Here is a 144179-nt window from a genome sequence, read left to right on the forward strand (position 1 = left end):
CTCAAATGCACAGCCACTGACGGGTGTATTTTTAAATGTGCAGGGCTAAGATGGGAGTTAGCAAGAGGCAGGCAATATTTTTAACTTGTATCATCGGGCAGGAAGAGGCCATTGTCTCTCTGATTCCCGCCACTGTATTTGGGATAAAAACAGCATTTACTCCATGTGTCATTGAAATGCACACCATTGTGGTGTCCTCCGCGGCAGGGCAGTGCTGCTGGATGCCGTGTCCTTTGGGATGTGCTAGGACAAGGGACGTGGTGAGGTCACGGCCCTGGGACTCTTGGGCTAAGGACATGCTTTTGCAGAGGCTGCAAGAAGTCAGGGCTGGCTGGAAGGGAACTTTGAAGAGCTCTTCGTCACCATGTGATACAAGCCCTCCATCATGGTTTTCAATAGCTTTGCTTTATTATTGACAAAAGCAGGTTCCCAAAGCCCTTGATTACCGCGCCTTTGGGAGAAAACTGATTTTCCTTCTCCCCAGCATATCCAAAGAGGCATTGCACAATTCTATTTAAAGTGAATGTCAAAAACAAAAAAGTCATAAATATTACATATCACATTCCATTTAAAATATACTGGTATTTTGTTTGGTGTATGCAATCCACATAAACTGTATACCATAAATTAATGTAGCATAATGCATTTGCATGGGTCTAGCTTTAAAAATAACCATGAACTTGGGTTACCATGAGACTCAGCACCGTGCGGCCTTTTCCTCTGCAAGCATCGCGTCCCCATCCGTGAGGCCTTCTTTTCACAGAGGGGGGAGTTTTCTCCTGCTTTTCCTGAAGCGAAGAACCGTGCACTCCCTCCACATAGGCTCACTGCCCCTCCCTGGTCCTCGGGAGACCTTTCTAGAGGGAAATGGAGTCTGACTGCAGGGTCTGTGCCGGCAGAGTTCTGGGAGCCACTGGGTCCTGTCTGGAATACCTTCTGGTTGGCTACAATGGCGCTGATTATGCAAATGCCCACAGCAGCATTATTCATAACAGCCGAGAGGAGGGGAGAATCCAGATGTCAACTGATGAATGGATAAACTCGTTTGTATTACACCTGTGCAATTCAGCTGCAACAGGGAATGAAGTCCTGACTCAAGCTACGGCCTGGATGAACCGTGACAACACAATGCTAAGTGAAATAAGCCAGATGCCACAAAAGGCCCATTCTATATGACTCAACGTGTTTCTTGATTTAGTTGAGAATGCATGTTTTTATTTCTGTCTTGCAGTGTCTAATCCCAACATGGATTGGGGCAACTTCCCAGAGTACGCACACAGAAGGAACAGAAAAATAGAGGCAGTGAGCAGTAAGATGGGTGGGGGAGCAGTGGGCACTGTGGAGGCACACACCTCCCAGTGCTGACCACACCGGTGCTGGCCAGGCACCGCACTGCACCCTTCTGTGTGATTCCATTTATATGACATGTCCAGGGGCAGGTGTCTGGCATAGTCCTTAAGATGCCGCATCCCATATCAGAGTGCCTGGGTTCAAGTTCTGGCTACTCCTGATCAGTGTCCTGCTAACGGGTGCCATGGAATGCAGCAGTTGACGGCTCTGGTACTTGGGTCCCTGCCACTGGGACTGCGTTCTGTGCTTCTGGCTTCACCCTGGCCTAGCCCTGGCTGTTGCATGTGTTTGGGTGGTGGACCAAGGACTGGAAGTGCTGTCTCTGTCTCTATGCCTTTCAAATAAATAATAATTAAATAGAAGAAACCAGATACCAGTTTCAGTGCTGATTTGGGGACGCTCGATGTCCTTACAGAGGACAATAGTTCTGTCTCTGAGTTCTCAGGTGAGTACAATGGACATTTTTATTACCTAAAATAATTTGGGAATGTTTTTAGTTTCTTTTTGCTAGGGGAATAAATTATGCTAAATTTAGTAGCTTGAAGCAACACCCATTTGTTATCTTATAGTTCAAAAAGTCAGAAGCGTACAATGGCCTCGGGGGCAAAGGTCAAGATGTTGGCAATGCTGTATTAGTTCTGCAGGCTCTCAGGAGGATCTGTTCCACTCCTTATCCAGTTTCTAGAGGCTACCAGCATTCCTTGGCTTGTTGCCCATCATCTTTCCTACCACTTGCTCCTTTGTCTCAACTTCTCTACCTCTGGTTCTCCTGCCTCCCTTCTATAGCTCCTTGTGATCAAGCCCACTTGGATAATCCTGGATAATTTCCCCTGAACTTAGTTGCACCTGCACGGTCCCTTTTGCCCATCAGGTTCTGGGGCTTAGGATCTTTGTGGAATCTCTACTCTGCCTACCATGAGAATATATTATATGACATATGTGATATCATATATATAACATATGTGATACAGGCAGAGCCACGTGCAATTAGGGAGGGGATTAGGAAATGGTGGAAGCACCGAAATTTCTCCGTAATTCGAGTATACAATGCAACAGAGATCCGAGGAAAGCTGAGCTGGCGCCCTAGGTCTGAAACCCCAGAGAGCTCAGTACTCTTCACACCAGCACGTGGGGACGCGCTGTGCCTCACGCAGGTGTCCTCCCACCCAGGGTCTGTTCCTTAAGGCTGAAACACACTTCCCCACAGTCTCCTTGCTCCTCTCGTCCACGACTGGTGAGTCTTTCCAGCAAGACTGGCCTCACCAATCTCTTGAAAATTGTAACCTTGCCTCTGCTCCAGGAGTGCCCATCTGTATTTTTGCTGGATTTTCCTTCATGTTACTAACAGCTCTGCAAAACCTGTATTCATTTTGGTTACTGTCCCTTCCCTCCTGCTGAAATACGAACCCTTGCAGGGGCATGATTCTTGATGACCTTCTCCATAAAAATCTCAGTCATACCTGCAGAGTCTAGTTGGCCAGACGCAGGAGTGCACTTCTCTGCGGCACGGACAGGCCGTCTGTTGTGGGAGGAGACTCCCTGTGTCTCTCTGGAGTACAAACTCTTAGGGGGCAGGGACAAGTCTGAGACCTTCCCCAAGCATTCCTTGCACAGGGAATAACTTAAAGTGAACGCTGCTAACTAGCTGACGAGTGGCCGAAAGGGGAAGAACGTGGGGTCTGAAAACATGGAGCAGAACACAGCACTACAGCGAGAGTGAGACGTGTGACTGGATGTGTCATCCAAGAAGAGCCCATCACAGGTGAGGGCCTAGGTCATTTTGCCCTAAGATGCAAAAGCAGCAGATCCTCCTACTCAGTGAGTTGTGACTTCTAACAACCCTGTTACGTTTTGTTTTACCCGCAGGAGCTGACATGTTACTGCACAGGGTGCCCGTGTCCTGACGGGCAGTTCGCAGACCTGTGGGACCTGGCACTTGCTGCCTCACCTGCACGTGCTGTGTAGGGTGAGTGAGAGGAAGTGCATCGAACCCCACTGCTGAACAACAGGCTGGCTTGATGCCTATGTGGGACCGGCGTGGCCTTGGTACACATCTGCGTTTGTGAAAGTGGCGGAAGCTGAGAGCCTCCGAGAACACATCCCACAGTGAAGTGTGCAAGTAGCGTCCACAGTGAGAAATAACAAAATCATCAATGCCATGATCTCCCATCGCCATCAAGGCACTGAGACTCAGAGAAGGGCGCCTATCACAGAGGAGCTGGTGACATAGAGAAGCCACTACTACTCTCTTTCGTGATATTGCAAGTGAAGAGGCCACGGTTTCACTCACGGACCCAATCTCTCACTCAATGAAGCCTTTAACATATCACTTCCCCTTTCTTCCCTCCCCACTGCTATCTGGCTTGCACACTCCTCCTCTTTGGTCTCTGTCCCTGCCACATTAATGATCTTTCACATTTCTAGTGGATACAACAGGGCCTTTTCACATTTGCCTCCTCCTTTCTTAAGAGAGAGCCTTCTTCTTTTTTTTTTTTCTTTTTTTTCTTTTTTTTTTTGACAGGCAGAGTGGACAGTGAGAGAGAGACAGAGAGAAAGGTCTTCCTTTTGCCGTTGGTTCAACCTCCAATGGGCTGGCGCACCGCACTGATCCAAAGCCAGGAGCCAGGTGCTTCTCCTGGTCTCCCATGCGGGTGCAGGGCCCAAGCACTTGGGCCATCCTCCACCGCACTCCCGGGCCATAGCAGAGAGCTGGCCTGGAAGAGGGGCAACCAGGACAGAATCCGGCACCCCGACTGGGACTAGAACCCGGTGTGCCGGCACCGCAAGGTGGAGGATTAGCCTAGTGAGCCACGGCGCCGGCCAGGAGAGCCTTCTATCACCTGCTTCAGTCACATTCAGTATCTTAGATCTCAGCACATCAAATGCCTTTCTCCCCGAGCATCTGTCACAGCTTCCACCTTTCCTTTTCTTTTGTTTACCTGGCTCATTGCAAAGCACTACTGGATGATAGTCCACATCTCCAGTGGAACTGTGAGGTCAACAAGATCAGGACCTGAGCATGTCCTCCATCAGTCATCCTGAATGAATGAGTAGATTATTGAACAGGAAGCAGATGCAAGGGAAGGAGATAATTAACATGAGAATGGAATGAATGGTGAAATGAACACAGAAGAGACAGGATATGTGTAGACAGGTAAGTGATGTCTACAAGATAAGCTGAGGCTTATGCTATGGACTTCAGAGTTCCGAGCTCATTTTCCTGCTGGGATGGGTGAGAGCTTGGTTTGGGAAGGGTCTCTGGAACTTTTTCTAAACTTCTGGGTATAACAGAGAACCTCATAATCTGGCAGAAAGGCCAAGGCAAGTAACAGAAGCAAGAGAAGTACATGAGGCCACTGAATCCAGAGCTTGGTGGTCCAGTACAAACTGACAAACACGGGGAGTCCGCTAAACAGCCCTTGGGGGCCCTGGCCAATGTCCATTCCTACAGAACTACCAGTGCTATGTAGGACAGGACTTCAGGCTTCCAAATTAACATGTGGGTCAGCTTCATCTCCTCACACCAAAATATGAAAGGGCCCAAGTTTTCCCACATGCCGAGATCCAGTAACTCTCTGGGGTGAAGTTCCCTACGGGGAATATTCCATCCATGATCACTGGGATGGAAAAGAACTTGGCCGAGCCCTTGCCTCCCCACGGAGATCTGACATCCATAAATCTAATAGGGTTGACAGTTAGTAAACTTGCCTTGACACAATGAAGGCTATTAGTGGGACACTCCCTTTCTTATCCACAATATTAAGGTTCAAGGGAAGGGTGAAGAACATCAGTGTCCTGCGAATGGACAGCATCTCTAACTCACCCAGCCAGGAACGTTTCCCTTAGATTATACTTTGGTTAAGGTGGTCACTCAGTGTTAACCCACTGCAGGAAAGACTTCCAAATTTCAGAAATGTGCATCTGTAATTGTTTCTGGTTCCATAGCTCAAGTCAAATTCGCCCAAAGTTTCAGTGATCTGCTGACAGTGATAACAATATGACTAACGAGATACTGAGTGATCACTTTGTGATTGGCACCATGCTTTTTGCCCTAGATGGTGATGCTACCTCAGATAATAATGTCAAAGATAGGTGGGATATACAGCTTTTTAAAGTTTCCCCCAGAGGCCCTTGCCTCCTGCTGCTCCTGCCTTCATTACTTCTCCCCCTCTGAGTTTGGGCGGGGCCTAGTGACCGGCTTGCCCATACAGGACGCAGGCACAGGGGTGGGAGATCACCTATGACATCACAGAAGACTGAGAAAACTTCTGCCTGGAACGCTCTGTTAGTTCTCCCTGCTTGCTTGTGCTACTGAAGCAGTCCTGTGGAGGGGTCCGTGTGGAAAGAAGCTGAGGAACAGGGGCTACCACTGTGGCACAGTGGGTGAAGCTGCCACCTGTGACACTGGCACCCCACGTGGGTGCCAGTTTGCATCCTGGCTGCTCTACTTCCCATCCAGTTCCCTGCTAATGGCCTGGGGAAAGCAGTGGAAGACGGCCCGAGTGCTTAGGCCCCTGCACTCATACGGAGACCTGGATGAAGCCCCTGTCTCCTGGCTTTGGCCTGGCATAGCCCTGACCATTGTGATCATCTGTATAGAGAACCAGAGAATGGAAGACCTCTCTCTCCCTCTCTCTCTCTCTCTCCCTCTCCCTCTCCCTCTCCATCTCTGTGATCCTGACTTTCAAGTAAGTCAATAAATCTTTAAAAAAGAAACTGAGGAACAAGTATTGTGGCCCTCAGTCCAACACCTATGAAGAACTGACTCCGGCCACTAGCCAGGTAGGTGAATTCAGATGTGGCTCCTACTCCAGTGAGGCTTGGGATGACCACTGCCCTACCTCACACCTTAATCTAGCCTGTAAGAGCCCTGAGCCAGAGGATCCTGCTAATCCATGCTAGATTCCCGAGAAACTCCAAGAGCTTACCTGTTGCTGCCCAAAGCCAGGATATGTTTGGGGGTATACTTTGGGCATCAGTGGGTAGTAAACACAACAGCCAGTGTTGACTGGAGACCAGTAGATACCGGTGTTGGTGCCTTTTGCATATGAGCCTCTTTGATCCACAAACAACCTGCTAAAATTGATGTGTGCATCCTCCCATTTTATAGATGGGGACGCTGAAGCTCAGAAAGATGATGCTTGGCCAAGTTCCCAGAGCTGGTAAGCAAAAGAGCCAGAGTCCAAAGCCAGGGTTAAACTGGCTGCATTTTTTTTTTTTTTTTACAGGCAGAGTGGACAGTGAGAGAGAGAGAGAGAGAGAGAGAAAGGTCTTCCTTTTTGCCGTTGGTTTACCCTCCAATGGCCGCTGCGGCTGGTGCACCGTGCCTATCCGAAGGCAGGAGCCAGGAGCCAGGTGCTTATCCTCGTCTCCCATGGGGTGCAGGGCCCAAGTACTCGGGCCATCCTCCACTGCATTCCCTGGCCACAGCAGAGAGCTGGCCTGAAGAGGGGCAACCGGGACAGAATCCGGTGCCCCAACCGGGACTAGAACCCGGTGTGCCGGCACCGCTAGGTGGAGGATTAGCCTAGTGAGCCGCGGCGCCGGCTTGAACTGGCTGCATTACTTTCAATGAGCTGAGTGGCTAATGGGTTCAGCCCCTTTTGGGGAAGAGGGGAATTTCAAGATGTTATTGTAGGAACCAGGCAAGCATCTGGCTGGAGCCCCCATACGGAGGACCCTCGCCTTGGGAGAGTCTGCCTGGTGTGTTAACGTACCATGGAAGAAATAGCCACGACTGAGTGGGTTTTCTGTGCGTTTCCCTGGATACCCTCATCAGGCTTGGACGAAGCCACGAAGGACAGGGAGCACTTCAGACCTCTTACCGCACAGTCACCCACAGGTGGCTGCAAAGTCTGCCTCAGCCAAGGGGCCTACCGGAGAGGAACTCTTCTCAAAAGAAAATTTAAAGGGCTCTTGGAAGCCATCCAAAGCAGCAGAGACCCAAAGGGGCTCTTTCCTTCCTAAGTCTATGCAAATCTGTGGTTTGCCCTCCACACTCGAATGTTTAGCTCAGTTTCCTTTTCGGCTGATAAAGCGATTGGAAGACAGCAGAGAAGCGGTGACCCCATCTGCACTCTGCCCCTCTGACCTGCTTTGTTCTTCCCAGCCCTTGGCATTTTGACCCCAAAATCTCTTTGCAATGAACAAACCCAGGGCCCCCAGTCTTCTAGGCCACTTGCAGTACTCAGGCCACTTGCCTCCTACCCAGTTCCCAGACCCCTCCTTTTCTTCGCAGAGAAACTGACTTTTAGTCCCCAGTTCAGGCTACCTTGGTGTCAAAAGTCCCTGACCACTCTCTTCAGCCCCTGGAAGATGAAGACTCCCTGTGAGCCTAGGGAGGAGCGCCGAGTCAGGAGGTTCACACTTGCACAGTCTGTGTGAACACGAAGTTCAAGTTTTTGTGTCACAGACAGGGGCCCAGGCCCCGAGAGAAAGGGATTTGTCTCTGATGATCTGGGGACCACGCAAAGGGCATGTCTGAAGGCGGCAGGCACAGGCAGGAAGACGCCGCCTGTTGCAAAGTGTGGAAGGCTCACCTGGCACGCCAGCCGGTTGCACGGCAGCCACGGTGGAGTCCCACGTCCCCAGGCACTTCATGTATGTTATCTCTATCTTCACAAGAGTCTGAAAAGAAAAGCAGCGGTGTCTTTTCTTCAAGGAAGTCACTGACCCAGTTAAAAAATCTGATGAAATCCAAGACTCTTTCCCTCACAAAGATATGTATGCACCAAAATTATATTCAATTTAAGGGCTGCTTAAGGATCCATGGACACCAGGCTGAAAAAAAGAAATCTCCCTTTAGGTACTGCTGTTTCCCCCATTTAGAAAGTGAGAAATTTGAGATGTACAGGATTTGTGTCCTATGCCCATGCATAGTACAGAAGCTCTTTTTTTTTTTTTTTTTTTTACAGGCAGAGTGGACAGTGAGAGAGAGAGACAAAGAGAAAGGTCTTCCTTTTTGCCATTGGTTCACCCTCCAATGGCCACCGCAGCTGGCGCGGCCGGCGCACCGTGCTGATCCGAAGGCAGGAGCCAGGTGCTTCTCCTGGTCTCCCATGGGGTGCAGGGCCCAAGCACTTGGGCCATCCTCCACTGCACTCCCGGGCCACAGCAGAGAGCTGGCCTAGAAGAGGGGCAACCGGGACAGCATCCGGCACCCCGACCGGGACTAGAACCCGGTGTGCCGGCACCGCAAGGTGGAGGATTAGCCTAGTGAGCCGTGGCGCCGGCCAGTACAGAAGCTCTTAAAAAGACATCAGCAGGGCTGCAAGGCTGGCGCTGGTTCCTTCCCCAGGACACACTGAGGTCAGCAATGCTGCAGACTCCACAAAGCAAGGGTTTGCTCCTTCTTTACCCAACAGCATGTCTTCTTTAAAGCAAACACCAAGCACCTGACACTGAACAGGAGACAGTCCTTTGGAGCTGACAGAGAGGTCTCCAGGCTTGGTAGTCAGGTTTCCTCTCTCCAAGACAGGCTTCCCCTGGGAACCTTCAACCTGCCTTCCTGTAATTTCTTCTTTTAGTTAGAGTAGACAGGAGTGGACATTGCAGAGCAGTGGCTAAATCACTGCTTGGGCACCTGGATCCCATATCAGCGTTCTGGTTCGAGTCTTGGCTTCTCTACTTCTGGTCCAGGTTCTTGCTAATGTGCCTGGGAAGCAGTGGATGATGGCTCAAGTTCTTGAGTTCCTGCCACCCACATGGGAGCCCTGGGTGGAGTTTCTGGCTCCTGGCTTTGGTTTGGTGTAACCCCAGTTATTGAAGTCACTTGGGGAGTGAACCAATGGATAAGATATCTCTATCTGTGTGTTTTTATCTTTGTCATTGTCCATTTTAAATTAATACATGAATAAATCTTTAAAAAAAAGAGTAGTCTTTTGTGAAGACAGAGGTGAATACCCTACTGAAAATTTTATTGAACAAAGGAGTGGCTGAAAAATAAAATCAGTCAGAATCCAAATATACCCATCTAAGTTGATAAGAACTGAAATCTTCAGGTTTCAATTTGATATTTTCAAAAATTTATTTATTTATTTATTTGAAAGTCAGAGTTACAGAGAGAGAAGGGCAGAGAGAGATGGAGAGAGAGAGAGAGAGAGAGCTATCTTCCATCTGCTGGTTCACTACTCAGATGGCTACAAAGGCCAGGGTCAAGTCAAGCTGAAGCCAGGAGCTTCATCTGGGTCTTCCAAGTGGGTGTTAGGGGCCCAAACACTTGGACCATCTTCTGCTGCTTGTTCTAGGCCATTAGCAGGGAGCTGGATCAGAAGTGGGCCAGCCAAGTCTTGAACCAGCACTGGTAGGGGATGCTAGTGTTGCAGGCAGTGGCTTTACCTGCTATGCCACACAGGCGATATATTCTTCTGATTAAGAATTTAGGTTCTGGGGCTGGTGCTGTGGCACAGCGATTAAAGCCACTGCTTGCAGTGCTGGTATCACATATGGGCACCGGTTCAAGTCCCAGCTGAATCTCTTCCGATCCAGCTCTCTGCTATGGCCTGGCAAAGCAGTAGAAGATGGCTCAAGCCCTTGGGCCCCTGCACCCACATGGGAGACCTGGAGGAAACTCCTGGCTCCTGGCTTCAGATGGGTGCAGCCCCGGCCATTGTGGCCATATGGGGAGGGAACCAGCAGACGGAAGACCTCTTTCTCTCTCTGCCTCTGCCTCTCTGTAATTCTGCCTTTCAAATCAATCAATCAGTCTTTAAAAATAAAAAGGAATTCAGGTTCTGCCTCAGAGTCATGGATGCTGTGGTTGGCCAGCATCCCTCTGCTGCCTTCTCAAGATGGGATGGGCATGGGGACCACATCTCGTCCTACCCATTCTCCCTTGCAGCTCACTGCTCACTGCTCAAGAAGTAATGGCTGTGTTCTCTCCTGATTGCATCTTCTGCTAGCTTGGGTTTCTTCCAAATCTAGTCCCAGGGTACTTTCCTGACCTCTGGTCACTAAGGTTTCCTGTACTTTTCTTGAGACCTGCTGAATCTCGGTTTGGGGAATCTCTCCAGTGCCCATGGATGACATAAAAATCAGGGAATGCACACCCAGGCTTCCTGCAATTTAGTGCGTTCTAGCTTGTCTAGCTCTGCACTGACTGACATGGAAACCATCAGAGGGCTCCTGGAGTACTTCAGAAGCAGGGTGCTGGTGGGGCTCTAGGCCCGGCTGTCAATGACTGACAACAGTCAAGCCAGGAGAGCACAGAGCTGCAGTCACTCTCAGTCTTCCCATTGAGGAGGTCATCCAGAGAACCTCCCACCTCTCCATGCATCAAACGCTCCAGTCCTAGTCCTGACCCAGCCACCAAGTCTGCAGAATTTCCAACACTTCACCTCTCCTTTTGGGGGTCTGATTTCTCCATCAACACAACAGGTGGCACCTTCTGCCCTCCCCAGCAGGCGTTCCTTCCTAAAAACTTGAGTTCCTCTTTGAGACTGATGCTCATGTTGAGGATAGCTTACATCCAGTGGCATGCCCTCCAGTACGTGCTGACTCAGTTTTGACAGACACGTTCACTTGTGCAACCTCAACCCCTCCTCAGGACACAGAACGTTTCCATTACCACAAAGACTTCCCAGTATCCGTCATTTCTCCACCCCACAGGCAACCACTGATTTGATTTCTGTCATTGTAGGTTGGTTTTGCATATTTTAAACTTTCATGTAAATGGAATTGCACTGTATGTACTGTTGTGTCTGACTTCTAGCCCTCAGCATTCTATTTCTACAATTCTTCTACGTTGTTTCATGGATGCGGTTGATCCTTTTGTTTGCTCAGTAATAGTCCATTGAGGAGTGCACCCTGGATTATGTGCCCACTGTCATGTAGATGAGCAGTTGGTCTCAGTATCTGGCTGTTACAAGTAAAGCTGCTGTGAATATTCTTTTTCACTCCTCTTGGATAAATACTTGAGAGTACAACTGTTAGATAATCAAGGAGATGTATAGTTACGTTCCTGAGAAACTGTCCAAGGGTTTTCCATAGAGGTTTTACCATCTCACAAGCTCACCCATAATGCATGGCTGCTCTCCAGCATTTGATGTTGAGTCTTCTTTTCTTTAAAGTTCTTGTGAATGTTTGCCCCAGCAGAGAGCTAGACTGGAAGAGGAACAACCGGGACTAGTACCCAGCGCCCCAACAGGGACTAGAACCCAGGGTGCCGGCGCCGCAGGCGGAGGATTAGCCAAGTGAGCCATGGCACCGGCCAGCATGACATTGTTAACCACTGGTGTTACACAAAGAATAAAACAAAGTTTTACAAAACTGTATTTGCAGCAATACTGATACACACGGGCATTTTTTGTTTTTGTTTTTGCTTTAGAAAATGTTAGGTGCCACATATAAGGGAGAACGTGTAGTATTTGTATTTCTGCGTCTTGCCTCTTTCACTCAACATGATGTCCTCCAGTTGCATCCATTTGGAAGTAAATGGTAGAATTCCATGCTGAATAATATTCCACTGAGCATATATACCAAATTTTCCTTATCCATTCATCTGATGATGGACACCTTGGTTGATTTCCATTTTGGCTATTGTGAACAGTGCTGCTATAAATACAGTAGTGCAGGTATCTCTTTGATAAAATGTATTCATGTCTTGTCTGTATACACCCAGTAGTGAGATCATATGGCAAGTCTTTTTCTAGTTTTTTTTTTTTTTTTTTTTTTTTGACAGGCAGAGTGGACAGTGAGAGAGAAAGACAGAGAGAAAGGTCTTCCTTTTGCCGTTGGTTCACCCTCCAATGGCCGCCGCGGCTGGCGTGCTGCGGCCGGCACACCGTGCTGATCCGATGGCAGGAGCCAGGAGCCAGGTGCTTTTCCTGGTCTCCCATGGGGTGCAGGGCCCAAGCACCTGGGCCATCCTCCACTGCACTCCCTGGCCACAGCAGAGAGCTGGACTGGAAGAGGGGCAACCGGGACAGAATCCGGCGCCCCAACCGGGACTAGAACCTGGTGTGCTGGCGCCGCTAGGCGGAGGATTAGCCTAGTGAGCCGCGGCGCCGGCCTCTTTTTCTAGTTTTTAAAAGAAATGTCCATACCGTTTTCCACAGTGGCTGTGCTACTTTACATTCCCACCAACAGTGTATAAGTGTTCCCCTTTCTCCACACTCTTGCTAGCATTTGCTACTCTCTGTGTTTTGAATGTCAGCCATTTTGACAGGAGTGAGGTGATTTATTTTGCTTCCCTTTACGACTAAATTAAAAAGAGATTAGTATCAAGGCCATTTTAAAGAATCAGAAGTATGATAAATCCTTCTTGAATATCCAAATCACTTTGCACATAGCTAGTATGCCAAACCACACCTCGTTTAATGAATCCATCAATACATATTCTTTCAGATCACTCCATTCTATTTCTTTTTGTAAGAACGGCTCAATTGCCAAATATGAGAGGTCTGCAAAAAGATCTTGCATGGGTTTTGAATTTTTTTCCACTCAAATAGGTACTTTTAATTCCATTTCCCATGGGTTTTTTTGAAATCCCTTTTCTTGTGTGTATAAGCTTCTGCTGTTACAGGTGTCTATGAGGATGATAAGGAAAAGTCAGACTTACTTTGTGCCTTCAGTGCCCATTCAATGGAATGTGCAGACTCTAAATACAAAAACTATTGCATTATTGCTACAGTGTAACCTGGAACTGTGCCCCCATTGAAGAGGCAAGTATGTAGGGGATCCTGGATAGGAGGGGAATAATTCTTGCCATGTCAACTGGGGAAAGAGTTAGGTGTGTTCTGTAACATTTTCAGATAAAGCGATACTAATCAATCCTGGTTTAGAGGCGCCAAGAAAAGAGTGGGCAGGGTGCTTCTACCAGACTGTGCCTCCCTAATTTCTCAATTTGACGTGCAGTAGGAGTTACAGCGTTGTTGGTGTCTATGGTGGAGACTGGGAAAGCAAGCCCAGGGAGTGTCAGGATTGCACCACTAGACTGATGCCTGGGAGATGTCCCGGAACTGCATCTTAAAATGGGCAATGGCATCATAGTGATCAGGTGAAGAGCCTGAGAGAAAGGAGTGGTGGCTGGGCTTCTGCTCCAAGACCTGGACCTGGGAAATATGTTCAGTTTCTGAAGGAACAATCCTGCGTCTTCTTTGACAGGAACATTTCCAATGTCCAGCTCATGCCCCATCTCCTCTGCAAGGTCAGGATTCTCCTGTACCCCTAAGAGCTGTGGTTCCTGAAGTAGAGTGAAGAGTCTACCCCAGCTGGGGAAGTACTGAGTAAGGTTTCTTCCCATGTCCTGGCCATAGTTATCCCAGAAGTAAAATCCTGTAGCATGGGCCTGTCACAGAGGAGATCACCTTCTCCTCCTGGTTTCATGCTGAGAACAATGGGGTAGAGCTGTCCTCTCATTCTTTCATTATAATCATCAACATTTATTAAGTACCTACTGTATGTTAGCTCTTCATAAAGTCCATGGAAGAATGGAATCAAAACATAATGTGTATTTTCATTGAACTTTTGCATATAGTGAACCATGCAAATGGTTAGGAATACAGAGATTCCTAAATTTAAAGTTTACTAAAACACAAAAGTAAAATGATTATTATGACATGGGCAGAAAGTGCCAAAACTGGGAACTTTGGCAGGGATACCTAGGCAATTTGAAGGTATCAGGATTATTTCACCCAGGAAGACTGGGAAAGATGAGTCAGCAAAAAGAGAGCTGGAGGAGAAAGAGAGACTTCAGTTTTCTGGGTATAAACTGGAAATAATTTACTGGGACCGGAACATAAGACTGAAAGATCTGTAGAGGTTTGCAGATCATCATTCACCTGAACCACTGAGCTGGGCACACACTGTCGGTTTCCATAAATTTCTTTCTGAACAGTTATGTATGTCCTACAGTGCAGTTCAGTGTGTTTCTGTGTTCTGATTTTATAGATTCTGGAGCTTCGGGCTTTAGCAGTTCAGGGGGTGGGCAGTTTTGCTCTCCATAGCTCATGTGAATGTCTATTGTCTTCTGCAGGATATTCACCTAGCGGCTCTTTTTTTGCGAAGTTTGGTCTTCCCTCTGGGGAGCAGTGAAGCAAAGGATGAGAGATTGCATACAAAGTCTAGCAAAATTACTGGGGCTGCTATGGTGTAGGGAACAGGGGTGAGGATACCCTGATTAGAAGTCTAGGCCACTTGTGTTGGATAAAATCCCCAAGCCAGTTGTCATCCCCAAGAACATGCAGAATGGACCTCTTGGTCTGAAAGGTGAGGATCTTAAAAGCTTACAAACAGCAAGCAGTAGAACCATAACATTTCCCAAATTCCCAAAGAATTCCATGCAAAAGAAGGCTTCTATGGAGGCTAACCAGGAGTCAACTCGAAAAACCATCTATTATAAGTAGGGTGGGGATAAAGCAACCCTAAGGACAAATATCACACATTTGGCAGAATCTCCACGCATGCAGGTTAAAGGCACCTGAATAAAAAGGAGGTGTTTTGTGCAATCTCTCATACTGGAAAAAATATGACTCAACTATCCATCGATTACGGCACCTAGAAACTGGAAAAACCAGGTAGCCCTGCAGGAGACAGATTCTATGGTGGTAAAACCCTGCTTCTTCTAGGGAAGAAGGCCATGGCTTGTAGAACTGGACCGTGATCCAGACATTGAACAGTGAAGCCATTCCTTATGGACCAACAGCAGTGATTGAGAGAAAAGACTCTTTCAATCCATGACCTCTAGGGAGGAAGTCACTGTGCTAGCAGGGGTAACACTGTGTTCTTTTTCAGTGACTCTACTTCTACACCTTTTAAATCTGTTTTTCCATGCATTCAGCACCATCCTATAGCCAAATAGCTGTATTTCCAGAGTTACCCAAGATCCTATCTCCCTCCTATTCCATCTCTTACCAACTCAAATCATTGCCAAATCTTGTTGATTCTACTTCGTAAATACTTTACAAACTCACTCAACCTCATCAGCTGTCTTGGCCACAGATCATCCTCTCTTGTCTGTACCATTCCAGTATTGCACTAAACAGACTTTCTTTCTCTTGTCTTGACCTCCTCCATAACAACTGAAGGTCTAGAATCAGAGGACGTTCTAGAAAACTTGAATCTCACTCTGTCATAGCAATACTCAAACCCCTGTAGAGGAAACAGTTTACTTCCGTTACCGAGAGCACAACATCTTCCCTGATATAACTTGGCCTTTTATTTCAACATCCTTGCTTAACACCTCCTCCTTTAGAAGTCTTTACCCCACCCCCAGAGCAGGCATTACTCAAGTGCTCCTCACTTTCTCTTTCTTGCTTCCTTTTGATTTCACTCATCCATGTCCTCTCCTGGAGTGTGTTTCCACTGAAGCCAGGCAAGAGGTGGCTCCTCTGAGCTCCTACGGCATTCCTGACCCATGCCACCACAGCACAAGGACTTGTTTATGTACTGCACCCTCCTCCCTGACTTCTCAGTGGGACAACACTGAGCCTACATCATCTTTGTGTTGTAGTGATCCATCCTACTACACGCAACATGGTCAACACGCAATGAATTGCCCTTGAACAAGTGAATGGCCATGTGTAGAACTCACACATTTTATCCTCAAACTAAACCTATGCATTTATTAAAAGGCTTTACAGACATGAGTTCAAATCCCCCACTTATTTCTTTCCAGTTCTGAAGCCATCTGCTCAGCTTCCTACTCTCATGTATAAAATGGTGAAAATAATTGGATTCTTCTGAGAATCATAAAAGAGAACATCTAACACTCACAGCGCAGCACTTCACATGTGCGCAATAAACAGTCCAATTACATAATAATAATTATTAGCAGCACCCTCTCATCAGATTCACTGTTGGGGGTTTTCATGCTTGTGTCACTGTTTCTCTAGATGACACTTCCTCATCCTGACAGAGTCAGAGGAGACAGCCCAATCCATACACAATATATTCTCCCTCTTCATCAAATAACAGACAGGAAACTCCCAGAGATTTCATCTGTATTTGTCACCATTAATGGGTGTGGTTGACTGTAGGCATTGGAGGGCGTGCATGGAAACCAGGGGGAGAAAATAAGAGCAAATACTCATTTTACTCTGATAAACATGTAATACATGTTACTCATTACTTTTTTTTTTTTTTTTTTTTTTTCTGACTGTGTTGGCTGTAAGCGAAAAAAGAAAACTCTGGCTTTTGTCTCTGGCCTAGAACAGCTACCAAAAGGGTATTTCTCATTATCTAGTCTCCTGGTCTCAATAAAGAAACCTCATCCCTCTATTTAGTGAAATCTAAAAACTAGTATGTATAAGAATCCAGGGAAGGTCTCATTCCATTCACACTATTACCACATCCAAAATAAACACAGTGATGCCTATTATCATCCAAGATGTCAGCTTCTATGGGGGTCCTTGCAAATTCAGAAGTTACCACTGGCAGTTTCTTTCAAGGTTGACTACACTTGTCAGAAGAGGTTGAAAGATTTGCCCAATTTAAATCCTTTTCATGAACTTCTGGTCTACCGTTGTTCTCTACCTACCACAGACCAAAACAATCATTCCATTTGTCACATACATGCCTGGCCATTGTGCAAGAACCCCACATTACGCAGCAAAGATCTTCAGAAACGATTATAGCAAATCCTCTGTTATTCTTGTCTCTGCTTTTGTTCAGAACCTTCTCAAACTTCTGCCCTATCTTACCCCTTAAGTTTTTTCACACTGCCTTATTTCAAATAAGCGACACTCTTCTGGGTTTATACAGTGATATATGGGTGTTGTATCAAATATTTTTTTTTAAAAAGGGAAGGAACAGTTGTGGGATTCAATTTGTTGCCAGGGACAATACTAGTTACCCAGTCCATTGTAGGAATCTCATTTTATCATCACAATAACACTGAAAAAATTTTACAGTCATGAAGAAACTGAGTTTGTAGGTGATTTAACTTATAGCACATTAATGGTAAACAGTAGAGATGAAACCAAAAACCTTTCAGAGCTTAACCTGAATTCCAAACATTGCATTTCCCTGGCATTTTTCAAAAATACCTTCAGGGATTGTTTTCCTGGTCACAATTCTAAGTGAGGCTTTCCACACTGAGGAATATCATTAGGGAAACTCAGCTAAAATCCAGAAGTAGAGAGAACCTCTGTCTCCCCACATACTGGGAAGACATTGTTGGGCCAGAATTTAAATAGTCTCTATCCAGTTTCGATGAGGAAAGATTTATGACGGAGACGTAGGGAAAACAGCCTACAGAAAGTTCCTTTTACAGTTATAAAAGCTAATAGGACATCTCCGAAAAATTCATGGAAAATGTATATTATCATAAAACTTTGTGTAAATTTCAATTTTTTTTGCCTCAAAACAAACATCTTTTAATTCCACTTTTCCATGAAATTTTTGAGGAATATCTGTAGTAGGTAAAATTTATTTCCAGGTGCAGCTAGGATTGTTCATTGTGTCTCTGAAAGAGAGGACTTCTGTTAAATTAATGTCTTGGCATTCCATTAGGCCCCAAGCTTCCAAAATCCTCCTGATCCCCTCCGAGAGGCCCTCAGCTCCGCTGCGGGAGAACACGGAGAGTCTCTCTTGAGTCTTCAAGTCCGCTGCTTCCACGTGCGAGTCCGTCTTACTCAGAAGAGACTGTTCGTTCCCAGTCGGGTTCCAGGTAAAAGCTTTGCCAAACCTGCCGAGGTCTCAACGTCCTAGAATCTGGAATGGTTACCAATGAACTGCATTCAGTCTCTCAAGACTAGGTTATCACATATCTTCTCGATGGTTGTGTTTCCTTTTAGACACCAGTGTATAATTGGAAGCGTAACGCAAATTTCCATTTGGAAATCACAACCGGTCCAGGGTTCAGCCTACAGGAGGCTATTTCTTTGCTGCAATAAAGCTTAGTTTTCCTACGCGTAGTGGAGCTGTACTTAACCAAAGAGTCATTCTTGCCGCAGCGGGTAAGACTTTGTCCTGAGAAATCTGTGACTACTTAAGCAATGAGGACTCTGCAAGTTCCCAACGTCCACATTAAACACATGCTAAGGAACATTTTTCCCTCAGTGGAGAAGGGCGAACGAAACATAATAATTTTTGAGACTTCGCTCTCTCATCTCAAACTTATTTTGACATTTATCCTTTTCACAGACCAGTACTGAAGAGCTACTCTTTGCTGCCAAGCCAGCCTGCTCTGTAACTCGACCACTGCAAAACCTCCGGATCGGCAAAGAGAATGGATGAGCTGAACATGTTGCAAGATTCACTGGAAGATTTAGGGGGCTGTGTCCTATAACTGTCCAACAATTTTTGCGGGGTTTCGGGGAGGCCTATCTCCAAGTGTCACGTTATTTCCTATAAAACTAGAGGACTGACCACCCTAATTCTTAAGGTTCCTGTCAGCCTAATGGTGTATGCGTCTAAAGCAAAGTAAAAAACAACCTGGAATTGCTCCAGATACGATGACGATAGGGTAATCGGGAGCGAGGGCAAGGGGCAACCACTGGAGAGGAGCCTAACACGGAGGCGATGAGTCAACGTTTGACACTAGAGAGCCCCAGGTTTGGTTTTGCCTCTGCCACTTAGACACTGTGTCACCTCGAGCAAGGGACTCCATTCCTCTAAACTTCTAGTTCTTTTTTTGTAAAACATATTTAACAGTGTGGCCTTGTGAAATAGAGGTGGGGATTAACTGTGATAAATGCAAACTGCTTCTTATTAGCTGCTAATCCCCCAAAAATAAGCTGGCACACAACCTGTGTCCCGGGTGCCTGCCTTCTGAGACTGTCTCCATTCACCTCTTCTTCCTATGTTCTCTTCTTCCCTGTTTCTTGATTAACCTCTCATATTTATGTCTTTTGCCCTAAAGGTGGTGTTACTGTATATACTAAGAGCTGAATGATATGAGTTCCAACTTTGTCCTCCCTTTAGGATCTCTGGCAGGAATCTGTCTCTATTCCATGCATGTACCCACTCAGTTTGGTCTTCTCATGTTGTACACAGACTCCCAGTCCAGTCTCCACATACCCAGATGGTCACATCCTTCCAAAGTTAGCTTCGCATGATTTTACTTATTGATAAAGTGAAAATCCTTAACTCAGCCCCGCCTCCGACCTTCCTACCACACTTGCTTTGTGTCTCTGCTTTGTTCACTGTTAAGTCTTCGCGTGACACTGCAGATGGTGGGTTCCTCCAAGGACATTCCTGCCCACCATTCAATGCCCATTCAAAAGTTTCCTCTTCTCTGCACGTAGGCTCCAGGTTACCTGTGACTACTTAAATACACACTTCCTAATACAGTACCTGGCACCTAGTAGGTGTTCAACAATATGCAGTAAGTGAGGATCTGATTCTTTGAATGAGGACATAACACTTAGAAAATGAGGAAGATTCATCTTGCATTGTAGGAGGTGGAATTGGACGCTCATAAATTATTTAAAAAGTTAGATAGTTGACAGGAACAAAATGATCCCAAGTTCCTGAGAGGCTCCGGGGTGTACAGTTGTTGAAATGTCACCTTTGCATCGTGGGTATTGATTTACAGTTTGCATCCTTGAGTACATAAGATTCTGTACTAGCAGGGGGAGAAATCCAATTTCCGTGTCTCAGTGAAGGAGACGGCTAAGTCAGGTTTGGTATCAGCTGTCGGAAGGTTGTGGGGTGTGTGTGTGTGTGTGTGTGTGTGTGTGTGTTGTGTATTTAGGGGAATCACATTGCCTGGCATTTTTAGTAATGACAAGAAAAAAGATTTAAGTCACATTTTTAAAAATCAGGGATTAGCTTTGCCTGTTTCAAAAGTTCACCTGAATAGGATCACACAGTGCTCTGTCCAGCTGCTTCTGCTCAGCCTTGTGTTTGGGGGTTCATTCATGTTGTGGGGTTTATTCATGGTTTGCGACTGTTTTTTTATTGATGTGTAGTATTCCATTGTGTGTGCCTGTCACCAGTGGCTTCTCCATTTCATTTTGATGGACATCAGGGCTACATCTAGCGATTTTTACTAAGGAAGCCCCTATAAGTACTGTAACACAAGTCTTTCTGTTGTGTGAATGCTTTCATTTCAATGGTGCAGACATCCGAGAGTGGTGTTGCTGGGTCACAGGGTTGAAGCGTTTTTACTGTGATGATATTGCTGGTCTTGTTTCCAAGGTCCTCTACCATTTTTCATTCCTGCTCTTTTGTTTTATCTCTCCTTAGTAGGTGGATGATATTATCTCACAACTTTGACACGTACTTTCCTGATGACTAATGCTGAACACTTTTTTATGTATTCATTGACCATTTGAATTTTTTTCTTTGATAAGTTCCTCTGAGCTTTCTGTTGATTAAAAAACAAAACTCTAGATCATTTAAAATTTAAATATCAAAGATTAGGGGTTGTTTACATATTTATATATTTTGAATATGAATCCTTTGGTAGATACATTGCAACTGTTATCTCCAAGCCTGTTAACTATTTAAAGTGTCTTTTGAAGAGCACATGTGTTTAATTTTGATGAAATTCATTTTTGTCATTTTTTGTTTTGTTTTATATTCAGGATTTGTCATGTCTAAGAAACTTTGTCTAACTTCGATGTTGTGAAGACATTCTCTGAACTTCCTTTTAAGACATTCACATGTGTAGGTTTCATGTGTATCTCAAATAAATTTTTATGTATAGCGTGAGATACAAGTCACAGGGCAACTTTTCTTCCATAGATATAAATTTCTTCACCAGTGAACTGCTTTGGTTTCTTGTTGAAAATCAACTGAACATTTATATCTGTTGTCTATTTTTGAAATTTTTATTTTGCTCTATCTACCTATTCTTTGTGTGTTACAGCAGTGTATCAGTCTGTTATAATTATATCAGCTTTATATTGTCATAAAATCAAGTAGTGTAATTCCTTCAAGTTTGTTCTTCCTTTTCAAAATGGTTTTGATTATTTTTGATCTTGTACTTTCACCTGTATTTTAGAACATAGAATTTTTTTTTTTTTTTTTACAAAAACTCATACTGGGATTTTGATTGAGATTGAAGTGCAGCTATAGAAAAATGTAAGAAGAATGGGCATCTTAACAATATTTTACCAGCCAAAGATGGCATAATCTCCATTTGTTTAAGTCTTTAACTTCTTTCAGTAATGTCTTATAGTTTTCAGCATAAAAGCCTTATACATATTTAAATGAATTTGTCTTTATTTTATATTCTATAATGTTACTTATAATCTTTGATGCTATTATAAGCATTTTTTAGAAAAACATTATTTTCAGATAGTTTCTTAGAAACATAGAGAAACACAATTTATTTTTAGATATTAATCCTGTGTGCTTGATATATTTTTTCAGTTTTGCAGCACTTCTTTTAGTACTGCTCATTATTTTCCTACTTACAAGATGATGTCAGCAGCTAATGAACATGGTTTTACTTTTCCCTTCCTATTATGTGTGGCTTTTGTTTTTCGTGTCTTATTGCACTTGTTCATTGTTGATTCAAGCTGGTGAGGAAAGAGGTCTTTACCCTTTTGCTGATCTTAGGGAACCAGTATTCAATCTCCCGAGTACAACACGAGCTATAGGGTTTCTATATATTCTACTTAACAGGTTGAGTATGTTTTCTTTAATTTCTAGCATACTAAGAATTATTTTAAAATCATGAATGCATTTCACATGTCATCAACCTGTTTTACTGCATTTATTGAAATAATTATATAAATTTTCTCTTAGCTTCTATTAACCGGACACGTCGTACTTGCAAATATTAAACCTACATTATCACAGTAGAATAAACTCCGTGTGATCATGATGCACTGTCCTTTTTATTGCTAACATGTTACCAGATTCTGTTGGGTAGTATTTTCTTAGACTCTCTTTTAACTTGTGTTTATGACAAAAGTTTTTCTTATAATGCCTTTGGTTTTGTTTTCAGGGTTAGGTTGGCCTCACAAAATGTGGTGTAAGTTGTTCGTTCTTCCTCTATTTTCTAAAAATATTTGCATAGGATTATTATTGTTTCTTCCTTATGTGTCCAATAAAATACACCAGAGAAGTCACTGGAGCCTGAATTTTCTTTTGTGATAAGGCAGAAATTCTTTAATAGATATAGGGCTATTCAAAATTTTATTTATTCTTCTATACATTTTCATATTTTGTATATTTCCAGCAATATGTCTGCTACTGCTATAAAGCTCTTTATGATATTTCTTTATTATACTTTTAATGTTAGTAGTAGTATTTATAGTGACATCACCTTTTTCATCCTTTATATTATTAATCTATGATTCTTTTCTCTTGATTGGTATAATTAAGGGCTTATGAATTTTATTAATATTTTCAAAGAACCAATTTTTGTTTTCTTGATTTTTCTGTTGTGAGTTTATTTTCCTTTTTATTTCTGTTCTTTATTTTTTCCCTTTTCCTGTTATCTTTAGACTGAATCTGCTATTTTTTTCTTTTGTAGTTTCTGAAAGTGGAAACAGGTCAATGGCATTAAATCTTCCTTTCATTTTAATGTAAATACTTCAAGATATAAATTTCCTGTAACACTGCTCTAATTGTATCCCACAAATTCTGATATGCTATGATCTCATTATTATTAAAGTAAAAGTATTTTTTAATTTCTCTTATTTTCTTTTTTGAGTCATGCCTTATTTACAGGATTGTTTTGATTTCAAAACATTCATGAATTTTCCAGATATCTTTTTCTGTAATTTTTTCTTAATTCACTTACTTGTGGGTAGAGAAACCACTCGGTAACATTTTGATTTTTTAAATATTTATTTTCATTTTTTCTTTGAAAGGTCAAGAGATAGAGATAAAGAGCTAACGAGACAGAGACGAGAATGCTCTTCCATCCACTTGTTCATTCCCCTCATGTCAGCAACCACTGGGACTGGGCCAGGCAGAAGTCAGAAGCCTGGAACTCATTTCAGGTCTCCCCCATGAGCAACAGGGTCTCAAGTACTGGAGCTCCCAGACTGCACATTAGCAGGAAGCTCAGGTTGGAAGTGGAGCTGGGACTCGAACCCAGACACTCTGATATGGGTGTGGATGTTCCAAGGGCTATGTTAACCTCTTAGCCACAAGCCCATCCTGGGAGTTTGACTATAAGAATCCTTTGAGATGTGTTTTGTGGTCCCGCAAAATATGAACTATGTTAGAAATATGGGTATCACCCAATTCACTGAGAGCCCGAGCGGAACAGAAGTCACAGGAAGGTCAGTCTCTCTCTCTCTCATCTGGCGCATCCACCTTCTCCTGCCCTTTGACACAGAAACCCTGGCTTTTGGAATCCTGGACTCAAACCAGAGCTTACACCACTGGCCCCCCTAGGTCTCGGGCTTCCGGGCAGGCCTGGAACCGCACCTCTGGCTTCTGTGCACCGCCACTTTGCTGACTGCACATCGTGGGACTCCCTAGGCCCCACGGTATGTGAAATGATTCCACAAGATCCATTTTCATCTATCCATATCTGTATCCACACTGTCCACGCTGTGTTTCACAACTTGGCCAGCATCAATGTATTTTTAGTAACAAATATGGCTGCTGATAATGAAGCATCAACACCTTTCTGCCCAGCATCAGCATGGAGTCCCTTCTTTGACAGGGCCCATCGGTATTCTCTCCACAGAAAGCCTTTGGTAGCTCTTCTCTTGTTCTATTGATGTCACCTTGTGCCCATTTTGAGGCTAAGAGTCCAGTGGCTGGCTAGTGCAGGACTGCAGGGCCAGGTCAGACCTGTGTGGTGCAGGTGAGGAAGCCAAGCCAGGAGTTACACTGCTCAAGCCAAGGTGATTCTCGTATTCTCAGCACAGTCAGTTTTCATCAGTCGTCTAGGGGTGAAGGACAAGGCTGACAAAGACTGATCAAGCCACTCACTGGGCTAGCTAGGCCTAGGAACACAGAGTTGGAGAAGACAAACATGGTTCAGGATCTTCAGGAGCTGGGGCACTGATAAAATAATGTTGGTCCACAGGGATTTAGCCACTCAGTCACCACCTTTGTGTTTGTACGAAAGAACTGTTCTGCATCAGTAAAAATGGGTTTAACCACCTTACTCCAGAGAGGTACTGGCGTTGCCTTGTGCCCATAGGTGATAGCCTATTAGTATAAAAATTCCAGAAATTTTGCAGGCCAGTAATTAAGCACCGTCATATTTAAATATTACATTATATAAATGTATCATCAAATAAATTAAATGGAAACAAAGTTAATAAATCTGCAATATAATATGTTCCAATTATTTTACACTTACCCATGTTCTTCAGTTTGCTTGGATCCACTGTGTCTTCATGATGGAAATATTATATAATGAGAGGCCTGAGCATCACTTTCTGGGTTGACGTTCATGGTCATCAGGTTGATAGTTGGAAAGCAGTTATGTGGGAACATTTACACTGCAGAAACAGGCAAACATTACAAGTCAGGGGCTAATTTACCATTACTTATCATTATTTTGACTCTCTAGATCCAGGAAAGTCTTGGGAATGATGTTAGTAATGCTGATTAATCCTACACTTGCACAGTGTCTGCAATTATTACCTGTACATAATAAATAGCACAGAAATTTAAACAAATATTCCAGAATTTGGAAGTCACTGTCTGAGTGAGCAGAGAAGCACTTGCTCCCAGTGAAGGAAGCACCAACCCAGCTCCTTCACACTCATCTCACTAATGAAACACAAGTGTCGGCAGCCGTTCGTGCTGCAACTACTCACCTCTAAAAACTAACCACAGATCAGCTATAAGCATAACTGCCTGACCAAGAAAACAATAGGCTTACAAAGAATTGACAAAAAGTGTCGAAGAGTTCATTATGTGTAAATGAAACTCATCTCCTTTACATCAGCAACGTTTATAATAAGTGCTGTATGGATATATCTTCGTTTACTATCTCCCTTCCAAGCAGGACAGCTGGTTGGTAAACTTTTCCCAGGACACTACTGCTTAACACACATTCCTGTCTAAGTTACACTGAGTGTCATTGGAGTGCTTATTGGTGCAGACAGGTGTGCTAAAGAGAGGATTACCTTTTGATAATGTTCAAGGTCTTGGCCACTTGGAGAAAAGGAAAAACTGTTGGGGAAGGACTGCGATGGCTTGAATGGTGGAAGTGAATGGTCACATGGTCCATGAGAGCTGAGCAGGGGCTCAGCCAGACAAAGGCAAGCTTAGAAATGGTCCATTCCCCATGATGGGCAGGCGATGGAAGTCAAGGCTAGTGGTAGGGGGAAAGCAGCGACAGTCGGAATGTGTTATGTTGTGAATAGCCGTGAATTCCAAAGTGCTGAGCTTGTGTTTGCATCGGCAAGCAGGAGGGAGCCACTGGACCAGGGAGACTCTGCACAAGGGAATCACACGGTCAGAGCAGTGTTTCATGAATGGTCATCTGGCAGTGTGGATAAGACAGCTTGGAGAGGAAAGAGAATGGAGTTAAGAGAAGTCAGAGGAGGACTCAAGAAGACAAATGGAAACAAATGACATGAGCCCAAACCAAGTCATGAGAACACAAAGGAAGACCGTAACGGAAGAGATGCATCTAAGGCGGAAATGCTAGCACCTGGAAAAATAACTGCACTGCACAGTGTTCTTTTTTTAAAAAAGATTTCCTTTAAGGTTTAATTTTTTATATTATTATGGAGGTTTCAGTAGGTTGGGAGGTGAGAGCAGATCAGAAAAATTATAAAATAAAATTATAAAATAAGGAGATTGAGGGAACACTCAGGAATATTTAAGACAACCCCTCCCCTTTTATTCATCTGCAGGATTTGGAGTTATTGGGGGATGTTTTCAGTCTACTGAATACTTATATATTTTAATGACTGCACTTTTAAACTTATTTACTATTTCCTTTCTAGGGGATTTTTGCTTAGAAAAAGGAATAAGTTTTCTTTTTTTTTAACCAGAAATATTTAAAGAATGTTCTCTGTTTGGCTTTGCCTGCATTCTGGAGAGGTGACTTTGGGCCATAAAGACTTGAGTGTTTGGGTCATGTCCCACCACAGAGCTCTCTGGCTTTGGCGTGTTTATTTGGAATACAGAGAAGACATTGTAGAGACCACTTCGCTCTCAGGAACCATCCGAAACCAGCCAAACACAGTTCTTCAGGAAGAAATGCATTACTTAAAAAAATTGTATCTTTTTACAAATAGTATTGTAGACATTTTAGAAATTTGTTTAGGAATAAAAAGTCCTAAAGAAAATATTTTCATAGACCAAAGACTCATAAAACTGACAAATTGGTATTGCAGCTAAGTTGGTCAAAGACAGGACATGTGTTTTGAGAATCAGATTGCTTATTTCAAGCCATAATTATTTCCAGTGTAATTACCAAAGACACGACTTTGTGTTGTCAAATAATTAAGCCACATTCAGGTGGACAGTGAGATGGAGGTGGACAGCAGGGGATGGAGGGCTGTTGAGTGTTAGAGTATCTGGGCTTTCATCTCTGAAGGCATCTAGTGCTCCGCAACAGAAGAAACCTTGCACTTCTCCATCTTGGGAATGGGGTTTGTGACCAGCCAATGTCCCTGTAGATAAGCATATCTTAGACGGAATACCAAAGATGCCGTCCATAAGAGGAAAAATTAGCAAGTCTAGCTCATGTCACTGGGAATGGTGATTATGAAAGTTCACACTAAGAGGTTAAAAAAAGACAAGCAAGCTATAGATGGGAAGAAAATATTTGCAATCATATATATAATAAAAGAATAGGATCTAGAGCACATGGACAACTCTCAAACCAAGAAGTATAATTAGAAAATTGACAAAAATATGAAGACATTTCATTGAAGATGATATACAGACGACTATAAACACATGGAATGATGTTTAGCATCATTTGTCATTGGGAAGTATAAATTAAAACCCCAGTAAGGGGCCAGCACTGTAGCACAGCGGGGGAACGCCCAGGCCTGCAGCGCCGGCATTCCATGTAGGTGCCGGTTCTAGTCCTGGCAGCTCTTCTTCCGATCCAGCTCTCTGCTGTGGCCTGGGAAAGCACTGGAAGACGGCCCAAGTCCTTGGGCCCCAGCACCCACGTGGGAGACCCGGAAGAAGCTCCTGGCTCCTGGCTTCGGATCTGCGCAGCTCTGGCTGTTGCAGCTACCTGGGGAGTGAACCAGCAGATGGAGGACTTCTCTCTCTCTCTCTCTCTCTCTCTCTCTCTCTGCCTCTCCTCTCTCTATGTAACTCTGACTTTCAAATAAATAAACATTTAAAAAAATACCACAGTAAAACATTATGAACCTATCAGAATGACTAAATGAAAAAAAATGTTGACACAAAAAGCTGGTGAGGATGCAGAGAAACTAAGTCACTCACGTTCTTCTAGTAGCGTTGCAAAATGGTACTGCCACTCTGGAAAGCAGTGTGACAATTTCTTATGCCACTAAATATGCGATGCTGTTAATACCAAGTCATCACACTCTTGGATATTTTTCCCAGAAAGTAAAAATGTATGTTCATGCAAAAACCTATAAATGAATACTCGAAACAGCTGTTTGAAAACAGCTCTTACTTGGAATAAGCAGACATCCTTTAGCAGTTGAATGACAAATAAACTGTGGTACATCCAGACTTTGGAATATTAGTTAGCAATAAAAAAGAATGAAAAACTGACACACCTAACTACTTGCAGGAATCCAGATAATTATGCAGAGTGGAAGAAATGCCCCTTTCTATGGAGTTCTTGCAATGAGGAAATGACTGAGACGGAAAACAGGATGGAGGTTCCCAGGGTTAGGGAAGGGGCAAAGAGGGAGGATTAACAGGAAGTAGTGTGAAGTGCTCTTATGACAATGAAATCCTTCTGTGTCTTGACTGTGGTGTTAGATACAGGACCAGTGTAACCATTCGGGAAAGTGGGATAAAGTTTACATGGCCTTTCTGTATTATTTCTTTTTTGCTTTGTTTTGACAGGCAGAGTTAGACAGAGAGAGAGAGAGAGAGAGAGAGAGAGAGAGAGAGAAAGGTCTTCCTTTTTTTCCGTTGGTTCACCCCCCAAATGGCCGCTACAGCCAGCGCACTGCACCGATCTAATCCGAAGCCAGGAGCCAGGTGCTTCCTCCTGGTCTCCTATGCGGGTGCCGGGCCCAAAGACTTGGGCCATCCTCCACTGCCTCCCGGGCCACAGCAGAGAGCTGGACTGGAAGAGGAGCAGCCGGGACAGAATCTGGCGCCTCGACCGGGACTAGAACCTGGGATGCCGGCATCGCAGGCGGAGGATTAGCCTAGTGAGCCATGACGCCAGCCTCTGTATTATTTCTTACAACTGCCTGTGAATGTACCGTGTTCTCAAAATAAAAAGTTTAATTTAAAAAGCAATATGGTGGGGCCTGCACTGTGGCACAGTGGGTTAAAGCCGCTGCCTGCAGTGCGGGCATCCCATGTGGGCGCCGGATATGGTCCTGGCTGCTCCACTTTCACTCCAACTCCCTGCTAATGTGCCTGGGAAAGCAGAGGAGGATAGCCCAGGTCCTTGGGCCTCTGCACACACATGGGAGACATGGAAGAGGCTTCTGGCCCCTGGCTTAAGATCGGCTCCGTTCTGGCCACTGTGGTCATTTGGGGACTGAAGCAGCAGATGGAAGACCTCTTTCTCTGCTTCTTCCTCTCCCTGTACCTCTATCTTACAAATAAATAAAATAAATTAAAAAAAATAAAAAGCAATATGGCAAGCTGATAGCCAAATAAAATAAAACTAACAGTTAACCAAGGGTTCTGCTCATTTCAACTGTTTATGGTGTTAATATTTTTTTTTTCTTTTAGGCATTCACTAGGCAATTGTGGACCAAATTCCACTCCCTTTATTGTGAATGAGTCCGGTGAGTTTCAGGGGCAATGAAGCCCGAGTGCAGTAGAAGGAAATGGTCCCCGAGCAAAGTGGGTTAGAGGTCCGGAGCCAGAGCTGTGCGCTGAACAGATTCGTTTTAGTAAGGATCTCTGCTTGTCCACTGGGAATGGTAATTAAGTATGAATACTAAGTTGGACGGTATGGACCTCAGGAACATCCTTCTGGGTTACTACAGTGTTTACAAGGCAATCAAGACTTGAGCAATTCACACCTACTTGGGAAATCCAATCCCGTTACCTCTTACTGGGGAGGCAGTAATGCCTGTCATGGAAGAAGGAGACCTCAATTTAAGCAAACAGCTGTTTTTCCTTGACAACAGCAGGGTAAGCAGGGCTCAAGTTGGCCCTTAACGAACTGATCCATGGAAAGATAGCTTACAAGGATTCTCTCATTGAGCACAGTGAGAAAAACACTTTGCATCACTCCCCAGCCCTGCACAGGTAATGTAGATTCTCAAACTCGTTTTTCTGAGGTCAGACAGGATAAAGGGTCTCCAGCCTTTGCTACCCTCCATTCCAGTCCTTTCCTAAGGCTGCCTGTCTAGGGGCTGCACTTTGCTTTTTAGGAAAACGAGTGGAACCCCAACTTGGTACAGTTTGTGATCTCTCCAATAGAGCCTCTGTATCCTATTCTTACCCAATTATCTAAAACTGGGGGCTCTCTAGTCAGATCCCCTTGGCGCTGTGGGGTTCAAAGACTTTGTCAGGAACCCTTGCAGTGGGGAGGACTCCACTGCCTCCCTGCAGGGCTGTGCAGACTCCACTCATCAGGGACAGTCAGCTGCAATTTTCCATCAGCTGCATCTCATTATCCCATCAGGGTTCCCTCATGGCCATCGATGAGAAACAATGTGTAATCACTCCCAACTGATTGCAAATCACTGTGCACTCCTGTGTGAGCCGTGGCCTGTGACCACGTGGCCCAGCCTGCCACATGACCCCTGGGACCCCTGGGACCGTGCTATGGCCTCATGTGCCTTCACGGTGGGGGTTCCAGCTTGGGCCCATCCATTCTTCCGGAGGTGGAGTTAGAAAGAAGGGGCTGGGTTAAGGAGGGGCTGAGGTTGGGCATTTGGCCTAGCGGTTAAAACACCAGTTGAGATACTGCACCCTGTATCAGAGAAGTACTGGGTTCAAGTCCCAGCTCTGGCTCCTGACTCCAGCTTCTGGCCCCCGAGGACCCAGGGAGGCAGCAGGGATGGCCCAGTGACTTGGGTCCCTGCCAATCACATGGAGATCTGGACTGAGTTCCTAACTCTCAGTTTTACTCCACCTCCACCTTGTGCTGGGGGCAGCGCAGGCAAGTGGGCAGGGAAACTGCACGGGAGCTCTGTGTCTGTCTCCATGCCTCTTGAATAAACTCTCGTGTGTGTGTGTGTGTTCTATATACATATATGCGTGTGTTTGTTATATATGTTATATATATATGTGTGTTTTAAGGACACTGATTAGTCAGAAACCTCATTTGCAAGATAGAGAATGGCCAAGTCTCTTCTCTTTATGGAGAACGAGTAACACAGTGGGAGCAGGGATCACATGGTTGGTGTTAGAAACAGTAAAGCGTACTGGCTATAAACTGAAGGCCTTGATTCTAGTAGGCATTGCCTATGTGATATTGGACAAGTTAATCTTCCTGAGCCTCAGTTTTCTCGTCTGTAAAATGGGAACAATACACTTACTCTGTTTTTAGAGCTGTTTTAATAAGTAAATGAGCCGATACATGCAAAACCTTCAGGTTTCACTGAATTACAATTGTCAGTGCTAAAACGCAATGTGAAGTTGAGGAAGACGTCATTTCCTAGTTTGGACATCAGGACTCACACTGTGGCCTCTCTCAACCTCAAGACTGGGGAAGCGGCAGGTGCCGCGGCTCACTAGGCTAATCCTCTGCCTGCAGCGCTGGCTCCCAGGGTTCTAGTCCCGATTGGGGCACCGGATTCTGTCCTGGTTGCTCCTCTTCCAGTCCAACTCTCTGCTGTGGCCCGGGAGTGCAGTGGAGGATGGCCCAAGTGCTTGGGCCCTGCACCCCATGGGAGACCAGGAGGAAGCACCTGGCTCCTGGCTTTGGATCGGCGCAGCGCACCAGCCATAGCGGCCATTTGAGGGGTGAACCCATGGAAGGAAGACCGTTCTGTCTCTCTCACTGTCTAATTCTGCCTGTCAACAACAACAACAAAAAGGACTGGGGAAGCAATAACGACTCAAAGGTTCCTGGAGCACTGGTCACCTGCTGATGCTCTCCAGGGATGGGTGGAGAGGTTCCTCTAAGGAATGACTACAGCATGGGCAGAGTCTTGCTCAACAGTGAAGTCACTGACAATGACAATGGCATAGGGATGCCATGACGACACAGTGTGGACAGCAGGTTTGGTGGGGTGAGCTGTATTTAGTTCTCAGTGTCCAAGTTGGTTGCAGAGTAGATAGCTTGGCTTCTTACTTATAAATTGATTTTATTATAATAACAAAATATTGTATTTTCAAAAATATCTATTTGTGAGGCAGGGAGATAGAAAGTGGCAGAAAGACAGACATATCCACAGAGGGGACTCCTGTCTATTGATTTCCTTTGCAAATGCCCACAATGGCTAGGACTGGGCTGGGTTAAAGCCAGGAGCTGGGGACTAAGTCTACGTGCACCACGCGGGTGGCAGGGACCCAACTACTTGAGTCACTACTCGCTACCACACAGGGTGCACAGTAGCGGGAAGCTACAATCTGCAGCAGAACCCAAGACTTGAACCCATAGACTCTGACATGGGATGCGTGCATCCTAACAGACATCTGAAGTGCTAAGGCAAACACTCACTCCCATAAGGAGGATTTTCTTTCAGGCTCTGATCTCGAGCTCGTGAAATTGTCACACTTTCCTCCCCAAACCCTTTGATTTTGCCTTTTGGATCTTGCGATGTTTGCAATGGGTCACATTTTCCTCCTTGTTTTGGCTTCAGAGGAAGTTCAGATCTAAATCACGCTGAGAAAAATGTCAGTCCCACCACGTGCATGTTACCTCTTCACCGCACACTCACCATGTCGTGGTCAAGGTCGGGATGTTTGGTGTTGGTTGGTGAGGCTGGGTGGTCTGCAGAACGTGGTGCTGAGATTAGGAGAGCGGCTCAGTTTGTAGCTCTGGGTTCTGCTGCACCGTGTTACTTGGTACAATGGCCTGAAACTTAATGGGAGAAAATCCCAGAAGTTATTAGAAGAAAAACTCTACTTTTCCATTTAGCAGTTCTTTTCCTGGGAATTTCTTTCCCTGACCTTCTGTGTATCAGTATGCCTTTCACTTGGCATACTTGTGTACAATTGGGCTTTCATCCTTTAATGGCAACTCTCATAAACATGTCACATTCTATAAAATGTAAATATTTGTCTTCTTATGAAATACTTCAAGCACACAGAAAAATGTAGAGAATAATGTAACTTAGCCTGTATGGTCATCACTCAACTTTTTTTTGAACTTTTCTTAAGCCATTTTTAGATTCAATTTTTCCCCTATATAATGAATTGTGATAAAGAAGCAATAAATTTCCTCATTCCATTTTTCTCCCTCTCTTCTCCTAAGTAACTACCCTGAATTTGCTGATTATCAGTTTACCTTGTGATTTTTTTTACTTTGAGTAATTAAACAGCACAATAGCATTATTTTTATATTTCAAGCTTTACATAACCAACAGCCTCCCATGACTTTCAGTTTTCATTTAATAGTATGTTTGGAAGATGAATTCATTTTGATACATCTATTTCTGGTTGGTCCATTTTGTCTCCTACAGAATTTTTCGCTGCATGAATACATAATTCATTTATCTATTCTCCAGTTGATGGGCAACTGGCTGGCTTCCCACCTTAGAATTATAAACAATCCAGTACACAGTGGTGAACATTCTAGTACCTGCACATCAGGAACTAATGTGCCAAGTTTTCTCCAGAGAATATTCCTAGGAGTGAGGCTCAGTTGCGCTCATCTTCAATTTCAATAGATTTTGGAAAACTGTTCTCCAGTGTGATTGTAAAACTTTTACATTCCCAACAGGAAAGTCTAAGAATTTATTCTGCTTCGTATTCTTGCCAGCACTCAGCATTGCTCTACTCCTCAATTCTAGACTATTTTCTAAGTAGGGAATGCTACCTTCCTGCTGACTTCCTTGGGATTTGGTCTTCTTTTCACTCCTTGGCCTTTGGGTCTTCTCTTCTGACTCTCACCTATTCATATTATCTTACTTCTTTTGTTACTGACTTTTTTTGCCTTTTTAGGTTGATTGTAAGACAGCCTGGATAGCAAGTCTTTGATAGTTATTGTGTTGCTAATATCTTCTTTGTGCCCTATTGGTTTTGTTTGTAATGTCATTGCATGGAATTTTCAAATTTTAATTAAGCCAAATGGGACAGTTGCTTCCTTTAAGGCTTTATGTTTTGAGTCTTGGTTGAGAAGTATTTTCCTATTACAAGCATAAATACCCCCTCCTTTATATTCTATGGAATTTTTGGTTTTGCTTTTTCACATTTAGGTCTTAATTCATCTGGAATTAAATTCTTGTGTACAGAGTGAGGAAGTGATCTAATTCATTTCTCTTCTTTTGGAAAGCCAGCTGCACCAAGACTATTGATTAGGTACTGCATTTCCCCGAAGGATTTCTATGCCCATTATGCAAGTTTATTCTATGTTAAGTTTCCATAGATGCTGGGGTCTGCTTTGAGCTTTCTAGTCAATTCCATTGCTCCATTTCTCTCTTTATAAGGATGCCGTTATTACTGTGAATTTGTACTAAACCTTGATACCTGGAAAGTCCCTTATTTTGTTCTATTTATTTAAAATGTTCTCTAGTACTGCTTTCTAATTTAAGGTTTTATTAGCTTATTTACTTGAGAGGAAAATAGAGAGTTTCCATCCACTGGATCATTCCCCAGCAACCTGTGACAGCCATGGCTGGGCTGGGGCCAAAGCCAGGAGTCGGGCACGCCAATCATGTTTGCCATGTGGTGACAGCAACTCAACTGCCGGAGTCCTCACTGCTGTCTCTGAGGGTCTGCATTGCCAAGTAGCTGGAGTCAGGAGACAGAGCTGGGAACTGAACTCAGCACTCTGATATGGGGTGTGGGTGTCACAACATCTAGGCTAAAAGTCCTTTCCTGTTCTTGAGTATTTTTGCCTCTTTGATCTCCCATATGAAATGTCAGTGTGATCTTCTCAAGTTCCTTATTGATGTTTTGACTAGACTTACTCTGAATTTAAATACAGATTAATTAGAGAAAAAGTCTTCATTTGAAATCTACTTACCTACGGCCAGAATCTAGATCATATATTAACTATTTTTTTTAAGATGTAAGGAAACATTTCAAAAATGTGGAGGATTAAGATGACAGATTAGGGAGGGAGCTTGCTGCTCAAGTCTAGGAGAAGATAGTTAAAAAAAAAAGTGGAAAGAGTGCAGGCACAGGGAAGAGTTAGGGAGAAACAACAGAGGAAACTATGTAAACTGGAGGAACACAGTGGACCTATGTGGGGGGCGAAGACGTGGACTGTCGCTCCCCGTCTTCGTGGGGGAACGACACAGGACCCTGCGCTGTTCTTTTGTCTGCTCGGCCCTCCCCGGGTTTGCTGCTGGTTCTTCCCGGGGTGGCTACCGTCCCTTCCACCTCCGTGGAAGGGTGGTTCCCCCTGCCACTTTCCCCACTTCCGCGGGGGAGCGGCACACCGCCGGCGGACTCTCTCGGGGGCTGCACAGGTGTTCCTTCAGATAGATGTTCCCCTTAGATGTTCCTGGTGCATGCCGTCTCTCTCCTCCTTTATAGTCCTCTTCCACCAATCCCAACTCTGCTACCCACACGCCGAGTACGCTGCTCTCCTCCAATCAGGAGCAGGTCCCACAGTTTATTGGTTGAACTGGAGGCAGCTGTGTAGAAGCTGTTTCCCTTCTCAGCGCCATATTGTGGGAAAGCAGATGCATAGAATAAGTCTTAATTCCAGTAACTTAGTCTAGTCCGAGTTGCTCCCAGTGCTCCCCACAGTGGACAACTTAGGGCCCTACCAGACAAGAGCCTCTGCACCAGCATGGAGAGCAAGGAGAGATCAGACTGCAGCAGCCAAAGCCGCAGGAAAAGAAGCTGCAGGAAGATCCTAGAGGGAATTTGTCTTGGTGCCCATGGGGGATAGTGAACACACAAAACTAGAGGAGAAAAAACAAAGAGGGAGGGGCACATTTTCTCTCTCCCTGATCATCCGGCAAAGGTGTCCTGTAACAAGCTAACAGAGAGCAGGCGCCATTTTGGATTTATGGGTAACAGCTGTGCCAGCTCAAGTCCACACCCAACAGCCAGCCAATCAGAGACTCCTGAGTCTGGTAGGGAAAACAGACAGGAGGCTGGGTGCTTGTGACTTTGGTAAGCTTATGTTCCGGAACTGTGAAAACACTCAGGCTACATGGGAGGACTCAGGATGTGGCTGGGACTTTGGGCAGTCACTGTAAGGGGTTCCACAAGATCAGGGCTCCCTGGGTACCTGGTGAGGGACATTGCTGGGGAACCTGAGCTTACACTGAGGACTGCACAGATCCTTGGTGTGGTCCTTGTGGCAGAGTATACAAATAATATATTGATGGGGGCTTGAGCCCAGGCACTGGTCTCCTCCAAGGAGAGGAGCTTAGCTGAGTCTATACCAACAGACAAGAAGCAACCTCCCCTCTGATTAAAAAATAAATAAATAAAGGAGATTTACCATGCCAATTCTGGGTTTGTCACCTCAGACATGCCCTTCACGCTGGAGCACTGAGCAGAGCTCCCTGGCCACACCCACCACATGACTCTAGGTATTCCCTGAAAACAGACACTCCACTAATCCAATCAGACATAGTCCAAAGATAAAAGCCAACACAGCAAAAAATCAAAGAAAAAGCCAACAAGTATTCCCCATAAATGCCAAATAACAAATGTACCAATCCAGGAAACAAAAACAAGGAAGACAACATGACACCCTAAAAGAACACAACACCTCAATACTAGATTGAGAAGATGATGAGATTGAAGAAATGCCAGAAACAGAATTCAAAAAATTGATCATAGGATTACTTAGAAGTAATCAGAAGCAAATGTACGAACTAATGAAATCCATACATGACATGAAAGAAAATTCCTCCCACGAAATTGAGATCTTAAAGAGAAATCAAGGCCGGCGCCATGGCTCAATAGGCTAATCCTTCACCTGCGGCACCAGCACACCGGGTTCTAGTCCCGGTCAGGGCACCAGATTCTGTCCCAGTTGCTCCTCTTCCAGTCCAGCTCTCTGCTTTGGCCCGGGGAGTGCAGTGGGGGGTGGCCCAAGTGCTTAGGCCCTGCACTCGCATGGGAGACCAGGAGAAGCACCTAGCTCCTGGCTTTGGATCAGTGCAGTGCGCCAGCTGCAGCGGCCATTGGGTGGTGAACCAACAGCAAAGGAAGACCTTTCTCTCTGTCTCTCTCTTTCACTGTCCACTCTGCCTGTCAAAAAAATAAAAAATAAAAAAAATAAAAAAAGAGAGAAATCAAAACAAACTCTTGGAAATAAAGAATTCAACAGAACAAATAAAAAATATAGTGGAGAGCCTTAACAACAGAATAAATAAAACAGAAGAAAGAATATTCGACTTAGAAGAAAAAGCACAGGAAATTATACAGTCAAACCAAACACAAAAAGAAGAAATTAGAAAACGAAAAAAAACACTGTTGGGAATCTATAGGATACTATCAAATGACCTAACATATGAGTTCTAGGAGTTCCTAAAGATGTGGAAAGAGAGAAAGGATTAGAAAGCCTTTTTTAGTGAAGTAATATAAAATTTCCCCAGTTTGGATAAAGAAAGGGGCATCCAAGTACAGGAAGCACATAGAACTCCTAAAAGACATAACCAGAAAAGATCTTCACCATGGCACACTGTAATCAAACACTCCACAATAAAACATAAAGAAATGCCAGATTGAATGAGAGAAATGCCAGGTTGCTTTTAGAGGATCTCCAATGAGACTCACAGCAGATTTCTTATCAGAAACCTTATAGACTAGGAGAGAATGGTGAGATATAGTCCAAGTCTTAAGAGCAAAAAACCGTCAACCCAGAATGCTATACCCTGCAAAGCTCTTATTTATGAACAAAGGTGAAATAAAGACCTTCCATGACAAACAGAAACTGAAAGATTTTGTCACCACTAGTCCAGCCCTGCAGAAGATGCTTAAGGATATGCTGCACACAGAAACACAAAAACGTGGTCATCACTATGGAAGAAGGTAAAGGAAAGAAAGCTCCCAGTAAAAGCACAAAGGAAATACAAAGTAAAAAATAGAAATATTTATGGAAAAATGGCAGGGCAAAGTCATTACTTATCAGTAGTCATTGTGAATGTAAATGGTGTTAACTGTCCAGTTAAAAGACTGAGACTGGCTGAATGGATTAAAAAACAAAATCCGTCTATTTGCTGCCTACAAGAAACACACCTCACCAACAAAGATGTATGCAGACTAAAAGTGAAAGGATGGAAAAAGATATTCCATGCCAACATAAAGCTAAAAGGAGCTGGCATAGCCATCCTAATATCAGATAAAATAGACTTTAACACAAAAACAATTAAAAGAGGAAAAGAAGGACACTATGTAATTATTAAGGAATCAATTCAACAGGAAGATGTGGCTATTACAAACATATACATCCAATTACAGGGCACCTGGTTATTTTAAATTTTTTATTTTTTTTATTTTTATTTTTGACAGGCAGAGTGGACAGTGAGAGAGAGAGAAACAGAGAAAAAGGTCTTCCTTTGCTGTTGGTTCACCCTCCAATGGCTGCCACGGCTGGCGCACTGTGGCTGGCGTACCGTGCTGATCCGAAGCCAGGAGCCAGGTGCTTCTCCTGGTCTCCCATGGGGTGCAGGACCCAAGCACTTGGGCCATCCTCCACTGCACTCCCGGGCCACAGCAGAGAGCTGGCCTGGAAGAGGAGCAACCGAGACAGAATCCGGCGCCCCGACCAGGACTAGAACCCAGTGTGCCAGTGCTGCAAGGCGGAGGATTAGCCTATTGAGCCATGGCGCCAGCCGGCACCTGGTTATTTTTTAAAAAATGTTATAGGATCTAAAGGGAGACATTGACTCAAATACATAGTAATAGAGGATTCTGGTACCCCACTTTCAGCAATGGACAGATCAACCACACATAATATCAATAAGGAAACAGCAGAATTAATCGACACTGTATACCAAATGAACCTAACAGATATCTACAGAACTTTTCATCCTACAGTTGCAGAATACACATTCTTCTCACCTGTGCATGGAACCATCTCTAGGATTAACCACATGCTAGGCCATAAAACAAGTCTCAGCAAATTAAAAAAAACTGAAATCACGCCATGCATCTTCTTGGACCACAATGCAATGAGGCCAGAAATCAGCAACTCAGGAATCTCTAGAACATTTGCAAACATGTGGAGACTGAACAACATGCTTCTGAATGAACAGTGGGTCATAGAAGAAATAAGAAAAATCAAAAAATTTCTGGAAACAAATCAAGATGACAATACAACATATCAAAACTTATGGGGTATAGCAAAAGCAGTGTTAAGAGGAAAATTTATATCAATTGGTGCCTACATCAAGAAATTGGAAAGGCACCAAATAAATGAGCTATCAATGCATCTCAATGATCTAGAAAAACAACAGCAAACCAAACCCAAAACTAGTAGGAGAAAGGAAATAACTAAAATTAGAGAAGAAATCAACAAAATTGAAACCAAAAAGATAATACAAAAGAACAGCAATACGAAGAGATGGTTTTTTGAAAAAATAAACAAAGCTGACACACCTTTGGACCAACTAACCAAAAAAGGAGAGAGAAGAACCAAATCAATAAAATTAGAGATGAAAAAGGAAATGTAACAACAGACATCACAGAAATAAAAATAATCATCAGAAATTACTACAAAGAGCTGTATGCCAACAAACTGACAAACCTGTAAGAAATGTATAGATTCCTGAACACATACAATCTACCTAAATTGAGCCATGAATACATAGAAAACCTAAACAGACCCATTACCAAGATGGAGACTGAATAAGTAATAAAGACCCTCCCAACAAATAAAAGCCTAGGACTGGATGGCTTCAAGCTGAATTCTACCATACATTTAAAGAGGAGCTAACTTCATTTCTTCTCAAGTTATTCACAACAATTGAAAGGGATGGAATCCTCCCAAATTCTTTCTATGAAGCCAGCATCACCTTAATTCCTAAACCTGAAAAAGATACAACAGAGAAAGAGAACTATAGACCAATTTTTCTGATGAACATAGACACAAACATCCTCAACAAAATTCTGGCCAATCAAATCCAACAACACATCAGAAAGATCATTCACCTGGACTAAGTGGAATTTATCCCTGGTATGCAATGATGGTTCAACATTCACAAAGCAATCAATGTGATATATCACATTAACAAACTGAAAAACAAAAACCTTATGATTATCTCAACAGATGCAGAAAAGTCATTTGATAAAATACAGTACTGTTCCATGATGAAAACTCTAAGCAAACTGGTATAGAAGGAACATTTCTCAACATAATCAAGGCAGTTAATTACAAACCCACGGCAAGCATCCTATTGAATGGGGCAAAGTTGGAAGCATTCCCACTGAGATCTGGTTTTAGTCAGGGATGCCTACTTTCACCATTGCTATTCAATATAGTCCTGGAAGTTTTATCCAGAGCCATTAGACAAGAAAAGAAATCAAAGGGCTTAAAATTGGGAAGGAGGAAGTCAAATTATCCCTATTTGCAGATGACATGATTCTATATATAGGGTATCCAAAAGACTCCACCAAGAGACTACTGGAACTCACAGAAGAGTTTGATAAAGTAGCAGGATATAAAATCAGTACACAAAAATCAACAGCCGTTATATACACAGACAATGTGACAACTGAAAAAGAACTTTTAAGATGGACCCCATTCACAATAGCTACAAAAAAGACAAATACCTTGGAATAAATTTAACCAAGGTTGTCAAATATCTCTACCATGAGAATTATAAAACATTAAAGAAAGAAATACTAGAAGCTTCAAAATAATGGAAAAATTTTCCATGTTCATGGATTGGAAGAATCAATATCATCAAAATGTTCATTCTTCCAAAAGCAATTTACAGTTTCAATGTGATACCAATCAAAATACCAAAGACATTCTTCTCAGATCTAGAAAAAATGATGCTGAAATTCATTTGGAAACACAGGAGACTTTGAATAGCTAAAGCAATCTTGTACAACAAAAATAAAGCCAGAGGCATCACAATACCATATTTCAAGACATACTACAAGACAGCTATAATCAAAACAATATGGTACTGGTACAAAAACAGATGGAAAGACCAATGGAACAGAATAGAAATGTCCGAAATCAATCCAAGCATCTACAACCAACTTGTATTTGAACAAGGAGCTAAAACCAATCCCTGGATCAAGAACATTCTCTTCAACAAATAGTGCTGGGAAAACTGGACTTCCACATGTAGGAGTATGACACAGGACTGCTACCTTACACGAAAATATATTCAAAATGGATTAAAGACATACATCTACAACCCGATACAATCAAATTACTAGAGAACATTGGGTAAACCCTACAAGATATGGGGACAGGCAAAGAGTTCTTGGAAAAGACCCCAGAGGCACAGGCAATCAAAGCCAAAATCAACAAATGAGATTACATTAGATTGAGAAGCTTCTGTATTGCAAAAGAAACACTCAGGAAAGTGAAGAAGCAACTGACAGAATGGGAGAAATTATTTGCAAACAATGCAAATGATAAAGGATTAATTACCAGAATATATAAAGAGATCAAGAAACACCAAAACAACAAAATAAAGAATCTAGTTAAGGACTTAAGGGCCAAGGACTTAAACAGACATTTTTCAAAAGAAGAAATCCAAATGGTCAACAGACACATGAAAAAATGTTCAGGATCTCTAGCCATCAGAGAAATACAGATCAAAACCACAATGAGGTTTCAACTCACTCCAGCTGGAATGGCTTTCATTCAGAAATCAACAAACAACAAATGCTGGCTAGGATGTGTGGGAAAAGGTACCCTAATCCACTGTTGGTGGGAATGTAAACTGATTATACCACTATGTAAGTCAGTTTGGAGTTACCTCAGGAATCTGAATATAGACTTACCATATGACCCAGCCATCTCACTCCTGGGTATTTACCCAAGGGAAATGAAATCAGCAAATGAAAGAGTTATCTGCACCCCCCATGTTTATTGTAGCCCAATTCGAAATAGCTAACACATGGAATCAACCTAAGTGCCCATCAACTGAAGACTGGATTAGGAAATTATGGGATATGTACTCTATGGAATACTACACAGTGGTTAAAAAAATAAATCCAGTCATTTTCAACAAAATGTATAAATCTGGAAAACTTCATACTTAGTGAAATACACCAGTCCCAAAGGGACAAATAGCATATGTTCTCCCTGATCTGTGATAACTAATAGAGCACCTAAAAGGAAATCTGCAGAAGTGAAATTGACACTTTGAGAAGCAATGAGTTGAACAGCCCCTATCTTGATTGTCGAGGAACAATTCTTTTGTGTTTGTTTTTGTTTTTATTTTTCTTAATGGAAAATGAGACTGGGAATGGGAGAGGGAGGAGGAGGTGGGGTAGGAGTGGGAATGAGAGGGCTGGTATCATGGGAAGAATCACTATATTCCTAAAGTTGTGCTTATGAAATTTGTACTCATTGAATAAATGGTTTCTTTGGGGGAAAAAGTAACATTTCATGTTTTTTTTCATAAAGATTGTAAAAAATGTTTCCATATTTATTTTGATCACCATTGTGTGTCACATCTAATTTTTTTTTTTTTTTTTGACAGGCAGAGTGGACAGTGAGAGAGAGAGACAGAGAGAAAGGTCTTCCTTTTCCATTGGTCCACCCTCCAATGGCCGCTGTGGCCAGCGCACCGTATTGATCCGAAGCCAGGAGCCAGGTGCTTCTCCTGGTCTCCCATGCGGGTGCAGGGCCCAAGCACTTGGGCCATCCTCCACTGCACTCCCTGGCCACAGCAGAGAGCTGGACTGGAAGAGGGGCAACCAGGACAGAATCCAGCGCTCTGACCGGGACTAGAACCCAGTGTGCTGGCACCACAGGTGGAGGATTAGCTTATTGAGCTGTGGCGCCAGCCTCACCTAATTTAATAATATATTTTATAATGATATATATGAACACATTGGATGAAAAGCACACTAGCCAGGACTTGAACCAGTACTCTGATATGATTTTTGAATATGATTCTCTTATTAGTTTCAGTAGTTATCTGAAACATTTTTTATTCTGGCTCTCTTTCTTTGGGTGGTGAGAACCCACGTGTTTGAGCTGTTATCTGCTGTCTCCCAGGCTCTATAGCTTTAATAGGAAGTTGGATCAGAAGCAGAGGAGCCAGGACTCAAACCAGGAACTTGATATGGGATGGAAGCTTCTCAAGTAGTGATGTCACTGTTGTGCCCAACACCTCCCCGAGTATCTGAAACATTTTTAGGCATCTGAGTGAGAGAGGGGCTTGGAAAATATCATATTTTAGGTAGGGTGATTATGGATGATTTATTTTGTGCCTATTAATGCTTTTTAATACTCTTGCTTTCAGTACCATAGATACCATCTCTTGAATAATCAGGTGAAGAATTGAAAATTAAATAACAATAGTATAGATAATTGCCATTTGATTGATACTTAACATTTATCACACACGTCCTTGGTACTTCATATTCATGATTTAATTTTAATCTTGACAATACCCTTTACGGAAGATGCTGCTTACCACACCTTATTTTCTGTTTTTTTTTTTTTTTTTAATTTAAGATTTATTTATTTGAAAGGTAGAGTAATTGAGAGAGAGAGGGAGAGTCAGAGAGAAGTCTTCTATCCACTGGACCCCATAACTCCATCTGGGTTTCCCACATAGGTATCAGGGGCCTAAGCACTTGGATCATCTTCCACTGCTTTCCCAGACGTACTAGCAAGGAGCTGGATGGGAAGCACACCAGCCAGGACTTGAACCAGTACTCTGATATGGGATGCCAGCCTTGTAGGCTGCAGCTCAACCCACCGAGCCACATGCTGGCCCCTCGTCACATTTTCAAATGTGGAAAGTGAGGCACCTAGTCCATGAACTAAATAGCTGAGCTGGGTCCCACGGTTCTAGGCAGACACAGAAGGGCATATCCTTGCAGTAAACACTCCTTTTTCGCATTAAATCTGTGGAGTAATGGATGAGTGAGTTGGCACTGGTGTCACTATTTGTCCTTGCCTATGCACAGAGCCTCAGGAAATCCAAGGAACTAAGTTTTACAAAGACCTCCGTGCGGGGCTCTGGTCCCCTGGGTCCACAGGGGAAGCCAGGATACCAGGCAAGGCAGAAGATAGCTGGATCAGGATTCTGAAAATGAAAACAACAAAAACTTTAAAGAACGAGTGATGCCTATGGAGGCTGGAATTTTCCAAGTTCCCCAACAAGCAGTGGTCCTTACCCTGGAGAAGAATTGGATCCAGCAATTACAGCACTGGAAAGGACAGGCTTCCCATTGGAGGGTGAAGGTCTTGCCATTGTCTTCAGCTTCCCCAAAGTGTAATAATCATAGATAGGACTTGGAAGGTAACCTAAACCCACAAAGTGTTACAACAGAGTAGGAAACATGGGATGATTGCAAGTAATTTATTGCCTTCCTCAGTATTTCCCTAGTGCATTAACGATCCCTGGAATGTTAAAGCACAACCTTTAGTAATTGTATCCATGTCTCAAAACCAGGCTGTCTCACTAGATAATGCATGTAGAAGCAACCTCTGGAAGAATCTTTAATCACCATTGTCACCAAGCACAAAATCTCAAAACTGTATCACATCTCTCTTCTCTCTTTGTTTTTTTTTTTCTGCTCCCTTTGATTGCTCCCCCTCCTCCTGAAGACTGACTTGCGACTTTCCTAGGCCCTGGACACCTTTGCCTTTGTGGACTGCTTTCTCCACTGAAAGAAAGAAAGTGGGGTCAGAGCTGTGGCACAGGGAGTAAAGCAGCTGCCAGCATCCTATACGGGCACTGGCTCGGGTCCCAGCTGCTCTACTTCTGATCCAGCTCCCTGCTAACATGCCTGGGAAAGCAGTGGAGGAAGGCCCAAATCCTTGGGCCCCTGCACCCTTGTGGAAGACCTGGAGGAGGCTCCTGGATCCTGGCTTCTGACAGGCCCACTCTGGTCATTGAGGCCATTTGGGGAGTGAACCAGAGGATGGAGGATTCTCCCTCTCCCTTTCTCTCTAACTCTGCTTTTCAAATAAATAAATAAAATGTGGAAGGAAGGTAGGAAGGAAGGTAGGAAGGAAGGAAGGAAAGAAGGAAGGAATGAAGGAAGGAAGGAAGGAAGGAAGGAAGGAAGGAAGGAAGGAAAAAAGAAAGACTCAAAAATTATATTTTATGACTACACTGGTGACAATATTTAATATTACATATTCATGATTATGGTTTTTTCTGACTATAAAGGAAAATGAACTAAGAACTTTCCTCACGGGCCCTTGAAAGCATCACAGTCCTGAATACTGGGCCTCCTATGCCCAGCAGGGAACGCAGTCCTGCTCCCTCCCTCCCTTCCTCACTTCCTTTCTGTCTCTCTTTCAAAATCCCATCTAAAGTTGGCATACTCGCTAAGCAAAACAAGTTTTTAGTGTTGTCTCTGTCTTGCTTGCCATCATCTTCTGCTCTAGAAACAAATGAGACATTTCCTCCATTGTCCTTTAAAAATGGTCGAAATCTAACTATGACGTTGTTAAGTTTGCCCTGGATCCCTGCAGGTCTTTTTGCTTTTCGCCCCATCAAGAGTAGTTCAGATCGTCTGTGTTCCTCTTTGTTTCCACTTCACCTCCTGCTGCTGATACTGATGAGCCCAGAAAGACCTTTTGCAGCTTTTCTTAGCTCTAGCTCCACTTCTGGGTGCATTGGTTTTTCCCTTCGAGTTTAGAAATCCAGGGCTTCTCTGACATCGTGGATTACGTGGGAGTAGAGAGTGAGAAGTGTGTGAGCTGTTTTGTCTTAGAAAACAGAGTCACTTGAGGTGCGTGGCTCCCAGGGGAGTCCATACAGGCACTGCGGTTCCCCTCTTCCCACTTGCAGCAGCAACCAGAGTCCCACAGCTGTTTCCATTTTTCTTGGAGCAAAGCACGCACATTCAGAAAGGGCCCTCAAGAGTCAGGGTTCTCCTTATTTGCTTTGTAAAAGATAACTTTCCCAGGGTAGCCCTGGACTTCCAAAAGGAATCTGCAGTCACAGACTCAGCCTACGAAATGGTGCGGAGCCCTTTGTCTCTTGAGTTGCAGGATTGTGGGTCTTCTGGGGCTGACAAGAGACAGGCTCAGGCTTGGCTGTTCCTGGCTGTGGGTTGTTGATACATAACCTCAAAACTGCTCCAGGTTTGGTGAAGAGACAATCTGACGTTGACGCCGTGACAAGACTTCCCCCGTGACACCTTCTTCCAGTGACATGATGCAGGCCTGTGGGCTCCGGCTGGTGAAGAGACAGAGAGAAAGGTCTTGTACCTGCTAGTTCACTCTCCAAATGGCCACAAGCGGAGCTGGGCTGATTTGAAGTCAGGAGCTAGAAGCTTTTTCCGGGTTTCCTTAGGTCATCCTCCCTGCGTTCCCAGGTGCATTAGCAGGGAGCTGGATTGGAAGTGGAGACACCAGGACTTGAACCAGCACCCCCATTGGATGCTGGCCCTGCAGATGATGGCTTAACTGCTATGCCACAATGCTGGCCCCTTATCTCTTGTCTTAAGCACAGCTCGGATTCAAGTTTCAGCCATGGCTTATCTGTAGCGGAAGCTCAGCCGCAGAGCCTGGGATGAGTGATTCTTTTTTTTTTTTTTTTCTGACAGGCAGAGTGGACAGTGAGAGAGAGAGACAGAGAGAAAGGTCTTCCTTTTGCAGTTGGTTCACCCTCCAATGGCCGCCACGGCTGGCGCACTGCGGCCGGCGCACAGCGCTGATCCGAAGGCAGGAGCCAGGTGCCTCTCCTGGTCTCCCATGGGGTGCAGGGCCCAAGCACTTGGGCCATCCTCCACTGCACTCCCTGGCCACAGCAGAGAGCTGGCCTGGAAGAGGGGCAACCGGGACAGAATCTGGCGCCCCGACCGGGACTAGAACCTGGTGTGCCGGTGCCACTAGGTGGAGGATTAGCCTAGTGAGCTGCGGCGCCGGCCGGGGTGAGTAATTCTTTATATCCCCACTACCTGTAGTGAGTTCTCAGGAACAGTGACTGTGGAACAAGTGACTGTTGGTGATGAAGGAAGTCACTCTTTGTCTTTTCATTTCTTTTCAAGATTATTTATGTCAAAGGCAGAGTTAGATAAAGAGAGATATCTTCCACCCTCTGGTTTGTTCCTCAAATGGCCGCGATGGCTGGAGCTGGGCCGGTCTGAAGCCAGGAACCAGCAGCTTCTTTTGGGTCTCCCACGTGGATGGCAGGAGCCCAGACACTTGGGCCATCTTCTGCTGCTTTCCCAGGCACATTAGCAGGGAGCTGGGTCAGAAGTAGAGGAGCCATGACTCAAACTGGCACCCATGTGGATGCTGGTGCTGTAGGCAGAGGCTTAACCAGCTATGCCACAGGGCCAGCCTCGTGGAAATCAGTATTTTTTGCTGCGACCTTCAGCCCTGACTTTCCCATCTTGTCTCTTCTCATGAACTTGGTTGGCTCATTAATGGAAGCAGGTGTTAAGTCACTCTGTCGCTTTATGTGGGTTCTGTCAACACCATGTGGACATTGGTGTTGGTGTGCAATTGGTTATGACAGATCAGCAGGAAGACATCTGAGCAACACAGAGTCCGAGTGGTCCATACGACAGGTGAGGACACTGATGCCAAGGAGGAAATAATACCACCAGCACCAGCAATGCAGCTAATGAGAATGGGCCATTGCTGCTGTGGCCACTGCTCTGTCCCTCACACAGGCTTGGGAGTAATCTGGTAACTTCTGAGACAGGCGGAGACAGCAGTGCACCTCTCTCCAGGCCTGACCCTGCTTAGCTTCCGAGATCAGACAAGATCGGGTGCGTTCAGGGTGGCGTGGCCATAGATACTCTGCACCTCTCTAAAGGAGGCGCAGCTCCTGTCTGGAGGAGGTGGAGTTGCGGGGCTTCTGCCTGAGTCCACGCTGCTCCTCGCGTCAGTCCTGGCTCCCCACCTGAGGACAGGCCAAGGTTTCTCAAAGTCTGCTCCTGACCTACCTGCACTGATATCCCTGGGACTGTCACTAACCTCCAGACTCCTGGGCTCCACTCCCAGTGGATTGGCAGCCCTCTGTGAGACCCTTGCAAATGCTCAAAGCATCTCTGGGATGGACTGGGGCTCAACACCTTATTTTCTCTAAAGGACCAGGCAGTAAATATTTTCAATATTTCACAGCCTGTGCTGCATAAACTCAGCTGGACACTGAGCATGAGAGCAGTGACCTTTGGCCTGAAAGCCGTAGGTTGTCACCTTTAGGTTCAACTGTGCAGTCACGCAGAGCAACCAGAAGCCTGGACTCCAGAGCAAGTCCACTCCCAGATGCTCATTTGACAGAGGAGACTGCCTGCAACACGCTGCACGTGGGCTGTGTGGGTGTGACTGCTCCCTCTACTCCCTCCACCCTGGATGGCCTGGGCAAGTCCCTCTCCACAAAGGATCTCAGTTGCCCAATCTTACACCAGTGGCCCTCTCAGCCCTGGGCAAGGGGGCTGGCACTTTCTATCTCTTCTCCTGCCTCTGAGGGTGCGTGGGGCCAGCAGGGCTCACCTACTGCTTGTCCCAGCTCTGGTGTTGGAAAGGAAGAGCAGAGGGGGCCCTGGTCTGGGCCAAATCTCACTTCTCACCAGCTTCCCTGAGTAACTCTGGCTTCTCTGCCGAGAGTGAGCTCCAAGGGCCAAGAATGAGTCACCGGGTCCGGGTGCCAGGGCATGCTGTGCTTCCTCCCTCTCTCTGGGTTCTTCTCTCCAAACCCCAGGTTGGAGAGCCTGGCGATGTGGGAAAAAGGGACGACTGTCTGATGGCTGATGTCTGATGGCTCACCAGAGGCACCCAGGTTCCACTGCTACCTGCCCTCCTGTGTTTAGCAGGCCCTGTGGCCTTGGGCAAATGCCCATGTGCACCACACAGAGAACAGATCTGAGTTTTCCTTCCCTCCCTTGTCCACAGTCTGGAATACTTTGTACCTACTTTGGCCATTGAACAAGTTTCTGCTCATTCCACTCATACCACCACCTCAGAGAGGCCATTGCAGCATCCCTCAGGGGCTTGCCCACTCTTCTTGGCTACCCTGGTTGCTTCTATTGAGCCCTTCTCAGAATGGGGATTGTGGTAGTTCTTGCTGAGTCTCTCACTCTAGGCAAAAGGAGCTACGTCATATTATTTCTTTTTATTTGATTGGTAGAGAGAAAGAAAAGAGGGAGGGAGGGAGAGAGAAAGAGAGAGAGCTATCTTTCATCAACTGCTTCACTACCCAGATGCCTGCAGCAGCTGGGCAGGGCACAGGGCCAAAGGCAGAAGTTGGGAACCAATCCAGCTCTCCCACATGGGTAGCAGGAGTCTATCACTTCTGCTACCCAGTGTTTGCGTTAGCCGGAAGCTGGAGTCAGGAGTCAAAGGCAGGAATCCAACCCAGTCACTGAGGTGGGACATGGCTGCCTTAACTGGTATCTTAACCACCAGGCTAAATGCACACCACCTATACTAGTTTTTATATCCCCTGATCTCTGTGCACGTCTTCTTATGAACTAGGAACTTAATGCACATTGAACAAATCTCATAAAGGTCGACTCCATCTTGTGCTCAAAATAAAATGAAATCAGGCTTTCTCTACCAGGTAGCAAACTTACAGACAGTATGATTCCTGAGAAGTGGGACAGCGAAGCTACAAATTTACAGAGAGAAATCGGGATGTGGCAGGTGAGCGCATCCTGATCCACTTCCACGTCACCTGTCCAAGATGCACACGTCCCATCTACTGTTAGTGGTCATTGTCCACATTTCTATCTTGGTCCTCTTTTGCCCTCATTTCCTTGTGTTTATCACAGCAGTCCTCACATTTGAGAAGGCCTCTAAATGTCTTTGGCAGCCAGGTAGAAATTCAGATTGCAGGGTTCACCCTGGGAAGTGGGAATTTCCTGGGCATGGGAGGGCCCTGGAGACTGTATTTCCAACAAGGTCTCAAGGGTGGCTGCCTTCACGTGGTCTTTGCATTGCTCTCTCACAGGAATGTTCTACAGTGCATGGTCAATTCCTCGATCCCAAATTTCACCTGGAATCTCCATGCAAATATCTCCCAGCTATTTGCTTCTTGAGCCAGTCTCCTCTGAGCACTAACTCCAACCAGACATTTCTCTAGGAACCAACAATAGAGGGGTGAGTCCAAGAATTCCCCTTCCCTTGCAGAGGACGTAAGGTGCTCCTCACCCCTAGTAAGTCTTGTAGGACATCGTCTGAGGTTTTCCAAAGTTAGGCTGTTTGCAAATTCAAGCTCAATATGTCACACTAACTGAACTGCCACTTAGGATACCCACATCCCATGTCAGAGCACCTGAGTGTAAGGCTTAGCTCTGCTTCTGATTCCAGCTTCCTGCTAATGCCTGCCCTGGGAGGCAGCAGATGATGGCTCAAATGGTTGGGTCCCCTGTGGGAGACCCACATGGAATTCCAAGCTCCTGCCTTTTGTTTGACCCATCCTGGCTGTTGTAGGCATTTGGGGAATGAATCAGCAGTTGGAAGATGTCTTTCCTTCCCTCTGTCTGCCTTTCCAGTGAATGAATAAATAAAGTTTAAGTGCCATTTCCCACTCTTTGTCTGCATATTAGCTGCCCCACCCTTTGCCTTTCCTGATTCTATCAAGGCGCCAACATTCTCAGGCGAGTCTCCCAGTTCCGCATTGCTTGTGTATCATCTATTGCAAACATCAGGTGTCGCATCTGGTTGGTTCTCATCCACTGTACTTTTCTCTTCCCATGTTCTCTCAAACAAGAGCCTTAGAAGTGAATGCTCCAGACTCTTAATTTGCTACCTTGTCTTCAACCCCTCCTTATTTTAATTCATTCAAGTTGGTCTCTTAGTGTCCTGTTTCACAAACTACAGCATGAATCAGAGTTACCTGGAAGGGTTGTAAAAATGAGATTCCAGGTCAGTGGATCTGGAAGATAAGCTGAGAGTCTGCAATCAACTGTGCTTCCTGGCAGTGCGGAGGCTGGTGGTCCGTGGACGTCACAAGGAAGGAGGGCCCTGAACAAGCGCTTTTCTCTGTATTAGTCTCCTCTCTTTGTCATTGGCTGTCACCCACCAGCTTCAACCTCTGTATCTAAGATGGCATGTAAAGTCTAAATCTGGCAATGTTCTCCTTATCCAAGTTTTCCCTCCTACTTCGTAGACTCCTTTCTTTGCCTCACTGGTCTCCTTCTTGTCCTGGCCCTCATCCCTGCCTTTGCTGTCTTACTCAGCAAAAATCTACACTCCTTCTCTCCATTCTTCTGGTCCTTACCCATCCTTCAAATGAAATGAAATCTCTATCCCCTCTCCTCCCCTGGGTCCCAGGTCCCTGGCCAGTCTCTGAACTCCTCTGGTATCCACTTTCCTTCTGGCACCCTTTCCTGGCTCATCTCTCTGGCTGCAAATTTCATGATGTGTGATTTCTGCCTAGCTAACTGGACTGTGAGCATTTTCTGCAGCCAAGATTGCCTATTATTTATATTACACATTACTTGGCACAGTTAATATTAAGCAGATAATATCGCTAATGGTACTAATTTTTAAATTTTATTTTCAATTTTAAAATATTATTTTCAAAATTTAGTTGAGAGGGAGAGAGAAAGAGAGAGTTCCCATGCACTGGTTTATTACTCAAATGCTCAAAATGCCCAGAGCTGGGCTAGGGCCAAAGCCAAGACTTAGGAACTCAATTCAGTTCTCCCTATGTAAATGGCAGAATTCAACCTCTTGAGGCATCACCTCTGCTTTCCAGGGACTGCATTAACAGGAAGCTGGAATCAAAACCCAGAGGTGGGTAATGAACCTCAGCACTGGTATGGGACATGGGTGTCCCAGCTGGCATCTTAACTGCTGGGCTAAATACTCATTCCTCCATGAATTTTTGAAATCCCTTCATACTTGGTAATGTATGGAGACAATATTTTAAGGATAGATTTATTTATTTATTTATTTACTTACTTACTTGAAAGGCAGAGCATGGGTGATGGGAGATGGAGATGGGAGATGGGAGATGGGAGAGGGAGAGGGAGAGGGAGAGGGAGAGGGAGAGGGAGAGGGAGAGGGAGAGGGAGAGGGAGAGGGAGAGGGAGAGAGATTCTTCCATCCATTGGTTCACTCCCCAAATTTCTACAACAGCCAGAGTTGAGCCAGGCTGAAGACAGGAGCCTGGAACTCCATGTAGGTCTCCCTTGTGGGTGGAGGAAACCCGTGTACTTGAGCCACCGTGTGTGCTGCCTCTCACATGCATCAGGAAGAAGCGGGATCAGAAGCAGAGGTGGTATCCAAACCCAGCACTCGAGGGGCCGGCACCGTGGCTCACTTGGTTAATCCTCCGCCTGCGATGCCACTTTTTGTGCTGCCTGACTGGTTCTGGGGATTGAACCCAGTCTCCAGCGAGTTGAATAATAAGGCCCAGGAACTGTCTGTGTTCCCGAACCACACACAGCCCATGTGTTACTGAGGTCTCTCTGTCTGGATTTGCAGCGGGAAACAGGGAAACAATTATACGATGTGTGGGGGATGTGCTGGAGTCTCCAGCCAGAATGATCTTTTCGAATGAAAATCTGACATCATCACGCTCCTGCTTAAATCCTCTCCACAGTTTCTGTCCTTTTCACTTGCTCCAAGTCTGAATTCTTCAGATGACTGAAATGATCCTCGTCCCTCCCTTGTTCTCTCTGCTTTTACTGCATTGTTGTTTCTTCAGATCTCTGCATATATTGCACATTGTTCAGTCACAGAGCCTTCGCACATGCTGCTCCCTTGGCCTGAGATGCTTTTACCTTACCAGGTCTGTGCTGGAGTCTCTTGACCAAAGCCGTCCCCGTTCCTTCTATGTCAGGTTGTCCCATCCTTGTCTGCATAATGCCCGTTATCAGAGCTCATGGCAGTCAGTCCACTTGTGCACTTGTATCACTGTGTCAGTGATACTTCCCCTTTGTTACTACTTATCTCTAACTGTGCTCATTTGTTGTCTTTGTTGCATTCTGAGCTCCAGAAAGTTGGAAGAAATTTTTGGAGCATAAAGGAGCTGGCACCTAAAGGAATCACAGTTCTTATGTTAACAGCTTATTCCACCTCATCCTTATAGCTCCACGAGATCATAGTTGTTTTCTCTGCCATGGCTTCAACATATGAAAAGAGACACATACTGAAGGGAGAGGAAGGAGAGAACCCCAGGGTTAAGGCTTAGGGGCTGCGTTATCCAAGCTCCATCATGGCAGGGCATAAAAGGAGCTGCGAGGTGTCACGGGGGTTTCTCTTCAGAAGCACTTCAGTAAACTAGGTTGAGGCACAGGAGATGTACTTCAGCTCCAGTTGATGTGTCCTGTGGATAAGAGACGTTTCTAGTGCAGATGTGGATGGGACTGCCCTGCTAGGTCAGGGAGCTCACACACTGGAGCAAGCCACGCCATGCTGAGATAGAGCTGGGGCTGTGGATCACATCTCTACCCATTATGGTTAGCATTATTGTGGCAGGCAGCCTGCCCTTTGGCACGGGCTGGACTTACTGGCTCACTTGGCACATCCAGATAACTGTTAGCATGATTGGACATGGTTGCTCCTGTTCCAATCCAGCTCTCTGCTATGGCATGGGAAAAGCAGTAAAAGATGGCCCAAGTGCTTGGGCCCCTGCACCCACTTGGGAAACTTGAAGAAGCTCCTGTCTTCGCATCAGCCCCGCTCCAGCCACTGCAGTCATTTGAGGAGTGAACCAGCAGATGGAAGACATTTCTCCAGGTCTCTCCCTCTTTCTGTCCATAACTACCTCTCAAATAAATAAATAGATACATAAAATCTTTTTATAAAATGATTGGACATCATTTCCAAGATTAGATCAAAAAAGGAAATGTGGCTTCTCTTTGCCGACTCAGCTGTCATTTTGTACACTGCCTTACGGAGAGGCGCATGTGTCCAGAAACTGAGGCAACTGCCCTAGCCAACAGCCAGCAAGGAACTGAGACTCGGCACGGCAGCCACTGACTGCACCAGGGAGAGCTCCCTCAGTCGAGCCTGCAGCTGAGCCTGCAGCCCTGGCCAGCTACGAGACTTCGGCCTCACCAGAGACCCTACAGAAGGACCTCTCAGCCAAGCCGCACTTGAGTTCTAGCCCACAGGAATAACGAGTTAATAAATGTTTACAATTTTAAGCCTTTAGGCTTGTAGGGACAGTTTGTTCTGCATCTGTAGATAAACCAGGACTGTGCTATGCTACTATTTCAACACAGCTTTTTGGCTGCAGGAAAAAAATTAACACCCTCACATCGACACAGAGATCTCATTCTGCAGATTTAGTCGGGCTGAGAGTTGGATAGTTCTGAATCTACACGTATCTACTGTGACTCTGCGTAGCTAACGGAGACCTACCGTGATGAGACTTGCACTGTGAGCTCCTGGCTTTGGAAATGCTGGCTCCTTGTTCCCTACACACCAGAGCCAAGCACAGGGCTTATCCCATAACAGCTATTTAGCAACCATGAGTTAAACTGGATTGGCCCTCTGCAGGGTAGCTGCACTGGTATACATTTTACCGAGAGACGCACCTAGGGTATACATGATTCAGGGAAGGTCATGTGCGTGGCGTCAGGTCCTCTTCCAGATTCCAAAGCTGCTGTCTATGTACCCAGAGCTTCCACAGTGGGCCAAACAACCTACTACAGTCTCAAATGGCAATGTTTCTGTTTTCCTCTGGCACCCTAGCTCGAAATAAGCAGATGTCTTCATGTTTTTGTTAAAGAATTTCATCCAAAAAGGTTTCATTACTCCGTTTTTTGCCCCGCAAGTACAGTGAAACGGTCTCTATCTCATTCTGAGCGCATTCCTGGGCCGTAGTTCTTCAGTGATACCACGTTCAGCGGAAGTAACAGTTAAGTTATTTCAGTCTTCACTAATAATGCTCATGGAGCCATTGGTGTTTCTTTCTGAGTTAATAAGAAACATTTGCAGCAAAACCATGGGACTCTGCAGATAAAGCAATTGGCAAGCAATGGTGTTTAAATACCAGAAAACAGCCCATATCCAAACAGGTGTGCGATAACACAGGATAAATAAATGGCTCTGTGTGCAGTTTAGCCCAAGCAAAACTGTGTCAGAAACTTTCCTTCTATCCTGAAAAAAAAAGCAACCAAACCAGGCCTCTTGTATCTCCCTTAGACCAGGCAGCTGGAAAAACAGTTCTAACTCAGAGAGCCGAAAGTAAAAGTTGTTCTAATTTAAAAAAAAAAAAAAAAAAAAAAAAAAAAAAAGCCCAGATCAACAAAACCTTGCAAAGGGAATGATTATACTTCTGCAAATGCGGCCTTGAGCTAGAATCTTGTTAAAGACTCACCTCTTCTTAACCTTGAAGAAATATGTCTGCCTCTTGGATCAGTGATGGCCTCTTCATGTTGTGCTAGAGTGTTTTTAAAAGATGTTTTGTTGGTGCAGTTTTCCTAACCACATGGGCACTTGACTTAGGGCATTTGGAATATGGATGCCTAAAGAACTGTTTGCTCTGTTTGCTTTCCATTAAGACCTGCTAAGTGCACAGGAAACATGGTTTAGAGCTGAAAGAGGTTATGCAAACTGTCTCGCTTTTCATACTATTTCTTTCTGGCCAGGAACAGAGGTGAGACTAGGAGTTGGTCCATTCCAGAAAGTTTGAAAGAACTCTGTGCGTGGGTTAAATATTTCCTACTGGGCTGTTTTTGGTGTTTGGGATTATTTGTTCTTTGCCAACCTGTGTCTAGGAGGGGGCAAAAAAAAAAAAAGGCAAAAACAATAAAGACATAGCCAAAAAGTCTCTGGAAATATCTGATCCGTGACACACGTCAGTGGCCAAGGTGGAGTGCCAGTGGTCCTTTGCATTCAGTGGTTCGAATCCTGGCTCAAATTCTGGCCAAAGCAGCACTTACCCTTTCTGGTCAGTCTTCCACCTCTAAAATGGCTTTCTATGCATAGTGGTTATGAGGATCACACGTAAGTACCTAACACATGCAATAAAGAGTGAGCACGAAGATCACACCCAACAGCACATGTGCAACCACGCAGCACACACGAAGCTGCACAGACAACAGGATGAAGGTTACGTGCCATAGTGTGTGCAGAGGCTGGCACAGAGTGGATGGCCAATAGACTGAACTTTGGTTTTGTAAAAGATTTGTTTATGAAGTTGAAAGGCTGAGTTATGAGGGAGGGAGGAACGGAGGGAGGGAGGAAAAAAAAGAGAGAGAGAGAGAACACAAGAGAGATCTTCTATCCATGGGTACATTCCCCAAATGGTGGAAACAAGGCTAGCAGGAGGAAGCCAGGAGCCTGGAGCTCCATATAGGTCTCCCAAATGAGTGACAGGGGTCATCTTCTGCTGCTTCTTAACAGGGAATTGGCTAGGAAGCGGAGCAGCTAGGATTCATCTGGGATGCTTGACTGCAGCTGATCACTTAACCTCTGCACAACACTGGCCCCTCATCTGACATCTTGTTACTGCTGTCCTCAAGAAGTCTCTCCCTTGAATATGTCCCTCCTTCAACACAAAAGCCAGTAGATCTCTCTCCCTTCCCTAGGACCCGCTATGTGCAGAATGGAATCTATCCCAAACGCATGCACACTGTGTGCACAGTGGAACCCATCCCAAATGCAGCAGGAATGATAATGGTTAGAGAGGGGTCGCTTGGTGTGGCAGTGAAGAGTGTGAATTCTTGAGGCAGGCCCGTTTCAAGTTCTGGCCTTGTTTTTCTTCTTTTCTTTTCTAGCTAAGTAATTTTTTGAACCTCAGTTTCCTCATCTGTAAAATGGGAATAATATCAGATATTTTGAAGTAAAGAACACACCAGTCAGTGTGCACTCAAGGGTCTTCTGTGTTACTCTTTCCAACCACTCAGACTTCCAGTGATGTCTTCTGAGCTCCATGGGCTGGACTCTTTCCCCCTTCTTACTTCTAGCTCTGTTATCTCCCAGTGAGCTGCCAAACCACCTTTTCAGTGCCACCAATCACTGACTGATATTTCAGGCCCTAAGAACAAACTTTTTGACTTATGCTGAACTCTGGGTTCAGGAAGGCAGCAGCCCAGTTATGGCTGTATAGAGTGAGGTGGAAAGCTACCATTCCTCTGGAAAGCATAGTTTTTTCCGGGGAAACCATGGATGGGCGATCAGGATAAAAGTCTTCTCTCCTGCTCTTCGTAGGGCTGGAGGAAGAGAGTTCACTGTGTGTAGCACAGGAAGGACTCTGGGTATCATTTATGCATCTCTTTCTTCCCTCTCCTTCCTCCCTCCCTCCCTCCCCCCCTCTCTGTTTCACTCTTGCTTTTTCTATCCTCTCCTACCCCATAGCAAGTTTTATAAATAGGCCTCTTTCTTATCTGATCCCCCCTAAATGTTTTTCATTTGAAAACCACAGTTAATTTTAGATAATTGTCAGAGATAATCTGAAATTTGTGTGTAACACAGGGCCTAGTTCTAAGAAAAACATGACATTTCTGGAGGGCCTTGTTTTGACCTCTCTTCCTCTGCCAGTACCACGGCCAACGTCTCCGGCTTCCTTAGCAGAGACCGGGTTGTGTCTTAAGCCTGTTGGCCCCTTTTCCATAAGCAGTGATGCTGCTTCCCTGGAGACTGTTCTCCAAGTCGTTGGAGTTCCAGGTGTGATTCCGAGGCTGGGGAAGAGCTGAGGACGGTGGGGGGCGGGGAGTGAACTCACCGACCCATCCCAAGGGTCAGGTTCACAGGAGTGCAGCGGCCTCTGTCCCTTGCTTCTCACCAGGCCGGGGCACCTCCCAGTGATCCCCACACAGATACATGCAGCTGTAAATGTGCGCAGGCTGCTGCACCAAGCTTCTAGACAGCAGCCTGTTTCTCAGAGCTGGGCCACGTCTGTCCTGGCCTGAGTTAAGAGGTAAAGAACATTCCAGTTTTAAGCTTGAATGGAAAAAATATATTTGAATCTTTTTTTTTTTTCTGCTAAAAAGGTATGCAGAGGACTCAAATTCCAGTAAACGAAGGTTAAAGACGGGCTGGTTTTCAGAACAGTCATCACCCCCTCCCCCTTGATTTTTCCATAAAGTGCCATAAAAAGCCACTGTACTAACAAACATTTTGGGAAAGGAACAGGCTCTAGGCCAAGAAGCCACAAACTGCAATGGGGGAAACCTGAGCCGGGAGGCACGATTTCCTGAGCAGAGTCATTATTCAGGTCGGGATCAGGCATCCGCGGCACCAGCCCAACCAAGAGCCACAACCGCGGCTGCCCTGGGCTCCCTGAGACAGGGCCGGCTAGCAGAGAGTCCCCGCCCCGGGCGGAGCACGGTGCTTCACCCCAGCTCAAAAGTGCCTTGAGAGCACCTCTCCACAGCTTGGGTTCTGTGCCTGGAAAGCACCTGCTGAGAAACATCCTGATGTATCCAAAGATAAGAGGCAAGTCCAGTGCAAGCGCAGCAAAATCGCCACCTGTATCTATCTGTTATTTGTAAATTTATTGTGCCGAAATATTCTATTAAAATGGATATGGAAGAATAAAGTTACCCAGAGAGTTAGATCGGCCACGAAAAGGAAGCATATGGGGAGAGGGATTTAGCCTAAAAAATACTGACATCTACAAAGCCACCAAAATGAAATCAGTCTAGGACTGGCTTGAGAACAGAGACCCAAGAACATAACATTTGCCTTGGAGAAAGACCTATTCACGAACGAAGACTTTAACTATGATGGACACAACTGATATATCATTGGAAACGGTGAGATTATTTGGTACATGGTATTGAGAAACTGGTTCACCATGTGAAGAAGAATGACAGCTATTTTCCTATATTATGCAAAGTGTGGAGTCCAGATGAGTAAGAGGTCAAATAGAAAAGAAAGACTTAGAAAGTTAACCTATAATTAAAACGTAGAAGAATATTTTATGACTTAGAGGTTGGGAAAAGCATTCTAAAAAAGACCTAAAATCACAAACCATAAGGCCAAAAAATTGGATGGGATTGATTACACCAAAATTAGAGATTTCTTTTTAATGAAGGCTAGCAAAGTTGTAGTTACAAAAATAAAAATAGAATACAATATTTGCAACATCAAAAAGTGGCTAAGAAACAAATCTAAAATATGTGAGTGAAACTTATAAATTAACAAAAAATATCACAAAATCCAATGGAAACAACAGCAAAGAATATGAGAGGTAATTCACAGAGAAAGAAATCCCAGTGCTAATGTGATATAAAGATGTGTCTCAACTCATTAGCAATCAAAGGTGAAACACATCCAGTGAGAGACAGCTTTATAACCAAGAGGCTAGCAAAAACAAGAGAGGTGGATAATGCCATGAGTTGGCCTGAGATACAAGAACACATGTGCTTATAGTCTGAGAGTCTCCTCCAAGATTCATGATAAATTTAATTGCCATTGTGATGATAGTAAGAGGTGCAACCTTTAAGAGTGGTCATGGGGCACTGGCCTCATAAATGGATGAAGGCCGTGATTATGGGTTACTTAGAAAAGGGGTGGCGGTGGGCAGTTCAGCTTCCTTGCTCTTTGTCTCTCACTTGTGCCCTGTGATGCCTTCCTCCAGGTTAGGATGAAGCAAGGACGCCTTCACCAGCTGTGGTCTTCATTCTTGGATTTTGTAGCCTCCAGCCACATCAACTTCCATGGCTTATCATCTAGCCAGTGTGTGGCATTCTGTTGCAGCAAAGGAGAATAGACAAAGATGACATGATGCCTCGCACACTGCCCGTAGGACTCATTAGTGAAGCTAGTCTGAAGAATAAGCTCTCGGCCACTGCATATCCACGGCCATCAGGAATAGCCCAGAGAAACCTCCCTGGGTCCCTGAGAGGGAATATGAGCAGATGTTGTGGAACTGACACCTGTGGTCGCTGGACTAGGGAGGCAGCCGATGGATCTGTCGCTGAAGAAACAGGGAAGTAAAGGGAGTGCAGCCCACTATGGAATACTGCACAGCAGTCAGAAGCAAGTATCTGGAATTTCCCATCAGCAGCGTGAGAAGCTATTACAACTGCAATGAACCAACAAGGAGAACCACCAGCCGAGGTGCTTGGGAAGATTAAATGGTGATAATACAACACTCAACATGGTGGCTGACCCAACGAAGGTGTTTGATCCTATACACAGGTAGATGGGGAATCAAAGAGGGATGGATCCACCTGACAAAAGATTCCAGATCGTCAGGAAAGGGGCAGAATCCGAAGCTATGGAAACTCGCTGGGCTGTCTGGCAGTTTTCCTTCCTGCACCCCTTCTCCCTCACTTGGTAGCTGAATCTGCACTCTTACAAGCAAGGAATCTCTGCATGTCAAGCATCATTGAGAATCACTGATTGCTGATCTGTCCTGATGTTAGCGGGGAGGGCTCAGGGTTGCCACAGCCAGGTACTGAGTTTTTTTTTTTTTTTTTTTTTGACAGGCAGAGTGGACAGTGAGAGACAGAGACACAGAGAGAAAGGTCTTCCTTTGCCGTTGGTTCACCCCCTAATGGCCGCTGCAGCCAGTGCACTGCGCTGATCTGAAGCCAGGAGCCAGGTGCTTCTCCTGGTCTCCCTTGTGGGTGCAGGGTCCAAGGACTTGGGCCATCCTCCACTGCCCTCCCGGGCCACAGCAGAGAGCTGGACTGGAAGAGGAGCAACCAGGACAGAATCTGGCGCCCCGACCGGGAATAGAACCCAGTGTGCCGGTGCCACAGGCGGAGGATTAGCCTATTGAACCGTGGCTCCAGTCAGGTACTGAGTTTATCAGTTATTTACTAGCAATTTCCTTATGTGGGGGTTCAGAATTTATTGCTCCCTCGCTTGACTCAACATGTGTTCTGAGCCATAGTCATGCACAGAAGTTCTCCTGAGAATACTCTCGCCATGGTATGCTTCACAAAGTACACTGATACTTCATACAGGATATGGAGGAACCAAATTTTATTTGCTGAAATGAGATTCTTCATCCTTTTCCTCTTAGCATCCAAAGGTCTCTAGGAGTATCCATTACACTAATACCCAAAATCACAGTATCAGTGATTGACAGCTGTAAAAATGAAGAAAAGGGGATGGGGCTGGCACAGTGGCACAGTAGGATAACCCTCTGCCTGCAGTGCTGGCATCTCATACGGGCACCAGATCATGTCCCAGGGGCTCCTCCGTTGATCCAGCTGTTTGCTATGGCCTAGAATAGCAGTGGAAGGTGGCTCAGGCACTTGGGCCCCTGCACCTACATGGGAGACCTGGAAGCAGCTCCTGGCTCTTGGCTTTGGATCATCTCAGCTCTGGCTGTTGCAGCCATTTAGGGAGTGAACCAGCAGATGAAAGACCTTTCTGTCTGTCTCTCCCTCTCTCTGTCTGCAACTCTACCTATCACATAAATAAAATCTTAGAAAAAAATGGAGAGGAACTGGGCAGCTTGCCTACCATTCTCGCTCTGAAGCCCAAGAGAAGACATTCCCGCCGACAATCAGGAGACAAGGTACTCATGCTACATTTGTCTTTAGCGGTCACAGAGAAGGGCAAGGAGCTGAATTCCCAAGGACGGAGTAGAATCCAGCTCTCTCTGAAGGAAATCCAGGTTTTGGGAAACTCCCAAGGAGCAATAATTCAGCTGAACTAACCTGATGAACCATCTTTTAAATGTTTGGAGAAATACAGTCAAACATTGAACAGCTTCCTAGAACTGAAGCCACTGGGCAAAGGTGACTTTTATTAGACCTTTGCAGTCCACCAAAGAACTGGTCACATTGTAGGGCTCAACTCCATCTGGGGGAGCGAAATATTTGGTTTTGTTTCCTCATTGGAAGGTTCTTTAGAGCAAGGCACAAGCTTTCTACTTCCTAATAATTATCTATTAAAAGCTAAACCATTGACGAATGAAGTCAACTCAGCATACTGACTGCCTACTCTGTGCCTGGTGATCTGTGTGGATTTTTTTTTCTATATTATCTCATGTAACCCTGTCACAATCTTTTAAGAGATTGTCACTCTCCACTGTTCACAAGAGAACAGGGGGTCTCTGGGAAGTTAGGGACATTCTCAAGGTCGCATGGCTTTTACAGCGCAGATGTGGATTCACACGCTGACAGCTGATTCTAAACAACGTTCTTTAACCCATGTCACTGCAACCGTGTCCTTGCTTCTAACAGATGCAAGGCAGCCACGAGGGATGAAGGGATGGGGTCCTCTTCACACCACTGGCAAGCAAGGGTGCTGAAGGAGAAGCTGTGTGTTAAAATGAGTTGGGACAGAAATAGTGGTAATGAGGCTAGTAAACTTATGTTTACTTTTTATTATGTTCCAAGTACTGTGATCAATGGTCTGCATCAGCCAGAATCCGATGAGCTGGTTCTGTTACTATTTTATTTTTCTACATGGGGAAAACTCAGTCTTAAAGTTTAATTACTCAAACTCAACTAGTAGATCCTAAATTTCTCAAGTCAATGTTTTTTGAATACTAATCAAAATTATTTTTCTCTGATATGGCAGTGTGGGGCATAGCAGCAATGGCAGCTGGGGTGGTGGTCCCAGGTGACACTAGCATGGGTGATGCTGGTGGTGGTGAGGCCGGGGTTAATGGCGATGGTGAAGGTGGCTGTGATATGTGTGATGGTGTTAATGGTGTAGAGGTGGTGCTGGTGGTGACATCGAGTGATGGTGACGGCTGTAGTGCTGGCAGTGGTGGCTGGCTCAGTAGCGCTGGTTGTGGTGAAGGCAGTGATGTGACAGCAGGACCAGAAGCCGTGGTGGTGTTGGGGTAGTGGTTGGTTATGGGGATGGTGACGCTGGGGGTGGTGATGATGGCTGCTACGATTATGGTGGCAGTACTGATGGGACTGGCTGGGGGGTGATGGTAGTGCTGATGACAGTGATGACTCTCATAATGAAGGCAGCAGATGCGGGAGTATTGGTGGTGGTTGTTATTTCATCCTCTCAGATAACACCTCCTTTGGAGAGTTATTAAAAATAGGAGCTTTCTGTTTTCTCTATGCCTGGAAGTCTGATTAACTTTTTCCTTTCAGTTCCAGAAAGGCAAATTTGACCTTTCATTTCTCTGCCACCATTCACTCCCATGCTGGTGACAAATACAACAGTTGCCTAGGACCAGTGGGGAGAGAAAGATCACGTGACCATCTCCCTGAAGGCGGCCTTTGGTCTCTGAGCACTGGAACACATGACCTTCTGCCTCACCCCTGCCACATGAACCAGGGCCCAGCCCAGTCCAAAGGGATTTGGGATTCTGTGTCCCAAACAAGGCACTGATTAGCTGGTAACCAGGCAGTGATTAGCAGGTCAGGTGACCTGCAGTTCAGTGCAAGGTGCCGGGATGTTTGCCACAAGGCCAGCCAGCCCGAGCATCTCAGGGTCCTGATGACTGCTTTTACTGTGCGGGGCTGTGATTAGGAACACTCCTCTGGTCCCTAAGCCCAGCCCTGCCAGGGGCAGCCCTGGGAATCCTGTCTGTCCATTCACATACAAGGGATGTGGGAGACGAATGGCCTGCTTGAGAGCCCAGCAGTGACAGGGAGGCCCAAACCCAAGGATGAACCACAGGCTATTAGCACATTTCTAGTCAAGCATAGAACTGAGAGTTTGCGCAGTGGAACCAGGGAAAAACTGGGTCCACCTGGGATGCTGCCATGGACTGAAAATGTGACCTTGATCAAGATATTTAACCTCCAAGCTTGGGTTACCTCAGTTTTTAAGTGGGTTGTTAACACTAGACTCTTCTGTTTGTTTGAAGTTTAAGTTTTCAAAGTGGATTCAGTGGCCAGCCATGTAACATAGGCTAAGCTTCTGCCTGCAACGGCAGCATCCCATCTGGGTGCCAGTTCGAGACCCGGCTGCTCTGCTTCCAATCCAGCTCTCTGCTATGGTCTGGGGAGGCAGCAGAAGATGGGCCCCTGTACCCACATGGGAGACCTGGAAGAAGCTCCTGGCTTCTGATCGGCCCAACTCAGCTGTTGTGGCCATTTGGGGAGTCACCTAATGACCAGAAGACCTTTCTCTCTCTTTCTCTCTCTGCTGTAATTCTATCTATAAAACAAATAAATAAAATCTTTAAAAAATAAAAAGTTAATAAATAAAAGTGGATTGAGGAACAATCATTTGGTTTGGCAGTTAAGATACCCACATCCTACATTGGAGTCTCTGGATTTGATCCTCAGCCCTAGCTCCTGACTCCAGCTTCCTGCTAATGGAGACCCTTGGTGGCAGCAGTGTTGACTCAAGTAAGTGAGTCCCTACTACCCATGTTGGGAGACCAGCATAAAGTTCCTGTCTTTAGCCTGGCCCAGCCGCAGTAGTTGCAGGCATTTGGAGAATGAACTGATGGGAGTGCTTGCTCTCTGCCTCTCAAATGAATAAAGAGAAACTCACACTTGCTGCCCTGATACCACAGGGCACTCTCCTGTGGTTAACACAGACTGCGGAATAGACAGAGTGCCCCATAAGTGCCAGCATCATCGCCCTCCGTTACAGGAGGATAATTATTTGAAATATCATCATTACTTGAAAATTTTCAAAAGGCCTCAGGAACATCACTTCTAAGATGAGAGTAGCCTCATCCCTTGTGGGGTCATCCTAAGAACGAGATAAGATAATTCTTGAGAAGAAGTCACCACATGTCCTAACATAAAATTAGCACTCAATGAATCACAGCAATAATAATGATGATTCTCACTACTCTTTGCACAAAGGTGGATACAAATGAATATTCTGTAGCATATTTCCCCATCTTTTCAGGATACAGTCAAGATGAGGTAGATTGTACCTGATTTTGAACTGAAAAGGGATTCATGACATTATTCATGGAACAGTCAAACCTTTGACTGTGTACAGCTTTGTAATCCACAGACCCTCAAACACCTGGAGACCTTGTGAAAGGGCAGATTCTGGTTTGGTGAGTCTGGGGTTTGGCTTGAGACTCTGCATTTCTCATAAACTCCCAGGAGATTCCAGGGCTGCAAGTTCATGGACTCCACTTTGAGTAAGGGGGGTTGTACAGTTTTGCAAGAACAAAGTAGATACATATATATTTGCAGACACATATATAGAAAAGAATTCCTAAACAATACTCAAAAGGAGAACTGTGTTTTCCCTTCACTAAACTGTCTATTGTTTCCCAAAACTGAAAAATGAACATACGAAAAATACAATAAATTTTATTGATACAGAACATCCTTCCCGTCTCTTCAGTCCCGTCCCACAGCCAGGTTTTCAGCACGTTCCTTGCCAGGTCTGCATGCCTGCTGCCTGCTATTCTCCTTCGGCCACACTGGGCCTTTTCAACGTCCTAACCACAAGGAAATCACATTAATGCGTGCTCGTTCTGGAGGCTTCAGCTCTCTGAGGAGCAGGTGGGCCCCAGCTCAGATAGAGTAGCTGGCCGCAGTTCAGGGCCCAGAGGCATGCAAAGCAGCCAGGTGCAAGATGGGCAGCTATTCACTCAAAGAGTGCCTGAGGTTCAATCCTGGCTGCCTGGGGAGGGGGCACGCCAGCCAATGAACAGGGGTCCTCTCTCTCAAGTAGAAAAGAATGTAAGAAACCCCATCATATAAAAAGGATAGCTCCATTGGTCCTCCCTCTGAGGGTAGGTAAGGGGGACCCCTGATGGGATCAGATGGTGGGTGGGCTGAGGATCTTCCTTTGAGTCCCCCCAAGGAGGAACTGCGCACTTAGGCCTAGTATCTATTTTATCCTCATAAGAGTGTAACTGTCACTCTGTGGAGGAAGAAGCCTACAAGGGCATGGAAAGACAGAATTACTTAGTCTGGACTGAATGCTGACCCTGCTATTTGAGCTAAACTGCCTTAGATTCTGATTCCTTCCAGGGAAAACGGGACCATCAGTGCAATGGTATCGTCAGGATTAGGACTTAGGGAGATACTGATTCTGTTCCCTTTGCATACACAAAGCTAGCTTGCAAACGCCAATGTTAATAACAGCTGTTACGTTATTACACTGTCACTGTCCCCTTCACCTTAACAGATCCCAGGATCCTTCCAACTCACTCACCTTTCTTAGCATGTGACACGCATAAGTTCATACTAACTGACTACACATACAAGTCATTTCCTAAGTAGACCATCAGATCCTTGAGCACAAGAAGGCAATGCCAGAGAGAAGACAAGATCCTGTGCTTTCAAACAGTTAACAGCGACTAGAAAAATAATCTATGCAACCTCCTTAGCATATTACTGGGCACTTACAGAGGTGATGAATCAATGGATTTATGATTTCTCATTATTCTTCTGTTCTCCATACCCTCCAATTTGCTGAAGAGATGCCTCCATTCCCACACCCCCAAAAAGGAAACAGCATTTCTTGTGCACCTCCTATGAGCCTTTTACCATGTAGAATCTCACATGCATTCTTAGAGTGATTCTCCATATTAGCTATGCACAGAACTCATTTAAAGTTCAGGAAAAAAAGTATCATATTCTTTTAAGTATGATTCTATTTAAATATTTGGGAAATAAAATTCTGTTTAACTTCCTAATGCTTATTGCTCCTATGAAACTATAAAATAAGATAAATTAATCAATTAAATGCAAGCAATGCTATAGCATATTTAAAATTCAGCCTAGCAGTTTTAATTAAATGTGACAGATGGTGTGGTTTTGATGAAACTGGTTCAAAATTGACTATGTAAACGTGGTACTGAATGCTGTAGTACAGGCACATTTCAGTTCATTGTGCTTACACACGATGTGTTGACTCACGTGTCCCATAATTGTTGTCCATTTACTCTGTAACGTCTGTCTAGTCACTTGGTATTAATTAAATTAACTAAAGTGACTGTAAAGTCACTTGGTATTAATTTGACAGCAGTGCATCATTTTCCATTTATTTCCTCTTTTTTCCTCTGTCATTAGTAAGGGCAATCAAATTAGTACTCTACATTGTCAACTTGTTTGCACTCACTGGCATTACAATGCAGTGGCAGTTCTTAAATGTAATGGGGTTTGTAGGGGCAGGTGTTTGGCAGAGTGATTAAGATGCTACTTGAGATGCCCACATTCCACATTGGAGTGTGTGTTTTGAGTCTGTGCTCTGCTCACACCCTGGGAGGCAGTGGTGATGGCCCGAGGGGTTGGGTCTCTGCTACCCACACGGGAGACCCGGATTGAATTCCACGCTCCTGGCTCTGTCCTGGCCCAACGTGTTACAGACATCTGGTGAATAAACCAGGAGATGAGATTTCTGTATCTGTCTGTCTATAGCTCCCTCCTTCTCTGTTTCTCTGACTTTAAATAAATAAAAATAGATAAAGAATTAACCAGGTAATCCAGAATAGACTTTATGAATTTTACTTTAGATTCCCAATGAAATGAGAACAGAGTAGTTAAACATTCTAATAGAAAAGGCAATTTCCTATCCTTTCCCTGGTACACATCCCATGGCATTGGAATGGCATCTAGTATCTCTACAGCTTGAGTGAGGTGGGAACTGTCATTCCTGATTTCATTGTGAAGACATTCAGGCTGGGGTGGGGGTGGGATGCCATGGGGTGTAGTGTTCGCACACTGACCCAGATTCATCCACCTAGCAGATAGTACCTGAGACTCAGACCCATGGGTGTGCATCTACATTCAGGCTTTGTACTGACTGGATTTATCCTTGAGCATTAGCGAATGCTGAATGCTATTCTGATACATATTGGTGATGAGAGATGGAGGAGACATAAACCCAGGCCATGGTTCTCTGTTTTACTGAGTGCTGCATGGACTAGATCACTAGCAGCAAGGAGTTTCAACGTATATGGAAGCCACATAGCCATACAGATGAGGCCTACTTCCACGTGGGGCCGCTCATGGTATCTCCACATCTGGCCTAGCACTAACCAACCCTTGAGGAGTGGAGACGCCTGAAAGGAAAGTTCTGGGTTGCTCTTTATCATTTGGTCCACAGTCCAAGTTCTCAACATGTGCTGTTTCCCGCTTTGGGGATGAAGCTGGGCATTCCTTCCCAGAATCCTTTCTGTCAATCCTTTTGATATTTGAAGGAATTGTGAAAATGCTGACCTTGCATTCACATCTATATTCCACTGGGAGTACACAAAGCCAGGATCCTCTCTGTTTCCAAAAATATCAAGAGACCATGAAAGAAGTGTTTTCAAACAATATTCTTAAGGCCATGGGAAGGTGCTGTCCACCCCTCCAACTGCAAGTGGTGAGAATTTATAATTTAGGTAACTAACAGGCACATGTAACAAACCCTCTCACCAGAATCCAGTAAGCTAGCATTTTTCCATGGCTTGCATTTCCTGCTAATACCAATTTGTCTGCTACTAAAACTCTACTTTCCCTGAAGCAAGTCATCTTTCTGTTCTTTTGGAATAGCAAATTGAATCATGTGAAGTTTCAGGAATCTCTCCCTTTCTCTCTTTCACACACACACACACACACACACACACAACCAGGTAATGCCGTAACAAAAGTTCTTTTTGTTTTCCATGTGTTCTGAGGACAATGAATCCATTCAAACATTGCCCAAAATGATAATTATCCTTTTGGACACATGACCTCATATTCTCAATCTATTAAGCACACAAAATCTGAAAATGAGTGGTATTACTGATTCTATTGAAATGGATACAAGGGAAGAGAAACAAAATAAAGCCAGCTCTAGTTCTGTAATCCCTGAAGGAATATGTGCTAAGAGGACGGGTGACTTAGGACACTTAGACAAGAAAAAAAGGACATAGAAAAGTAGAATAATGGATGCACATGGATTTTCACTTACTAGATGTCTGACCTTCATTGCTTCAGGGCACATTAGCTGGGGGTTGGGGTGAGAGCAAGGACTGACAAAGCATTGGTACATTGCAATGACCCATAACCAAATTCCATGGTTGGAAGTAGTTGGAAGTGGTTGGTTCCTCAATCTCTTCTCAGGTATTTCTGGTTTTTATTTTTTTCTTTTTTTAAGATCCTGAATAGCTACTAACATTCTTCTATTGGAGTCAATCCATAGAAAGGTTAGTTACACCATAAATGACTCATTCGGCAGGGCCATCTTATTCCAATTTTTAGAAGCTTCTTTGTCTAGAAGCCAGGGTGCAAACTGCGCCAAGATGGAGCATGTTAGAAGATGTACTGCCATACAGTGTTGTTCTCACAACTGTCTTCACTGATGCAGACCCTTTGCTTCAGGGCACCCAAGATTTTCTCAGTTAGGGTTAGCTCCCCTTTCCAGAATATTCTCTGTAGAGAAAAGGTGCCATGGTAGCCTCTTGATATGAACCTTAACCTCCATGTTCTGGAACTCACCATCCATGGTTACTAAAGTTACTGTTATCACTTCTCCTTGATTCTCAGACAAAGTGAAACCTTGGGCAGGCCCCAGAAGTCCTAAGGTGGGAATGCTGATCAAGTGTCTCCACTGCCTATCCCCTTACCCCTCCTATGTCCTCTGTTGAAGCCCCCTGGGGACCCACGTAAAAATGCTTCAAAGCAGGAAACCTGGTTGATGGATTAATCAATCACCAACAAGTATTTATTGAGAGCACCTAATTTTTACTTAGCAAATGCTGACTGGGGCAGATGGTGCAGTGACAGGTAATGGAGGACTCTTCAAAGTCAGATAGAGGACTTGAAACTGATACTCCATTCACCATGCATTTAGTCAACAGATAGCTATCGAATACCCGTATGGGAACTGTGCTCTGTTCTGGGAAATGGGGATGGAGAGGACAGAGTAGACTCCTATTCCTTGAAGCTTATATTCTATCAGATTCACAAGATTTTAAGCACTAAAATAAAGGTAATATGCAAATGATTGGAAAACATGCTGCACGCACAGCTTAAGAGGGCTAATGAAGTGAAGCAATCTAAAGTTCTTTTAGACTTGGAGGGATGAAAGCAAACAGTGTTTGGGAAGTCTGATTTTGGCAGCAGTATATGAGGTGACGGGAGGAGATACTGTGTTGAATAGTGTCCCCCTCCAGTGCATTCCCCCTCAGAACCTTGGGATATGACAATATGTGCAAATAGTGCATTTGAAGATAAAATAAAAGCTATAATAAAACACACATGAGGTCAAAACAGTTTAGGGTGGGCTCTAAATCCAGTAACAGACCTCGTGAAGAAGACACAGACTTAGAGAGAGAGAGGAAGTAAGTTCCTGTGACTGTAGAAGCTGAGGTGGGAGTGATTCAGCCACAAGCTGCAGAGCTTCAAGGATGGCTGCTCATCAGCAGATGTTGGGAGGAGGTCACGGCTCAGATTCTTCTGCAGAGGCTTCTAAAGAAGCGTGGTCCTGCCAAAACCTGGATTCAACTTCTAACCTCGAGGACTGCGAGAAAGAAAATTACATTGTGCTAAGGCACCCACTTTGTTAGAACAGCCACAGGAAATGAATACAAAAGATAACTGTTTATAGTCAAGAATATGCCCAGACTGATTGGTGTGTGAGAGTTGACCTATGGGAATGAGAGCCCAGGTAGAAGAATAAGTTTGATTTCGCATTACTGTGTACATGGAGATGGCTGAAGACCCTAGTGAGCAGACAGGGCATATCATTCCAAGCTTGTTTTATGATGAACAAGCCCTTACAGGAGCCTGAACAGACCAATACTGAGCTTCTAAAGGCATATCTGTATTCATGGGACAGAATGGAAACTAAGCAAGAAGAAAAGTGAAGGAGTAACTGAGAATATTGTGTTCAATTCAACACATAGTTATTGAGCCTGACCTATTTTATACTCTTGAGAAACTTATAATTCAAATTAAGTGCAAAGTAAAAGAATTAACTGATGGAATGGGAATGGTAGAGAGTAAGAGAGCTAACTGTCTCTAAGGGTGGCCAGGGTGTCATACAGAAGATGACACTGAGCAGAGATTGAAAGAAATGACTGGAGTTGACAGTAGGTAAGGGCAGATGAAAAAGAGTAAAGAACCAGAATATAGAGACTACTGTGTCTCAACACTCCTAGAGTAGGCCAAGCCCTCCAGTGTCTCGCTCAGCACACAAAGGATGAGGGGATAAATAAGTGAACTAAGGAAGTGACCCAGAAGCCAAGAAAGGAGAGCACTTCGGAGAGGAAGAGGAGTTAATGTCCATCAACAAAAGCCAAGGAAAAGCTGGCAAGTATGAATAAAAAGCAATGATCAGGTTAAGAGACCCTCAGAGAGATGAGAACTTAGAAGAGAGAAGACAGCACCGCAGAGTTAAGAGCAACAGACTGAGCTTATGCTGATAGAGGTTGAAGGAGTTTGACACAAAAAAATACCAGAGAATGGTCAATAATAAATGTCTAAGGGAAGAAGGAAATTTGAAGATGCTAAGCATAGGAAGTGCACATTATCCTGTGAGCCAGAGGTGGACAGATAAATGAAATAATCAACATTCCTTGAACATCTACTATGTGGCATGTACTGTACTAGCCATCTTTAAATACATTGTCTCATCATCTGAAATCTAGACTTCACAGGAAGTGTGATATTTAGAAGAAAAAAATGAGGTTGGTCCGAGGAGACAGGTGAATCATATCAGGAGATGAAGAGGGCCTACCCTCATTCACTGAAAACTCACTGGGTCACCTGCTCTATGCTGGATACTTTTCTAAGGGCCCCAGAAGTTTTGTCAAATGGGAACCTATCAGCAACTCGAGGATATTCCATCGTAATTCTCATTCTGGAGATGAAGAAGCAGAATCTCCATGGAATCTTGGCCAAATTATCCCACATGCTGGCAGTTGCTGGTGAAACCAGGATTCCAAGCTAAGTGTGTTTGGACAAACAACTAGACATTTCTCAGCCTCAGTTTCTTTATCTGTAAAACTTGACCTCCTGAGGATGTTGTGCCATTGAAGCACAGAGAAAAATGATCACTCTTGTTTTCACTCTTACTTTCCCCCTTTGGAAGGAGGCCATTGGGTCCTCGCTACACCCTCTCTGTTCTGCCAACATTCTCCATTACTCTTTGAAGACTTCCTGGAGCCCGAATACAGGTGCCAGAAGCATTACAAAATCAGATCCATCTGCAATCTTGGGCCCAAGATGTCTACTCTTTGCTCCCAGAAAAGAAGCCATGTTTCGGATACAAACTAAATACAGAACATGACGAAAAGGCAAAGGGTGTCTCCAAAAGGGATAATGCAAACCAAGACAATTGCTTCCCAGATCAATAGGAGACCTTTAAAGGCCCACTGATGAGATGGACTGCAGGGATGCTCCTCCTCTGTAAAAGGAAAATAAAATGGATCAATAGGAGACGAAAACTGATATTAAATGGCTGAGACTGCCTCTGCTACCAGGTTTGCCTTCCCAAGCTGGACTTCAAGTCAGACTTGTTCATTCCTTTCCTGCCATCTGTGATGAGATCCTAGGGCCCTGGAGTAAGAGAACGGGGTCTACAGATACTTCCTGGAAATATGGCCCTAGGAATACCAAGGATCATATCTAACTGCTCTGGTTATCATGTATCACAGTAAAGGGTATTTTTCTGAACAACAAGGCAGCTAAGGGCAGAAAGTGTGTTTCTCAAACTCAACCCATCATCCCCATCCTTCATTCTCTGCTTATGTCTAGGTATCAGTAGTGTGGTGCTTTGTAAAGTGCCTTCTTGTGACTTCTAAGAATTCTTCTACCAATTGTACAATCTTGGGTAACTTTTTTACCCTGTGTCTTATAAATATGTCAGTCCTGTAATGAAATAATGTAACTGTCATTGTCACCTTCCTCATCACCACCACTATTGCCACCATTACCAGATCAGGAACTAATATTAATTTGATTGAATGCCCATGTGGCATCATAGGGGAAGGTTAAAGGCCAGAAGGACCATAACTTATCAGCTAGTCAGTCTCAATAAGTTGTACATCTCTCTGATCTACACACAATTCACTATAAGCCCAGGACTACAATATCTGTACTGTTGTTGGAAGGGCTGGAGGAGACAGGCTAAATTGTATCACAGTGCCTTACAGGAAATGGATACTTAGGAAGGGTGCTTACTCTTCTCCCCAGTTCCAGTGACCCTAAGCAGAAAGCTTAGATTAACATCTTAGGGAACCTCGATAACATGTCAGAGTCAAGAAAAAGACATTTTAGAGAGGGAAAGAGGCTAGAAATTCATACTATCTGGTTCAGCAGAAAGTTAAGGTCCAGGCAAGTTCAGCCTCCTCAGAGAGAAAACATCACTCCATCTCCCTCCACCTCCGCCTCCCGTTTCTCTGCCCGAGTGCAGAGCACCCAGCTTCACCCTTGGACTGCCTGGGTGGCGAGGGCAGTACAAGAATGCAGAACTTCCTTTTGGCCCCTGAGCTCCTGTTCCAGCACAAGTTACTGGGATAGTCGGGGCTTCCTGCTTCCCCACCCAACCTTCTCCACTCCCGCCTTGTTGCCAGGGTTCTGGGCTCCATTCACAGGGAAGGCCATTAGTGGTCACAGATCAGGATGACTGCCTTGCTGCCGGGAGTGCTGATTCACCGATACTAGCTGATCTATGCCCTATTAAGTAGTAGCACAGTGCTGGGCACCAGAGGTCACGAGTGGACAAAACAAACCTTACTCTTGAGGCCACCCCACACTAGTCAGCAACCATAAACATCATGGAGTATCCTGGTCCCTGTGACTAACGTGACTCTTTACAGAGACCCTGTCTTGAGAACTGACAATTCTATCCCATATTTTTAACAGCTCCTTTAGGCTTCCTCTACTCTAACTCTTAACCCCACAAAAGCCACCCTAAACTCTGACCCTTCCCTCCTTCCCCTGACCATCCTAATTCTTTGATCTTCTCACTGCCCCCTCTGGCTTTCTGTCCTGCAATATTTTCTTTCTTGTGTTACAGTTGGGCTCTCTTCCTTCATCTGTCTGGGTTGCTCGTTGACTGCTTGTCTCCAGTGGAAGGTGGGTACATTCTCTTTCTACACCCCACCTTGTCTCTGGATAAGTGGATATGTGAGAGCCTGGGTGTCCAACACATCTCCTACTCTCCCCATGGAAGAAGTCTCATTAGCCTGGCAGTCTACTGTAGTTGTTGTGGGTGGCCCACAGTGTGTCTGGGTGAGGCATATGCAGATTGTCAAAAACAAAACAAAACAAAAGTTGGCAGGCCAGGCCTACAGTCTAACAAATAGTGAATTATTCCACTCTAATATTTCTTCTGCCATCCAAGTTATTCATATCGTGCAGATTGTCTGCTTCTGCCATCTCTATTCTGGATTCTTCTTTAGGAACTGTGTCTTTTATGAAAATTTCCCTTTTGAACTTAAAGACAACCTCCACATAGCAATTTATTTCTCCTTCACCTTCCTTTTCTTGACACATGCCTTTCTTTTTATTTTAATTCCTTGGAAGGAGGAAAGGGACTGACATTTATCAAATACCTCTATATGCTAGATGTTATAAAATAATCTTATGGATAGACCTCATGTAGATGTGATCAGCTTTATTGTAGCAATAAGGAAATGGCAGTTCAGAAAACTTAAGACATGCATTGTGCTCACACAGTCATGTGACAGGTCTATAGGACTTCACGCTATCTATCTTTGGAAACACACATATGGGTGGCATATGGGAACACACAAAAACCCAGTTAGTTTGGTCTCTGTGACATCCACTGTAGAAAATATTTGTTTGATTATCTCTCATTCCTGACTCCCACTGAAGCACTTTGTGCTCGTTTTAGAACTGCTGTCTTCGAAGTGATCATCTGTGCAAAGCTGTACAATGAAAAGAGCACACATTTGGGAAAACTTAGGGCAGGGAGTAGAACCACGATACCCGGGTTCAAACGCCAGCTCTTTCCGTCTGGATGGCCTCAGGCTACATAGAGGTTTGATAGGCGCACCTATTTCATAGTGATTTCTATGGGTTTTCCACCTCACTTCACTCGCGGTGAAGATCAGTTGCGTCAGCGTTCATAGACCTGGTATGCTCCTGCTTGGTACAAGACAGTGCTTTATGGCTGGTGCCGCGGCTCACTAGGCTAATTCTCTGCCTGCGGCACCGGCACCCCGGGTTCTAGTCCCAGCTGGGGCCCTGGTTCTGTCCCAGTTGCTCCTCTTCCAGTCCAGCTCTCTGCTGTGGCCCGGGAGGGCAGTGGAGGATGGCCCAAGTGCTTGGGCCCTGCACCTGCATGGGAGACCAGGAGGAAGCATCTGGCTCCTGGTTTCCAATCGGCGCAGCACGCGGGCCATAGCAGCCATTTGGGGGGGGTGAACCAATGGAAGGAAGACCTTTCTCTCAATCTGTCTCTCTCACTGTCTAACTCTGCCTGTCAAAAAAAAAAAAAAAAAAAAAAAAAAAAAAAAAAAAAAAAGGACAGTGCTTTATAGCACGTACACTGTTGATTTTACTAGCTGATATCCCACTAGCCGTACCACTTACTAGAGCTGCAAGACTCTTGAATGGAGCTCATCACATATCCAAACTTTACTTTTCCCATTGTGAGCACAGTGATAATCCTCTCTACATTGAAGGTTTGCAGCAAGACTCTTCTAATCTGAACTTGGCTGCCACACATGCTTTCTTGCCTAATACACACCAGTTATCTTTCTTACTATTCAAGAGAGCCCAAAGAATGGCCATCCAAGAAATGAGGAGAAACAACAAGGAAACAAACAAAAGTTGGGGCTGAGTCTGGCCGAAGATCAGCATCATGGGGACAGTTTCCACTCAGGGGTGGTCTGGCCTGGGTGATTCACTGGGGTCCACCCTACCCCTTTCCCAGGTGGTCCCCGAACTGCATGGTGAGTGGCCTCTTTAAGTACGACAGTGATGACGTGAAAGATAATTCATGTCTGCATTGGGCTCTCTCCAGAGCCTGGTGGTGACTGGAAGAAAACACCCCTGATCAATACCACATTTCCAGATTTCATTAGAGTTTTTAATAGCTCAATGCTCTTTTGGAAGGCAGCTTCGGGTGTGCATCAGTATTTGGAGACAAAGAGAATTGTACGAGGCCACCCTTTGAGTTGGGACTTGAAGATACTCCAGAACCTCCAAGATGTTTATCTTGTTACAGAAGCTGTCGGGAGCACTGTCATGGCCTTGAAATGAGATAATCTTCCTTCACATTCTTCTATGCGGCCAGGCTCTCCCCAGGAAGTCATGAGCTTGGTCCCTGCATCTTTTCCAAACGTCTACGCTTCTCACCCTCACAATCACCACTTTCTGTTAATATTTTCACTTGAATCTTTTACTTATCTCTGTAGTTATCACTGTGACCTTGGTCCAACCCTGGAAAGAAACTACTGCAGTCACTGAGCCTCCCTGTGGCCAGAGGGAAATACGATGTGCGACGCATCTCTCGCTGTCCAGCTCCTTCACTGGCTTCCCATCGTTCTCTGACCTACCCTATAACTGGCATCACTAGGTCCCTGTCCATCTTGGGAAATGTCTTGCTCCTCATCTTCCCTCCCTCCCTCCCTCATCTAGTTTTCCACATTTCTGTTTTTATTGTATTCAAATATGCCAAGGTTTCATATACCAACGGTCTTCATCCATGACATTCCCATGGTCTAGAAAACTCATTCAACCCTCTTCAAGGCTGATTATTTTGGATGTTTAAATCTTGGCTGCCATGCCTCCTTCTTGGAGGGCTTCCTTGACAAGCCTGACTAAGAATACACCTCATGGCTGGCGCCGCAGCTTACTAGGCTAATCCTCCGCCTAGCGGCGCCGGCACACCAGGTTCTAGTCCCGGTCGGGGCGCCAGGTTCTGTCCTGGCTGCCCCCTTCCAGGCCAGCTCTCTGCTGTGGCCCGGGAAGGCAGTGGAGGATGGCCCAAGTGCTTGGGCCCTGCACCCGCATGGGAGACCAGGAGAAGCACCTGGCTCCTGGCTTCGGATCAGCGCGGTGCGCCGGATGCAGCACGCCAGCCGCGGCGGCCATTGAAGAGTGAACCAACGGCAAAGGAAGACCTTTCTCTCTGTCTCTCTCTCTCTCTCACTGTCCACTCTGCCTGTCAAAAAAATAAAAAATAAAGAAAGAAAGAAAGAATACATCTCTTCCCATCACCAACTGCTATCCCAGTTGTATTTCACATTATTTCTTTCTGGAATTTGATCAGGAACAACTGTGCTGATTTATTTGCTTTTAGTCTGTTTGCCCCACATGACCGAAAACTTTATGCTTTTTTAGTTCACTACTGATGACCCAGCGCAGTATGACTGACACATGGCAGACACTTGATACGTATGTGCGAATGAATCAACGCTGGGAAGTAAAGCACTGGGTAGAATGGCAGTTCTCTGTTATGTTCATGTAAGGGTCAGGTGGGTTTATACACCCAAGGATGTGAGCATGGAAACGGAGGAATGATATTCTGGAGCTTGAATTGCTATCTGCTGAAACCTTTCAAAGGCTCCCATGGCCCCTTGCAAGGAATCCTAACACAGCTTGATCTGCCAAGCTCTTCACGAATGAATGCTGCCTTCCCTCTCCAGTCTCTTCTCTCCTTTCATTCCCTGCTCCCTGTCTGTCATTCGTCCCCGCCTCGCTGAAGCCGAGATCATTTCCTGTGACTCGTCCTCCAGAAAACTTGGAATCTGCGTTTCAGCGCTACCAGTGAGCTGGGTGCCCTCTCTGCGCCCTCAACACTTTGACCTAAACCGAGTCTCCCAGGTGGGGCAACACATACCCTTTTAGGCAACTGGGTGAAAAAGACAGGCTCCACTCCTACTGAGGACATACTGCCCCTTTTCAGTTCTCTGTTCTTGTTGCTATTTGTGTAGGTTGAATCCTCAGCTGCCTGTGGGTATGTTTCTAATATCTGGGGACAAAACTTGCAGGTTTCCCTTTCTAACAGACAAAGGCCTCTGGAAAAGGCCTCTTCTCTAGCCAGAATCCAACAACTGGGCTTTACTTTTGCTTCCTTTTACTATTTGTAGCAACTAAAATGGGGCTTTCTCTCATTGACTATGCAGAGTTTCTTAAAATATATCTATTCAAGGGGTAAATTTTTTTAAATGTAAGTAAATCGTTATGTATATGCAACTTTAATATGGCAATCTTGGGTCTGTTTGGGCAAGTTCAAATATATCTCATATATGTCTAGGATGGCATAAAAGCATGATCTATAAAATGACAAGCTCTTACAAGATTTTTCATGGGACCAACGCTGTGGCGTCGTGGGTAAGGGCGCTGCCTGCAGTGCCGGCACCTCATATGGGTGCCAGTTCAAGTCCCGTCTGCTCCACTTCCTTTTCTTCCTTCCTTCCTTCCTTCCTTCCTTCCTTCCTTCCTTCCGTCCTTCCTTCCTTCCGTTCTTTCTTTCTTTCTTTCTTTCTTTCTTTCTTTCTTTCTTTCTTTCTTTCTTTCTTTCTTTCTTTCTTTCTTTCTTTCTTTCTTTCTTTCTTTCTTTCTTTCTTTCTTTCTTTCTTTCTTTCTTTCTTTCTTTCTTTCTTTCTTCTTTCACAGGCAACCAACTCTCTGCTATGGCCTGGGAAAGCAGTAGAAGATGGCCCAAGTCCTTGGGCCCCTGCACCCATGTGGGAGATCCGGAAGAAGCTCCTGACTACTGGCTTCAGATGGGCCAACTCCAGTCATTGTGGCAAACTGGGGAGTGAACCAGTGGATGGAAGACCTCTCTCTCTCTCTCTCTGTCTGCCTCTCCTTCTCTCTCTGTGTAACTCTTTCAAATAAATAAATAAATCTTAAAAAAAATATTTTTCACTCTGCAAGGACTAAATGTGCACCCATTGGCAAATTAGCCCTTGGATCTGTCTAAAAAAGGGAGAGAAAAGTATTACGCTTCCAGGGTTTTTTTTTTTTTTTAAGACGAAATTAAATGTATTTTTCAAATGTATTTTTTCAAATTAATGTATTTTTTAAATTTATTATCATTTTCTTTGAAAGGCAAGGAGACAGGGAGGGACAGTGAGACAAACAGAGGGGAGAGATCTTTCATCCATTGGTGCATTCCCCAAATGGCTGCAACAGTCAAGGCTGGGGGTGTTTGAATTCAGGAGCCTGGAACCCTAGTTGGACTTCCCTTGTGAACTGCAGGGACTGAGTGCTGGATCCATCACTTGCTGGCCCCCAGGATGTGCATTAGCAGGAAACTAGACTGGAATAGAGGACCCTGGATGTGAACCGTGCGGACACAGTGACCTAACCACGGGTGCCAAATACCCAGTCCTGAAGGTTTATCAAATGAAGTTGTGAGAATCCCTGAAATTCGCAGAATGGGGACTTCTCTCTTTAAAAGAAGCAGTGGCATGTATACGGAGCAATGGCAGGGATCTTTGCTGCCTGTCCATGCAGAAATCTAGTGTACATACACAAGCAATTCAATTCATGAAGTATAACATCCATTTCTGATCAACACGAGGCTCTGAGTATGAGTCGCCCCTGACTGCTGTCTAGAGATGTCTGTGGAGTCTCTGCAGGATCCCCAAGGATGAATACTCGGGACCTTCCTTGTTTTTTGTTTTCATTTCCACTGAAGGAAAATGCAAGAGAAAATGGCGTCATGTCAAATGCAGTGGAATGCTTTTGTGTGAGTTAAAAAACAGTCTCCATATGCCTGGGTGTGCTTTGTGCATGTTTATTTGCCAGGGAGGTTAAGGTTATTTATACTTTGCATTCAGACCTTGTGCTCCCCTGCACTCAGTCCATGTTTTCCTGCCATGAAACCTTTGCCCAGATCATCCCTCATGCATGACTGACCTGCCTTGTACTCAAAAACCGTGCCTTTGCTCTTGTCTAATTAGCAGATCAAGGTGCACCCACTTCATTCCCTTCATAATGACTCTTCTAATCAAAACAAGTCTAGCCCTCTTGACCCTTCTCTGTTCTCAGAGAATTTAGAGAATGGATAGGAATTTGCTAGATGGTAGGCCAGCCCATGAAAGGAGAGCAGACAGACATGTGAAGTTTCAGATCAGGAAAAGGGAATGGCTGTGTTGCTATCGGACAGAGTGTTCCTATGGCCTTACTTCACAGTGAGGAGACTTGGAGGGGTGGTGGGGTGGGGTGAAATGGGCCCTATAAAGAACAATGAGTGATGCACATACAGAAAAACCGCTAAGAAAGCATTTGTGGATGGTGACAGCATAAAGGGGATGCATACGAGTGGAGATTGATATTTGGTTTAACTTGTTTCTGACAGGGAGCATAAACACTGAAATGACTGTGACACAATGCAGTGTCGTTAGCAATGATTTCTTCTTATTACATGCTTAAGATTGTGTCTGTCAGAATGTACCCAACATCATTTAACTGAAAGGGGGAGAGAATTTCTGTGTGTGTCAATATATGTGTAATAATTCCATTTATCAGATACAAACAGGGCCATCACTTTTAAAACACTGCTCCTCAGAGAGCACTACATCTGTGCTCCTAGGAACCAGCATGTCCTCCCCCAGACTGGAAGCAGATGCTATAAAGTGAAAACATCCCTTCAAAAACAACTTGACATACATTTAGCTAGATTAACCAAGAAAAAAAAAGACTCAAGTTAGTAAATCAGAAATGAAAATGGGGTGTCATCACTGACCTTACAGAAATAAGGGTTACAGGAGGATGCCATGAACAGTTGTATGCCAACAATTTGGATAACTGGACTACAATAGTCATATTCCTGGAAATCCAAATTGTTTCAAGAAAAAAGAAAAAACTGGAACAGACCTATAGGTAGGAAAGATATTGAGTCAGTAATTAAAAACAACCAACGAACCAATCAATCAACCTACTAACCAATAAAAATTTCTGACAAAGAAAAGCCCAGGACCATGTGGCTTTATGGTGAACTCCATAAAACATTAAAAGAAGAATTAGAACCAACCCTCAAACTCTTAGAAGTAAAAGAGGAAAGACTACTTGCTAATTCATTCTGAGAGGCAAGTATTACCCTGATGTGTTTATCTAGATTACTCAAGCAAGATTAAGACATAGTAATAAAACTAAAGGTCAGTATCTCTTCTGAATACATTTACAACCCCATCCCCGAATACAAACCAACACAATTCTTCAGCATATTAAGGTATAACTCGCCATTAACTAGTATTGCAGTATGGCTTAGTAGTGCTTATTTCAGGAATGCAAGGTTGGTTACAAAAATCAATTTAATACGTCACATTAGTAGAACAAAGAAAATGAAAAGCCACAGAATCATATCAATAGATACAGAATAAGAATTTGATGCAGTCACCTTTTATGTTAACAGTATACAACAAACTAGAAATGGAAGAGAACTTCTTAAACGTGATAAAAGGTTAGATATGAAAAACACACAGCTGACAGCACAATTAACAGTGAAAAGACTGGACACTTTCTTCATGAGATAAGGAACAAGACATTTCAACACTGTCCTGGGGGCTTTAGCTGGGCCAATTGGATAAGAAAAAGAAATAGACATTCGGATTGGAAAGAAGCAGGGAAACAGCTCCATAAGCTGCTGACATCATTTAATTTAGAGAAGACAAGAATCCACAGCAATGGCACTGGAGCTAACAAACAAGTTCAGCAAAGTTTCAGGATACAAGATCAACATACAAAAATTAATTGTTTCAGTACGTTAGCAATGAGAAGTAAAAAAATGAAGCTAAGAGAACTATGCCATTTATAATAAATAAACCGAGGAAAATATTTACAAACAAACTCAACCAAGAAGGTATAATATTTACACATGGAAACCTGTAAACCATTGTTGAAAAAAATCAAAGAACTCCCAAACTGATAGAAAGGTTTCTTGTGTTTGTGGATTGGAAAAATGAATATTGTTAAAATGACCATTGTCCCCAATTAACCTACAGATTCAACACAACCCCTATCAAAATTAAAACTGCCTCTTTTGTTTTGCACAACTGAAAAAGATGATTCTAAAACTCCTAAGGAAATGCAAGAGACTGAATAGCCAAAATCTCAAATGAATAACAGTTAGAAGACTTAAACTTCTGATATCAAAAGTAACTTAAAAGCTACAAACACTCAACTGTATGGTACTGGCATAAGAACAGACATTAGATCAAAGGGATAGATTTTAATGGAGTCAGAAATAAACCCACGTATCCACAGTCAACTGATTTTTTTTTATTTATTTTTTTTATCTTTTATTTAATGAATATAAATTTCCAAAGTACGACTCATGTGTTACAATGGCTTCCCCCCCCATACCGTCCCTCCCACCCACAACCCCCCCCTTCCCACTCCCTCTCCCCCTCCATTCACGTCAAGATTCATTTTCGATTATCTTAATATACAGAAGATCAGCCTAGCATACCTTAAGTAAGTATTTCAACAGTTTGCTCCCACACAGAAACATAAAGTGAAAAATAATAGATGATTTTTTTTAAATGATGATGAAATCAGATCAGACCTATTGTCATGTTTAATCCCAGTGAGAGTCAAGTTGGGAATTGATAATTTTTTTTTTTTTACAGAAGATCAGTTTAGTGTACATTAAGTAAAGATTTCAATCGTTTGTACCCCCATAGAAACACAAAGTGAAATATACTGTTTGAGTACTCGTTATAGCATTAAGCCTCAGTGTACAGCACGTTAAGGACAGAGATCCTACATGAGGAGTAAGTGCACAGTGACTCCTGCCGTTGACTTCACAAATTGACACTCCTGTTTATGGCATCAGTAATCTCCCTATGCACCAGTTATGAGTTTCCAAGGCTATGGAAGCCCCCTGAGTTCTCCGACTCTTATCTTGTTTGGACACGGTCATAGTCAAAGTGGAGGTTCTCTCCTCCCTTCAGAGAAAGGCACCTCCCTCTCTGAAGACCTGTTCTTTCCACTGGGATCTCACTCACAGAGATCTTTTTGCCAGAGTGTCTTGGCTTTCCATGCCCGAAATACTCTCATGGGCTTTTCAGCCAGATCCGAGTGCCTTCAGGGCTGATTCTGAGGCCAGAGTGCTATTTAGGACATCCGCCATTCTATGAGTCTGCTGAGCATCTCACTTCCCATGCTGGACCACTCTCCCCTTTATCCATTCTATCGGTTGGTGTCAGCAGATACTAGACTTGCCCATGTGCTCCCCTTGACTCTCAGTCCTTTCATTATGATCAATTGTGAACTGAAATTGATCACCTGGAATAGCGAGATGGCATTGGCACATGCCACCTTGATGGGATTGAATTGGAATCCCCTGGTATGTTTCCAACTCTACCAATTGGGGCAAGTCAGCCCGAGCATGCCCCAAATTACACATCTCTTCCCTCTCTTATTCCCATTCTTACGTTCAACAGGGATCACATTTCAGTTAATTTTCAACACTCAAGAATAACTGTGTGATTTTTAATAAGATTATGGAGACCATTTGGTGGGGTTCGAAAGAACAGTCTTTTCAAAAAGTGATCCTGGGACAACTGGTATTTACACACTAAAAAAAAAGTTATACTCCCTTCCCTATATCACATATTTTTTATAACTCAAAATAGGCAAAAAATCTAAATATAAGATCTAAAACTATAAAATGCATAGGGGGAAAAGGGGTATAAACTTTATAACCTTGGATTATGTTATGGTTTCTTAAGTATGATACCAAAAGCACAAATAACTATTGAAAATATAATAAACTACATTCCATCAAAATTGATAACTTTATGTACCTAGGCACATTACCTAGAAAGTGACAAAGATAACCCATAAACAGGAGAGAATACTTGCAAATCATATGTTTTGATAAAGGTCTAAAATTCAGTCTATGAAGAATATTTACCACTCAATAATAAAAACACAACCCTATGAAAATCTCTGTAAAGGACTTGAATAAACATTCCTCTAAACAAAATATACCAGTGGCTAATAAGCCCATGAAAAGTTGCCTAGTGTCTTTAATCATATAATGATTATTATCATTTATAATTACTAGAACTTTTTAAAAAGAGGAAACCAATATTGATGAGGCTATGGAGAAATTGGAACTCTCATTCATTGCTGTCGGGCTATAAAATGGAGTAAGTCACTGTGAAAAGCATTGTGTGAACTCCTCAAAAACACAAACGTTTGGCCTAGCAATCCCACTCCTAAGTATATACCACAAAGCCATAAAAACATATTCACGCAAAATTTGTAGACAAGTGTCAATATCAGCAATATTCACAATGCCCAACAAGTAGAAACAGCCCAAATGGCCATCAGCTAATGAATGCATTAACAAAATTGTGGTCTGAATGTACAGTGAAATATTATTCAGTCATAAAAAGGAATGAATTATTGATACACGCTACTACATGGATGAGTCTTGAAAGAATTATGCTAAGTGAAAGAAGCCAAATTCAAAAAGTTACATATCATATCAATTCAGTTATACTAAATGCCTATAACGCACAAACCCTAGGAAACATAAAATGACTTAATGGTTCCAGTGGCTGGTGGGGAGGGAGAACTTGGGGGTATTTGATTTCTTTGTGGGGCTGAGAGATACGTTATGGAATTGGTGGTGAAGACTGTATATGTAACATTTGAATACTGCATATTGCAAATGTACCTGAAATTCACTGAACTGTATATTCTAAAATGACTCAAATGTGGGACCCGAGATGTGGTGCAGCAGGGGAAGCCACTTCCTGCAATGCTGGCATCTCATCTGGGCTCTGGTTCAAACCCCGGCTGCTCCGCTTACCACCCACCTCTCTGCTAACATGCCTGGGAAAGCAATGAAAGACAGCCCGACCCTTTGGGTCCCTGTACTCACAAGTGAGCCCCGGATGGAGTTCCTGCGTTCCAGGCGCTTGGCTTTTGGCCTGGCTCAGTCCCAGCTGTGGCAGCCATTTGGATAATGAACCTGCAGATAGAAGATCTCTGTGTGTGTTTCTCTCTGTAATACCAACTTTCACATAAATAAATACGTCGTTTAAAAATGACTAAACTGAGAAATTTTACCTTGCAGTATATGTATGTGTATATGACAATTTATAAAGTAATATTAAATATTTATTTAGGAAGGTGAGTCATTGACTGTTCCTCTCAAGTCCTTGGATTTGGGAATATTTTCACCCTTCTCAGGTTTGCCAGTGGGTGATCCGTCAGGGTTGGTGAAGAAGGGCAGCAGATGGAGCCACCAGTACCCTGGACCTCTTAGTCTGCACCAGAACTCACCACTTGCTTGGCATGTCACAGTCACATTCTTCTTCTCACTAGACCATGAGTATCTCCATGCCCGCGACCACTTTCATAGTTGACACTGCCTATGAAAAGAGTAACAATGATATACAATAAAAACAATAAAAAGTGGTAGGAGTTAACACACATGGAGAGCTGACTATATGCCAGCGTTTTTCTAAGTACTTTGCATGTATTAGTTTATTTGATACTCAGCACTGCCTGTAGCAGGCGTTGTTATTTCCATTTTACAGATGTGGCAGCTAAGAGGTCAAGATTCTTGCCCAAGATCCCACAGCAAGTAAGCACAATGCGATAATCTGAATTCATGCAGTCTGATTTGAGACTGCAAGATCCTGTTCTTGAGGCAGTAAGTAGAAGATTCCATTCTTCATTTAATTTCCCTAGCATCCTTAGCTCTTCAAACAGGGGCAGACAGCAAGCAAGGATGGGAATATGGAGAATAAAACAGGGGCATCCCCCAACACTGTCAGACCTTCAAGATGACAGAGGAGTTGGGATGTAGAAGTTGGCTGCTTTGTTGGCGTAGATTAAAAATGCCAGCATTCTATCAAATCAATCAAATATCTAACCTCTCAGCCCTAGAAAGCAAGCCCCATGAAGGCAGGGCGTCCTTCTTTCCTGATTCTCTTCCGCCAACTGCTCCGTCTCCAGCACCCAGGACAGTGTATAGAATACCTAATCACTTACTCACTGTCTGTTGAGAGAATATTTAAAAGCCAACAAGTACCCAGTGTTTACTCTCCCTGGGTACTGGTTGTAGTGAGTTTCAGGAATCTGTTTATTATAATTTTATGCAGAAAGTATTAATATACCCATGTTTTAAGGGGGAAAACTGAGGCATGGAGGGATTAAATAACTAGTACAGAAACTGATAGAATGAGAAACCACTATCAGGTGCTAGTGTTGTTATTCTTAAGCAATACCTCTAAAGCTACATTATGAAGATGGGCGCAGAACTCGCAAGAATTTGAAATCCACACAGGAATCATCAGATTACGTTGGACCCAGACTCTTGGAGGTACACATTCACTGCATCTCTTGCCTCACAATGGGGTGGAATGTCAGTAAACCTTGTAACTAGAGCATATGGAGTATGCAAAATACAGTTGTTGGACACTGGATAGAGATTTTTACTCCATGGGGTAGCATGTGGCACAGTAGTTAAACAGCCCCCTGTGACACTGGCACCCTCTATCAGAGTGCTGCTTTGAGTCATGAATGCTCTGTGCAGCTCCCTACTAACACACCTTGAAAATCCACAGAACATGGCCCAAGTACTTGGCCCCTGACACTCATGAGGGAGACCTGAGCCTGGTCCAGCCCTCGCAGTTGTGGCCGTCTGGGCAGTGAATCAGCAGCTGGAAGTTCTCGTTCTCCCTCCTTCTCTCCCCTTCCCTATCACTCTGCCTTTCAAGTAAATAAATCAATCTTTTTAAAAAAGAAAAGGACCTCTACTCCTGTGTTGGATCTTTGAGTTGTTTTGTAAGGAGTAGGTGAGCTTCAGCCAGAAAAAGAAAATGTTTTTTCCTAGTTGGGTTTGTGGACTCCACAATGTGCTGCGAGGGCCCACGAGGCCCTGACGGACTGGTGGAAGACTGCTTCCGTGGTCTGACGGCTCCACACGCCCCACGGTCTAAGTTTCATTTCTGCTGTTCAGTCATATCAAATAGCATATAAAATAGCAACACTAGAACAATTATCCAAAGGAGCAAGGGAGCAATTGTGAGTGACAGAGGATCTAAAATCCTGGTATGTCTGTGTAAAAATGGACAAATTTTAGGCTCACCACCATGTTAACATATAACATCTTAGCTAAATTCCCATCTTGGTTTCTTGTAGGAGTCAAAGAACTAAGACTCCAAAGTTACATCCCCCAGGTTCACTTAGTAACTCTACTTGGCATTTATGCAACTAATAAAACTCCTGGACCTTATTTTTCTCATATGCTAAGTGGGACAGATTAATCTAGCTACTGCACATAACATAAAATTATTCATTATTTTAAGCAAGCACAGTTCTATTGTCTTTCTCCCTCTACTGTACTGTAAACCTCACAAAGAGAGGTATCTGGTCTTCCTCGCTTATGACACAACTGTGTCCTCGGTACCAAAAACCATGTTCAAGGTAGAATAAACAATGCTGATTTTTTTGCATGTATCATATCATTTATTTGAAAATTTTAGCAAGAAAAGCTCATGTGTTACTGATGAATCAAAATACCTACATCTACTGAGGTGATCACCTTTGTCTAGCTTACTTCAGCTCCCAGGCAACAAGGTTTTCTGAGTTCATCTTGTTTTGTCATTAAGCCCTTTAGATCTGAACACTACAGCATAGGGTTACGAATTTCTTCTGTTACAGGCTAACAAAACCTATGAAATTACTTCCAAACAGCCGGAAATACAATGTGGGAAAAATGAGGAGACAGTTGAGAAGTAAGGATTTGAGTTTTCAACATTTATGTTTCCTTTCACTCCTGATAAATATTTAACTTAAATCGAATTTAACTTAATTTGATCACTACTTAACTTTAATAGTCTTCTGTTTATAGTAGTGCTCTCAGCAGATTTTTAGTTAAGAATATTTGGATCTTAAAATACATTAGAACAACACACCTTTCTCCTACTATAAATTTGTAACTCGGTTTTCTTGTGTGATTGTCATATAAATCCAATTTCAGTTGTTTTTCCTTTGTAGAAAAACAGACAACAAGCAGCTAATTTGCATTTAGATTTTACTTGGTGTGATTTTACAGGATGTTAGAAATTGTAGCAGGTAGAAGTCCATGTCCTTAGCCCCAGAACCTGCAACTGTGTTGCTCTACATGGCAAAAAGAAATAAAGGTTGCAGATGAAATGAAGGTTGTTAATCAGCCAAGTTTAGAAGAGAGAGATTATCTTGAATTAGCCAGTTAGGTCTATACAATCACAAAGGTCTTTAAAAGTGTAAGGAGGAGTCAGAAGATGTTAGCATGTTGTGACCTGAGAACTGCGCTCACCTCTGCTGGATATGACGATGCACAGACTGGAGCCTCCACAGGTATGCAATCCTGCTGACAATTTAAAAAATAATTAATTTGAGAGAGAGAGAGAGAGAGAGAGATGCCTCCATCCACTAGTACAATCCCCAGATAGCACACAAGACCGGGACTGTTGAAGCCAAGATCTAGGAACCCAATCCACGTCTCCCATGCGGTTGGCCTGGGCTCACGTACTAGAGCCATCACCTCCTGCTTCCCAGGGTGCTCATTAGCAGGAAGTTGGAATCAGGAGCGGAGCACGGACTGGAACCCAGTCATTTCTGAAATGGACGCCAGGCATTCCAACCGGTAACCATCAGCCCAGACGTCCCCACTTTCAGACACTTTGATTTTAGCCCAGGGAGGCCAATGTCAAACTGGTGAGGGCAAAACCACAGGATAACAGCCTTGTGTCGTTTAAGCCACCAAGTTTGTGGGAATTTGCTACAGCAACAATAGGAAACTCATACAGGCAAGTGACCACTCCTCCATCTAGAAAGGCTGCCATATTGTCTTCTTCTACGCTAGACATCTTTATTTGTGTATAAATCTTCAATCATGCAAACACGAGGAAGAGTCACTTTTTATTGTGCTTTCTTTCTTTTCCATGAAGGCATTTTTTTTTCTAAAAAAGGATGCAAGTATGATACATCCCAAGTATTCCCATCAAAATGGGAGGTGCTCATAAATTAGATGTAATCTTTCCAATTCCCAGCTCTTTTGCAAGAGGCAATGAAGAGAAAAAACCTGAAGCACCCAATGGCACATTGGATTTTGAAAGAATAGGGGAGCACAGTGCCTGCCTTTCCCCGTCAGCAGAGTGGGGGGCTCTAGTACCAGGGGTTCATGCCCATGAATAAGATCAGACCTGAACTGTAGGGAAACAGTAGCTCCCAGAGCAGTATTTTATGTTAAAATCACATTTTCCTGCTTCCTGCTCTCTGCTTCCATGGTGTGAAGAGAACTTGTACTCTCGGCATGTTCCAGCTAGCTGAGACGCTCTGAAGGAGCCAAATGACTCAGCCCCTGGACCACTACCAACGTTTTCAGGATTGAATCCTGCTCTTTTTTTTCTAAGGAACAATGTTTAACTGGCCTCTGTGGCATTGTGTCAACTGACATCACCCTTTAATTGTAGATATGTCACGTTAACCTACCCCCAATATTGAAGGAAGGATCCCAAGGCAGGCTAAACAAGATGATGGAGGCTGCTGGTGCATTTTCCATACCCTCAGCCAACAGGAAGGCCCCTGTAATAAGGATCTGTACATTGTGAGACCTCTCAAGTTGACCTTAAAAAATGCTAAAGCAGGTTAGGTCACATTTGTCAAACAGCAAGCTGGTGTGAAAAACTCTCTGAAGGGAACACCAGTCTGCTTTCATCTATTTTAAGTAACCCTTGTAAATCAGAGAGTGCTCACCACACACCACACTCGATTCACACCAGAAGTGTTTTTATTTCTCCCTGTGATTACAGAGGTACGTGCAATGAATTATAAGACTTTAAATAAGTATTCTCATCCTGTGCTTCGGGATTTTGAAAGCTAATATCTCGCGGAAGATGATGAAGTCATCAGTCCGGTGGACCCTTAGCATGATTCTGTAAAGCAGATCTTGTCCAATCTTGCATTAAGTACAAGGAGACCAGGCATGGATACAAAGAGAGTTGACCTTTGCACAGGTCCTTTATATAACTGTCCATCCAGATCTGGTCTTGAACAAAGGCACTGGTAGGCCCAAAAATAAGACATTCAGTTTCTCTTTTACATGGAGAACAATATGTGCCTTTATTAACTTAAAAAAGTGAGAGTTGATGATTTCTTTCTTCCTTGTGAAAATGATGGAGGGGATTTGCTAGAAGACCCTCCAGGAGGTCTTTTGAGTCTAATTCCCAGAGAATGAAGATTCACAAACTACAGGACGGAGGTGTGGAGAAGACAGTACAACTGAAACATTTCCTCCAATGCTTTGAGTCTTTGGATTTTACCTAAAGAGAATTTAGTTCTGCCACTAATGTGTCCAGATATACCACGTTTATGGGTATATGTATAGAAGAATGTGGGAAGGGAGTCAACTCTAAGTAGAAAACCAAGATGGGGCAAACAAGAGGAGATTATGAGAAAAACATGGACTTAGGGATTGGATTAAAATCAGATGGCAAGAGAGTGGACCAGGAATGCTCAACTTCAGGAGGGTTCTTCAAGCTGTTCAGAGTGTGTTGGACTAATTTCATACAGGTGAGGTTTCTTTTCTCAGTCCTATTTGGATGACTATATGTTAGCTCTGAAGTTTATGGGGTGTGGTCTTCTATTTAGGTATCCATTGGTGAGGTCTGATTGTCTGCATGATCTGCTGCAGTTGGGCACAGCTCTGAACTAAAAGGCGGCGGCCAAAAATAGGGTGAGCATGGAGGAGATGGGGAAGGACTTTTTGAATAAGAACTGAAGATGAATCAAAAGCAGAGACTTTGTGGCTTTTAAACACAGTTCACGTCAGTCCTGTCGATGTCGATGTCATCCTGTTTCCTGGCCTCTCCCTGCTAGTCCCCCAGGGGAATGAGGCACTCTTCTTATAGTTTAGAGATTGTTTAAACACACTAGACATCACATGATGGGAAGCTTGTCATTCTTCATCTCCAACAGAGAAAGCACTGTTCTTTTTATTTTAATAATACTTGTTTCCAAGGCTGGTGTTGTGGTGCAGTGGGTTAAGCTGCCACCTGCAGAGCCAGCACTTCATTACCGGAGTGTCAGCGAGTCCTAGCTGCTTTGCTTTTGATCTAGCTTCCTGCTAATGTGACTAGGAAGGCATCAGAAGATGTCCCAAGTACTTGGTTCCCTGGCACCCATGTGGGAGACCCAGATGGAGTTCCTGGCTCTTACTGTTGGCCTGGCCCAAACCTGGCTTTTGAGGCCATTTGAGCAGTGGACCAGTGGATGGAAGATTCCTTTCTCTTTCTCTTTCTCTCTCTCTCTTTCCTCTCTCTCTCCCTCTCTTCCCCTCCCCCCCCTTCCTCTCCCTCCGTCTGTCCCTCTGCCTTTCAAGTAAATAAGTAAATCTTAAAAAAAAAAAAAAAAAAACAACACTTGAATTCTGGCAAAGTACTAAGCACTCTCCATGAATTACATCATGAATACTCCCTGGTATATCCTTTTCAAAGAATTCCAGCCAATAACTCAGTCATTTAGTGAACACTGTCTCCTATGAACTATAGTTGTATCTGTGTGCCAAAGTGCTAGACGGGGCTAGAGTGTCTACTGTTTGAACTAAGGTTAAATTGGAAAAAGACCTTGATATTCTTTTTTTTTTTTTTTTTTTTTTTTTTGACAGGCAGAGTGGACAGTGAGAGAGAGAGACAGAGAGAAAGGTCTTCCTTTGCCGCTGGTTCACCCTCCAATGGCCGCCGCGGCCGGCGCACCGCGCTGATCCGATGGCAGGAGCCAGGTACTTCTCCTGGTCTCCCATGGGGTGCAGGGCCCAAGCACTTGGGCCATCCTCCACTGCACTCCCTGGCCACAGCAGAGAGCTGGCCTGGAAGAGGGGCAACCGGGACAGAATCCAGCGCCCCGACCGGGACTAGAACCCGGTGTGCCGGCGCCGCAAGGCAGAGGATTAGCCTAGTGAGCCGCGGCGCCAGCCAAGACCTTGATATTCTAATGCTTGTATGCAAAGCTTGTGCTACTTAAGATGTCCTCAGAGTCTCAGGATAAAACGAGGTACTCAGATTGACAGATGATGATCTCTGTACATTTCAAATGAATTGATCAAAAGAAATTATCACCCTCCACCACTGTTAAAATCAATTTACTTATTAAGCTCAGAGATGTTCTTAGAAGAGCTTTGAAAGTGGGGTTCTTGTTGTTTCTACCGGTCAAGGCTTTTGGGCATGAAACTCTACACATCTAAGCTTTGACACACCCTCCCAGGAAGACCTACTAACAGGAAAGCTGTAGAACCATTGTTCAGGAAGATAATGCCTGAAACATGGCTTCCGGAGTCTTTTCCTCCTTCTCCTCTCCCTTCTCTTTTCCTTCCTGCCTTTCCTGCTTTCCTTTCAACTCTTCTTTATTATTCCTCCCATATTTTGTGCCAAAGTTTACTCTTGTCTGTATGCCAGGAAGAACCAAGATAAGCACAATTAAATCAAAGTTAGTTAGGTAGTTACGTTTAATTACATGATGCAAAAATGTTTTCACCAGACTTTGTTTCAGGAAGAACAGGATATTTAGAAAACTTTCTTGGCACGTTCTTGGGATACAAGCTGAGGCCTCCAGGGGGCCCTGATAGGAGCAGCCAGGCTCTGCAGGAGGCAGAGGGAGGAATGTGTTTATTGCTCCTGAACAGAGGACTGGAGATAAGAGACAGCCAGGGCAGGAAGCAAGGAGAGAACCAGCAAGAAAGAGGGGGAGGGGCGTGCAAAGCCAAGGATGGCCATTCCCAGCAGTTTTTGGAAATTTAAATAAAGGCCTGTAGGATAAGCATCAGTTCAGTTTTCAAGTCAGTCAATGAAGCAGAATTGTGTATCCAGGTTGGTCACTGGAGAAGAGCAGAATTCAGGAAGCTGTAGAGAAGCAGAGGAGTGGTCCAATGCAGGAACTCCCGGATTTCTGTGAAATCTTGCAGGGGGGAGGCAGGGGCTTCAGACTGCCTGCCAGGAGCCATGACATTGGGGTCCAAGCCAAGTTGAAAGATCTCTCAGGAATAGAGTGACTGCATAATTTACCAGAAAATGGAAACACTTTTGACAGTTAAAGGGGACACTGGAAATAATGAATGCAAGGACAGCAGGCGTACACTGGGGAGAACCATTGTTCTACCCCAGAAGTCCTCTGCTATCCTGGGGTCACAGTGTGCAGGGGACTCAGAAAGTTTCCCCTAGACCAGGCTCAGATCATTAGGGAGAGAGACAAAGAGAGAGGTTTGACAGCGGCTGGAGAAGGAGTGCAGGAAGTGAATCACACACGTTCAGTTCTCCGAGAAGATCAATGTGTGCGTGCTCAGGTAAAAGAGGCCAGTGGATTCAGTTCTGCAGTTCTGATACTAGTGAAGAGATGCCCAGATAAATTATCACCACTGGTGAAGAAGGAAGAAAGGGAGGGAGAAGAGAACTTGGTCTGAGCTGTTAATTCCTGGCCTGTCTCTCTGGATGACCTGATTGTAAGGCTCAAACCTTTGTCCCCAGTGACACTGTGCAGAACTAAGGGGTGGCTATCAAACAGCTGCTCAATGGTGTGGCAGGCGCTGTGCTATCCTGAGAAGATCTTAGGGCCCCACATCAGTTGGGCCCTGCCCTGCTGTCTTGGGGAAAGCGGTTGGGAGAAAAAGAGTTGTCTGTATGGAAGAAGAGCTTCTTAGAGAGAGAGTTACAGCTTCCATTAACACCTTCTCCCTTTGTTTTCTACCACAAATCCACTAAAAATGTCTATTTCTATTACTATATCATTTAAAGATAGTCAAACAGTATCATGAAATTCACAAGATAACCTTGATGGTATCGTAGATTTATGTGTGAGGGGGTAAAGTGATGCCCAAAAAATAGACAGTTATCCTAACAGTAACTGATACTGAAGGTCAAGGGGAGGTCCCCGATCTCTTGATGGGAGAGATGGTATAGATATTGGTGGTATTATAAATGGGGGGTGAGGAGGGAAAATCCCAGCAATAGGAAAAGACCCTGTACACCCAAACAGGAAAGCTATATCAAATGTCACAATAGAGAATGTTTCAGGCTTGAGAGAAAGATTTGCAACTGGAGTTCTTTTCACATGGGCAAGTTGATAGAGCGTATTCTAGGGGTTATGTTGATCTAAAGTAACAGGGAAGACAGCTGGTCCAAATTGAGTCCTGCCTGCAGAGGCCTTGTAATATGTGTGCATACGAGTGGGAGTCAAAGGATGGGGATGTCATGGGGCAGAGGAATCAAACAAAGACAGGGTGTAAGGCCACAGTTCGTCACTAAGAGTCACCATGTGTTGGAAAGGCCTCCAAACCAGAACAACCATGGTTTAATGCAGCTCAGGACTAAAACTTGGTCTTTGGAATCCTTTATAGGCCTTTTCAAATCTGGAAAAAGTCTGTCACTTTGCATCTGCAAGCAGCCTTCTCGTAAACAGATGACTACCCCTTTGGGCACAGTATATAATTCTTTTGTGTGAGAAAAGTTACCTGGATAGGCCTTTTAGAGGAGCATATATAAAACAGTTACCGCCGAACGTCCTTGGAAGAGACTGGGAAGAACCTTCAAGCTGAATTTAGGTTTTTTGCTCTGCTTCCATGATTAGTGGTTTTTTTGGAGGGTGGAGTAGGGGCTGGACTATTTCTTTCTGCTCAGTGATAGTGAGTCTGACCTAGGCCTACGAACCATAGCTCATCCTTATCGACACTGGCGGATGCTGCTAAAGGCTAAGTGGCAGGAGGAGCTGACCCAGAAGAACATTCCCCCGCTTAGGGAGGTGCTGTGGATATCAGAAGCGGCATCCTGGGCAAAGACAACCTCACGTTGGTAACTCATGGGCAGTTCTTGAACTTGCAATGGCTCTGGCTCGGAGAACTGTCTGAGTAGCAAATAAGCACATTCCAATGACCTACTGGGGTGAGATGTGAGTGTTGGTGGGAGGATGGCGACAGAGATGTGTTTTCTAGAAGTGAATGGAAATCTCCATTGCCAGTCATCCTGGGATGAGGTCACTACTGGAACAGTGATGAAAGGTGGCTCCAACACTTGGATGCAGAGAGCACAGTTTCCCTGCTCTCAGTCCCATGGCGGGCAGGCGGTGACTCTGGGGAGAAGGCATGCCCAAGGCTTTTCCCCAGCTGCTCTCCCTGTTCACAAGGCAGGCTGCCCTGCGAAGACTTCATGAGGAAGAGCCTGTGCGTAAGGATATCTTTCTTCATCCAATTCAGATTCTTGCTTCATTTCAATTACAGCTCCAGCGACACTCAAATCTTCCTCAAAAGAGGAACATCATCAATGGCAAAGTTCTAACCATATGGAGAGGAGGCTTGAGGGAGGCGAGGGCAGCAACCCCCAAACCAGGCCCAGAGTCCAGGTTCTTGGTAGCAGTATCCACCAGAGGAGGGTGAGTAGAGGGCTTGGGAAAATGTAGGAGAGAGGAGGCCGCGAGGCAGTGGCAACACAGGTGCTGGAGGACAGCTGGGCAGCACCACTCCAGATGCACCCGAGAGGAGCAGGGCACTGGCAAGGGTGGCTGAGGCTGTGCAGCTGAGCAAGGGAGACTGCATCCATCCTCAGTCACCAGTTTAGTGACCTCACCTGGACTTCTCGGTCGGAGGTTAGTGCAACCGACAAATTGCAACACCAATGACGATGATATAAAATAGCGACACACTAACAGCAAAGCCGTGACTGCTCTCTTTCAAACAAAAAACAACAAAGGTGCTGGTCATACTAGATGAACAATTGACAAATGCTTCTCCCACTCTTCTCTTGTCTTTCTGAGCTGCCTGTTCCCTGCAAGTGAGTCATTTCACTAGGAATGTTAATGTATTTGACATGTGTCAACATCACCCTGAAAAAAAAAAAAAAGATGCTGGATTGTTTTGCTGGCTCACGCAGCCCGAGGAGGACGGACAATGCACGTGTTTGTCCGGGCCTTGCATTTCCGAGACATATTCAGATCTAACATCTCATGGAATCTTTACATCATCCCAGCAGAGTCCACTCGCCTCCTACGTTCCTGTTGCTGCTCCTTGGCGTTAAAATGTGCTCTCCATAGACTTGTCTTCTTTTTTCTTGAATCAGAAATATGTACGGAGTCCTGACCACAGATTGAGTGTCATATCCAAAATGCTTGGGACTGGATATGTTTCAGATTTTGGATGTTTTTGGATTGGAAATGTTTTTGGATTTTGGGAACACACACACACAAATAATGAGATATTTTAGTGATGAGATCCAAATCTAAACATGAAATGTATTTTATGATTCAGGTTCACCTTATACACATGCCCTGAAGGCTATTTCAGACAATATTCGCGGTGTACCTGTGTTTTGACTGTGACCTATCATATGCAAGAGTTCAGGCGTGGAATTTTCCATGTGTGGCGTCAAGTCTGTTGACAAAAAAATTTTGGATGCTGGATCATTTTGGATTATGGATTTTTGGATTAGAGATGCTCAACCTGTGCATATACCAGATACTGGCAATAAAAGCAAAGTATTAGCAACAACACATGACATTGGTGGTAGAGAGATGACATACAACAACATATTTCAACATATTGGTATTGGCACCAAAAATCATTGTACTTTCTGATTTTTCAGTTTGCTCTTATGTAACAAGCATGACAATGACAGGTAATGCCCTTGGTCATATGTGTGTGCTGGTCATATACTGACTTTGTCTTATTTCCTGGGACACTGATTCCTGATTTCCTTAGGACCTGGCTTCTGGTTGGTTTCAGCCAATGACAGGTGCTGGTGGGAGCAGGAAGGTGGGAGGCAGAGAGTAGCTGTAGTGTTTCTCCTCTCTGGAAGCTTTGACCAGCCTCTCCAGCAAACGCTTGTTTCTCCTTCACAATTCCAGCTCCACCCATGGAGCCTCTGCCACCCCAGCTGCTGTCGCACAGCTCTGAGTTCGCAGTTTTCATAAAGTAGCATTCTTCAGTCTCCAGCCCTGGATCAGGAGACTCCAGCTGTTGCTAATATCTGGGTTGCTTCCTCATACCCTGTTGGCCTTTCATTAAGATCTCCATACTTTATAACATGATATCATTCATGCTACATGTGATTTCCCATATTAAAGTTGTACCATAGGCCGGCGCTGCGGCTCACTAGGCTAATCCTCCGCCTGCGGCGCTGGCACACCAGGTTCTAGTCCCGGTCGGGGCACCGGATTCTGTCCCGGTTGCCCCTCTTCCAGGCCAGCTCTCTGCTGTGGCCAGGGAGTGCAGTGGAGGATGGCCCAAGTGCTTGGGCCCTGCACCCCATGGGAGACCAGGAGAAGTACCTGGCTCCTGCCATCGGATCAGTGCGGTGCGCCAGCCCTGGCGGCCATTGGAGGGTGAACCAATGGCAAAGGAAGACCTTTCTCTCTGTCTCTCTCTCTCACTGTCCACTCTGTCAAAAAAAAAAAAAAAAAAAAAAAGTTGTACCATTGATTCTCTCAGAGTTGAGCCTTCTTTCTAACTACAATGTGACTGATCCAGAACACTGGGGGCAGTAACACAAGTGTAGGACGGGGACTTCAGTGTGCCGCTGTGTAACTGACCTGTGCTTTGTTAGTTCATTTCCTGTTGGCCCAAAAAATGTTCTTCAAATTACTCAGACCCAAAGGTGTTTCTTCACTACAAATTTCAGGGTGTGAGTTTTCTAGTAACATTATTGGCACATGTATCTAATGGTTCTTGACACGAACAAAAACTAAACAGATGCTAAAGGATTTACAGTCCAGAGGTTGCAGGTAGCTGAGAAAAAGTTCACAAGACAATTCTCAAATTTGGTGGAGAACAGCTTGTCCAAACTAAAACCATGACAGCAAATCTTGGTCGAATAACTTCTCTCTCGCATCACGCCATGAGTTCCCTCCACCCAGGTACTTTTCCTTTCTTTCACAAGACAGGCTCTGTTTCCCTCCCAATTCACACGGGAGCTTGGCAAGATGCTTGGATTAGGTGTTCCCTTGTTCTCCAGACTTGTTATGTTTGAGAGAGAATTTGGTCCCAGCCTTAAGGACTTGGCTAAGGGGAAGGCGAGGTCTGGCTTTTCTGGCACTTCAAGACTGCTTGCACCCAGGGAGAAGTGGCTCCCAGGGTGAAAAGGTCAGGAGGCCGCTGGTGGGAGTGTGACCACACCGTGTGCCACTGACACCTGCACACGGCTTACGACTCCAGGAGATGCGGGAGAGGAAAACTGCAGCAGCGCTGAACAGCGAAGACTTGAGTTTCCCAGCTGCTAATGAGAGCGTCTTCCACAGTGAGGCAGACGAAAACTTGGCCAAGAAAATTAGCAATGGGCGTACCTCATAAAACATTTAAGTTCAGGCTCATTTCAATTAAGCTTCTCAGAGCCTCAGGTGTTTGTCCAAAGCTTACCTGAGCCTGAACTCTTGGAACCAACCAAGTTTGCTGAGGCCTGCAAGAACATGCACCTCTGTGCAAAGCTTGGTGATGGTAACCCCTGTCTCCACCCCCATGACATCTCCACCTCCAGTCCCAGAAGGTCCAGCTGAAGACTTTGAAGCTATGGGCATCTGGGTTTTGTTTGAACCAGATATGTCTAAATCCTGAGTAAGAACTCAAAAATGATCTTTCTGTCTCAAAGATCTCACATAATATAGAGTCACAACTTCTCCATTAGACTAGTAATCAGTGAAGGGCATAGCACCAAATTTGGTTCATTCTTTGTTTTTCTAGGCTGAATACTGTGGACTGGTCTAAGCTATGTATAGGGGTCAGGCCAGGCTAAATGGAGTTGGCGTCCTTTTATTTCCTATGGTTATTATAAGCCTTTATCTAATACATTTAATAACAGTGATAATAATAATAATTGACACTAATGGAACCCTTACTCTAAGGTGATGCTAAGCATTTATAAGTGATTATCTCCTTTCATCGTCACAGCTACACTACGTGGTAGTACTACGATTATCTATCTATAAGTACACTAAGAGAGAAGTCTATGGGAGGATATGTCACTTGAGTGCACTTACTTGATTATTAAGTGGCAAGAATTGAACTTGGGTATTCCCGGTTCCAGAGCCCATCCATGCTTCTAACCACTTCACTGGTTGAGTCTTCACTGACATACTTTCCATGAAAAAGAACAAAGCTATCATCTCCACAGATGAATTTGATTCTGTTAATAAGATAATGGGCATGAAAACGCTTCAAGAACTGCAAAGCCTCACAAAAAGGTTAAGAATTAATTATTACAAAGGAATTCTATAGTGTGGGAGGAACAGTAAAAAGGAAAATCAGGGAAAGAAATTGATCATGAAATTAAAAATCATATCTCAGAAGCATATCAATGTAATGATTATGAATTTGTAAAGCTTAAGTATTAAAGGCCTGGGAGGGAGAAATATGGTAAAATAGAGACAAGGATTAATTTGTGGGGAGGTATGAAAATAAGGACAGATCTTTTCTTTCTTTGATTCTGATTTCCACTAGATCATTTGTGCAAATTAAAAAGGGCAAAACGAAGACCATATGAATCTACATTGAGCAGTGGGCACTCAAGACTCTTGTGTGGTTAACCACAGCCCTCCAAGACCAGGCTTGGCACATCAAGACTTTGTCTCTGAAGAGCAGTTGGAGGGAGCTCAAATACTACAAGGCAAATGTCTGTACTTTTTCCTCATGGCCACAGTCTCAGACATTACTCTCACGAAAAGGAAAATCCTGGACTGGAATGGGAGGAAGGATGCAAACTTTGTGTTTTGACCTAAAAAAGGTCACAGACTCTTCTACTTATTCCTAGGGACATTAATTGTGGTGGACCTTAAATTCAAGTGTCCCTAAGAGTCTCCTAAGACCCTTTAAATTGCAGGTTCTCAGGATTCAGCCCCAGACACTGTGATTCAGAAGCCTGATGGGACCAGGAAATAGTCATTGTTAACCTGGGCTGTATTTTACAAAGTTCTGCAGCTAGTTGAGATGTCAATGGTCTTTAAACCACACTGACAGAGAGGAATTCATAGCTTAGCATCTAGTTAATTCTCTCATTTTTACAAAGACCTGCAGTGATACTGTGGAATTATTAAATCAAGATCCATCCAACGTGGAGCCTGATATTTGTTGTATGATGCTGCAGCTGACTCTGTTCATTCTTGGAGTCAGACCTTTGGAACAATGGCCAGGCATGAATTTAGGGCAGGTCATATGCCTAGCTTTATGTGAAAACCTGAATAGATGGTCTCATTTCATACAGCAAATAACCTTGGGAGGTTAATACTATTTAACAGGTGAGGGAGCTTAAGGCTGGGAAGGTTTAATTACCTTTAATAAGGTCAGATGACTAAGAAGTATTGGAATCAGGATTCTAAACCTATCTATATCCTTCTATCTATCTATCTATTAATTATATATCTACATTTGACCCTTTTCAGTATGCCACACAGCTTCTAAACCTCTGTCTTCAGATGAAATGTGCCGTGGGTATATTGTGATTGGAGCAACAGTTACCCAGGGACAAAGGTGGGCATGAGGAATGAGTTAGTGAAATTCAGAGCTGGAGCCAGCCTTTGACACAAATTGGTCTTCGTGAATTTCAGCGCTGAGAACTCCGTGCTTGCCTAGCAGAGTTCCTGGGTGCGGAGCCTCTACTCCCGGGTCCTCGATGAGCTCCTTCCTTCTGCTGAGTTACACTGTTGCTTCCCTTCCCCACTTGGGACTCAGTTGGTAGCTGCCCTTGATGACACACCACCTCAGAGAAGACGCCTGAGTCAGTCTGTCCCCAGTCTTCACGTTATCATGGTCATGGAAATGAAGGAAGTCTCTGCAGTTATGATTTTCTTTTTTTAAATTCTGATAACATATGCATTTCTATAATGCTAAAATGGGCTAAGAGTGATGCATAACAAATAAACAGCTAAATCAATGTATGTCAGACAGTAAACAGGGTGCAGAGAACACATTAGGTTAAGGAAGGTAAAGAGGAGAGAGCAGGAGCCACTGTTGTGGTGCAGTGGGTTAAGCCAATGCTTGCAAAGTCAGTGTCTCATATGAGCACGGGTTCAAGTTCTGGCTGCTCCACTTGTAATGCTCCCTGCTAATGCACCTGGGAAAGCAGCAGAAAACAACACACAAACTTGGGCCCCTACTCACATGAGAGACCTGGATGGAGTTTTAAGCTCCTGGCTACTGCCTGGCCCAGTCTCAGTCATTGCAGCCATTTGGGAATGAACCAGCGTGGATGGAAGATCTCTTGATCCCCCTCTCTCTCTCTTTCTCTCTGTTACATTACCTTTAAAATAAATATTTCTTTTAAAAAAAGAGGAGAGTAATTAGTTTGTGGTGTATATTACACACATACACAAATAATGCATATTAATATGCAGATAGTTTGGAAATCATGGAGCGTAACAAATATATATAAGGAACAACCCATAATCCCCCTACATGGAGATAGCTACAGTTAACCGTTTGTTCCATTTCCTTTGGGGCTTTTTTCTCTGTATTGAATTGGGATCACATCCTATCTGGTTCCATAATGCAACCTGCATTTTTTACTTAAGCATGCCATAATTATTCTCCCATGTCATTAACTTTGTTTTGAAAACATGATTTTATAGCTAAGATTTGCTAAGCACCACTGAAGGCATGCACTGCAATTGATTTAGCCATTTCCTCTGTTGCAGGACTTTTAGAACATTTCCCATTTTTCCCCCACCAGAATGACTCTCACAGATGCACTTACTTCCATATAAATATTGGTGGGTATAGCTAATATTTCCACAGAATGCATTTGTGAGTCTTTGAGTCTGTTTCCTGAGGCTCCAAGTTGTCCCCCAGAAACAGGGTGGAGCCTGGTCTATCTTATCACATCAGGGTGTAGTAAATTCTTGATTAAGCTCTCTGAAGAGTCCTGTTCCGGTCTTTTATTTAATTGGCTCCAAGCTGGTCCAGTTCTTCCAGCTCTGAGGCTCTGCACGTGCTGCTTCCCAGTGTGACACTCCAAAGCAGCACTTCCCCCCAGCACCCTAGAGGGGAGCATCTCTCCCCCACCACCCCCCACATGGGGACCTTCCCCAGAGCTGCAGGGGTCCAACCTTCGTCCCTTCCCCAGGCTGTGCTTGAGTCAGTCTTAATCTATTGCTGGCCTCTCAGGGACCCCCGTCCAGGATGCTGTAATCACAGCACTGACCTGTGTTCACATTTCCCATTATCGAGTACAGCCCCCTTGTGCATCAACACAGCCCTGTCTGCTTCCTAATGGCCCCAGCTCCTAACTTCTAATGGCCCCGGCCTCACTTCTCCCAAGAGCCAGCTCCTTTTTGCTAGTGTTTTAAGAATCCTGGTCCAGACGAAATTCCCCCCATGATGTCCATCTGGCCAAATTGAAGGTGATGTAAGCAATGAGACAGAGAGACGGGTGTGTCTGCGTCGATAGGACAGAGAACCCTCCCAGGGCCATCCATCTTCTGTCTCGTCCAGTGACATCAAACTGCTCCCTCCTTGTCTGCGATTTGGGGATGAGAGACAACATTCCTAATCGTCAGCACCATGCTCCAGAGACAGTCATCCCTTCTGGCTCAGACAACAACCTCTTGGGGAATGCCACGTCCTCCTTGGTGGGTAAAACCCACTCAGAAGATGGGTGCTCTCCTGTACCCTGGGTCCTGTGGGAGATAAAACCCTCAGTGGGATGCTAGCAAGAAGAGCAAATACCTTTCTGGATGTTGATCGGTTCCAGGGTCTGAGGGTTTGTGCCTGTCTCCCAGAGGAGGCCCTCACCCACTCTTGACCTCAAGTGCATCTTCATCAAAATGCTTAAAATGCAGTGCTGATACAGAGAATGATGATCAGAAGTGATTACAAAGCAAGCTGCAAGTACAAAAGTAATGATTGTTTTAAAAAGGGAAAATATCATAAAGCACCGGACAATGCCAACATCTCCATTTTTATTTTCCGGTTCCTATGCAGCCACCTGGGGATTAAACTTTCCATTTCTCCCTCCCTTGATCAAGGTGAGAGATTATTCAGGTGCTCTCATGGCCAACTGCTAAGTACACGGTTTAATGCTAGGCATCTATTTCTGGAAAGAGATAGGTGGATAGGGGAGTGGAGAAAAAGAAATAAAAAGTCCTTTGGTTGCAAAATCATGAAGTTATCTCTGCACTTGGATTTAATTGTTAACCAGTAATTAAATTATTAAAATAAAGAAGAGACTTGTCTACAAACCCCCAAAGGGTTCCTAGGGAGTAGACTGTAGCGCTTTGAATGCCAACAGCACAAACAGCAGATGGGCATCCCTAACAGGTACAGGTGCGCAAATCCTCCTGCCATCACTCCTGCTCACCTTAATGGCAGGGTCTGTGTAGCATGTCTGCCCCAATCACGTCTGATGGAAAATTCATATGTTAGCTCATTAATATGATGTTCCCACTTGGTCCCAGAAACCCTGCTAGGTGTTAGGGGCTCAGCAGTGAACGAGGTAGAGAGAAAGTTCCTCTTCTCCTGGAATTTCCATTCCAGTGGATGAACAGACCATCAAGTGGCAAACAAACTGACATAATAATCTTAGTGCATGTTGGGAAATAAACAGGGAAGATGATTCACTGCTAGCAGCATTAACATTTGAGTGGGAGCAGTATCTGCTTCCTTGCCTCCCTTTTCATTCTAAGGAACAAGGGGAAGTTTTTGGGAGAGAAAGTCTGGTTGTACGTAACTTGGAATTTGGCATTTCACTGCGGTCCTTTATACATTGCCTTTTTCCTTCCACTAAACTGTAAGCATCATGAGAGCAGGAACAAGCCTGCCTTGCTTGCTTCATCTCTCCAGTGAGATGACCAATAAATATTAGTTTGATGGGTAAATGGATGGATGGATGGATGGATTGAAAACGGCCCTATTTGGGATGCAATGATGGATGCTTGGGATAGGCATAAGCTTATTTTTTTCTATTAAGTATGCACTCAACCAGAAAAGCAACATCAAGAACATAGGTTGCCTGTGGAATTGGGAAGCTGCCACTTGGTGGGATCATTACTGTCTCTGAAAAGGTCAACGCCATAGCCCTTCATCTCCAGCCTCGTGAACAAAAGACTGAAAAGTCAACCTCAGGGAAACACCTCGATGCAATTAAATCTAGAAGGTTTCCATTGGAAGACCACTGCAACAAATGGTCGACTCAGTTACTGAAAGTCGTAATTCAGGCTCCAGAAAATGAAGGAGAGGTTGTAGTGGCAACAAGAGATGAAGCATAACCCTCAAGAGATCTCAGGCACGAGACTGTGATAGCCATGAAGGCATTCTGAGTTCTGCCTTTATTTTGCAGAACGGATAGCACTGCTAAGTAATAAGCTTGACTGTTAGTAGCCCGATTCTGTTGATGCCCACTGACCAGGTAAAGACCTCATCCACACGTTTCTTTAAAAGGTAACATTTCCTGTTTAGGCCAACACAATGTCTTGAGGCTGGAAGCTTTTCTGAATAATCAAAGATCTGGAAGTCAAACTGGCTTCATCAAAAAGGAAGTGAATTTTCTATTAGAGGGGAGATTCAAGTTGAGGCTGGATGTCAAGGGTGTTACAGATCAAACATTGGCAAAGAGTCGAGAAAGAAAATTTGCTCTGAAATTCTGTCCAACCCTGACATCTTGTGCGCCTGTGATATAAAACATTCATTCTGTGAGTGTTAAAGAGAACTTTATCCTATTATGCATCCATGATGCATATTTGGAATCAGTATGGGGGATTTCGGGACCTTGGGTTTTCTTGACTGTGCAAAGGGGTTGAAAAGTCCTATCTCCTTGCATTGTTTTAAGGGTTTCCAGGGGGTATAACTGAAGAAATACTAGGTTTCTAGTCAGCAGTTAATAAATCTTGGTTGCATTTGAATGTGAACTCTTGGTTCAGGGCACTGAGAGTTGAATATTTCTTCATAACACAAGCTACCTTGAGCCAAGGCAAAAATCAGCAGGACTCCAGTGCTCCCACTCCCTGATTACGGAAGCCCTGGAAAATGTGTTGATTGTATTCCCTTGGTGAGTTGTACACCCACCTAGCAAGGACACAGCTCAACATATGGTCCCAATTTCTTATCTCAGGGGAAAGACCCATGTTCTTAAGAGAAGCTAATTTTTACCAGTCTGCATAAAAAGTCATTTTCCATTAACAGAAGGAGGATCGAACTGAGCAGGCTCTGCTAACTGCTCTCAGTGCACACACACAGAGGCCAGGCCCAGCAGTGGACGTCTGTTATGCTGGTTCTTCTTCCTGTCCACTCTCATCCCCAGTATGCATAAACCCTGTTCTTCCACGAGGCCCCAGATCAAAGAGCCTTTCCTCCATGAAGCCTGTCTTGATTACACCGATTTTAAGTCCCATGCTCACTCTGTCATGAACACAGTACTCTGTTGTAGCACAGATGACAGCATGAGTTTGGATTTGTGATGATTTCCATGACAGTGTTTCTCCAGCAGGGTGGAAGCCTGTCTGTGTCAGCTGCCCCTTGTCAGCCCAGCAGAGAGAGTACCCTCCAGAGAGATACTTGCAGAGGGAGCAAGGACACTTGCGAGGCTCTTGACCAAAAGGAACCCTAAAAGCAAGAGGGAGAGGCTCTGACCAGGTCAGCCTGCAAAGCTTGGAAGCCTGGGAGGGAGGGGTGCTCCCAGCAGGCAGGAGGGCCTTGGTTCTTGTTGCTATGGGGGTGGGGAGAGCTGCTTTGCAGACATTCTTTAACCACCAGGGCTGCCGGAAGAGTTCCAGTGGGATCCTAGGAAAACAGCCAGCAATTATATCAGCCTCCACAAACACAATAATCTGCTTTGCTCCATCCCTACTTTTTTTTTTTTTTTATTTTCCGTAAGTTTGAGAGAAAACTTTCAGAAGATAAACTTTATGGTAAAAGATTACAAGCAGGACTTCAGCGAGGCTTTTTAAGCTAGGGATTTAAGGAAAGGAGACGGTACTATCTTTCTGGGACCAAGGAGTCTCCAGGGAAGGGTGGGGCTGGAAAGGCACAAACTCATCTCTAAGCCATCAGGAGAGTGACATCCTGGGCTCTCCCTGCGTTAGGGGAGAAACTGGGCCTGTCTAGGTTGTCTCCCACTGGGAGGAGAAGAGGAAATCTGGCTGGAGCCTCTGTGCCGAGCCTATTAGGCAACAGCAGACTGAGTACAGACACGCTTCCCTCCAGTGCCAGCCTCTGACAAGGGCTGTGGGGCAGGTAGCTGACTGCCAGGCACAGACAAGCAGGCCGGCAAAGGGTGTACACCGGTCAATCCAGCTCCTGGCTGGGGCTGCTTCACATGCAGTTTCCAAACAAAAAATAAAATATATTTCATTTCTCCCTGCAGTCTTTTTTTTTTTTTTTTTTTTTTTGGCACATTCCGATCCTTGCGTTTTGAAAAGCATTTTGTTGTAGTTTCACGTTGATAACTTGTCAGTTGCAGGCATTCATGGAGAGCAGACAAGTTAGCTCGGGAGCAGGGAATTCCGTTCCAGTACTGGGTCTGCCACCAAGTTACGGTGCGACCTCCAGGCACAGGCCTCGTGTTCTGTGCCTTGGCTACACACACCCAATAGGACAGTTAGCAAAATCAGAATGAGGAACTCCCAGTCCTAGCTGAGTTCACCTTAAGTTTGCAGTCATCTGTTAGAGAGAGGTTTTTCAGGCTGGCGAGAACTGGCCGCCAGGTCTCACAGGTGTGGCAAGCTTCAAGCACCATGACCTTGACCAAATCTCCTTTCCTTTCTGCACTGTGCTCCCACACCAGTCAGAGGGACGCCAAGTACGGCCGCTGAACAAACGGCTTCTCGCTCCTTCTTGGAGAAGACGTGTTTGTGTTTCTATGTTAAAGTTAAAACTAGTGACGGGCTAGGACAGGACTTGGTCACAGACACGTGCATTCTGAGGATAGCTGGGCTGGGCATGGTCGGGGGTGACATGTGGATTCTACTGATGCATCCCAGGTAGGGACGTAGGACCTGTCACACCACATGGTTTGTCACCGAGGTGTGCAGAAGCACGGGAGTATTCCAGTCCTGCTTCTTCCTGGCCTCTAGGAGCAACGGCCCCACTGCTCTGCGCCTCAGTTTACCCATCTCTATGATGTGCTTGAAATAGGCCGAGGCTCACCGATTGCTTCACCAGGGTCTGGTGAAGATTAAGCCCTTGGAAAATGATAGCTATTATTACTAATATCCACAGTATGTCTATTAATCTAAACTTCCCAGCACAGCCTGCCTCAATTCTCTCTCCTTTCTGAACAACTTGCACTTTATATTTTCCAGCTTTGAAGCAAAGAAACTGTGCCCTCCGAGGCCAGCATATGTGTGTCATGTGTAGGGTGCATGTTTGATGTGTGTCTAGGGTGTGTGTGTTTGTAGGGTGTGTGTGTAGGGTCTGTAGGGTGTATGTGTAGGTAGTGTTTGTGTAGAATATGTGTGTGTCTATGTAGTGTGCGTGTGGCATGTATGGGTAGGGTCTGTGTGTGTATTCAGGGTATATTTAGGGTATATGTAGGGTGTATGTGTGTGTAGGGGATGTTTGTATGTAGGGGGTTTGTGGTATGTATGGGTAGGGTCTCTGTGTGTCTAGGCATGTGTGCATATGTAGGGTGCACGTGGTGTGTGCTGGTAGTATTTGGGTGTGTGTATGTAGGGTGTGTGTTATGTATGGGTAGGGTCTTGGCATGTATGTATATGCAGATTGCATGTGGTGTGTGTGGGTAGGATCTGGGTGTGTAGCAGGTGTGTGTACGTAGGGTGTGTGGTGTGTATGGGTAGGGTCTCTGTGTGTGTGCATCTAGGGATCTGTGGGTGCATGGAGGGTGCATGTGGTGTGTGTGGGTAGGGTCTGGGTGTGTAGGGGGTGTGTGTATGTAGGATGTGTGTGGTGTGTGGGTAGGATCTGGGTGTGTGTATGTGTATAGAGGGGTGTAGGACTCAAGTTGCAGAAGTGTGGAAAAACCGAGTTGGAGCAAGGGCAAGGAGGGTGGCAGGAAAAGCAGCAGGTGCTCTCGCGAGAGTTCACCAAGTTGTCATAGCTATTAAAACACAAACCACACACTTGCACTGAGAAGGGAAAAAGCAGCCCAACCTGCGCGTCCCGCCCTGTCCCTCCAGGCTGTACAAAGCCAGGAGGGACGCGCCTGACAGGTGAACCGCCCCGCAGGCCCAGCCTCTCGGGCGCGCCGGGCGGCGCCGAGCCGGCTGCGCCCCCGACCCAGCCCAGCCCAGCCCCTCCGTGTAGGGAGCCCAGTAGCCTGGGCTGCGGCCTCGGGGGTTCGGACGCAGTCACGCCCACAGCGGGCAGATCCAAACGCCCCTCGCTCTCCATTGGTCCGTCCACTTAGCAACAGCCGCGGCCGACCAATGGCAGCCGCGGAACACCGGTCCTGCTCCAGAAACTTGGCAGCCAGAAAGTTCGCTGTCCCAGCCAAGAAAACCAATGCGGGGACTGTGCAGTCGCCGGAGCTGGCTTCTAGGTCTTTCTCTCCCTGCCCCCGCCCCTTGCAGCTGTGTCCACTCCGGCTGAGGCCTGGGTGAGCGCCCAGGATGGACGCTGACCTGCAGGGCGGCCTTCAGAGGAGGTCACCTGTTGGGTTGGCCGGAGGAAGAGCCCAGGAGCCTCCTTAGAACAGAAAGGAGGGCCGGCCCGCCTTCCACAGGCGCTTTTCTTTCTCTGTAGCGCTTCTGCCTTTGCTGGAACACAGTGGCAAGTCTGTGCCCACCTGGGTCCTGTAGCTCTTCCTGCCTTCCCTGTTGGGCCCGGTCCCCATTGACACAAGATCAAAGCCAGAAGTAGATGTGTCCAAGGCGGTTCTGTTGGCACTCGGTCCCACAGGATCCAAACCCAGGCCTGGGCTGGGGTGGGGTGTGTGTGGCCTGGCACTTAAGGGTAAGATGTGTCTTGAATCGCAGAACCAGGGTTGGATTCCTTGCTGCAGCTCCTGGCCCAGGCAGAGTGTGGTAGGCAGCAGGTGGTGGCTGATGGCTCCAATACTTGGGTTCCTGCCCCCCACAAGGGAGACCTGCCTTGAGTTCCTTTCTCCCTGATATGGCCTTTGGTGGGCATTTGGAGACTGAACTAGTTGAGGACACTGCTCTTGGTCTCTGTATCTCACTCTCTGCGTCTCAAAATAAAAACCCAGGTCAGTCTAACTCCAAAGACGACTTGTTTCCTTGATCCCACATGCATCCAAGAGTCAGGAGGGTATATCCTGAAGAAATGGTGCATGGTGGGGAAATCTGATGCAGAATATGTGTTACAGTCACGTGGCCAGCTGCTCACAACCAGCACGCATGCACAGGACTTTGAACTCAGAAGTTCTCACACTTGACTTAACACTGCCATCACTGTTTGGAGATCTGTACCTTATGAAGAAGGAGCCCCGTGTTTTAAGGCTTGCAAACTATGAGGACAGCTTATTTAAATGTCCCAGAGGAATGTCACATGTTGAGAATTTAGGACCACATGTCAAGGAGGAGGAAGCTTATAAGTCGACCCCCCAACACACACACACACACACACATACACACTTGTACTTCTACACATACCCTGCAGATAGCTTTATTAGACTGTAACTGTAATTGGAGTCCCTAGCCTATTAAATGGGAGTGTATGTATTTACGGCTGTGTTGATGTGTGTGTATGCACGCGTGTGTGTGCATGCGAGAGTCTGCAGAGGGAGAAGGGGGTTGGAGAATTTACAGCATGCAGACACGGCCCAGATTACTGGCTCTGTTCTTTCCCCCTGGAGACATTACAGGGGATTTGGACAGGCCCTCCTTTTATGAAATACATACTTGGGAGGCTGTGGAGTGGCTGTAAACACTAGGCTGTGTGAGAGTGAGGTTGGGGTTGTGCCAGGTGCTGGGGAGGGGTGCCTTGAACAGGCTCTGCACTGGGCCTAGCAGAAAAAAAAAAAAAAAAACCATATTCTGGCATGTGTTTTAACCCCAAATCAGAATCTTCTTTCTGGCAAAGACAGGCTTAGTGTTTGTTCTCTGGATTGTGCTTATTTTACTCTCTGAGTTCAAAGATGATTGGTGAATCACCAGTGGTGTGAAACCCTGGAATGAATGACAAGTGAGGCTGAATGTCTGCCTGCCAGCCACACTGCAGAGGACGAGTGTGAGGCTCTCGGGAGATGGCTCGCGACCCTCTGGTACTTCATTCGGGATTTAAGCCAGCTGAGACCCAGAGAAGTAAACTGAGTTACTGCAGCTTACAGAGCTGGATGGTTGGTGATATTTGGGTTAGAAGTCACCTCTCCTGACTTCCACTCCAGGGCTCTTTCTAGGCTTCACTGCAGCATGAATAGAGCAATACCATGAGCCATTACATTATCAGTCCATGTGGGGCAAGGCTGTTGATTAAATGAATAACACACTAAGATCCCAACAGAAGGTTATCAGCATTTGCCAGTGCTTGGTCTTTGCTTAATCAATGTTTTGGCACAACATCGAGATAACGGAAGCGGCATTATTCCATTTAAAGGACGGAGAAAGTGAGGTACTCCAAATGGAGTAACTTACCTAAGGCCTTGCATCCAGGGATCAGCCGATATACGAATTCAGCTCTTAATCTCTGAGCAGCACAATTACACCACTCCGATTGCGGTGGCACCATGGACGCTCATCTTAATGCCACTAAAGACGTGAGTCTGCTGCTGCCGAACAGAAGTCGACGTGTGTGGTCTTCATCAAGTTAACTTGAGTTCATTAACTACTCCTGACTTGGTTTTGCTTCAGTGTTTTGTGGGCTTCATGGCAATGATGTGCTATTTCAATGTGGAATTGCAGACCACGTTAAAATTCATTTGATATTAGCTAAAAAATCTCAAGTCCAGCAAGATCAAGTTCAATGATTTTCATTAAAAAAAATATCAGTAGTGACAACTGATGAAATCATTTGGCTCTGGGTGACACCAGCAAATATTCAACACCCATTACAATGACCAGTGATTCTCTCCGGCTTCTCTCGTCCAAGTGAAGCTGATTCAGTGCCATCCCAAACCTACAATGTAAACACAATACAAGATCTCTGATGTGGTAAGCACAGACTGGGAGTAACAGAGGACCCCAAAATGATACATTTCTAGCCCTAACCCCAAGGCCCTGTGAAAGTGACTCTAAAGGTGTCATTAAGAATCTCAAAGAGGAGGTGGTCTGGGATCAAAGGTGGGTTCTAAACCCAGTAGCAAGTGTTCTTATAAGAAGAGACGGGGGCAGAGAGACAGAAAGAAGAAGGTGATCTCAAGATGGATACAGGAGGTGGAGGAGGCATCAACAGGCCAGAGACCACCCAGGTTCACTACCACCAGCAGAGAGGCATGGAGTAGAGGTTTCCCTCAGGGGCCTCCCAAAAGCAACCAACTGTGTTCACACCTTGATTTCAGACTTCTGGCCCCAAAGAGTGTGAGAATACACTTCTGTTATTGTGGCCACCTAGTGTGAAGGGATCTGTCAGAGCAGCCCTAGGAAACTAACACAAGTGCTGATTTATTTGACTGTAGCTTAAAAAGTAAGGAAACACAGGCATTGAAAAAAGGATCCCAAGAATTCCAAGCTGAAACCATCTGCCTAGAAATGTATTAGCAGTGGGGCCAGTATTGTGGCCCAGCAGGTTAAGCTGCTGCCTGTGATGCTGGGATCCCTTAGGAGTGCTGGTTCAAGTCCTGGGTATTCCACTTCCAATCAAAATCCACACTGATGCATCTGGGAGAGCAGCAGATTATGGCTCGAGCCCTCGGGTCCCTTCCACCCACACGGGAGACCTGGATGGAGTTACAGGTTCCTGTGTTTGGCCTGGCCCAGCCCTGACTGTCGAGGCCTTCTGGGAAGTAAAACAGCAGATGGAAGATCTTTGTCTCTCCTTCTTGTTAACTCTGCCTTTCAAATAAGTAAACAAATCTTATAGAAAGAAATATATTAGCAGACATTTTCAGTGGGATTTTTGTGTCTATATATCAACAAATTAATCAAGATTCAATTAAAATCAGTGCCTACATATATAATTCAGACAAATAAGCCTAATGGAATTCGTTGTTTGAATGACTGGCTGGACCATCAAGCCACTCACTGATCTGGTCCACCATCTGTACGTATCTGATGGAATAGGGCATTTCCTGAATGCTTAGGGCCTTTGTGTAGAGAGAGAGGAACCAGCATGTGGCACAGCACAATAGGCTGCCACCTGGGACTATCCTATCCCACACTGGAGTATCGGCTGAGCCCCAGCTGTTCCACTTCCAACGCACCTCCCTGCTGATGCGCCTGGGGAAACAGCAGAAGATGTTCTAAGCACTTGGGTCCCTACCACCCATGTGGGAGACCTAGATGGTTTCTGGGCTCCCTGCTTCAGTCTGGCTGTTGAGGCCATTTGGGGAGTAAACAACTGTTGGAAGATCTCTGTCCATCTCCTCCCCTCACTCTCTCTCTGCCTTTCAAAGAGAGGTGGGGGGGAGAGGGAGAGAGAGAGAGAGAGAGAGTGTTTATACTTTGGGTGTAGGAACTGCAAAGAATATTGTTCCTGTCCTAACAATAAGGAAAAGTGACAATAAATGAAGTCACAACCTTTGTTGGCTCCATGAGTGAGTTGAGGTTTTCGGGCACTTAGTAGCCCAATTCTGAAGTGAAGGTAGGCTTCACTAAGGAGACATAGGATGGGAGCACAGGTCCCCCATGGCAGGCCACAGAAAACATAATGCCAGGATCCATCCTAATCTTTTAACAAATGGCTAAAGATTGAATTTGGGTAACATGAACACATGGAACCCTGGGAGGCATGGAAGCTCTCACTACTTCTAGGAATTTCAGCATGGCCCTCCACCCAGGCCCACAGGTGAGACTGGGACCCTGCAGGGGAACAGAGAGAGCTCCTTCTGTGGTGCAACTCTGGAAGAGGGGGGCAAAGTCATCTGGGAAGGCAGAAAGACCCACCAGGGCCCTTTCCTCCCATGGAACTAAGTCTTTAAGATTCCTGAAGAGGGCTGATTTACCTAGAGCCTCCAGGGACCAAAGAGGAACCCATTATGCTAGAGATCAGGGAAGGCAAAAGATAAATCACCCTATATCTGGGAGAAGGTCAGGAAAGAGTTCTGGGACCCAAATCTTGTGTCAGTACCAACAGAGATGTCTTACTGCTAGCTGGGGTGCAATGAACCACCCCACATGAGACTCAGCACGGATACAAAGCACACTTTTGCTGCTGGGGTGTGTGTGGGGGGCACATCACCGGGAGATCCCCACTCATGAGACTCAGAGACACAGGGCCTATCTTGATGGGGAATTGAAAGTTTATCTTTGGAACGTCCTTTCAATATTTTATGTGTAGTATTAAAATGTTATAGGTAGTTGACTGCAATAAATTTAAAAATACATATGTTTCAACTGTAGGACAACTCCTAAAAATGAGTAGAAATTAGATATACATAAGGAGTCAATAGTGAAGATAATCTTTCAACAAATAGAGTTGGCTTACTTGGACATCCTTATGCAAAACAAATAAATGTTGGTCTATAACACCATCTACAACAATTACTGAGGACTCCTGGGATAGTAGTAATGTTCTGTTCTTAATTTGGGTGTTGGCTATGAGTGTGCTCAGAGGATAAAAAAATTCAGTTATCTGTACACTACGTGCATCTCTTGGCATATATACTGTATTTCAATAATGTTTAGGAAAATGGATAACAGACTTAACTGTAAAATTTAAAAATAAGACTTCTCAAGGAAAGATAGGAGAAAATCTTGGGTTAAGCACAGATTTCTTAGACACAACACAACAAGTATAATTAATTTAAAAATAATTGACAAATTGGACATCATAAAAATAACAAATTACTGCCCTTTAGAAGATGCTGTTAAAATTAATAAATCAGTCACAAGCTTTCAGAAAATACTTTCGAAATACATATCCGGTGAACAGTTAGTATCGAGAATCTTTACTAGTTGAACTTTTTATTTAGTGGAACATTAAGCCTTTGACTATAAAATTAATTAAAAAAATGTTATCTCAGAAATTAGGAAGGAAAAAAGGAATGGGAGAAGGAGGGAGACAGGGAAGGAAGGAATCAGAAAAGTATTGTTATATTCTTAGCATTGTATCTGAAACTACATCAAAGTGTTCTCTTTATATTAATAAAAAGATAAGCAAAAAAAGAATTATAAAAGGAGAAAAAATTCTTAAATGTCAGTAATAAGGAAACAACCTAATAAAAATGGGCAAGCTATTTGAATAGTCCTTTACCAAGGAAGACGTTGAATGATCGATAAGGACATGAAAAGATGCTGAAAAACATCAGTCACATGGGAAATTCAAGTGAAAACCACAGTGAGGCACCACTGCATTCTATGGATGAGAATGTCTAAAATAATTTTTTAAAGGTAAATGGGTAATTCCAGGTGTTAATAAGAATGGGAGAAACTGAAGCTCTCATTGTTGCTGGCTGGAATACAACATGGTACAGCCCTTTACAGTGTAGTCTGGCATTTTCTGAAAATTAAACATATACTTACATATGATCCAGTAGTTCCATCCCTGGGTATTTACACAAGAGGAATGAAAATGCTTTCACACAAAAATCTGAGTACAAATGTTTTTGTTACATGTATTCGTAATTGCCAGAATATGGGAAACACCCAAGTGGCAGCCCTGGTGAATGGGTAAACAAATTATGGTATATTCACATAATGAAATGCAACTCAGTGATGAAAAAAAAACATACTCTGCATACATAAAACAATAAGAACTAACCTTGAATGCATTACAGTAAGTGAAGAAGGCCAGATTCAGAAGTAAACACACTGTATGAGTCCAATTAGATGACATTCTAGAAAGGAAAAATACAAACAGAGACTTAGAAGAACAGAACACTTCAGTGGTTGCCAGAGGCTGAGGGTGGAAAGAGGTTGATTAAAAATGGACACAGGGAATGTTTTTGGGCAATGGAAATATCCTGTGTCTTGAGTGTAGTGGTGATACACAAACACATATTTGTCAGGATTCCTGTAACTGAACATAAAATGTTAATTTTATTGTTTATAAATCATACCTCAATAAGCCCCACTTTAAAGAAGGAAATGAAACAATTTGTGATTAGAGAAAAGGGGATCCTGAGACAATGAAGACATGTATTGTTCATGTGACTCTGGGGAAAATGGTGAACGCATCACATGGAAATTACTCATGAATTCACAAGCTCCAATATAGGCCAATGACTACATATATACATATATATATATAATTTCAAAAGAAAATATGTGTATATACATACATACATATAGTTTATGTTTTTTCTTTCCATTGTTTAAAAACTTAAATTCTTAGTTCCTAATGTGGAGCTGGAAGGTTACTCAGGGGAAGCGAAGGCATTGGAATTTTATTCAATTTGGCTATCACCATCTACGCTGATGCAGAATCCCTGAGAATGATCCCTCAGGATCACCAAGCTTCATGAAGCTCTGTTTGGGAATGAGCAGGGAACATCACAGGTGTGCCCTTTAGGACACCAGTCCTGTGGAATCCTCCGTAGATTAGACAGTCCTGTAACACGTGACAGCTTCACCTATCACATGCTTGTGTTGGAGACTCCCATTACACACTGGTAATTAACAGCTCTGAGAAGGACAGCAGGAAAGAAAGCTGTTTTGTTGTCCTGTAAACTATTATTCCTTTTACTTATTTAACTTTGTTGCATAAAATCCACTAAATGGCAGGATAACCTCTGGGAAGTGGTGTTTTTATCTTATCTTGTAGAACGGCCAAGAGTGGCATCTCTGGTATATCTACTGAAAGTTTAGACCTATTTTATTATCCCATTTCACGACGTACGATGAGGTAGATGCAGTTAATTTTAGAAGAAAAAAACTGAGACTGGGAGATACTGACATACACAAGGCTACACAGCTAGCAGCCTTGTCTGTCTTGATTATCTAAGTTTGAGGCTGGCAAAAGACAGTGATGATCTGATAGGATGGATTCAACGAATTTTTGTAGCCCATCATTCCACCTGCACTCTTGTATGCCATTCTTGATGCTATTTTTCATGAAATTAGTGGTTTCTTTTAAAAAGATTTATTTATTTGCAAGGCAGAGTTGTAAAGAGAGGACACACACACACACACATTTCCCATCTACTGTTTGCTCCCCAAATGTCAGCCAGGACTGGGCCAGGCTGAAACCAAGAGCCAGGAACTCCATATAGGTCTCCCACATGGGTACAGGGGTCCAAACAGTTGGGTCATCTTCTGCTGCTTACCTAGGTATGTTAGCAGGGAGCTAGTTTGGAAGTGAAGCAGCCAGGACTTGAACAAGCACCCATATGGGATGGTAGGAATCACAGGCAGCAGCTTAACCCATTACACCACACCAGCTCTAGAATTAGTATCTCAGATGTTTTGCAGATGCAAGAGAGAAAAATCCACTTGATCTGGAAAATACAAAGAAGTGCATTGAAACACATAGAGAATTTAAAGAACTAAGGAGTATCTTATAAGCCTACCGGTAGAGTATGTCCTTTGGCCTCACGAGGATTTTGAAGCAGGAATGGATCCATGTGTACCTCTCCCTTTCTCCTTCCTTCCCCATTTTGTCTCTTAATACCTTCTTTTCTCTCAGTTGGTCTCTACTACGTTTTCTTTCCTTCTTTTGTCCCAATTTCACCATGCAGGGATAATGAAGGCAATCCCAAATCTATTCTTTATCTTCTTACAAGAAAACAATCACTTGCAACCAGGGGACTCCCCTCTTCCTATATCCCAGGTGAGAGAATGTGATTAGTCAAACATGATCAGGAGTCTACTACTGGAGCCCTGAGCCATGCCCAGGAGAGTGAGTTCTGATTGAACAATAATATGAGAAATTGGCCTTTCGGAAACAATTCTGGATCTGGTGCCAAGGCTGTGGTCCAGCACAGGTTGAATACCCCTAAGCCAAAAATCCAAAATATAAAATGCCCCAAAAATCTGAATTTTTTGAGTTCCAACATGACACCACATATGGAAAATTCCACATTGTAAAACTCTGTTTTGTGAATACAATCATTAAAGATATTCTATAAAGTGAACTTCAGGCTATATGTATAAAGCATACATGTAATGCAAATGAATTTCATGTTTCAATTTGGGTCTTACTCCCAAGGTATCTCATTATATATATATTAGAAATATTCTAAAATCTGGAAACAATATCTAAAGTCAGAAACACTTCTGGCCCCAAGTAGTTTAGATCAGGGGATACTCAACTTGTATTTGCAAAGTCACTGCATGACAATGAGACTCCCCTGGGGTACCTGTTGCTCATCCAGGTTCCAAGGTCCCAATGCAGACCTGCTGAATCACAAACCCTACAGTGGCACTCAAACCTGGCTGCACGTGGGGATCACCTGGGAACTCTAAAACTACTGATGCCCGCATCCCACACCCATGTTTCTGATGGAATTGGCCTGGAAGACAGCTTGGTCATCAGGAGTTTTAAAAGCTCCCCAGTTGACTCTAATGTGCAACTGAAGTTGAGATCTGCAGGAAGGACTTGGGAAGCTGTGTGTTTAGTAAGCATCTAGGTGACTGTTTTGCTGAGAGGAGTTTAGGAACACTCCTATAGCCCAGGCACTCTAGGGAAAAGGGTGCACGGTTTGGCTAAGTGGAAGTCATGAGCCCCGAACACCATCGGCTTCTCTCACAGGGACCCAAGCGCCTCAGCTGTCATCTGCCGTCTCCCAGGGTGCAAATTAATAGGAAGCAGATTCATAAGCTAAGGAGCCAGGACTTGAACCAGGCACTCTGATATGCGATGTGCACATCCCCCCAGAAGTGTCTCACAGAACCAGATCTGTCTGCTCTGGGTCTTGCAATGATGGGCAGGTGTGAGAGTGGTGCTCCAGCTCTGCAGACTTACATGCTACTGAATGTCCCCGGCACAGTCAGGCGTGTTTGCCACGCCCTGTTCACCAGAGCCTCTGCACTCTTCGGAGGTGTACAGTGCAGCAAGCTTCGTCCCAGCGCCTGCTAGAAACAGCCGTCACTCACAAGCCAACAGAGTCTGTTGGAAGGAACATGTCTAGTGGCCCTGGCTGCTCTTGGCATCTTTGCTGGAGTTCTGCAGTGTGTAGTCTCAAGTCAGAGATTAAACATGGAAGCCATATTTTATCATGGCTGCACGAATAGGAAGTCATTAAAACCAAGCATCTTGGGATTCCGTTGCACCATTGAAAATTCTCATTCCTCACTGAACCTCCCTCCATGACACACATACTTCCCACACTGATAGTTTTCTTTTTTTTTTTTTTTTTTATTTTGATGTGAGTGTTTAATGATATGAACTCCTACTTTGGAACTCTTTTTGCTGTATTTCACAGTTTGGCATTCTGTATTTCCTATTTAACAACCTAAGAAAATTTTCTTAACAGGGAACAAACCATTTTGTTTTTAGGGAGGCAGGGCATAGATTATATTTTTTTTTAATTTCCAGTAAATGGTGTTTCCCTTATTTTTTTATGTACACCTGTGTGTTTAGCTATGCATATATGAACCCTTTCATGTATATGAATGAAATTCTACCTGTATGTCTTTCATATATACATAGTAATAAGTGAATTCAGTCTTTATTTTCACCCCATACCTGAAATTCAGTCAAAGGTTCTAGTTTGCAAAACAACAACAATAATAATAAATTGAATTTAGGCTCCTTGTTCTCTTCTCTTTCTTCCCTGACTTTCTCATTCATCTCTCCCCAGCCTGCTCCCTGCCCCCATCTCCTCTCCCACCACTTTCTTGCCCCTCTCCGCCCACACCAACTTGAAGAACCAGTTTTTCTCCTTGCCTTTACTCCAGGACAGTAAACTTAAACCAAAACACTGCTCTCCAGGACAGCGTGATGTTTTCAGTTTCCCATTTCTGGCTTCTTGTTCTTTCTTGTTGGTTTTGGATTTCGCTCGCCAAACACCAAGAGTATGCACTTTCTAGATCTGGAGCACATACTGGCGCTTTCCTCCCATTCAGCAGAATCTTGCTGCGTATGTAGGATGCACCAGCCCAGTGGTGCAAGATGAGATTGGAAGCAGCAGGCACGGCCCAGCCATCTGCTGCCTGCACTTGCCCCAGAGCCTGTCCCTTGCGACAGCTTAAGAAAAAGCGTTTGTAGTCTCATGGTCACAACTGCTCCTATTTTGTCCTTGGAAATGCTGAATTTAGCTTGTTGCACCAAAGACCAGGAATAAGGTAACTAAGGAGAGGGCTGTGGGCTCACCAGAGGAACCACAGGACTGTGTGCCATTGTGATCATCAACCTTCTAGATTCTTCCTCTTGGTCCTAACGGGGATATATGACCTCCTTCCCACCCTTCACAGCTGTTGCCATAGATGTTAACTATGGGAACTTTGGTGTCACTCTCAGGTGGGGCTGCCGCCCTGTTCTTCAGGGCACTGCAGGCTTCCTGAAGGCAGGCACATGCTACAAACACAGGGCCTGCACAGGTTAACCATTTAACAAGTCGTTTTCCTCCGCCCTTCCCACACAGGAGCACAGAGGCATGCCTGTGAGCACAGACAGAGAAGGATGCCTCTGGAAGCCATGGGCCCACAGAGTCCTGATGGGTGACAGAAGGCTGTATCTTCAGACAGGGCCCCGTTTTCATCTGGGGACTTCCAAGATTTGAGACTCCCTGGCCAACGGGGCTCCAGGATGGAAAGCAGACAGTCCAAGAGAGAGAACGTTTCGACCACCATCCTTCTGAACACGTATCTTACTTCATCCACCTGGCTCGGGTTTCCCTTGATGTGGGCATGGCAGTTGAAGCTTGATGCAGAGTCAGTAAGGTATCCTTTTGTTTGCTGTATGCGTTTGAAAAAATTACTTCTGTAATTTTTATTAATAGCCATTAAGGACAGTTTTTGATATATGAAAAAACTGGGTAGACTGTGCAGAGTTCATATGTCACTCACCCACCTGCTCCTGCAAGCAGTTTCTCTTATTAATGTCTTAGGTTACTATGAGGCATTTGTTACAATCAATGAACTAACCCTGTTATGTTATTATTAACTGAAGTCCATAATTGATTCCGATTTTCTTAGAATTTTTTTTCAGTCTAATGTCTTTCTATTCCAGGATCCCAACCCGGGCATCGTGATGTGTTTAGTCATCATGTCTTCCAGAAGTCCCTGTCGGCTTGTTTTTGACCACACTGATAATTTGGAGCAATACGGCCAGTTGTCCTGTAGAATGCTCTTCTGGTGGACCTGTCACGATAAGACTGAGTTTGCAGGTTAGAGGGAGGAAGACCCCAGAGGTGAAGTGCCATTCTTCTAGCACCACACCAGAGACACAAGATCAACCGGAGGTACACCTGATGGTGCTGAATTCCGTCACCCGGCTGAAGCACTGTTTGTTAGTTTTGTTTTTATTGTGCAATTGCTCTTGTTCCTCCTTTCAGTGTTATGCTCTTGGGGAGAGAACCACAACATAGACATTTCTGATCTCTGTCTAGTACAGGGATGTCCTTTCTTAAGGGTGAGTATTGTAATCCCTTACGTGGTCTTAGGTATGTACGCCTCCTGATACCTTTGGTGTTCTGCACATTTTACCAGGCATAAAGACTTATAAGCAAGATTATTTGCATTCATGTGTATGTGTGTGTGTTGGGACATCTGAATTCTGTGGAAGAAAAGCATATTTATCTGTTACATTTTAAGAAAAAAAATAGTCATAGTTCATACCTGTTTATTTCAGACACAGAGCATTTTGGTAGGAAAAAGGCAGCTAAGCTAGCATGGAATGAGAGCAACTACTGACATTTTCACGTCCTTCGTAGAACCAGCCTCACCCCACAGATTTCACCCACATCTTAGTTGATCTCATATCAACATTTGAAATAGCTGAGTGGCTTTGAATAATTTACTTAACCTCTGTATTCCTCCATTTCCCCATCTGTTATAGGTGAATTAGAGAAATACCTATCTTATCAAATCATTACACGGAAAAAACAAGATTGTATGTTTATGAGTCTCAGGGAGCTCAAGGTCATTCACTCATCTAACAAATGGCAGAGCCGTGGCTCAGATCCATGTGGAAATCACCCCAGTCCTGAATTTGTGACCACGGCAATACATGCTGTCTCTTCTAGGCAAGGAGCCAACTCACTTGACTTCTTCTAGAAAAGGGAGGCCCAGGAGAAAAGGGACATGGGGATATGGTGAGGCAGTTTCCCACTTTCTCGTGTTGTCATGCAACTTTCAGGCAAGGTTAGTTATGGATTTGGAAATTTCTATGCATAAATTTTCCAAAAGATCTCCTTTTTCTCCTCTTCCCATAGAAGCCTCCTAGAACATCCCAGGATCCTGGTTTTGAAGTTTTTTTTTTTTTAAATCTTGTTACCCCCTAGAGGTTGACTAGCGGTACCGGTGAGGGTACTCACCTCTTTCTTCTCTTGATCACTGAGGTTGGGCCAATGGCCAGGAAGCTCACCTCCCTGCAGGTGTGATGTGCTTCTCTCATCCTTTTCATCTGGGGACAGTAACCACTGAATGTGAGCTGAAATTAACCTCATCATAGCAATTTCAAGAACAGCTTGTAAACCACTCCACCCATGCCTGACTTATAGAGTTATCAGGTTTTGATTTATTTTGATTTTACCGAACTCCCTAAGGAAGGGAAGAAAATCAGTCATTACTTTCTGTGACACAAAAGCATGCTGCAGACTTAGTGAATTCCTAGTAAAGGAAAGGTGTCTTGAACAATTGGCTGAAAGGAAGAAAGATGGAAACATTTAAGCTGTGGGCTAGAAAAAAACAAAAACAAAAAAAGAACGGTGATTCTTAGAGAAGATACTAGGGATAAAATTTCCCCTTCTCTTTCTGGATGATCTCAAGGTGACTTGAGTTGTAAATATTAACTGATTTTTAACTGGCCTTGCAACCCAAGACCAGAACTCACCAAAGACTTTAATTAAAAGACTAAGAAGGGAAGGAGGAGGGAGGATGGGGTTATGGGCAGGAGGGAAGGTAGGGTAGGAAGTATTGCTATGCTCTTAACTCTGTATCCATGAAATACATGAAGTTGGTGCACCTTATATAAATAAAAAAATTTTAAGATTTTTATTTCACTCAACCACAGGGAAGAAAATGAAGGCACGGTCACTAGGAGCTTAATCAGCAGGCGAAGTCAAGCCTTTTATTCCTTGTATACTGCAGTCAACAGAAAGTTATGGCTTAATTAACCCCTCTGAATGAATACCTGATAATTAATAAACCCAGGAAGTATACCCTAAGGCTTTACGTTGAAGAAGGCTCCTCTCTTCAAGTGGAAAAGAGGGGGAAAAACATGCTGAACTAATGGGAAAAAATTCCGGTAGAAGGCAAAGCAATTAGGATTAGTGAATTCCATTTCATTTAAAGTTTAGAGATATAGAAGCCATTTATCTAACAAATTAATAATGGGAGTGACTTGCCTAATACAGAAACAAGTTCTTATATTTTATTAGTGGAAATCCAAACGGTAATTTAATGATAGAGAAGTATACACACACACTCACACACACACACACATCTGTATGTAATATTTGGTTAGGGTTTTTTTTTTTTTTAAATGTCACCACACTCAGATAGTTCTAGATTTATACACCTCTTCTAAATTAGTTCCCACTTCAGTATGGAATGATATATTTAATCTTATGGCTCTGAAGAAAATCAATATTTTTTAGTGTTTTCTTTCATGTTAAAGAACTTCATCATCTGGCTAATTGTGCCACTGTAAGAAAAGAGAAGGGTTGATGAGGCGGTTCGTGTTTCACAGGTATTATTAAATTTGCTGTGGATTATAAACGATGACTATTTTGAGGCTGATAAATGGCCTATGGAGAAGCTGGGTGGCAGGGCAGAAGGCGAGGTATTAACTCAGGACCACAAAATTAATCTTTCTCTCTAAATCGAGAGGAAATATGAGGTATGACCTGACACGAGTTTATGGTAATGATACCATGACAAAGACCCTCTGTGGTTGCATTCCCGTGGAGCCTCTGGGGACTGGCCAGGGATACTAGGCACCTGTTAGGCAGTCTCTGTCTGAAGAGGGACTCGCTCATCATTTAGTGGACAGTGAGTCACTGTCTGGGCCGTGTGTTTGATATTCATCCTGGCCTTATCCTCACAGGGCAGGGGCACAGGCACCAAGAACGGTACTTCCTCTGTCCTTCACTCTGTAGGTTCACTCTTGCAGTGACTGACCTCTGCGTTGATGTGGGGAAGGCCAAGCACAACCAGCTGGGGTCATGTGGAGTCTAAAGAAACTAGAGGGGCCAATGCTGTGGCAGAGCAGGTAAAGCCGCCGACTGCAGTTCCTGCATCCCAGATGGGCGCGAGTTCGAGGCCCGGCTGCTCCACTTCCAATCCAGCTCTTTGCTATGGCCTGGAAAAGCAGTAGAAGTTGGCTGAAGTCCTTGGGTCCCTATACACACATGGGAGACTCAGCAGAAGCTCCTGGCTCCTGGCTTCAGATCAGCCCAGCTCCAGCCATTTCTCCCTCCCTCCCCCCTTCCTCCCTCTCTCTCTCTCTCTCCCTCCCTCTGTCTCTCTGCCTCTACTTCTCTGTAACTCTGCCTTTCAAATAAATAAATAAATCCTTATAAAAAAAAAAAAAAAGAAAGTGGAGACTTTCAGGAAAGCGGGATGGCACCCAAGTCCCATCAGCTATGACCTTGAGCACACCTGAGCCTCAGTTTATTTTAGGTAAAATATTTTAGGTAGAGTTTGTGCTGTACGTGAAACTTCCAGCATGTAGTGAGCACCTAATAAGAATAGTAAGACCTGCAGGTGTGCAAAGTCTTGGAGAGGTTCAAAACTTTTAAATAATAGCAACAACAATAATAAATAATAGTTGAGTAGTACCAAGAGTGTATTCTATCACAGGCATCTTGCACAAAAATTTCTAAATTAATTCCAGCAACACTAAGAGAAGAATATTATTCAGCACATTATAGAGATGAAGAAACCAAGGCTCCATCTTTCTACCATAATCCATTACTAACACTGTTGTTACTCCTCATGAATGTTGAATGAGCACTCATGACTTTATGACAAGCATGCAGCACTTCCGTATTCCTCACTTTCTAATTCAACAGATACCTACTGGATATTTACTGAACAATATTTACAAATAGTTACTGAAAGCTAGGTACCCATAGTTGTCCAGTCAGTGCATACTGGTAAACAAGAGAGCATTTACAAACCTGTTCAGGAGATAACACAGAACCAGCCCAGGAGGTGGATGTTGTCATTAACTTTAGTTCATATCTAAGTAAAACGAGGAGCCACAATATGGCTAGTGAATGTCAAAGAATGGATGGCTTCAAATCCACGTACTTCACTTTCTAACCATCATACCACATGGCTTCCAAGAAAATGGCTTGCACTCGGGGACACTGAGACACTGGGGATGTAGCAGCTGAGATGACCTTTCTCCAAGGCAGAGATGCTCAGCAGGGCTACAGGTCATTCCTTACAATCAACGGGATGCAGCTTCCCACACAGAGCAGCCAAGCTTGGAGCCAGCAGCCCTTGTTGCCACTAATAACCATGTTACCTTGGTAAGTTTTTCGAGTTTGCTGTGTTTCCCTTATCAGTCAAATGGAGCTAGCCACACCTGATATAGAGGGAGTCCTGCAGGGAAAAAAAAAAGACTGTAGTGAAAATTGTGTTTGGAAAGTCAACATTTCCCCTTAAGATACTATTAATTTTAGAAAATGGTGGGAGAGATATATTGCTTAGAAAGAAGGTGAAATGTATTTATTTATTTGCTACGTTATTCTACTTTGATGCCTCTCTTGATTTTTCTTAACAACAATTGACGACAGATGTAGTATGAAGGAAAAATGCTCCTTGAAATGGAAAATAAAGACTATAAGAGGCTCAACATGACAGTGAGGATGTTCAATTTGGTTTCATTCATCTTTGTCTATTTACATGGACAACACCTAGTTCTCTACTGATACACTTCTTGTTGCAAACATCTTGTTCTACCTTTGCCTAATCAACAAGATTTCCTAAACAGAATGTCTCTGATAACTGCATAAAGGAATCAAATATATGCATCTGACCATGCACAGGTTCTCACAGATCAATTGTGTTCAATAATATAACGGGTGTGTTTTTCATCTTTAAAATTCCTGCAAGAGTGGTAATCCTTCACAGATTGAATTAGCAAAGTAGAATAGATGAAGTCAGTTTGTCAATTGTTCAAATGCAGGTACGTGTTATGGAACCAGATCGCAACCTTGGGGTCTGCTAATGTGGGGAGATAAATCCCTACTCATAACATGAATACTGGTAGCAATCTACACCAATGCATTTAATTCTCATAACCTTGTAAATCTTCAGAGCTTGAAGGAAGTTTTATTTCCTATTAACTCACTCAGCTCAGAAAGTTAAAGATCATCCTCAAAATTCCTCTTTATTTTCCAAACCTGCTTTGTGTAATTCTAGAGATCGGTGTCATCAACATCACAGAGAACTAGTTAACAAGGATTTTAAGAAAATTAAAGGCGCAACCAAGTCTAGACATCCCAAAATAAGTGGCTGGATGAGGGGGGACGGTTATACACGCGTTTGGTCCAGTTATTTCGGCCACCTTCTTAATGGACAATTTGGATCGCTGCACAGCCAATTCGCTTAATTGCATCTGTGTTGGCCATTAAAACAAATTGAATGCGCTATGGCCAATTTGATCATGTCATAAAGAAATGGCCTATAGGGCCCATCGAGGAGCAGAATTTCAGCCATTATTCGATTATATCTGATCAATGGAGACAGCCTGCATGTGGAATCCAGGAGCCAGAGTAGATCATACAGGAGCCCTGGTCCTACTTTGCTGACCACATTATTAGGATCAACTGTCAATATTAACAAAATGAGCCAGCTGGTTGACAAGGCATCACTTACTCTGTCCCAGGGAGACAAAAGTCAGTGCCTCATGACTCTGCCTAAAATATCCAGTCAGCAAACCAACAGGTCATCTTTTCCACTTTGAGTCCTGGGTAATTTGAGAAGGAGAAAAAAAATTCGAAATCTCCACTGGCTTTGACCTCTAATGTTGGTATAAAAATAGACCTTGATACAGCCTTTGTGATTAATGCTGGGTAGAGGTAATTGAAGTGGGACCTAATTTTCTTCTTTTTCCCGGTCTCTTCTCCACGTACTGTAAGTTTCTCTGTGCTTTTGCTCATCTGAGAGGTCTCAGGACCTTAGCTGCGGCCTCTACCTTAGCTGCGTCTGTCCTGTGGAGTCACCTTGGTCTTCAGCATTTTAGTGCAGTTATAGAGGGAGAATAAGCCTGAATAAGGATATTTCTGTGTGATGCTTTAAACCATACAAAATTACAGTTGGCAATAGTTACTGAACATTCGATATGTGGCAGGTGCTACCCTTGGCACAATAAGTATACTGTCTCATTTAATCCTCACCTCATCTTGAGGGATAGGTGGGTTCTGGTATCTCTGCTGTATGTAGAGGCGAGTGACCCTGACAGTTGAACCTACATTGGTATCAACTCATGACATACAGAACACTCAAGGCTAAAGAAGCTTAGATTGCCCCAGAAGGAGAATTCACGAAGGCGAGTGTATGATGCAGGGACAGCTGGCTGTGTCACTTTAAGGCAGGTAGACTAAGCCAACCCAGAGGTCTGGAGCTCAAGCGGAGCTCTTCCAGGAGACGCACAAGGCATCTGAGCCAGACATCAGCTTTCAAAAAGGAAGGACATTAAACCACCCAACATCACACAGCAAATAACCTGTGGAGGCCAGTGCAAATATGAGCACTGCTCTGGAATGATGGTGTCCACAGAAAACAGGTCTGCAAGTATATAAAAGATGAAAGAACAGATGACACAAAAGAGGAAGGGAGAACAATTAAAAATAATGGTACTTGGCAAAGATACAGAGATACTCGTAATCTGGATTCAGTGGAGCAGGTGAGAAGGGCTTGTAGTAGGAGAATGCATGCAACTTGGGAAGAGGGAAATGGCAGAGGGGGGATGGAAAGACAGACTTTTATCAGGTAGGTGGTTGTATGGAGTCACCAAGAGAAGGATGCTGCTTAGAGGTTGAGTGGGTTTAGGGAGTGGTGGGAGCGTAGAAGCTTATCCAGAGTAGTCAACGCTTATATATCTTAGTTCCAAAGATATCACAATAAAAGCTTTCACCATCACCCCTCCACCATTGCCCTCACTACCACTGTCACCATCATCGTCCTTACTGCCACCATCATGGCTACCACTATCAGCGCTACCACCATCAATGTCACCCACACTGTCTTCATTACAACCGGCCACCACCACCATCATAACCACCACATCATCACCATCAGACGAACTAATACCACTACAGTCTCCACCATCCTCCTCAATGACACCCTCGTTAGCACTGTCACCACTACCACTACAACAGAACAAAAGTGACCAAATTATTGTGTGCTTTTTAGACTGTGCAGAGTGCCTAATGTCTATTTATTCAATCCTCGCAGCAACCTTCTGTCTTCTATGTTATCATGATAAGAAAAGTCTTGGAGAATTCAAAAAACCATCTGAAAGAAACACAGCAAAGCATGAGTTATACTTTTACCATTAATTTTAGCTGTCAAAAGACAAAGGCAATGGGAAAGCAGTAGAAGATGTTCTAAGTCCTTCAGCCCTACACCCACATGGGAGACCTGGAGGAAGCTCCTGGTTCCTGGCTTCGGATTGGAACAGCTCCAGCTGTTGCAGCCTTCTGAGGAGTGAATCAGTGGATGGAAGACCTTTCTCTTTGCCTCTGCCTCTCTGTAACTCTGCCTTTCAAATAAATAAATAAATAAATAAATCTTTTTTTTTTTTTTTAAGACAAAGGCAAAAAAGAAAATGAGCAGAACTGAAAAGCTTCAACATTTCTTATCAGCCTTTAGCTGATCTGCATTAATCAAGTATTCTCAATCAGGATTCACAACCCAGTGTAATTCTACAGGCATTTTACGGAGGATTTTCTTCTGGTGGCAAGTTGGCCACAATCTCTAAGTCACTTGGCAGTGTGGTGAGTTGTGAGTCACAGTGCTACTGGGCATGGTCTCCTCTGCCTTTGGGAAGACCACTCCTTCCTCCTCTCAGCTTGCCGCAGCCTGTATCTGGATTCATGGTAAGAGGACATGTAAACTAACACCTTCTTTATTTCACTTCCAAAATGTCCTCCATGTTCATCCAACGTTGTTGCAAAGGATGAAATTCCTGTCTTTTAAAGACTGAACAGTATTCCTGTGTGAGTGTGTGCGTCATGTTTTCTTTACTGATTCAGCTGTTGACAGATACTTAGGTTAGCTTCCTATCTTGGCTAATACGAATCATGCTGCAACGAACACAGGAGTGTAGATAGCTACTCATATTTTAGAAAAGGATTTTATTTCCTTTGGCCATAAAACTAGAAGTGGGATTGGTAGATAATATGGCAATTCTATTTAAAAAATTTTAAGGAACATCTGTGCTGTTTTCCAAAATGGCTGCACTAATTTTTATTCCCTCCAACAGTTTTCAAAGGTTTCCTTTCTTCCACATTTTTGCCAATGCTTACTCTCTTTATCATTTTTGGTAATAGCCATCCCAACAGATGATATCCTGTTGTGGTTTCACTTTGCATTTCCATGATTACTAATGGTGTAGAAGTTTTTTTCATGTATATTTGCCCATTTGCATGTCTTCCTTTGAGAGATGTCTCTTCTTGTCCTTTGACTGTTTATTTTCTTGCTATTGAGTTGTTTCTGTTACTTTTAAGTTTTGGGTATTAACCCCTTATCAATTGTGAGAGTTGATAATATTTTCCCTTCTGTAGATTCTCTTTCCACCCTGTCATTTCCTTTGCTGTGCAAAACATTTCAGTCTGATGCAACGTGTGTAATTCAAAATAAGATTCTGAGATGCTTCTAGCTTTTGCTGCCTTCCGTCTTGATACCATGTCTAAAAACGGGGTCAGTGTCCAAAAGCTCTTTTCCCCTATATTTGCTTCTATTAGTTTTACAGTTTCAAGTCTTGTGTTTAAGTCTTTAATCCATTTTAAGTTTCATTCTCCTGTGTATCAATATCCAGTTTCCCTAACACTGTTTATTGAAGAGATTACTGTTTCCCCATTGTATGTTCTTTGAATCTTTACCCAAGATCAACTGACTGCAAATTTATGGATTTATTTCTGAGATCTATGTTCTGTTTCATTGACCTACATGTCTGTTTTTACACCAGCACCATGCTGTTATGATTTCTGTAGCTTTGCAATATACTTTGAAATAAGATAGTGTGATGTTTCCTGCTTGGTATATTTTTCTCAAGGTTGGTTTGAATACTTGGGATCTTTCTGTGGTTCCACAGAAAGAATTTGAGGATTTTTTCTATTTATCTGAATAATATCATTATAATTTTGATAGAAACTGCATTGAATCTATGGATTACTTTTAGAAGTTATGGCATTTTAACAATATAAATTCTTCTAATCCATGAATGTGGGGTGTATTTCCATTTATTTCTGTCCTTTTCAATTTATTTCATCAATGTTTTATAGTTTCCAGTTTATAGATATTTTATCTCTGTGGTAAAATTTTCCTATTTTATTTTTATATTATTATAAATGGAAGTATTTTATTAATTTCATTTATGGTTAGTTTATTATTGGTATTTAGAAATGCTATGCATTTTTGCATATTTTGCATCCCATATTATTATTGATTTCATTTATTTGTTCTAAAATATTTTGTTGGAATCTTATGATTTTCTACATATAAGATAATATATGCAAACAGAGACAATTTTACTTTTTCCTTTCTGATTTGCATGTCTTTTATTTATTTTTCTGGCCTGACTGCTTGAGCTGCAACTCCTATAATGAATAGAAGTGGTAAGAATGGATTTCACTGTCATGCGCCTGATCTTAGAGGAAAAACCTACAACTTTTCGCCTTCCAGTACGATGTTACCTATGAGTTTGTCATGTATGACTTGTATTATGTTGAGATACCATCCTTTCATACCTAATTTGATGAGAGATTTTATTATAAAAGTAGATATCATTTTAATGCCTGGAACTTCCATAGATTCTGTGCTCCATGCAGCAGTGCCTTGACTCCTCTCTGAGGATGCTAGCAAGTGAATTACAGATTATCTGACTTACTAGTCCAAATAATAAAAATTCTACAAACAAGACGGCCTCAGTTACCTGTTCATTGCCACATTTTTTCTTTCATATTTAGATATCATTATTTTATGTGTGAAAAAGTGGACTTTTTTTTTTTTTTTTTTTTGGACAGGCAGAGTTAGTCTGAGAGAGACACACACACACAGAGAAAGGTCTTCCTTTTGCCATTGGTTCACCCTCCAATGGCCGCCATGGCCGGTGCACACAAGTGCACCGCGCTGATCCAAAGCCAGGAGCCAGGGGCTTCTCCTGGTCTCCCATGCGGGTGCAGGGCCCAAGCACTTGGGCCATCCTCCACTGCACTCCTGGGCCACAGCAGAGAGCTGGACTGGAAGAGGAGCAACCGGGACAGAATCCGGCGCCCCAACCGGGACTAGAACCCAGTGTGCTGGCGCCACAGGCGGAGGATTAGCCAAGTGAGCCGTGGTGCCGGCCCTGATCTAAACTTTTAAAAAGAGTTTTTATCAAGCACTTGATAGAGACTCAGTAGACTTACATCTCTTAATGTTTCAGGTTGATCAGCCTTAAATCAGAGAAGCTTTCGAAGACAAGAATAAATAAAGAAGTGATCAACCCCATTAGCAGGTGAATTGTCACAGTTTTTTTATAATCATGGTTTAAGAAATTAGTTTGTTGGCTAGCACTGTGGCTTAGCGGGTAAAGCTGCCGCCTGCAGTGCCTGCATTCCATATGGGCGCCAGTTGGAGTCTTAGCTGTTCCACTTCCAATCCAGCTCTCTGCTTTGGCCTGGGAAAGCACTAGAAAATGGCCCAAGTCCTTGGGACCATGCACCAGCATAGGAGACCCTAAAGAAGCTTCTGGCTCCTGGCTTCAGATGGGCCCAGCTCTGGCTGTTGTGGTTATCTGTGGAGTGAGCCAGTGGATGTTAGACCTCTCTTTCTCTGCCTCTGCCTCTCTGTAACTTTGCCTTTCAAATAAATAAATAAATCTTTTTTTTAAAAAAAGAAACTGTAATTATTGAGTGGACAGGTTACATAAGGGCTATTCAATTATAAACCAAGATGCTATAGTACTACTCCCAATAGAAACTCTGCTAGTGACTTTAAAAACACACCAGATTTACCAATAATCAGTATATAAGCAACATACATTAAACAATTACTATATCCAGTGACCAATACCTGTTAATACCGGAAACACATGCCTGGATTTTTATTCACCATGATAGCAATTTTTCTATTGAAAAATTAAGCTTTCAATGGGCTAAAAGATTGGAAAGCTTCATTCAAGCTGTTTCTAGGGCCCTTTTCAAGAGTAAGGATATTATTTTGGATTCAGTGGTATATGAGTGTGTGTGCTAGTGTGTGTGTACACTGTGTATCTGTCAATAGAAAAATTGCAGGGAGAATCTCTAAGCTAATGGGTTTCAGAAGAGCAGAATAATTTAGAACAGCTTTCTCTGTATTTAAGTCAATGAATGGCTAGACTATATCCACAAAATAAGGGATATTATCCATCCTTAATCTTTTGGAAACAGTGGATAACAAAGTGGAGGTGAGATTCAAGAGACCTGTATTCAAAGTCTGTGCTTGGTCACTTGCCAGCTGGTTCACCATGGACAAGGCCCTCAACTTCTTAGAGCTTTCACTTCTCATCTCTAAAAAACATATGATACTATCCGATGCCATTAGGATTAAATGTGATAATGTACAAATGTTCACCGATGTTACAAAAGCCTACCACAATGCCTCACATGAAATAGATACTAAAATGACATAAAATAGTCTCTCCATAAGCATGTTGAAAACATGAAGATACTAATTGGCTTAAGACTTAAAGCAAGGAACAATTCAGAATTGCAGCACACAATGATAATTAAGCTATTTGCTAAGTGAAAGCTAAGACTTCAAAGAATCCCCTCCCTCTCTAAAATCACTTTACCTTGGAAGGGCCCCCACGATCATGGCAGCAACATGATTTTCCATTCTTTAAACTTAGACTAGAGTGTGGTTTATATGTGATAGCATTTTCCTTTTTAGTTTAAATTATATTTACTTATTTTCACTTTATTTGAAAGGCAGATAAAGAGAGGTGATGGGAGGGAGAGACCTTTCACCTGCTAGTTCACTTCCCGAATGCCTACAACAGTCTGGGCTGGGTCAGGCTGAAGCCAGAAGCCTGGAACTCCGCCTGGGTCTCCCCCTTGGCTGGCAGGGGCTCAGGTACTTGAGCTGTTATATGATGACACCCAGGATGTGCATTAGCAGGAAGCCGGAACAAAAGCAGAGTATTCAAACCTAAACCCAGCACTGCACTGTGGGCTCTAGGCACCCCAGCTGGGGAATTAACCTCTGTGCCGAAACACCCACCTCAGTAACATTTTTCATGATAAATGAGATGATGGGTCTCATTCTCAACATGACCCATGTTGGGGCTTAGAAGGTGCTTTGATAGAAGGGCACATAGATAACATCGAATCTTAGGAACTCCCAGATCTGGCTAAGCAACAGTCAGTTTGAGCACCCAAACTTGTTAGGTTGGTTCCAGAGAAATAAAGAGAGAAAGCCACTACCCAGTTTAGGGTTTGACTCTTCTGGCTTCTGCTTTCTTTCCAAATAGATCATCCAGAGCCAGCCCGGGCACCCTGTCTGCCTGCTGTCTGTGCACAACCTGCAGCTGCTCACCAGAGCCACAAGGAACTACGCAGATGCTGGTCGAAGCCTTCCTGCAAAAGCTCCAGGCTTCCATCTCTTGCCCACACGTGGCTTCCGCACACTTTTTCCTTAACGCCCCCTGCGTGCCCCAGCGTGTGCCTTCTTGCTAGACATCTTTACTGGGAGTTGTTCCTGAACTGCCGTCTCTTCTTGTCACCTGGTCTAACCCTACAGCTCCTAGTGATCAAAATGACACATCCCACTCCAATGCGTTTCCAGCTCCAGACTGCACAGTTGTTTGGCATCCAACGTCCTTTACAATTCCATCTTCAATCTTGGATACTCCATCCATAAGCTGGGGGCAATGATGCCAACACCATTGAATGTTTATGAGAATGAAGCCAGATAGTTTTGTAGAGGGCTTGCCAGAGTTCATAGATTCCAATGCATTTAACTGTGGAGATGGTGTGCGGAAAGTGCTCAAGAATTAACAACTGATAATAACTACTTGGAAAATAATTCACCCTACTGCCATAATTAGCATTCCAGGTAATCTGCATCCCAGTGCAATTGTACCTCTGGAAAGCAAGGAATTAATTCTATTCATTGTATCCCAAGCAGGTAGTAGGTGTTCTCATTTATGGATTTACAATACCAATTGGATTTGGTTAGTTGCATTCTTTTCCTGCTTTCACAGATTAGCACATGTCAAGAATCAACAATAATAAAATGAGCCGAGTCCTTGCTTGGTACCAACTTATTTAATCACCACACAAATGCTCCGTGTTGACTATTGTTTCATCCTTGACACTGCAGATGAGTAACCAAGGCTTTAGGTCATACCAGGGGTGAACAGTGGTTCAACATGATGTTGTCTTTCTACTCCCACTGCATGGTGTAGAAACTCTTTCAAGATCTGGTCTCCACCTATGATTTCAGATTCCTTCCCTGCCAACATTCTGCTTCAATTGTCTCTTTGTTCCTGTTTTGTAGAATCCTTAGTGGTTCTCTGGACATGATTCCTCTGTTCATGCTTTGGGAAGGTTGCCAGAGAAAATACAGCACGCTCAATGAAATTTGAATTCCAGATAAACAATGAATAATGTCTTGGTATAAGTTACGTCCAAACTGTTGCATGGGACATATTTGTGCTGCAAATTTCCCTGCAATTCAAATGCAACTTGGAATCCTATATTCTTCTTTGCTAAATACGGCAACCCTATGCATCTGAGAGTTCCAACTCCTAGGAAACCTCCCATGTTTTTTACAACTGGTGTTTTCTTGCTTATTCTTCAAAGTTAAGATCCCCTCCTTGGAGAAGGTGACTTCAGTGCCTCATCACATTGTGAAATCCACCATTAGCATCCTCACTGCTAATTGTATTACATTTCCACTGTTAATTACGCAATATGGGCCAAACTTTAAGGTCCCCATGGCAAGGACGATGGCTGACTCATCTTGGACTCCTTAGCACCTGACAGGACATGTGGCATGGGGAAGGGATTCAATACAGGAGTTGTAAACGGAGTCAGGGGGGATGCTGCTCCGTTCTTCAATTCCCTGTTGTATCTTTCCCCTTTATCTTTGGAATGCTGTGAAACAATGCTGGAATTTATGCAAAGAGTGTGCTTCTCTTTCTCACTTGGAGGAAAATTATCCAGCAAATGTAAAGGGGCCCAATCATATCAACCTTTGCATTTGATTCATAGGGCCATTGCGAAGAACTACCACAAACCAGGTAGCTTGAAACAAAAGCAATTTGGTCATTCATTGTTCCAGAGACCTTAAACCTGCGAAGTGTCAGCAGGATCCTGCTGAAAGCCCTAGGAGAAATCTGTTCTGTGCTTTTGCCTCTGCTTCTAGTAGCTGCTAACAGTCTTGCGTCTTCCTTGTCCAGTAGGATGCATCACTCTGACCTCCATCTCCATTACCAGAAGGCTTGCACCCTCTGTGTCCTTACCCAATCCTCTCTCTGTGCAAGCTTGTGTTTCCACATGGCCTGTGCCTCAATGTGCTATCTTCTCTCCTTTTCTTTTGGTGTCACCAGTTATGGTGGGTTAAGGTTCCAGTCTATTCCACTGTGTTTCTATATTAACTTAATTACATCGTTAAAGACCCTACTTCAAATTAGGTTCTTCACAGGCACCAGGAGTTAGGACTAAAGTATCATTATGGAGGGTGCCAGTCAACCCACAGGAACCCTGGACAACTCACTTCTCCAATCTGAGCCTCAGTTCCAGCATCTCTACAATGGGCATAAACTTGCCCACCTCAATGACATCTGCAGAGGTTTACATGAGGTGATGCATAGCATCTTAGGCTTTGCCTATGATTTCTCTCCTCCTCTTCTCATTCTCTCCCAGCGGTTTGCAGTATGATATGTAGATAATAAAGACATTTCCAGCAGGTAGAATTTTGGCCCTCAGAGGTACTGCATTTTTTTCTGTTTCTGCAGAGCTTGCTTTCTCCTAGCTGGAAAACTTTTCTTTGTGATTAATTCCTCTGCTTAACTTACTCTTCTCTACGTAGGATGTGGGGGCTGGGCTTGGTCAACTGACTTTAATCAAAATTCCTGGTGATTCTAGGACACCAGGCCAAGATGTGTGTTTCTGGACGCTTTGCCCCTGTCATGAGTGGTTATTTTTTTTTTCATGGTCAAAACAAATAAATACATAAAAAGTGCCTAAAACCTATAGGGAGTCAAGTTTCCAAACTGTGTTCCTGTGGCTGACTTCTGAATCATAGTTTAGTAATTAGAAAAAGAAAACACTAAATTGCACTTGGCAATGAAACATAAATTGTACCTTTGTAAAGGTCAAATACTAGTTGTGATTAACTGGACAAGTCACACTTTATCCTGGTTAAAACAAAGCTGAATGTTAAGACTATTTATAGGATTCCACGCCCCCCACCGATCCTCTCCCCCTGCAGAAGTTCACAGTTGGAATCTGACTTGAAGTGCAGTTTTATTTTATTTTTTAATTTGTGAGATGATTTCCATACACTGTGGTTTGGCAGTCTGCACTTGAGCGATACTATAGCATTATCAGGGTGCCGACAGCTGCTCTCGCATAAACAAGCAGTGATGCATTGAGCTGGCAAGTCCATATGGTTGGGAAAATAAAATGAAATAAAATAAAAACATTTGTTATCATCTTTGGCCTTTTTGAACACAACCCGCTTCAGCACGACTCTAATGCCTCACATGGCTCTCTTTTTTAAATAAATAATTATAAACGGGAACATTTTGTTTTGCTAGGAAGAGTAGTTTACTGTGTGGATGGGGAGAGAGACAGCCTCAATTTCTAACAGCTGTTGCTCATCGCTGGTCTGTGGTCTCGTGATGGGTTTGATGTTGGCGAAAGCCTGACACTGGGTCCATGGATGAAGGGACTTTTGGTCTGCTTATCATCTCAGACAGAGCACTGGCCAGGCTTTCCCTGGCTTTCCAATCTCCTGCTCCCACAGCCCCTCCCACTGCCACAGGAGACTGTAACACTTAACATGGATTCCTTCTTCTAAAGATCAGTATTGCATTTGGTACTAACGGGTCTTCTGCTTTTATGTTGGAGCCATAATAAAGTGGTAGTAATACTAATGTCTACCAGTAGCATCTGCAGGAGCCATTACAAAACCCTTTCTTCTTTACTAAGCACCTGGGAATATGCAGCCCCCTGTGAGGGTCTCATGTCAATCAATCTCTACAATTATCCCACTTCCTGAAGACACAACCTTGCTTTGCCAGTTCAGCTCTCCAGATTTCTCACATACGAAGTGGGAACTTGGAAGCCTACTCTAGAGATTTAGCTCTGGGTTTCTAAGAACAACCAATAATAGGAATGGAGATCAGATGTACAATAAGAAATCCCTACCCCACACTGACCCCCCCCCCCCCATCATAAAAAAAAAGCACTTCGCTTTTGGAGACAGAACATTAGTTCACTGTAGTAATTAGTTCATTGCTTCTTTCCACTGATCAGAAATTCTGATAAGCAGTTTTACATGCTTCCCTGTTGTTGTAAATGAAGATTTTCAGATGTAAGGTTCTCAGGGTGCCATAGAAGCAGAGACCTTGTCCATCCTTTCTCCTGATCTCCAGGGCCTGGAAAAGGCCTGGCACTGAGTGTTTCCAGACAAGCCTGCTTACTTCTCTGAATGTCAGCTTTCCCATATACAAAATGTGGATAGGATTTCCTACTCTATAGGTCTAGCATGCAGCAGGAGCTCAATAAAATTAGTTGAATGAATGAATAATTAGATATGCAGCCTGGAGATGGGTACCAATGCATGTATCAGACATCATTGCACTCAATGTCCAGGCATAAAGTTAAGTTTCGGCTACAGTGACTGTCAGCTTCTACAGTGTAAATACTCTTAGTACAGCTAACCTCAGGCTGCCAGTAGGAGGCCCCTGGTGCTGAGGGAGGGAGAAATCTGACAATCAGCTCCCAGGAGGGGGGCCTCTCAGCTCCAGCACACCTACCTACAGCTCCAGTAGGGAAACCAGCACTTAGCTGTTATTTTCAGGTAGCTTCTCTCACTGGACAGGAAGCTTTGAGAATGTCCACATGGCTGGAGTTACACAATTCTAACTCTCAAGGGAATGTTGTGAAAGTTCCTGATATGGTGGCAAAGGAGAGAGAGAATGAGTTGGTCGCTCATGGCTGCAGACGGAAGACGTGGGGGGTCCACAAGGCGACCACTGGGTGGGACTATCCTGTAGCGAAAAGGCATCCTCTTGGCCTTCACTACCATGACAACCACAGAACCCAAACCCCCTCCCCTAAGGCCGGCAGTGTTAACCCAGGCATCTTAAAGTGGGCCATGCCAGGTGGCCCCATTGCGATTCTTGCTATTTGCTAGGCTTTACAAAGGCCTCAGAGTTTTGTTTTCTCCCCAAGACTCATTTCCTACCAGTTAGATCTACTATTTCCCATCCTCTCTGGCAAAATTGCGAGGAGTGGCATCAGCACATCTTTGTACAGTAGGCGAATATATTTGGAATGCTTATTTCTGAGAGCTGTAGAAGACGACTCCCAATTTTACAGTGCACAGAAGGACTGACAATGAATTCAGGAGTGGCAAATGGAACCCCTGTTCTGTCTCCCTCTCAGTGAATAAATAACGGCGTAACCTGTGCTCCAATGGCCGAGCAGCAACCCACGGAGCCCCGTTGATTAACACTGAAAACGTCTTTGGGAAGACAATACATGGAGGGGCGGCTGAAGGCTCACACCAGAAGCTGATCCTGAAGGTTTATTTTAATGTAGCACGAATCAGAGCAAACAATGCGAGAAGAGTTCTGTTTCTTCTGGAAGGATGCCACTCATTCCTACTCCCAAGCTCTTTTACCAAACCTGCAATCCGAACTGATTCAACCATGGCTACCTTGCCCACCTGAAGAACTGAGCGTCCACCAGGAGCCCAAAGGTGTCAAGCCAGTATCGAAATATGTGTCTTTTTTTTTTTTTTTTTTAACTTTTATTTAATGAATATACGTTTCCAAAGTACGAATAATGGATTACTATGGCTTCCCCCCCATACCGTCCCACCCACAACCCTCCCCTTTCCCACTCCCTCTCCCCTTCCATTCACATCAAGATTCATTTTCGATTATCTTAATATACAGAAGATCAGCTTAGTATACATTAAGTATGGATTTCAACAGTTTGCTCCCACACAGAAACATAAAGTGAAAAATAATAGATGATTTTTTTTAATGATGATGAAATCAGATCAGACCTATTGTCATGTTTACTTAATGCATACTAAACTGATCCTCTGTAAAAAAAAAAAAAAAAAAAAAAAAAAAAAAAAAAAAAAAAAGAAAAGAAAAGAAACTATCAACTCCCAACTTGACGAAATATGTGTCTTTACATGGCTTGTGCTATGGTGACGGATTTCCTGTGGCCGTCTGATTTTCTTTCACACCACTGCCTGCCAACATTTGCATCAGGTGCGTGGAGATGGGACTCTGGGAGGAGAGTGCCCCACAGCGCTTGTGTGAATCGGGGGCCCAGTGCCTAGTCCAGCAAAGACACCTGCTTAACACCACCAAGAGCAGACAGATCAATGTTTGTTAGCCACATTGGAAGAAAACAAGAAAGACATTAGACGGAGATGCAAAGAGGGGAGCTAGAGGAGAAACAGAAGGAAAATGGATTTATTAGAAAGTTTTGCCACCCTTTGTAAAAATGCATTTGCACATACTGTCCGCTTGTCTCACAATGTCTTCCTCCCTCTCTTCACTTGGCTAAGTCCAACTCCATTTGTGGACCCCAGGGCAAGTGTCGTTTCTTCAGGGACCCGTCTGTAAACTCTGAGACAGGGCCACAATCTCCAGTTTCATGGTCTTCTTTTCTTTGAGGTCCACCTCCCGACTGTCGTGATTGTAATTAAGCCTTTTTATGCACCTGATGAACTGTTGCCTGCTTGTTGCTCCCTCCTCCCTCCCCCCTCCACACAGAGGTCGGAAGTCCTGAACTAGAAAGCTTCCAAAAGCTAAATGCCATTCTTAGCTCTGAGGCCTCGCGTTCAGTAGGTGAGTGGGGAATGCGTGAATAGTTAAGATAACTCGATTTTACTATCTGAGCCTTTTGGGCCAGCCTTGGGAGATAAACAGGAAAAGGAGCTCTCATCCCCCAGCTTCACAGTGACATTTTGCAGGTCCCAGGGGGGTCACTGACTTGCCAAGAAGGGTCACCAACAGATCAGAGACACAGCATGGACAGGATCTATTTACTCTCCTGATGCCGAATCTCCACCGCTCAGTGGACAGGCCTGTCTGCAGAAGGGGACGGGGAGCGATGGGGGTCTGGGGGAAAGGACAGGGGGAAGGCAGGGAGAATAATCATGACAGAAGAGATTTACGCCTGCCTCCTTCTCCTTTCTTCTCGCATTAAGGACAAGCGTCGTCTGAACACGTAAGCACAAATGGGAACTTGATGAGGCATCACTTTTTCCAGGGCTGTGACCAGCTCCCCAGGGAGCAGGAGAAGCTGTCCCTCTGAGTTAGCCCTTGAAGTTTCCCTCCAATCTCTTGCTGTAGGGAAACCCTGCCAATCAACCCTGGGCTTCCACTCACAGCTGCAATCACATATTCTCCAAATACTTTTCAAGGACCCACCACACGCCAGGTTTGTGCTGAGCCTGGGATGTTGGACCTGAGAGAGATGTGTAGGATACCCACCTGGCCCCACTACCCTGGAGTGAGGAACTTTCTGTGTGCAAGCCAATATGGTCGTGAGCTTGAGATACATATGTGACTAAGATACACATGTGAGCTGGTGTACAGAGAATAATTCAACATTACGATCACCTGAAAGTGCTTGCTAGAATGCAAATCCTTGGGGCTGGACTTGTTTTATAGTGGGTTCAGCAACTTTCTGCGATGCTGGCATCCCATGTAGTTGCTGGTTTGAGTCCCAACAGCTCTACTTCCAATTCAGCTCCCTGCTAATGGTCTGGGAAAAGCAGCAGAAGATAGCCCAAGTGTTTGGGCCCCTGCCACCCATGCAGACCAACATAGGAGTTCTGAATAAAGCTCTTGGCTTCTGCCTGGCCTGGCCCTGACCATTGCGGCCATTGGGAAGTGAATCGCTGGGTGAAAGATCTCTCTCTCTCTCTGTCTCTCCCCTACTCCTCTTTCTGTGTAACTCTGATTTTCAAATAAATAAGTAAACTTTTTTAAAAAAAGATGTCAATTTTCAGGCCCCATTCCCCATCAATGGTTCACAATCCTCCAGGGCAGGACCTAGGAACCTGCATGTGATCAATACTCCTGCAAAGTTATTATTATGCATATTTCAGTTTGAGAAGAGTGAAGCTAGTGTGTTAGGACATGGACTTTGAAGCACTCAGCTCTGGGTTCAAATTCCACTTCCATCACTAAAGACCTATAATGAATAGTGGGTCCAGGTTTCCTTATTTGCAAAATGGGTCTGATAATATAATCTTCATAGTGTTCTTGAATGGATTAAATAAGAAAATGCCTTACAGCCTTAATAGAATACCTGGTATAGAATTAAGTATACATGAGGGGCCAGTACCGTGGCTCACTTGGTTTTAATCCTCCACCTGAGGCGCCAGCATCCCATATGGGTACTGAGTTCTAGTCCTGGTTGCTCCTCTTCCAGTCCCGATCTCTGCTGTGGCCCGGAAAGGCAGTGTTTGGGCTCTGCACCCGCATGGGAGACCAGGAGGAAGCACCTGGCTCCTGGCTTTGGATTGGAGCAGCACTGGCCATAGCGGCCATTTGGGGAGTGAACCAACGGAAGGAAGACCTTTCTCTCTGTCTCTCTCTCTATCTATAACTCTACCTGTCAAATAAACAAACAAACAAAAAAAGAACTAAGTATACATGAAACTACAACAATCAGTATCAGGACTGAGATTATTGCCTTGGTAGTTGTACTCACTCACGAGTTTTTAGGCCTGGATTTAGGATCGCTCTGTTCTTTTTGATCCAACAGGCAAAAATAAGACTCCATAAGCTATAGAAATGTGCTTGTTTTTCCTCTTCCCTTTCTGTCCTTCTCCAAAATATACAAAGAGTGTCTTCCCAGTAACAGAAGAAGCCACACTCTCTCACATGTTTGCTGTCCTTTGTGTCTGACATATTGTACCTTCATTAGCCTGATGACCTGCTACTCATCCTTAAAAACCCAGCTAAAATAATTCCCTTTTGGGATGCTGTCTCAGTTCACTCTTCTCATCAACTAACTCTCCTCCCTCTTTATCCCAGTTAGGCAAACAAGTAACAGTAAGAAAGAATGATGTCTCTCCTAAATAAATACAGGCTCTATCTTACTCATCTGTATCAGGGATTGAAAACTATGGCGCATAGCCAAATCCAGTTGGCTAAGTGAATTTATAAATAGTTTTGTTGGAACAAAGTGAATCCCATTAATTCACATTTTATCTATGGTCGTTTTTATACTATAATGGCAGAGTTGAATAGTTGTGACAAAGATCTTATGGCCTGACAAGTCTGAAATATTTACTCTTTAGACCTTTACAGCAAAGTTTTGTAGACTTCTGATCCACGTAACAACCCCTCCTTAGAGCCTACGACATAGTGTACAACACAGTAGATGCTTAACAATGTTTTGCAGAAGTGGATTAACACACCCCTGGGTAGACAATGAATCAATGATGCCATGGCTGGTAGTACAGACTGTCTTCTCTAAATGTATTGTTTGACAGATCAGAGCGTTCCAGCCATAGCTGCATGTGGTCCCTGGTGCTTCAAACCCACAGACGGCAAGTGTTCAGGCCAAAGCACTGGTGGGAAGGCTTTGCTATTTTACGGCCACCTTTTTCTCATTTCCTTTTCTATGCAAATGTCAAGAAATAAAAGGTATCTTTCAAAGTGACCTTTGCCAGTGCTTTGCTCACCCAGCCCTACATTCCCACTGCCCAGCCTGGAAAAGTGGGGAGACACATTACAGAGATGGGTGTAAGTGACTGCTTTCTGACGTCAGCTTGGCAGGCCACTTTCCCTCCGTGATGTATGTAGAATGCACCATCTACAGCCGCCTCCTAATGACTGAAGGGAGGTGAACCTACAGGAGACGGTGAGAGAGGGAGGCATACAAGCCATCTTTCAACCAAAGCAATCTAAGATCCATCCCAGAGTCCAGGCACTAAAACATTTTCAGAAAGAATCTCTTTGCACTTATCAGTGTTCATGTAGGTAGTCCAGACATGAATGAGGTGATGCCCTCTTGCAAAAACTCAGACTGGTGGGCAGAAGCAGAAAATGCATCCACGGGTGCAGCCTCTTGCCCAGGTCTCAGAAAGGACCCAACAGGAGGAGATGAGGTGCCATGGTCTGAACATCTGCACCCAAACTTACCTTGCAACTTGATCCCTAAATGCCAGTTCTTATGCTATTTGAAGGTAGGGCCCTTAGGAATTAATTAGGATAGACAGACTTACCAGTTTGGGGTCCCCATGATGGCCCTGGTAGTTTCATAAGAAGAGAAAGAAAGAACTGGATGACACGGGCCTGCTCCTTTTACCAAGTCATAGATTCCACCTTCTTATGGTGTGGCAAGAAGGCCACATGAAATGATGCTAAAAATGGCAAAATGGTTAAATCTTAAAACTACAAAAACTATATTTAAAAATAGAGGGATAATTAGGAAGATAGATATTGAAATAATAAGAGAAGCAGCCATGAACCACACCTTGTGCTAAGTGTCTCCACAGCTGACCTCACTGGAATCCCTACAGCAAGCTGAGGAGTGGATGTGATTGTTCTTGGCACTGGATTAGAAGAGGTGATACATGCAACACAAGTGTCCTTATAAGAAGAGGGGAGAGCACACAGGGACACAGGAGGCAACAAACCCCTTGGATGCTGGGTTGCCACAAGCCCAAGAAGGCTGGAACACTAGGAACTAGAAAGAGGCAGGGACCCAGGCTTCCTCAGAGCCTTCGGAGGAAGAATGGCCCACTGACATCTGCTCTCAGTTCTTGTTTCAAGTCACGATGTTTGTGGCAGCCCTAGAAAACGAACACCCTAGCTAAGCCCTGACTTATCACCCAGTGCCCCATCCATACACCTCCTGGTAAATTCTGAGCAGGCGGCGAGAACCCAGTTTTCTCAGGCTTGTCTGCCAAGGCTCCACATAGCATAAGAAACGGAGATACTGCCTATCCTGGAAAAACTTGCAGGCCCAGATGGCAACGAAGTTTTTATAAGAGGAAAAAAAACAAAACAGCCAGAACTAGAAATGCAAGGGAAAAATGAAGCAACCAAACGGCATGGGTGCTTCTGCCTTTCCCTGAAGGTATGCCCAGCATCTCCCAGGTAGCTCAGTGGCATTTCCTGGCAATGTTGTACAAGTTTGTTTTGGCAGTGATCATGTCTTAATCTTCCTCCTGTGGCTGTCGGGGCTCAGGCCTGCGTGTGTGCCCTTCTTTCTTGATCTAGCTCACGTCCCAGCCTCTTGCCTGTTTTCGTTCCTCTCCAGGGCTGTCCCCATCGGTTCTGCATCTTGTGGTCTCTCTTCTCTTCAGTCTGGCTGCCTCCTTTTTCATTGCCCTGGAACGAAAATAAGATTCATTGCTCAAAGATGCTCAGTGCTCTGGGGAAACTAGTGAACAGAGAAAGTGGCAAATTGTCCTGACAGCCCACGGCTATCATTTGGATGTGATGCGGCCCCCAGAGCTTCGTGGGGTGGAATCTCTGAAGATGGTGATGTTGAGGAGTGGAAGTTTTAAGAGTTGGGGCCTAGTGGGAGGTTGTTGGGTCACAACCACCCTCGGCAGGGCTTAATGCTGGTCTTGGGGAGTGAGTCAGGTGTGGTAGGAATAGATTGGTTCCTACGAGTAAGAGTTGTTATGAAAAAAGGGAACATGGCCCCTCACGAACTTCCTGTCTTGCCATGTGATCGCTTCCACACGTGGTCCTGCCTTTGTGACACCATCTGCCATGAGGCCTCCAGTCTCCAGAACTGTGAACACAACAGACATCCTTTCCTCATCAAGTACCCAGTCTTAGGTATTTTGTTATAGCAAGAAATGGAGACAACACCGATGGAATGCTTTTAACAGGCCTACAGCTTTCCATCTGCGGTCTTGTTTCATTCTCACAAGGTTCACACAAATACCTGCTGTTGATGCTGTTGTAGTTTCTACGATGGCTGTAGTTTCAGGAAGGTGAGGCTACAGGCGAGTAAGGAAGTTACCTAGGCTCACACTGCTGTTAATAAGCAGAGAGGGACTCGGGAACACTTTCTTCTAACTTCAGAGCCCAGGGTCAGTGACCCAAACCCTATTTAGAACTTTAATAAAGTTGTGATTGTTCTCCTATCTGATATTTTGACTTTCTCACATGCTAACTTGGATGGCAATGACAAGAAAGTCTAGAATTTTGCTTTTATTTTTAATTCATTTATTTGTTTTCATTTTATTTGTATTCAACTCACAATAATGGTATGTATTTCTGAGGTATAATAAATATATAGCTACATGTAGAATAATTAAGTTAATTTAACAAATCCATCATTTTACATTCTGATCTTTCTGTCTTTGTGGTGAAGACACTTAAAATCTACTCTTTTCAAAAAGATTTATCTATTTACTTGAAAGGCAGAGTTACAGAGAGGCAGAGAGCAATAGAGAAGTCTTTTATCTGCTGGTTCACTTCCTAGATGGCAGCAACAGCCAGGATCCAGGAGCTTTTTCCTGGTCTCTTACATGGGTGCAGGGGCCCAAGGTCTTGGGTCATCTTCTACTGTTTCCTTAGGCCATAGCAGGGAGCTGTATTAGAAGTGAAACAGCTAGGACTCTAACTGGAACCCATATGGGAGGCCGGCACTGCAAGT

At 44.2% G+C, this 144179-nt stretch overlaps 3 long non-coding RNA genes across 4 annotated transcripts; 1 reads left to right on the top strand and 2 right to left on the bottom strand.

Moving 5' to 3' along the window:
* Positions 1-5640: 5640 nt before the first annotated feature.
* Positions 5641-19618, top strand: LOC127491337 (uncharacterized). The gene is made up of 3 exons (XR_007919976.2): positions 5641-6132; positions 17800-17956; positions 18433-19618. It is a non-coding gene; the product is annotated as an uncharacterized lncRNA (long non-coding RNA).
* On the bottom strand, positions 7634-98421 carry LOC138846587 (uncharacterized). Of its 2 annotated transcripts, XR_011384115.1 has the most exons (6): positions 98080-98421; positions 87389-87439; positions 84364-84452; positions 32139-32281; positions 24515-24656; positions 7634-7977 (listed from the first exon to the last, which is right to left on the bottom strand). It is a non-coding gene; the product is annotated as an uncharacterized lncRNA (long non-coding RNA). The 2 variants fall into 2 exon arrangements; XR_011384116.1 differs by lacking the exons at positions 87389-87439; positions 98080-98421 and adding an exon at positions 85314-85456.
* Positions 98422-101151: 2730 nt separating this feature from the next.
* Positions 101152-116108, bottom strand: LOC138846588 (uncharacterized). Its single transcript, XR_011384117.1, has 4 exons — positions 115302-116108; positions 113798-113873; positions 109576-110056; positions 101152-101914 (listed from the first exon to the last, which is right to left on the bottom strand). It is a non-coding gene; the product is annotated as an uncharacterized lncRNA (long non-coding RNA).
* Positions 116109-144179: the final 28071 nt, after the last annotated feature.

This window comes from Oryctolagus cuniculus, chromosome 18 (assembly GCF_964237555.1).
Source record: "Oryctolagus cuniculus chromosome 18, mOryCun1.1, whole genome shotgun sequence".
In the NCBI taxonomy this organism is placed as follows: Eukaryota; Metazoa; Chordata; class Mammalia; order Lagomorpha; family Leporidae; genus Oryctolagus; species Oryctolagus cuniculus.